The sequence below is a fragment of the Colias croceus genome, chromosome 1, assembly GCF_905220415.1.
Source record: "Colias croceus chromosome 1, ilColCroc2.1".
In the NCBI taxonomy this organism is placed as follows: domain Eukaryota; kingdom Metazoa; phylum Arthropoda; class Insecta; order Lepidoptera; family Pieridae; genus Colias; species Colias croceus.
In genome coordinates this window covers 9,538,573-9,660,468 of record NC_059537.1, presented here as the reverse complement: position 1 = coordinate 9,660,468, position 121,896 = coordinate 9,538,573, and the positions used below count along the sequence as shown (strand labels likewise).

Sequence of the window (121,896 nt, the reverse complement as noted above, 5' to 3'; positions counted from 1 at the left end):
TTTTTTCGTGTGTAATTCGTTATTCGAATTATTCTTATTCAAAACACCTTATTATTCACCTACCACATCACGAAATAGATCCAAAATGTGTCCCTATCTTCAGCCGTTTGGTCGCTGGGCGTATGACAATTATTTGTTAATCAGTCATTGTAGAGGTAAATAATACTAATGTTTTGGTCTCATTTTCTGTGTCGACTGTCGACTTTCGAGAATCGAGTGTGAATTTTCTTACGGATATTAAGCTTAGTAGTTAGTACCTGGATAATTCAATTTTTAGATTTGGTTAGGTACCTTCCAGGTCAAAGCCTGGGTGGGGCAAGCGCCCCACCCTGCCCCACCGTGGCTACGCCCATGTTCACAGCAGATAAACCTATATATAGATATCACGTGGGTGTCACTTATAGAAAATCCACATTCGAAAATGAACTGCATTGTTTGAAATGGTTAACGTATTCCCATTTATCATAATATTATAAATGTGTACTATGATAATCAAGTTTAATTTATACCATACTGGTCAGTTGGCCAGATTGCAAGCGGTGTGACCCAGTTATTAAAGGCCGACAACAAATGTGCAGCCATCATTTAAAACTGCATATCATTTTGGAACAGCTTATGTGGTGCATTTTGATATAAGATATTACTTTGTAAACTGATTTTTTATTTGAAATTTATAGTTTTGATAAATCCGAACGTAAGATCTTTAAAAAAATATCCCTGGTGAGACTTAGGTAGGTACGTACCTAGTTTGTTAAATCAAAAAAAAAATGAGACACGTTGTAATTTGTAAGGCATTTAAAATTAAGATATAAAAGTGATCACAAGGATAAAAAATTATTCCTATATAAAAGGTAAATTTATCTAAAAGGTTAATTTCTTAACAACCGTTTCATACATAATTAGCTACAAATGTCGTGGTATATCGGCAAATCGATGTATATCTTTATAAGTATTAATAAAATACAAATTCTTGATGTCCTTCTGCATTTTATATATAAACGACCGCTGCGACAAATTATTATACTTTCCTAAAAGAATTGGTGTGATACAGATCTCAGTATGAAGGCTTTCTTGTTTTTATGTATTGTGATTTTGGCTTGTGGCGCCAATGCTCATGTGAGTAACCTTACGTACCTAATTTCGGTAATATATTTTATTTGCTTTTTAAGAGTGTTATTCATAGAAATATTTGTTTCAGAATGTGCATTTATCATCAGCTCAAAAGGAAAAAGTACAAAAATACACAGCGGAATGTGTGAAAGAATCGGGTGTAAAATCGGAAATAATTGCGGAAGCGAAGAAGGGACAGGTCAGCGAAGATGAGGGTTTCAAGAAATTTATTTTGTGCTTTTTCCAAAAGTCAGGAATAATATCGTCGGATGGAAAACTTAATATGGACGTGGCTCTATCAAAATTACCACCGGGTATTGATAAGGCGGCTGCTTCTAAGTTACTAGAGGAGTGTAAAAATAAAAAGGGCAAAGATCTTGTTGACACTACCTTTGAGATTTTCAAGTGCTACTATGTGAACACTAAGCAACATGTGATCTTTCTTTAGAATATAAAATGTAACTTATTTATGTTATTGTAAAAATTAGGTCGAATTAGGAACATATGAATAAGTAGTAATTAAAACATCTGCATCGTTTATATGAAAGAAATCTGTATTTTTATTTTATAAACTTACACTTACGTACAAACATAGGTACATAACCATATTATACAATTATCGTTAATGCAATTTTTGAGTAACTAATTATTTTGCAATAGGACTCAGTCAGTCATGTCACGCTACATTGTTTATTCAGAATGTCTTTTTTTTTTGTTTAATTTATTATAGGTACTAATAATTAATATGTCTGCTACATAATTATGCTCATTTTAACATACCTACACACAATCACTCATTCTAGTAATAAGTTTAATCAATTATATTAAATACAATTATACATACTAATCTAGCATTTAGTGTCTAGTTCTTCAAGATCTGAAGACGTGCTATTGTAGCGATGTCTTGTAGCTCCGTTACAATTAGGAATTTCTTTATTCCCTTCCTTTTCTTCGCTATTTCTTCTGATATCTTCATGGTCGCTATAATCTGTTGAAAGATCTTCTGATTGTTGCGAATACGCGTCATAAGAATCTTCTAAAGAAGTATCACTCATTATTGTATTTCTAGCACTAAATATTTGATGGACACTTTGCCGCTTGTAATAGGCTTCACAATATTCTTTTTTCACTAAGTTGAAATCTTCGTCGAGCGGCACAAAATAAGTTTTAACATAACCAGCACCTTTGACAAATGTTTCTCCACGATATGTTGTTAGGATGCCACATTCGTCCAAAATAATTGCAGTATTTTCGGTAACCTAAAAAGAAATACCTCGTTAGCATTGTGAATAATTTAACCAAGTTAATGGGGTATTTTTGAAGTGAAACTTCTTTATCGGGATTGGAAAAAAATTTTGTTTAACATTTTTTCGTTACGCGTGACATTTTTCCGTTACGCGCCATCTTTTTCATATCCCTACCACGCGTGATTAGACCATGATTTGACGTATTTCTGTAAAGTTGCATATAGTAAATTATTTTTTGAAAAATAAGGTCATAAAGAAGTTTCACTTCTTACGTGTGTAGACTAGTACACGCACACATTTTTTTAGTTATACCTGAATACATCCAGCCTTGCCTGTAGAATCCATTCTTGAGGCCATGTTAACAGCGTTACCCCAAATATCATACAATGGCTTGAGGGAACCAACTACTCCCGCGGCTACTTCACCATTCGATATACCTAGAAAGGCAAAATGGATGTTATTTTCCAAATCTTTTAAACATGATTATTTTGTCTTTGTTCTATTAATTTATATGATTTAGCAGCCATTTTCACACGTTCTCATATTGCATTATTGCATATTATTATTTTTCTTGTTTGTACTTTGTCACATTAAACGCCTATTTTAAATGATTTATTGTAGCTGATAGCACCGGAAATTCTTACCAATTCGAAGATTGAGTCCTTCAAAACTTTGAAAAGATCCACGATTGAAATTTTGCAATTGCATCATCATTGCGGCAGCGAATTCGACCATTGTAACTACTATAGCTTTGTTGTATGGACTGTTTTGTTTCTTATCTACTATAGAACAATAAGATGAAGAATCAAACGATCCCCTTCTATTGGGATCTAATCCACACGCCGCCATATATGTCCAACCTGCCACTTTTATTTTTTCCACTTTGTACACTGAAGCTCCTGTGAGTAAAAGCTGAAAAAAGGTAAAAGAGAATTAATAAAGACTGATTGATAATGAACTTTAAAAAATATTGAATAAGATACATGTTTGAATATCAAGAGTGATCACATACCCTGTCGAAATCAGATATAACCTCATCAAGAATACTCAATATGAGTTTGTCAGTAAAGTCCGAATCACTTTCTATGCCCAGTTTGTAGTCTGTGAGAGACGCAAACATTACTGCCACATTGTCGTATTTCTCGTAATATAACTCGTCTATCGATCTATTAAGGTCCAAATAAACTTGTACTGAAACATAAATTGGAAGCCATTAAATTAGGTAACAATCATTTACAGTAATCATACCTTTAACGAAATACGATATTTTATTAAATTAATGCTCACCTACATGAGCTGGCAAAATGTTTTCCAACAGCATGTTATTTACTTTCAACATCGTTTCGGCTTCTTCTTGCTCTTCGCTCAGTTGTATTTGCCACAAATGATCCAAACGGTTCCTATACTCGGTTGTTCTATCGATCCAATACAATGTTATGGTGATAAAGATGACAGAGAGTGTATGGGATATTCGTGCATCTAGGCCGATGTTCCAAGTCACGTCGACGGCAAAGAAGGATGTCTTCACCTCCCATACAACCCAAAGGTAAAACACGGTCATACCGCAAGCTACGATCCACTTGAATATGAAGAAAACCCGACTAAATAGGAAGTTCAGTAAGAGAGCGAGACTCCAGCATTGGGTCACGTGCTGTAAACAAATTAACACTTATTATTTTTCATGCATAATTACATTACCAAGTAAGCATTAAAAAAGATAAAGTGATTACCCACGACGAAACGCAGTTCGATAAAACTGTTTCAACAGATGGTTCGACTGCGACCTCGTTACAACTTATTACATTCATAATGGACGTAGCGGCCAGGCCTAAGCTAATCATCAAATATATGGACGTCCTTATTTTGGTAGATTTTATCATTGCCACGGAAATATCGTATACGAATCTTAGAATCGGATGTCTCGGTTCATCGACGCCTTTATATTTAGTCCATAGAAATTGAAACCAAGTCAATGGCTGTAGAGCAACTAATACGAGTAATAATATTCCATACGTCATCCAAACGTACCATCCAAAATTGTCAACCCTAAAAAAACAGTGTTGTGTATAAAGTGTATTAAGGGCTGGTTTTTCTTGGTTAAAACTTATTCATCGAATAACGTATTAAACTACTATTTCAAAAGTGTATTCTAATTGTCCGTATTAACAGTTTACAGGTGACATTTTAAAATGTTCGTGTAATTCTTTATTGGACGGATAAATTTTAACCAAGGATTGAAAAATCGGCTCTAACTATAATATACAAACATTCATATTTAGCGTTTCATGTGCCTTTTAAGAAGCCCATTTGAGTGAGCCTTAATATATTGAGTAAACTTACCACCTCGTTGTTAAAGTATTCACCACTATAATTAGAATTAAGATCACAAGGCAACATGTTATGTAATATTTAAATAATGGATCGGGCAGTTGAAGAAAGGATTTCTCCAATTTGATATTCTTGTACATTAAAGTGAATCTATTCAGCCTTGATTCTTGTTTGAAATGTTCCCTGAAAATTATAAAATTTTACAAATTAAATACTATACAGAGTTACGTTAATCAACTAAACAAAATAATGCATTGCATTTCTTCTTACATTGTTGATCTAACTTGCTTTGCCATTTCTGGCTTTATATATAGGTATACGAATACCTACTCGTACTTTTAAAACGTACTAAAATATTAGGATCTGTCCAAAAAAATTCGGTCGGGTTATTAAACTTAAAGCACAGTTAAACACGTTTTTGTAGACATACCCTAACCTAAAATAGTTACATAAGCGATAGATAATCTCATGAATACTCACTTGCCATTAGTCATGTCTTCAATTTCCTTTGCCATTTGTGCATCAGCCGCTTTCAACATTTGTTGGTACTCGACCAAATTCTCATCCATGAACGCTGTGGTTCTGCGATAGTTATTGGAATGTCTATTTTCCGATCGCTACTAGAAATACGAAGAATAATAATACATCGTTATGGGACTTTTGTTTAAAACTGTATGATTTGTAAAAATAAGTATAATCCATATAAATGCGAAAGTAACTCAGTCTGTCTGTTAGGTACTTAATCACGCCTAAACTACTGAACCAATTTTCATGAAATTTGGTATGGAGATATTTTGATACCCGAGAAAGGACATAGGCTACCTTTTATTGCGAAATATGTACCACGGGCGGAGCCGGGGCGGACCACTAGTATCTAATATGGTAAATATTATATAAGAAGTCTAAATCAAAAACACATCGATTATTATAGAAAGATGTGAGTTATTATTATTGTTTTGTATTTTAAATATGAATAATCTTCAATGTACTTACTCTATTTCTCGAACGCGGGTTTATAATTTTAGTCAAACCCACTGACGCTCTACGGAATGGCTTGTAATCAGTCATAGGCTGAAAAACAAATAATAATTCAACAAAAATTATGAAATATAAAATCACATTGTTGGCAAATATATTCGAATAAATGTAATTTCGTTATAATAATCATAAATATTAATCAACATTCATATTTACCCTCGGCGGCCTCGTAATTAAATACGTTTCTAATTTATTTTTCACAATAAACGGATCATTCTGAGATTCAAAGTAGGGCTCGATTATATATTCCCTCGCATACTCCGACAGCAATTCCAAAGTTTGTTTTGTAACGTGTACTTTTCTAAAATAAACAAATAGATTAAAAGATTTATATGGGTTTATAAAATCCGCTTTTACGCTAGTTGTATTTAAAATGCTTTCGGGTTTAAAATACTGCGCCGCAATTCAGATTGTGCTAGTGGGTTCTAAAAAATAGATTTATTTATTCAATTAGAGCGCAGCGCGCTACAAATCAAGTTTGTTCATTCTGATGCATGCAGATAATCAATCTCTGTATGCACGTCACTGTTCCTACCGAAATTGCATAACTATTGTATTACCTTCGATACACTGCATATCACTTGCTGAAAAGCTTTTTGTACTAAACGGGTTTGTGAATTCGATAGCGTAGCTATGTGGAACTTAATATTTAATTAAAATTTATATACCTATGTGTGTATATTTTATCACCATAATCTTGTAATAGCAGGCATTTTTATGCATATAGTGCGGAAATTATTTCAATTTGTTTTCATAAAAAAAATCTCAAAACTCTTTACATACGAAATCTATCTATAATAGTTTTCTTACCCCGATTTGCCGGTGGATTCCATTTTGTTAGCAATGGTCACATCTTTGGACCAAATGTCAAACTGCCATTTTCGAATGCCGATTAAACCGCACAATATCTTCCCAGAATGTACTCCGATTCTCATATCAATGTTCAATGATCGTTTCTCCCTGTAAATAAAGTTAAAATACAGATAAAATAAAACAATTTAAATACTGGATAATCTTAATTCGATAAAAACAATTATTTCTGTGTGTTTCATTTATTATCATCTTAACCAGATGATATTTAACCACATGATCATTCCAATCAAAAATGTGCTGTGATTTTTAAAATTACTGATTCACCACGTACAATAATATTAAAATTAAATAATAATATTTTGTATAAAATAATGTATTAATTTTGTTTTTTATTGGTAATAAGCAACAGTTAAGAATCAGTCGAAATAGCTTATTCGTAGCAAGAGCTACATCACTTATGTATTGTCCAGTTTACTACTTAAAAATGTTGATCACTATTTTACGCGAAAGTAGTCATAAGTACATAGAAATTTGCGAAGTTTTTCTACTATTTAGGTTCCAATACTGTTTCAGGTGTTCGTAATTACTTATATATTTTGATTAAAATAATTCACGAACCTAACATCTTTGATAATGTGAATCATTTCGAGGCCAAGATCGACGCAGTTTTTGGCATGCTGCTCCGTAGGCTGCGGGATACCACTCACACAGTAGTAGCAATCTCCTAAAAACTTTATTCTGAGTACATCATGCTCCTGTAAGTTTAATTAAAATTATAATTGTTGCTCTCCTTTTGTTATCATAGCTTTAAGATAACTTGGAAAATTTGTTCTAGAAATATTTTAGAATAATTCAGATATATTATGTATTTAAAACTAGCTGTCCCCCGCGGTTTTACCCGCATTGCTCCGCTCCTGTTTGTTTTAGCGTGATGGTATTATAGCTTTCCTCGATAAATGGGCTATCTAACGCCGAAAGAATTTCTTAAATTGGACCAGTAATAAGAAACATGAATTACCTATTTATTATCTAAAGCATGGTTGTAATCTAGATTGATCTTAATTGTTAAAAATGTGAATCTAATTTTAAATCTTTAATTAATTGATAGATAACATTACAATATTATGTTACTACATGCAAGAAATGCAGAAGGATTTATTCAAATTTTGAGTTTTAATTATTATTAACTAGCGACCTACCCGCCTTGTGAACCCAATAAATGGTATACTAAAACCTTCCTCGAGAATCACTCTATCAATTAAAAAAACCGCATCAAAATCCATTGAGCAGTTTTAAAGATTTAAGCATACATAGGGATATAAGGACACAGAAAGTGAGTTTGTTTTATACTATGTAGAGAATAGAGATATAGTGATTAAAATAGTACTCACTTCTGAGGCTTCATCGAATCTCCCGAACAACTCATTGAGTAGCTCTACCATTCTCATAGGCGATAATGTAGTAGATATCTTGGTGTAATTAACAACATCCGCATAGAGGATGGACACATTGTCATGTTCTTCTACGTATAGCTGGCTGAATACAAAAACAAAAATTAAAAAAACTTGAGCGATTTCTAGGGACATCCGGATGGAACGAAGTGTTAAGTTAGATAGAGACAGACAGAGAACCACGCGCACGCCGCACGGCTTACAACTCTAGCAAAAAGTGTCATGACAACTTTTCGTAAGAATTTTTTCCGTCTAGCCCCCTTTCACAACGCGCGATATGGAACTTCGTTCCAAAAAATAATGAAATTTACAGATATGTACCTACTTCAAAAATCATTATATTATATAAAAAAAATATTATCGTAACTAGACTATTTGAGCTTTCGTAAGCTCGTAGTTTTAACATATTTAATGAAAATCATATGTAACTAGCGGTCCACCCCGGCTTTGAGTTTAAAGTTTTCTCTCCATAACACTTCAAGGAATATAAAAAAAGAAATAACAAAATCGGTTCAGCCGTTCTCGGGTTTTATGCTTAGCAATACATTTTGATTATAATATATAGATTCAACCACTTCAACCTTCTTGGATTTAACAGAAAAATCAATAAATGAAGTTTTGGCATATGGTACCTAATTAAATCAAAATATTAAATCGTCGATATTCTAAGCTAGATTATATAACAATCTGAACAACAATACTATCATATCAGTGCCATATCATTTTATCATCTACTACTAAGTTACATTGTTTTGTTTCGATAAAATTTCGTTTTAATTCCCCGGTTGCGAATTCCGAAAGCATTTATCGCAACGACTTTGAGTTTGCGTATCTGTATACTTTCAAACCATTTCCTCTTGCAATTTATAAGGTGCATATTTCAAAATAGATAAAAACCAACTTAATACATAGACTAGGTTTATATGATTTTGATTGGAATGTTACATTTTGTTTTGTTTATTTTCGACGTTGTATTCATGTGATAAGTGTTTAGAATGCGTAAAATGCTTGAGCTAATGAGCTTGACATAGTCATACCTATGTCACAGCCTATGTATAGAATTTCATGGTTTTCATAAATGCGTTAGAGCTACTGTGAATGTAGAATTATTTCTAAAGTTGGTAATTTTCACTTTTTAAAATGACGTAGTTTCTTAGAAAAAAATGTTCGCTATTCGGAATTATCCAAGTATATTTTATATGACGTACTTACATAGAGAAATATTTTGTTTCATGAACAAATAAATATTGCAAATTATAATATACTTAATTTCTACAGTTGAACGTACCCGCCTATTTGTACCGCTTCATTGTTTGTGTATTATTTTTGTTTGATTGTGTTTTGTATTGTGTGTGCAATAAAGTGTTTATTATTTATTTATTTATTTTACCTGAATGATCTCATATTGTGGCTGTGGCTTTGCGAGCGAATGTTCATGAACATGTTCCTAATGTCTTGTCTAACTTTTGACATAATATGCTCAGGCAAGATGCTTAACATCAATCGTTCCTGAAATGTTACATTTAAGTTTATATTTTTTTATTCATGACTAATTTAATGGAACTTGTATTTGATATTTTAGTTTTATGGCTGACAAAAGCATTATAAATATATTTTTTTAAAGAAGAATAATAAAAAAAAAACATTATTACCTCTTGGTCCTTAACAAATTTCAGACGTAGAGTACTTTCAACACAAGCTCTTCTATCCAAAAAGGAACGACGCGTGACGATTTCATTCATCAAACGGAAATAAATTCCCATAAGATTCACTCCAATAAGATAAATCACATCTGATGACACCTAAAATTATAAAATAATGTGTTTACTAACGCACGTAGAAATTAAAACACTTCCACAATTATTGTGTAATAAAATTCGTATTGGAATTAAGTATATATATGTACAATGTACATATTAGAACTTTTAATTTTTTTTTAATGAAAAACCATATTCAAATATAAAAGTAAACACTTTAATATATTTTTTATGTGTACATAAAAGCGCCCTTAACAAATATAATTAATGTTTCATCATAATGTAATTTATTGGTAAAAGTGATCTCTTTGAAATAAAACATTACATTGTGACAAACTACTTCATCAGCTAGGTACTCATTATTTATAAAGGTACAATTTTAAAACAATGTAGGTAGTTTGAGCTTTAATTTGATTGATTGTATAATGTACATTGTACATGCATAAATCGATATTGTACGATTATGTGCCATAATCCATACAAATGGATTATTTTATCCATCCAGACATACTTGAGACACGTGCGTCTGATAATTTGGCAATCCTTTAAAATAATTCACCAGTGACTGATTAGACTTCATTAATATTATTTATTGTGATAACTATTTTTTAGAATTTTATTATCAAATATTTGTTATATTTTATCGGATTCCTAGTTAATAAGAGACAATTCGTAGCTGATATATCTATCTATGCAAGGTTCTATAAATCTATTTTTATATCAATCATATCAAAAATACACATAAAAATGTTGCTTTCTCGGTAATAATAGTGATATTACAGATATAGTACATTTGATTATTTCGATACTGGTGATTGATAAGTAACAACATTCTTGAAGAATGTACCTACTAATTAAAAACTTTAAAATAGGAATAACAATGACGTCACATGATAAAAAATTAAGAGCGTTCTAACCCTTACCACCGCCTGCACTTGTGGGTCCTCGTAATATGTGAAAAATGCTATAACAAAAACATAGCATGCGCTCACAATCACGCCAAGGATGATTGCCAGGAAATTATTTCTCATGGGCAAAAATATGTACACTGAGAGCAGTGCCATTGTACTGTACGCCGGTCGTAGAGACATGCCTTCGTATGACGTAAATATTGGGACTGCCACGTCTAAAACAAAGATGTAATAAAATATAGGTAAGTGTATTGATAGCGCTTTACCCCGAGAGACGATAAATTGATTAGAATTTTAACTGCTTTAGACTAAAAGTTTCAATAACTTTTTATCAATGTTAAAAACAGACTTTGTAATTAATATTACAATCAATATCATCTATAAAATTACTTTAGTTTCAAAAGCAATAGGCATAATATTGTACATGCACAAAAAATGTAGAGCTCTGCAACATGCATGCCTTTTCATGAAATCTTCTTAGCTCAATAAAATTAAGCAAACTAATGAACATAAAAAGATAACATGATCAATATAAGACATCTTTTTTTTTCTAATTTACTTGCAGAATGCGAAGTCATTGTATCAAATACTAGAGGTCCGCCCCGGCTTCGCCCGTGGTACATATTTCGCAATAAAAGGTAGCCTATGTCCTTTCTCGGGTATCAAAATATCTCCATACCAAATTTCATGCAAATTGGTTCAGTAGTTTAGGCGTGATTGAGTAACAGACAGACAGACAAACAGAGTTACTTTCGCATTTATAATATTAGTATAGTATGGATTTATCGAGAATGGTTAACTCATACAAGCTTATCAAGCTTTATTACAGTTTTAAAGTGAAACTTTTATTACATCGTCTCAAACTTTTTGCTCTGTGTAGCGCATGTCGCGTGACGGTAATTATCGCGAAACCGTACGATAATTATCGTACAAATACGATAATTTTGTGCCTAAGTTTCACTTTTACCGTGGTTTCATAAAACCACACAACATTTTTTTTATTTATTAAGCTCGAACTATAGATAGATCAGTACATTATAATGTATTAAAAATTAATACTTAGTTATTTCAAATATAAATTACCTGATACTACTAAATCGAGTGTGAGTACGAATGTCGTCAATATGGGCACACAGAACCATTTTTTCTTCAATGGATTGTAAATACATTTCCAAAAGGAAAGTACCGGTACTCCTATTCTCAAGATATACATCCCCATGGATAGGTAGGTTGATTTCCATTGAATTTGCTGAAAGTGGCATCATTTTATTATATCTGCCTTGTGATTGAATGAACATAATTACGTTCGTAGTCATAAATAAAAATACCTGAACTTGCATATTTTTAGTGGTTTTAATAATAATTGATTTATTCAATACGTCATTAAGTAGGTTTTGTAAAAAGCGTATTAAAGGTTTAAATTTATATTTTATTTAAATTACTTTATATCCCAAGTTTATGTTTAATGACCATAAATATAAATAAAAGGTCAATAATGAAAAGAGGGAATAGCGACTTTTGATTTGAGCTACTTACTAAGAATTATATTCATGTCTTTATTAATTGGATACCATGAACAATAACTTATATATAACTCACCTCATCAAACGTGCTTGCTACAACAGAAATGATGTGTATAGTTGAGAAAAACACAAGCAGAGATACATAAATATAAATGAGGGTCTCCCGAAGCTTATCGTCATATTTTCTATATAATCCTTCCAAATCTTTTTGATAGAACTGGTCCTGTGATAAAAGGTATGAATCATTTTTAGATTTTTAATTTTGCAAGCTCATTATTACTTGGATGTTATAGTTTGAATTTGTTTCGTAATATTTCATTATTTTGGTTTTAATAACGACAGCTGTGCTCCTGTGGTCTTAGCGTGATGATATATAGCCTATAACCTTCCTCGATAAATGGGCTATCTAACAACGAAAGAATTTCAGACCAGTAGTTCCTGAGATTAGCGCGTTCAAACAAACAAACTCTTTAGCTTTATAATACTAAGTATATATTCAAGTAATTATTAATTGATTGAATAGAAGAAGAACGAAGAAAAGAACAAGTTTGTCTTGCCCCGTAACTGCAATCAGAACAATTTTTAACAAATAAGTTTTGCGAGAGAAAAAGCTTCTATTGTAGAGTACTAGAGATATTGATATTAATACAGATTAAAACAATAATAACAATAAAAAAATGTGTGCGTGTAATAGTGTACACACGTAAGAAGTGAAACTTCTTTATGACCTTATTTTTCAACAAATAATTTACTATATGCAACTTTTCAGAAATACGTCGAATCACGCGTGGTAGGGATAAGAAAAAGATGGCGCGTAACGGAAAAATGTCATGCGTAACGAAAAAATGTTACACTAAATTTTTTTCCAACCCCAATAAAGAAGTTTTACTTCAAAAATACATAAATAGAACAATATTTTGATTTGATATCATAAAGAAGATTCCTCCAAATAGAAGAAAATGACAATACTTGACAGACACACAGACACATATAAATAAATTACAAATGCTGCATTTACTTGGTTTCCGCCCGTAAATGTGGCTGCTACCAGCATTTATGCTGAGATATAAATACGCAAATAAAAAATAATAATAATATAAGCCTTTATTCAGACACAAAATATGATACATAATATTAAACACTTAATCTGACGACTCTGATGAGTCAATGACACCAACAACTTGGTCTGTTTGCCCAATCCTGGCAAAGGCCTCCTCCATCTTCCTCCACTCTATTCTGTCAAGTGCTTTCCTTGACCATGTTTTTCCAGCTATAGACTTAATTTCATCCTCCCATCTTCGAAACTGCCTACCTCGTTTCCTTTTCCTATTCCTTGGGTACCAAAAGATGATATCTTTGCTCCACTTATTAATACCTCTTATTGTATGACCAGTCCATCTCCATTTAAGCTTTCTGATTCTAGTTGTTACATCTTCAATTTTAGTGCGTTTTCTGATGGTTCTGTTACTTATTCTGTCACATTTTCTTATGCTCATCATGCTCCTTTCCATTGCTGTTTGGCAGGTTGCCAGTTTCCGATTTTGTGCTTTAGTGAGCGCCCAAGTTTGGCAGCCGTAGGTTAGAACTGGGAGTATGCAGGTGTTGTATAGCTTGGATTTAACAGCCATCTTAGTTTCCGTGTTCTTCATAATTTCCTTAAGACCCCAGTAGCACTTCCATGCATTCCCTATCCTTGTATCTATTTCCTTAGACATTATATTAGTAGTTGATATTTGTTGACCTAGATAGGTATACTCTTTCACAAACTCGATTGGCTGGCCATTGATGATCATTGTATCTTCGATAGCGTTGGTCATAGCTTTAGTTTTAGAAGTGTTCATCGTGAGACCTACCTTGCGGCTTTCTCTCTCTAAGTCTGTGAGCATGCTTTGTAGATGTTCTTTTTTGGTAGCGAATAATATGATGTCGTCGGCAAAACGTAGGTGTGATAGTTGTTCTCCATTTATGTTCAATCCGTACTGATTCCATTCAAGCTTTCGAAAGACATCTTCCAAGACGGCTGTGAATAGTTTAGGTGAGAGAGGGTCTCCTTGACGTACACCTCTATTTATTTTTATTTCTTTCCCCTCCTTTTCTAGTTTTATTCTTGCTGTGCCCTGAGTGTATACATTCTTTATAATTCGAATATATTTGTGTTCGACGCCTTGGTTCTTTAGGGATAACCAAATGTTTTCGTGTTCGACTGAATCGAAAGCCTTATTGTAGTCGATGAAACAGCAGTAAAAGGGTACATTAAATTCTTTATGTTTTTCGAAGATTTGTCTCACAGCATGTATATGGTCTAATGTTGAATAGCCTGCTCTAAAACCAGCTTGTTCTTTAGGCTGATTTGCGTCTAAAGTTTTGGTTATTCGCCCTAGAATTATTTTTGCAAAAACTTTATAAATGTTCGACATAAGGTTTATTGGTCTGTAGTTGGTAATTTCGCTCTTGTCACCTTTTTTATGCAGTAGGATGATTGTAGATGTAGTCCACTGGGTCGGAATTGTCTCTGTTTGTATAATATCATCGAAGATATACTTCAGTAAGGGTGTAATATAGTTCTTGCAACTTGCCAGCAATTCATTAGTGATGTGGTCAGGGCCTGGAGCTTTATCTAGTTTCTATGATTCTATTGCCTTATTTATTTCTTCTACTAAAACATCTGCTACATTATCTATGTTATTTAATTTAGTAGTTTGGTTTATTTGGTTTTTACTAGAGTAGAGATTTTCGTAGAATTTAGTGGCAGTAGATAGAATGTCGGGTCTCTTAGTCTGTTGAATCAAACCACACACCAATTTAGTATCTAGAAGCTGAGTACCTACTTAGCCAGTAAGTGTTATTATATCTAGGCACCATACGAACAACGTTTGTATTGGGTCTAGATTATGGTCTAGATTTAAATTCATTCAAATATTTTAAATTATTTAAACGAATAGTTCTAGAGAGATATTAAAGTCTTCAACGATTCATTCATTCATTAACCCGACATTAATTATAAAATGAATAAATCGCGTTAAAAATCTGTTAAAGTCTTTAATTTTTATGTATAATACTCGTGTTAAATCAAACACAATAAACTAAGAGAGTTCTACTATGTTTTACCCTCAAATACTTCCAGTTCCATTGCTTCCCGCCAGACTGTTCGACCTCCTGGCTTCGGAACTCATGGAGCGATGAAAGCATGCTCGTCGCCCGACCGGAGTTCATGGAGTACCGAGCGAGGAGCTCCAGAGCCCCCACTTGGAGTACCACGGACCCGGTGGTACGCGACAGCGTGTCATCCTGCTGTAGGAACAGTGAAAAGTATTAACAATTTGAGAGGATTGATAAATTCGTATATTATTACAGGCTGGTAAGGAAATAACGTAGTTTTTGGAGGCAGAAAAGCAGTTACGTGACATAAACATGATGCGATGAATATTTTTAAAAGCATACCTACCATTTTTAAGTAAATGGAATATTTAGAACTGTACTTTGCAAGTATTAAGGATGTAAGTCGGAGTTTGTTTGACTTGAATGTATTGAGCTTTCTATGTAAAATTTTAATCAATATGTTCCCAGGCTACTACTATATCTATTTTTTTCTAATGTTAGCACAAGATTATTTCGTGATAATATAGGATGGGTTCGTATATAAAAATTAATTAAATAAAAGAAAATTTAATTAATTAAAAGCATTTTATTTTGTAGAGTAGGTGTAATATCTTTGCATTTTTGAATAAACAGAGTTAAGGTTAACTTAGCATAAGTAAATTATTAGAATTGCAAAATTCTATTATCTTTACTTATTTTCTACAGGGTATTTACCGCAATAGATAATTATATGCCTTTCTGACTCATAAAGGAAAACCTCACCAACTGTAACATTGCAGTTTATAGATAAACTACTTGAAACAATGCTTTGCTTATCTTTATATATTCTTTGAAAAAAAGTTCTAATCGGTCGTTTTAATTACTATTTCTTAATAAGTATTTTTCCTTTTATTTGATTAAGGCCCGATTTTTCAATCGTTGGTTAAAACTTATTCGTCGAATAAAGTATTACACGATAATATTAAAATGTCACCTGTAAACTGTCAATTACAGGTTTTATATATCATAGATTACAGGCAAGAAGAATACATTTTTAAAATGGTAGTTTAATACGTTATTCGACGAATAAGTTTTAAACGACGATTGAAAAATCAGCCCTAAGTTAAATAGGTATTTCATTGATATGTTAATGAGTTTTTTTTGGCCTTAATCTTAAACGAAGTTTATAATTTTCTCTGAATATTGATGTTTTATTTTCATTGCCATATTGTTTTTTAAGACATTTTTTTTATTATTTTTTTTTCATAAAAAAATGGGAGTTACACCTCATAGTAGATTAAGAATATTATGTTTATTGACATAATAAAATAAAATCAATATCTCTGACTACCGAATTACCTAGTGAGTTTTGATTATTATCGTTGTACCCTGTGGTTGTACCCGATAGTCGTTACTACAGACATAATTTTATTATAAAAAATATTATAAACAAAAACTTTTCACAAGTAAATATTCATTATGTACGTTAAATACGAATGAAGTATACGGGTTAGTTAGACACTATTTATTTAAAAGGTGCACTCTTCAGCTGGCATTTTTTTAATATTTAGTAATCTGTGATAGGGGCTGTGACTGTGGCTGTGACTTATTTTATGATTTTTTATTATTATTTTATGATAATAATAATAATTTATTATGACCTTATGAAGTTTTTGCTCACAATAATACGGTGATTATTAAAAAAGATGTGATGATTCACAATATACTCCATAGAAATCTAAATAACAAGACACTTATTATATAGGTACACTAGGTATATAGGTAGGTCTATGGAATTAATTATTTGATTATTATTAGAGGCATCTATTATTGTACTAATATTAAAAAGAGATAACTTTGTGAATTTGTGAGTTTGTTATGTTGAAGGGGGGAATCTCTAGAGCTGGTGAACTGATTTAAAAAATATTTTTAACAATAGAAAGTCACGTTTTTTTGCAAGTGTCTTTAAGGTTATATTTTATTTTACCGGACGAAGGAGGATAAGTTAAGATTTTTAATTAAATTTTAACTATAACCTTGTCCTTCAGAGTTAATGATAGCATTACTAAAATATTGAAAGCTTTTTACTACACTTTTTGAATAATAATTTCTGTTAAGATTCCATCTGATCGTCAGTTATTATCTATACTCTATACTAATATTATAAAGTTGAAGAGTTTGTTTTTTTTGTTTGTTTGTATGTTTGTTTGTTTGTTTGTTTGAACGCGCTAATCCGGGAACTACATGTCCGATTTGAAAAATTCTTTCGGTGTTAGATAGCTTATTTATCGAGGAAGGCTATAGGCTATATTATATTATCATCACGCTACGACTAACAGGAGTGGAGCCACGGGGGTGAAACCGCGCGGAGCAGCTAGTCAGAGATATTCTTCGTGCACGCATAGGTACTATAAATCACACTTTTAAAAGCATTATTTTAAATTATACTGCATTTAATGATGAAAAAAAAATAAACTTCAATTTCATCCAATGTAATCCAATTACTTCGTTAGATTGTAATAGATTTGACAATATTGAAAGTGGTCTGAAAATGTTTATCATTAATAGACAAAACATACATAAGTATCTATTTATTGTTAAATCATTTTTGAAAATAATAAAAAAAATAATATAATCCATACTAATATTATAAATGCGAAAGTAACTCTGTCTGTCTGTTACTCAATCACGCTTTAACTACTGAACCAATTTGCATGAAATTTGGTAAAGAGATATTTAGATACCCGAGAAAGGACATAGGATAGATTTTATCCCGGAAATCCCACGGGAACGGGAACTATGCAGGTTTTTCTTTGACTGCGCGGGCTATGCCGCGGGAGGAAAGCTAGTTGTATATAATTTTACATAATGTAGAGTACATTACGCGTTTTGATCAATCAATCCTGTTAATTAAAAATGACATAATCAATGAATTATTATCCAAAGAAATCCGACTTCGTCAAATCACGTACAGATTAAGTTGTACTTACAATGTATTTAGATAACTTTATGAATAAGATAACATTTCAAAATAAATACACAAACAAATAAACAGCATAAAATAACTTGAAGATTATTTAACACACACAAACGACCACTGGACAACCATAAGAAAATATATTAATTGAAAGAGTCGAAAATGTATATTTATCTGTGTGTGTGTGACAAATGCATCGCTATGTGTGTAATGTGATTTTATGATTTAATATTTTTTTTCTTTATGCATAAAAATTCACAAAAAAGAAAAAAAAATTGGCTTCGGCACTTCTCTTTGCAGACGATAATTGCAAATTTCTTATCCCTCGTAACTTCGCTAAAAAAGGCAAAAAGTATTTGCTTTACGAGATACATATACCTATAGAGATTTTATTGCATAAATTGTAAAATATTAACCTTACAATTGTATTCGGGTAGGTTATATTTATCAAATGGAATGTGACAACAAAAAATTCCAAAGATTAAAAACACTTAAATCAATTTGGTAAGTGAATGAATTTTATCAAGAGATTTATCGTAGCGATTATCTCCTTCGATTAGAATAAAGCCTGCACTTACCATGTCTGTCAAAAGCTGGGCATAATCACACGAGCAAAAAACTTTTAACGCACGTTTATTTCACACTTATTTCTATCAACGAGTATCGATTACTGAACAAGGAGCTTAGGTATACACTGTTTCTGATAATTGCCTGATAAGCGCCACTTGTATGACTAAGGAATTAACAGATTACGATAGTATACTTATCACCTTTTGTTACAATCAGTTGTGTTAATGAATTACCTGTAACTGAATTTGGACAAATTGATTTGACATTGATAAAGTTCGATTAAAATTCTGTTTGTTTGAAAACAAAATGTATGACTTTTTAGCAAGCAATAGTTGAAGCACAGATTAGATTTTTGTTTAATGTTTTCTTAAATATAATTCACTTTATATGCAAATTAATTATTTTTTCACAGCTAAGATACAACAGACGGGTTGCGATGTGTAGTGTTATTTGGAGGTTTTAAACGAAACAGAACAATCTAAGAATATCGTTTGGGATCTAAGCTTTAAATAATATGACCTTCTACGCTACTTTTAAGGTTCCTTATGAAGGCAGTATTTGGCATGCTTACCTATACATATATTATGTTTTTTTTTTAATTTTTCGATGTGCAGTTATTGCATTACCTATATAAAATATTGTTTTTATTATTTACTAACTGACATAATTTTTTTTTATTACCTTTATTTATTTTAAGTTGCAAAATAAGGTTGCGTAATTTAAAAGCGATAGCATAGTTTGATTTTAATAGAGAAATCAAACTTTGAAGAAGAAAACTATGTGCGTAGTAGTATTATTAAAATGTCATACAGAGAATATTCATCTAATAAGGGCCGATTTTTCATTCCTTGGTTTAAATTCTACCGTCCAATAAAGTATTACACGAACATTTTAAAATGTCACCCGTAAACTGTCATATAGGGACAATTAGAATACATTTTTGAAATGGTAGTTTAATACGTTATTCGATGAATAAGTTTTAAACAAGGATTTAAAAATCAGCCCTAAATAAGATAAATAAATTCAATTTTTTTTCATTCATTTCAAAATATTATGTAGTTTCAACGAAGCAAAACGTGTGAGAATCAAACGTTTACAAATTATACAGTCAGTTCTAATTGGTTTACAAAATCATTAGTTGTTTAAAATAAGCTATACTATTGATTGATTCGCAAGTTACAAGGCTTCTTTGAGGTGACTAACGAAATATGTGTACTTATTTTTATGAATTTTGTTTCTAGATGCGTTTTTGTTTCAATAAAAAACTGTCTTTTCCATATTCAGAGAAAAATTGTGAAAAGCAGTGTCGCATTATAAGTTTAAAAATGCAGAGAAATAACATAAAATACACCGTAATTTATTCAAAGTTAACGACTATTAATGGGAGTTTAGCCTTAAATATAAGGTGCGTTTATCAACAAGAATGTAGAGACGATAAAGTTTTAAATACCTATTTATTTCAATTTTATAATTATGTACCTAATACATTAAATATTATTAATTTAATATTATTAAAAGCAGTAGGGGAGCATTATTTTTTAAACTAATAATAACGCTCTCTATGAGATAGAGTTATAACTGCAATTCATGTGCTCGAGTTCATTTTAAAGGTTCCCGATAGATGTCGTACGCTAAAAATGTGTCTTAATTATTATAACGTATCTACCAGCTTTATGTTTCTACCTACACTGAAGAAGCTCAGTTCTGCCTTCTTCGAGATAAATTTTTATACGATACTAGATTTCCGCCCGCGGCTTCGCCCGTGTTTGCAAAGGAAAACCCGCATAGTTCCCGTTCCCGTGGGATTTCCGGGATAAAAACTATCCTATGTGTTAATCCAAGTTACCCTCTTTATGTGTGCTAAATTTCATTGTAATCGGTTCAGTAGTTTTTACGTGAAAGAGTAACAAACATCCATACATCCATACAAACTTTCGCATTTATAATATTAGTAGGATAGAAACTGCTCTCAAAACTCAAACATTATTTTTATCATTTTTTTTTTGTTATTTTTTACCCGAGACATGTTCTATTTGTATTTAAAAGCATACAATTTCCTAGTTTTAGGATACATACTGTATTTTAATAAATTAATTAATTCGTGTCTTCACATTGGCTGTATTCATTGTGATCCTGGACAAAAAGTAAACGAAGTAACCTATATGTGTTTCTGATTTAAGGTTGCGTTTATGGTAACGCATTTCGGCATAATTCCATTCGAATTGAGTCATCCGTTTTTTGTAAAAATATGTGCAAAGGTGTAAACTGTTCTTTTCTTAAATTTGATACTTAATATAAAATATTATCTAAACAGTTGGTATAATATTTCTTATATTTCTTAGTTCAGTTTATTTCCTAATTTTGATACTGTTTACGAAAAGTTTTAATTAATTCAAAACAACACAGCAAAAATATATATAAAAATCAAACGTAAAAGTTGTTTCAAAGAAAATATTGTTTTATGAATTGTGATACGACACGAAGATTTACTTCGCCCAATCTAACTTCGTAATAGAATAGGTAATTATGCCAACTATTTTTAGACTGAAATTCACTGCTGAAATTAAATTATATAATTGTATTTTAGGAATAAGAAAATCAGGGTAATAGGGTAATTAAGGGTATTAATAATTTAAGAAAGGGTATAAGATTTTTTTTGCCTAATATACAAAGGGCAATTCTACTGCATCGAATTTTTTTACAAAATATTATGATGTTTCACAAATATAGTTTTTTTTGCATTTTACATGACATTTGTATTCATACTGGTTCTTTTTTAACAAGTTGAATTCGCAGAGATTGTAATATTTCGTTTATTACCAACCTAACAATAATGAAAAAAATAATAGTCTAATTTGATTAGATTTATTTAAAGATAATTAATTCTGAACTGCACCTGTGGACTGATGCTTATTAATTATCATTTGAGCACTTTATATATACGTTTTTTACATCCACTTAATCAAAACTCGTGTAAGTATTAAAAATAAATATAAATGATAATATTCTATCATGAATCATTATTATAGAAATTTGATATGATTAAGACAAGCACGTGATGCGCTTTACTGCCAAAATTAATTATATAAAAACATTAAATTAATGAAATTCGTGTACCTACACTAGATAGTAAATCTTAAAGATTTAAACATCTAGTTAGTTAAACATTTACATAATTATATAGACATTCAAAAGTCATCAGCCATCTGGTTTCTATAACACAAGCGAAAGCTTATGGGATCAGATCGTGCCGTGTGTGAAAATTGTCCCAGAAAAAAAAAACAAAAAAAAAGAGTGCATATCTAGTAAACACATTATACAGACCTAATACAACCGGTATCTCGGCTCCAAGGTAGGTTTTTCATAAAATTTAAGCAGGGCCGGGGGCGAAAAATCGATCTCGCTTAAAGATTTCGTTCCAAGCTCGGTCATCCAGTTACCTACTACAAATGAATCAAAAAAGATTAATAAAAATGAAAAACGTACTAGTTACATTTTATAATACTTATCTACTCTTTATTATTAGTCAGCTTAACTAAATTTCTCTTAGAAGCGCTGTGGAATCGTCAGAAAGTATTGTAAGTTAAGTGGAAAGGTAAAACTGTTTCTAAAGAGACTATTTCGTCTGTAATATTAGCTAGTTTTTACTCTCTAAAGATTTATTTTTAATTGCCAGTTTTGGTTGATAAAAGAAATGAATAAACTAATAGCTTTTAAGTATCGCTTTATACTCAAAAGTATTCAATAAAGAGAAATTTGAGATTTTTATTGAAAGAAGTAAATTACAAACATTTTACAAACTGAGGTAAAAAGTTGTTTCATTGATATTTTAAAATATTTGAATAATTTCTGTTCAATATTGAATAAGGATAATTTCATAAAATAAATGTTTAAAAAATAAAAGATAAAGGCGTGCTTGATTAATACAAGAAAAAGCTTATTATTAGAAATTATTATCAACGTAAATCCAAATGGGTCTATAGTTGTAATAGATGTAATAAAAAAATAATTATTAAAACACGAAGTAGAGGTAACTAAATTCATTCATTGATCAGACATATAAAACAATATTTACACTATAAAGTTTATACATATTTTCTTTCAATTAATATTTTATAAGATGTAATATTACCTCCAATGTTTTATAAAATATGAAGATAAAATACAGATCCGGCAATACGTCATACATTTCATATTAAAAATGCAAACTTTTCTAGCAAGTATTCCTGCTTCCGAAGCTTCATGTTTCAATTTAGATTGCTGTTTTATTAAGTTGTCACGTTGTTTCATCCCTATGCTACCTACGTTTCGAATAATTTTAAAGGTCCGTATACAAAAGACAACGCCCATAAGTTATTATTACGTTCAAAGGAAGGACGGATGTTTACAAAGACACGATGACAGATGTAATACGAAAAGGTGTAAAGACTTCATCTAGCACCCCGCTATGGTCCGCAAAAAAGATCGCATGTCATTGTATAGCGCCTTTACAAAATAGGCTATATATCACGTGATTTAACTGCCCTTTCCTTGAAATGTATTATCGTTACACACCCAGATATTTTATTGCTATCAAAAGAAAACGCCTTTGAATGTTTTCAAGGATTATGATATGTATTTTTTGTTGGAGTATCTAATCTTCAGCTTCTCTTGGGATTGCTCTTTCTGAGATAGCGTATACAGAATGCGTATGGTTTTCCAAAGTACATTATCAATCATTGAGATTCCGGAAGGATTTTGAAAGTATTTTTATATTTATCATACATATGGAATAAATTATATTTAAGATACAATAAGAAGAAAATAAGTTATATATTTCCTTGGCCCTGAGTGGGGTATGGGGCAGATAAATTCAGATCGATTTTTATTAGCAGGTAAAATGATGATCAGCCATTCATTATGCTCTATTAGATTAAGGATTATTTATTAGTCTTCCCTGGGGACTGAATCCGGGACCTTTCGTCTCTACTCACATGCGTTAACAAACGAGTAGGCGGACTTATGAGACTTTCTTGAAAAATATTTTGATATTTGAGTCAATTATTTATAGATACGTTAAGTAGAGAATCGTTATGTAAAAACTGATAAGTTTGAAGATGATCATTATTACTAACTAGCTGCGCCGCGCGGTTTCACTCGCTTGGCTTCGCTCCTGTTGGTCTTAGCGTGATGATATAGCCTATGCCCTATAGCCTTCCTGGATAAATGGACTATTTAACACCGAAATAATTTTCAAATTAGACCAGTAGTTCCCGAGATCAGCGCGTTCCAACAAACAAACTCTTCAGCTTTATAATATTAGTTAAGATTAATTTGTGTTAAAGGCAACGTACCTATGTTTAAATTTCAATACTAAAAATATATAAAAAAATATTGGTAGTATAAAATTTATGAGGATATAGCACAATATACAATTTACGAACCTCACACATTTTTATATTGCTCATCCATTTTAGTAGATCCATAATCATCATAAAATATTGATGAACTGAATTTTCTTCTAAAAATATTTAAAAAATTATTTATTTTCAGATTTTGTTTTAATTTGGAAATGTAGAGACGAGAGAGTTTTGAAACGACTTTTTAATATTCACATTTGTATGACTATTTCAATATATTTTTCTAAGCATCTATTTAATAATAAGGCCTTATCATGATCTCTAAACAAATTACATCCCTTTAAAAGGGACTATCACGGATAATATTATCATGCCTTTCATCAATCGCAATCAACGGCAAATAAAATTAATAAAAGCGTCGTTAATTTAAAACGTGTTTAATGAATGCCGAATTAGCTGAAGGTAATTGAATTACGTCGTATGCACCAAAAGCGCCGGCTGAGCACCAGCAAAAACAGATTTTGACAGCGTGGCTTTGGGGCTTAAGCGAAAATTTATAGAAAATTGCATGGTACATGCGTTGCGCTTGTAGGGTGCGCGGAAAGCCGTCGGGGGGTGTATATTTAGAAAAGCGTAGACGTAGATCGCCAGTCTACGTTCGAGTTGCGAGCGGAGCGCATGTCCCTCGTCCCTCTCCTCGACTACACACGATCGCGTTTTACACACGGAAAATTAATAACAATCGGAGCTTGTGTTCTGTGATCCGAACTGGATTTTCGGCGTGCTAGTGCTGCTGTGGATTACTCATACAAGTGACTGTTGAGCTATTTTGAAACAAATTCAATTTCGAAGCACATGAATGGACTTTAACTTAAATTGCATCTGATATTCCGAGAATAAGGTATGTTGTACATTTTCTGACTGAGAACACATTGAAAACATTTCACTCTACATTATGAAACATGAAAACATTTATGCGGTTTTATTAAAATTGAAAAACAGCGAATGTTTTTATTTTTCAAAGTCGTGAGAAAGCTTAAATCGAAAGCATAGAGTCGCACTTAAATTACCCATTTTTCATACTTAGCGAATTTCCTTCAATACACAACAAAACAAAAGTTTTAAAGTATAGTAGGTACAGGATACACGATACGGAGAAAGTTGGGAAACATATTCAAAGTGAGCTTTCAAGAGCAGTTTGATTAATGGGATATTAAGTTATAGGGACGTATGGCGAATGTGACGTATGAAATATTTATTGGCGTATCTTTTTCGTGTTGAAACATTAGATCCCGGTCAGTGAACGGGTCCGGTGAAGCGAGGCATGCGTGGAATTTCCACTTTACGGACATCGCTCTACGTTGAGTCGCCTTGAGATCCTTTACCAAAACATCTATCACTTAACTTTCATATAAAGGTACTGTACCTTTTTATTTTGGAACTGAAACATTGCTTACAGTTGTCTGTTTTTCGGCTCTATCGCATTTTTGTTTGGGACGTTTAAAGTTAGCGAATAAGATCCTTGATATTCAGTAGCTAGGTATACAAAACATTTAAAGGGATTTAATGACTAAATGTTAATTGAGTTTTTACATCGCACTAATGATATTTCGGGCATCTTATTATTTTCTCTATAAGTTAGTCTTGTACTAACACGTTATTAACTAACAAAGTTTCAGAGAGTTTCTGGGAAACTGTTATGTTCAAAACATTGACATAAAGGTGACATAATTGTTCGGTATTAAGTCTACATCAAAGATGAATACGAATGTAAATATGTGGAAAATATAATAAGATCCCTTTTGACAAGGAAATTTTTTGGTATAATTATTGTTTATTTCAAAGAATATTTGAAGGAATCGTTCAATCTCTTCGTCCTTCGAGTATCTTATTTTATGTGAGTAAATTACTGTGTCAGATTCCTTTCACGGGAGTTTTTCAAGCAAAAAGTCTTTAGATGTGTATATTATCTGCTGACGACGTCTTGTGAGGCCGGCTTCTGTTCAACATTTCTTGCGCTCTGGTTTAGAAATATCGTGGAAATTTTGGCAGACTCGTGATTTTTTATTTCAGCTGATGTATTGAATGTTTCCTCTAATCCAATTATAGGTAGAGTTCGATTAAAATGAAGGCTTTCATAGATTTTTTACGAACAACTAGCTGTTTATTTGATTCAAAGTAAGTCTCTACAAATGTTAAATAAAACTTTATTCTTTTTAACATTCGCTGTATTTTTTTTTTAATTGTATCTTGTATCTTAGAGTAACAATTCCAATCATTTAGTGCATTAATAAATAGATAAAAATATTTATTGTTGTATTTAATTATTTTATCAAGGAATGGAATAATGTAGAGTCCCAGTTAAAAGTTCATTGCAATATAGTATTATAAAATATGGATTTATAAGGGGAAAAGACAGAAATCTTTGGAAGGAAATGGATCAAACGAGATCCATACCTCAACTAAATATACAATAAAACTAACACTTACTAACTAGCATAATAATATACTAATAATATACCATTTGAAATGTAAAATTGAGTTATGAAATAAAGAAGGCTTTATTATTATTATAAAATAAAACCTTTATAATTAATGATAATATGTAATTGGATTCATATGCTAATTGCTTTATGCAAATAATAAAACAAAATTGGTCAATCACATAAAACATCCTTACACTTGAATTATTACTAACGTAACTCAAAACCAATTTTTTGTATCACTGACCATCAAAACATTGACGTTAATTGAGGGCGAAATGCTGAACATCAGTTTAAAATGCCGACGGTATAGCAATTCGTATACTATTACTACCAATTAGTCGGATCTTGGCGGCTTACTTTGATAGCCAGTAGAAATAAACAGAAAATTGATCTCCGACCGCCCTGGCGAAGGGACATTGGTCGAATACTTACAACCGTTTTGTTTAATCGATTTCACCTGACCATCTAACTAGTTTTAACTAATAAAAAGTATGAACGATTTAACAAATACATGTGATTACTCAAGAATTTACTGTATGCTCGAATATATTCGTCATTTTATTAGCCTATTTGATATTATGATCTTAGTTGAAATCAAACGTTACCTTATTATTTAATGAATCAATTAAGTATTTGCCGACTTATGTTTGTACTCAGCATGAATTATGGATTCAGGATTGTGAGACGTAATTACAGATATAGCTTTGATTAAAACTAGGTTTATTCGGATTAAATTATGTTAATTAAGCTGATTAATAATTTTGTGTTTGAAACCGAAATTAAGGAAAATATTTATTTAAGACTGTAATTTGTATGTTTAGAAATTAACATACTCTTTGAAACTATGTAGATAGATTCTACAAAAAATAATACTCTTTGAGAATGCCGCTATCTCAATGTCGCAACTTCTAAAACCCACTTGAAAAATCGTACATGTTAATGCTGTGGTACACCTGCCCATTATAAATCTCTATTTTTTACTATGAAAAATAGGCGTATAGTTAAAAGAATAAACGAATGTTTTACTCACAAGCTTTAACTATATAATTGCATTTAAACTCTATATAGTTTATTTTACAACTAATAAAACTTCAAGGATATTCCATACATTAAAATCGCTTACGTTTTGAGAAATAATATAAAGTTAAAAGTCATTTAAGCACAAAGCAGGAACCATAAAAAAGTTACACGCTTTTTTGCGCAGTCATGCAAAGAAAGAACTGTATTTAAGAAAAGACATAAAGTGCCAGTAAAAATTTCAATAAGCCGATTAAAAAAAATTGAAAAGAGATTTTTATTTAACCATTGGTGTTTGACCTAACGCAGTTCGCATGTAATCCTCATTCCGCGAAAAGGCGTTAAAAGTTCGCCAACAAACTTGGAAGTTTCTTACATTCATAAACATTTTACTTTGCCAAGTCTCGGTACTGTCCGCTTAATATTTTACACTTAAATGTTGCCAATGTTTCTTTTTGTAATGCTTTATTTTCACAAGCGCTTTAAAATATTAAGTGATGACGTTCAAATTTTACAAACGCCTTTTAGGTATTACGAAAGCTCAGTCGAAAAACAGCGTTCGGTACTTTGTTTGTTTTAAAGATTTTAATGTATTGTACTTTTTTAATTAATTAATATCAAGTTATACACTTACTATATGACGTTACTACAAATACTTGAATAAATATTGATCTTAAAAATTACATAAATCCTTAAAAAATCAATAGTAATTGTAGTATACAATATTACTGCACAATACCAAATTAGTCTCTATTACATTGAAGGGTGTATAGTTAATGTCAGCAATGTATAAAGCAAATAATGAAGAAAAATTATAGAATACGGCAAATTATATTGGCAGGTAATGAATACACAGCGCTGGATACGTGTGTCCATGAATAACTTATATGATGACTGCTATGTAAACTCTAGAGTCTAGAGTCAGTTGAAAGAAACCTTTTCGCGAGTAAAGCATCAAATAATATCCCAATATAAAGACTATTCGTTCATTTCTTTTTATTCATTTCTCTTTTAACGTTTCAAAAATGCGTAAATAATAATAAAAATATGATGAAGGGTTCTTTGTTGTATTTTAGTATGTTGTCTTGAGTTCGATTGTACGAGAAAATGTTCGTTTTGAAGAAATTGCCTTTTTAATTCGTAATAATTGTTCTTCAAATGGAATAATTATAAACAAAAAAATAAAAAAATATTGATTTCTAAATATTTTGTTGTTGATTCCCGATCAGATGAAACAACTATCAGAACAAACGTTAAGTGCTGTGTAAATAATCTGATAGTCTGATACGATATGTTCTGACATTAACCGGTTCAATATATAAATGGGTTGCAACGTTAGCTAAACGCACCGAAGGGTTTCTATCACAGCATACATTATAGCACATTATAACTACTCATTCGAGCTCTATAAAGCATACGATGTAGGTTATACCGACGTCACATTTCCCACGGTGGAAATGAGCTTTTCTACCTATTTAAGTCACACACGTTTTTATAGGGTATTTAGTTGATTGGTAGAATAATTGGTTATTGATTTTAAATAGATACTTTTGTTGTTATATTACGTATTTATTTATATCATTTATAATATGTTATTATTCATAAAGATGTGCATATAAAAAGTATTAGAGAGGAGCTTTGCGTTTTTTCGCTTATGCATGACATGAATAATTATTTTACAGGTAGGTTCTTATAAACAACTGCGTTTTAATACTAAACAATGTTTTGCCCGTATTAAATACTTTGGATTACCTGTGGCGAATGAAAGTGATTTTTCTCCATAAATGTATTAAAAATAAAGATCGAAACATTATTTCTGGTCGCTACATCGTCTAAACGAAAATTGTTCATTCAATATAGAACCGGTAATTGCTTTGGGATAAATCGCTGAAATTATTTTTGGACAGAAACAATTGAATAATCGACGTTTATCCCAATCGTATGAGGCTGGGTACAACCGATACGTCAGGGTTAAGAGTTGGCGATCAATATTCAATATCCGGAGAGAATTCGCTTCTTCCGATCCCTGTAGTACATATACTTGTTATTATCCGGATACTCGGCTTTTGGTTTGATTTGTAATGATTGAATAGTTCAATAACGCTTCAATGGAGCAATGGTTTGTTTTGGTAACCGCGTAGACTTAAAATGCTTATTTTAACTAAAGTGCGTGTCGCCACAGATAATAAATACTATACTTGTATCGCTAATATATATTATGGAACGATTACATTGTTAAGTAATCAAACATATTATACTATATTGTAATAACGCAGCCCTCGGAATCACAGACACAATAGAAAATCTATTGTGTCGTGGTCAGATCGGGCCGCTCGGGGCTCAATGGGTTGAGTAATAGATACCTTTATGATTAAACTACGATGATTTTAAAGAAACATTCATCAATAAGTTTCGTATCAAATTCAGATTTAGCAACTACTGAAGCGAAAAATTCGAAACCAAAATGAGTTACGGTCTGGCAAATTCACCTGTTAGATATTTACGTAGCCACAGATTAAATAAATTCTTTTAATAAATTTTATTTATAAAATAACGGCATGTCTAATGTCTATGGAGGTATAGGTAATAGAGAAAATATGAGATAGAGCGCTATTCGATGAAAAAATAATAATAAAGGTACAAAATTATTTTGATTAAATGAAAAATTACGAAATGATATTATTCGTAAAATCATTAAAATATAATTTGATACGTATTACATGCATTTGATATTTTAAACGTTGGTTTATTAAATTTAACACAGAACATTTAAATACGTGGGTCAATGAATTATCACCCAATTAGTTTTCATGGTTATTGTAATGGTTTGTACTCATGTTTCCTTGTATCTGTAATAAGTTATGATGCTTTGGTATTGTGGTTAACACGTGATTGTAAAAGCTAGGGGTTCGATTCCTAGTGCAAAAAATGTATTGTTAAGTTAATCTTTCTTTCAAGCTTTTTTAATCGATTAGAATATTGATCAGTGAAACAGAAACGAATTTAAGCTATAATGCACTAAAAAATACGGGAAATACATTTTCATGTGGTTGAGCTTAATTTTTATCACAGATAATACTAATATTTTTATCCATTTTAAGTAAAATATTAATTTGCTAATGTTGTTGGTCATCAAAATTTGTGGTCGTAGATCAATTAGCTTTTTAGTCGATAATTTTATTACCGAAAAAAAATTAATAAGCGTGGTGTTATATTATTAATGTTAATTTGCAATAACATACTTTCTTACTAAAACTGCTTCTACCGTAGCTAGTTAACATGTTCATAGATATAACCTAGGATAACATGTACTACAGCGTGAACACTGTTAGTTAAGTTGTTTCTGGTAATTATAGTTCCTAGATAGCTTCAATTGATTTTCGCTTCGCGTGCGTTTCGCGGGATTTGCAAATGTTTGTTTTATTTTGCTTTGCCGTATGGATATTACGTTCAAGCGGTTTCGTGCTTTGCAATCAGCCTTTTAATCATAGGGACAATTTAGCGCTCAGGCCTCAGCCGAGAAACATAGACCGGAGAAAACAGGTACCTAGGTATATTGGACTGATTTTTTGTAATGTATTTACACTTTTTTGTGTTTTAAGATAACGCGATTGTATCGTATTTTAAAGAGCTTTTTTCGAAGCTTTTATAAAAAAAGACATGTGGTACTCGGGGACTGCCGCGGTAAAGCTATTGCATAGCATGCCTTCAAGCCACACTTCCGCGGTGTCCGTCGGAGTGGCGAGCGTGAGGTTTTTTCGTTACGGAATTTCTCGATTCGGTCCCCGCGCTCAAGGCCCGCGATAGAAGCTATGCAATAGCTTAAAAATATTTGAGAGATAGATTTAATATTTTATAATGAATATAGCTTAATGCGTAATAGCTTATAGTTATTAGTTACAGGAACGAATTAATAGCAATAATATTTACAACAGTCGTGGTCACGATTGTCGGATCGTAGTCAGGATATTCGGAAGCGCATGTCTTGGTTAAATATAATTTATGAATAATTTAATAGTACTTACTGATAAAAAGGGTTCCAGTATAATCATATTAAAATGATACTTAAAAGGACTTGAATATTTAATCCCTTTAATCCTTTTATTTGAAATTTGATATTAGTCTACAGACAATCAAAATTTATCTCGGTTTTAAAAATGGGTTCGATGTCCTTGCGATCCCATCTCAGCCCGTCCGACCGCGCCGCAGGTGCATCGCGAACACCTGCCGACCCGCCAACTTACCATAAAATGCGACTCTCTACCCCGACAGAAACAATGCGCTATCCCGCTCACACCCTTCCAGCCAAACGAGACAACGTCACAATCACGACCGGCAAACTCAATATACGGCCAAGGAACGCAGCCGAAGGAATATCGCTTTTTATGAACGCAAAAACTATCGGAATCTCAAGTCTGCGTCAGCGGCTGTAATCACCCGGCCCGGACTTAAAACAATATCCCTGCTTATTTCATCGGGCAGGTGCTTATAAAGAACCCATCTTTTTCTTCGAAATTCTGATTTTTCACCCGCTTGCATTGCCCCTAGCGTTTATCGTGTTTGAAGAGTTTTATTTTTCTTCTGTCTACGGTTCGTCTTGCGTCTGTAGCGGTGTTTGCTTTGAGTTTAGATTGGATTTTTCTTTTAACTCGAAGGATCCCAATGCTCTTGGCTATTGAAAGTTTTAGCGGGAAATCCTAACATTTTCGAAATTTCAAAAAATAAACACGCGAACTGTGTTCTTTGAATGAGTTTGAATGTATACAAAAAGATGAAGCGATGCAATTAAATGAGCAATTTCGAATGGTAATAAAAAAACAGTTCAAGTCATTGTCTGAAATTAATAGACACTCAAATGGAACGCAATAGGGGAGAGCGGGGATGAAAGTCACATTTTTTTCTTTTTTTATGTAACTTCCAAAATACGTTGTTTAGGAATGATATTTGTATACCAAAGGATAGTGTAATTATTCTGGTACAAAATAAATAAACGTATTTTTGTATAATAATATCAGTTGTAGAAATATTTTGTATTTTCACTCCAAAGAAAAATGTGACTTATAACCCCGGGTCAGGGATGGTTGTCACAATGCCTAGGGTAGGTAGTCACATACTAAATAACAGGCAATTTATAAATAGAAAGTCACTTTTTGGTCTTATAATTTTACGGAATAGTTTTTAATTAAGAACTCTTAACCTAATGAAACCGTAGACAGTCTTTATTTCAGTCTGAAAATTAAGAATCTACAATTTTAGCAAATGTAATTTATTTATTTTATTTATTTATTTATAACTCTTTATTGCACAAACTAAAATATGACAAAAATAACATTAATACATAAGAAAGGCATAGTTTGTACAAGAGGTGGCCTTATTGCTAAGCAGCAATCTCTACCAGGCAACCTGATGGAAAGGAAATGTATGAAGTTAATGGGATAGTGCAAAAAGAAGAAAAAATTTAGTAGACCAGATGTGCATGTTTCTAGAGCCCAAAATATACAATCCTGGCATTGTACCCCAACCTCTAGATTTGCTTGCTGGATATGGCGACAAACAGACTAAGCAGAAATCTTCATTCTCTTTCACTTCTTCACTGTTGTCAGATTTCTTCTTGTTTTTATTAGATTTAGAAACCTTCTTCTCTTATTTCTTCTCACTCAATACAAGTTTTGATACTTTCTTTTTCTTAGCATCTTGCTCCTTCTTTTTCTCTTCTAAATAGGTCTTTTCCGGTATATCTGTCAGAATGGCCGATTTACATTTTCTTTTATCACCTTGCTGTGACTTGCGTGGAGGTGCTTTTGGTAGTGGTTTCAAAATAAGCGGGGATACGTTCAGAGTAGATTTTACACCACTAAAACCTGGTATCGCTAGGGGCTCCCGGGTTCTTACTCCACTTGGACCTGGTATCACCAGGAGCTCATTGGGAACTTGATTCTACAAAGATTCCCCTAGCATCGGACTTTCTATAAAATTTTCTGGCGTTAGGGTAGATGGACTTCAAGCAGGTTCGTTAGGGCGATTTTCCGGTGTTGATTGAAAATTAACGGCTGAAACAAACAACCTCAAAACGCAAATAAATTCAGCTCGCATACAGGGGGCTGTTTGTCACATGTGACAATCAGCCCCCGAAAATTTGTGACAACGAGCCCCATAACACGTTTTAGAAAAATAACATTGAAAATAAATTCCGATCAATGAATATCTAAAAAACTATACTACGATATTATAAAACACATTTCATCATCATCAAATGAACTGAAAGATTATTACTGTAAAACAAGAACGTATACTAACGAGGTTCGACACAGCAGTACTAAAATTTACTTTTGCTATGCGAAAACAATAAACACTTGTGAAGCCCTCACGGTAGATCGGAGCGGTCTGACGCGAAGTGGGGACAGCGTTGTCACTATATCGCTTTTGCCACGCTGTTCAACAGACTTATTCGATAGATCAGTTTTGTGTTAAGACCGCTGTGACAACCAACCCGTGAGACAACCAAACCCGGTCTCCCCTATCAAAACAACGAATCAATAAGCAAAGGCTATTCAAAGAATAACGGTACGCTGTTTATAATCTGGAACATTTATTATTCGTGCAATTAAGCGCTTTTGTCCCTTTCAAAAATGTATAAAATACAGTTGAAATAATCTACATCTGTGTGGTTTAAATTTTTAACATAACGTTTTTGTTTAATTTTACGGAGGCGTATCTAATAGAGTTAATATGGCATGTTATTTAACATTTTCAAAATATTTTATTACGTATTTCAACATAAATAAGCTACATACAAAATTTGGCATGACAAGCGTTCATTTCATTCATACAGGGAGGGCGGAAGTTATGTTACGTTCTGAATATGAACCCCACAAAAGCGGCAAATTTTAAAAGTCATGCCTGGGTACTTGGAACAATACGTCTTAATTAAATGTTCACCGTCAGACGTGCACCGTTCTACATACCTACCATATAATTATATAATTATAAGCGTTACCGAGGCATTCGATCAATAAAGCCGACACAGTTCTAGATTTGCTGAAGTAGTGGAATCAAAAGGACTTTGCAGGTGCAGACATATAAATAAAGAATGAGCGCGGCTTAACGACGTCGTATAAAGCGAAAGAGGACCAGATTAAAATAAATGTTACCAACGGGACGGCCACAGAACAGTTCCAACGACGTAGAACATTAACACTCGGTAGTGCGGTTCCTAAAACAAATATGTCTTGTACAAATGGTATTATAAACGCTATGTAGTGACTTTCGTATAACAGTTTTGTCCATAGTATTCATGCAAAGAACTTTTAGCTTCAAAGCACAATGGCATTAACTAATTAGTTCTATTAGCAAATACGACAATGTACAATTTGAATTTATTGCATTGAAATCTCCTTAAGTTGAAAGCCAAGATATTTATCGTTTAATTATATTTTGTAATTGCAGTGGGATAAATCCGAACGTCGGTAGTTCACGGAGAATTTACGATGGCATATCACGCTAACAATAGGCCGCCTGCAGTCTTGTAACTAAAGTCAGATCTTAGAGCATTCGTTTTGGTTTCACCACGTTCTTCTCAGTCTAGACGTAATATTTTCCAAGGCACTATAATAGGCAGAGACGTATCGCCTTGTGTTTCTATTACGTTCTAACGAAGGAGCTCGCAAGAAACGTTATGCATCAGGGGGTGCAAAGACAAGTCATTGTGCATTTTTTGCGAACATTTCTATCAAAAAGCATCGCTAATTATGTTGTCAAAGGTATAATCTTTGACAACAGAGGCAGTATAAACATAGAAATAACGGTACCAGTAAGCATAATCTTATAGCAAACGCCCCGAAATTTGTCTTTAAACGACGCAATATATACTGAATTTCGAACAAAATATTGCCCTCCATTTCCAATTCCAGTGAGAATGTTGCTGCAGCGGCCGCGGCGCCCCGCTCCTTAATATTCACGAAGCGGCCGCGCGCGGTAGGTGTATTTAATTTGAATTATCTCCAACTGACTGACAGAATGTCTAAACGAACTCAGAAAAAAACAATAGCTAAGGGTAACGTAAAAAGTATCAAAGGAACTGCCAGATCTGCGGTGAATATTAAAATAGCTTTGCGATTTATCATGTCAAAGCACCGCATATGAATCGCAAATATAAAGCACCCAAGCGATTAAAAGAAAGATTTCGGACAGGATGACAGAAGCACGTGATTTTGTGAAATAAAGCTGCTCGTATGAACGGATATTATAACATCGTGATGGGAAGAGCTGGCGCTTTAATGCATACAAATTAAGGTGTTTATGTTTAGTCCCGAATAAATTACTTATTATTTAATAGAAAATGTACCTTACATGATTTATTGCTTCTAATCGAATATAATCGCTTACAATTTATTGAAACAGTGGACCAAAAACATAACCAACTTAAGTTTTAAAGGGCAGTGAGATTATAAGAGTGAGTATTGGAATTAAACGGATCATTACAACAAAGGCGGCTAACGAAGTATCTTCCCCTAGTATTCGCCTCATAACGGAAAGGCTCAGTTTCTCCGAATAAGACTGTCGACCGCAATCATTAACGCAGTACTGTCGTTAGCAGAAGACGATTTGGTGTCTACATTTAATTACGGTCTCTAGGGTAATGATCGTATCGAACATTTTATCCCCCTATATTACTTGGGTTACAAACTAAAACAAACTAGTTATTGTAGCCCGGTTGTTTATGGTACTAATAAAAGAACAGCATCTTTAAGCGCGTGTGGTTTCGTGTGACGGTACACCTTGCTCCGTATCTAATCTAGTCTCAAGTACTTTTCTAAATATAGAGCGGAATTGCGAGATGATTGCACCGTGAGCGAGTTTGCGGTTTGTTTGCAGGCTGCGGTTGTGTACTTTTTATCCACACCTGCGGTTAGCATCAGTTAGGTGACACATAGTTATTCAACCGCACTCTAAATCCAAAGAATAACTTTATTTTCATTACTTTCTTGGCAATTTGAGATGCATATCAATAAGCTATTTATAGCAATGATGATGACCTGCTTAGATGTGAAGATAAGTAAGTACGTGCGACTGAATTTACATTAACCTTTTGTAAAACTAATGCCGAATTTGTAAAGTTCTGTCGTAAATCATTAGTGTCAAACACGCTCCCTGTACTTTTAACAAACAGTGTCGAATTTGACGCCTTCATCTATAACTTTAAGCAACTCAATAGGCTACCATTCAGAAAGTTTTCGGTAAACATAACGTGGAATTAGCCATAAATTCCAATGAAAAATAACGCTCCCGTGATAGATATTAAAGCTAACAATAGAAATAAGGAGACATCGTTCTATGAAGATGTTCACTTGGACGTTTTGTTAGGTTCAACAATAGCTTTATTTAACATCGAGCCCACGCTGCCCACACGCCTCGCCTAATGGTCAGAATTGTATGAAGATGTAAAAATGAATAAGCTCACTTTATAAAGGGCCAATGATTTCTCAGGCGGCTGCATCGGGGCTATTGTACAGATTTTTTTAGTATATCGAAGAGTCATAATGGGGTAGGTGTCAATCGCGGGTAGGGCAGGTGTAGAGGCCGGTCGAGGGATAAAAATGCTCATAATTTCATTCTGCAGCTGCCCGTCAAGCGTCGATGCGAGCTCGGACCGCGTCGTCCTTTTGTAATTCGAATTCCAGAAAAATATAACCGACAGTCATTATATCTAATTCAAGTTCGGTTACGCTCTGCGTGTGTCGTAATTAAGAGATATTTTCTTGCGTAACGCCGAATTATCTTAGTTGTATTATTAATGTATTATATACTAAGGTCTTTGAAAAGCTTTTGATGTGCGTAATTTATGTTTCACCTTTCGATCAATATTATGTACTTTATTTTATCGGAAAATATGGCAATAAGACACAATGAATGTGGTTCTTGAAAATATAGTATTTTGAAGAAGTAGACATAATATAGGTTTTATTAAGAAGGTCTCATTAAATTGTGTATTTTCATTGCACCTCATATAAATAAAAATAATAATAGTTGTTAACATTTTTCTCCTTATAAAACCAATAACAATATCGTCTACTCAAAGCTGTTTCCAAAAGATTTAAAATGAAATACTTCCCTAATATATTCTTTCATGTCATAATTATGTTAATTACCAAGAAGCTTATATCTTATACACTGGAGATTTCGGTATGAACATTTGACGTGTAACAAGAAAATTGTTGTGTTTTATCACTTTCACACCTAACTTGGTATTGCCACTGTTAATACGAAGTTTTCCCAAGGCTACTATGTATGCCGTAATATTCTGTGCAAAAGGTTAGTTTTTGTACATGAGTTTGTTGATAAATTGCCAACAACGTCATTCAGAAGCATTGTTGGATGAGACAATTATTATTTATGCTAAATAAAATAAGTATCTGGACCAATTATTAAAAAGCGATACTCCCTGATTATGGGTAGTTACCATAATAAAATTGTAGCAACTCTCACTTTGACAATATGGCATAAGTGTCAAAAAAATTGCGTCGCTTCGAATATTTAAGTTAATATTGTTGCGTATATATTAAATATATTCCGAATATAAATAATGTATTGCATTGTGAAAAATTGCAGAAGTGTTTGGACACCAAATTCTGGCATAGAATTTCACAGGCAAGTGTATATTTACGTTATTTACAATATTCGTCAATACTCCTGCATTTACCTGTTTAGAATCATTTCAATGGCAAAAATTGTAAAATTTTGCATCATTTTAGAAAGCAGTCATGTTAAATTTGTTATTTTCCTAATACTTTATCATTTTTCAACAAGTTTTCAATAAACAAAATTAACAAGTAAGGTAACCATGATGACGAGTTTTTATGGATAGTGAAGAGAATATATTGTAATAACAATATTATGATGAAATTTAGAACACCATTTTCAAGATTTTTACTAGTAATGAAACAACACTCGACATCGGTATTGCACTCACATGTGTTACATTGAAATTTATACTTTTTAACTTACCTCATATTTTTTGTTTTAGGTATTTCAGCTTTCCAAGAAGTAAAATAAAAAGAAATATATGTGCCCATCAAGGGTAAAATTACTGAGGATTACGACCCAGAAAAAAATACCTTTTGAAAAATAAACTTTGTAAAGTTAGCTGAAATTTGTGCAAGGCGTTTATTATAAACAGTTTTTCTTTGATGATTTTGGCTTGAAATTGACCCGTCGAAGCAACGCGTTTAAAAAGAAGATCTGAGTAGCTTACAATTTGGTAAACAGCATCTGATGCAAAACACAACTTTCCTCTAATTACAAAGGATGTTAATGCTATATATTGGTTCATATCCAGGCTTTGTAGCCAAGAGTTATTTAAAACTATCATTCTATACCAATTAAAATTGTATGTACCTATAAAGTATGGCCAGTAATATTATAATATAATTAATACTGTTAAAAATATATGTCGTTATTATTTATAGACCATGATTTTTAGTTTTTTCTATTTCGCAAAATCCTGAATATACAAACCAGTGTGGTCACCCACAGAAAGAGACAAAAAACAACACTGACGTCATTCAAGGTTATATTTTCTTGTGACAAGTCAATGGTCATAGTGCAATCTCCAGTGTATTAGATATAAGCTTCTTGTTAATTACTAATAACAATGTCTTCCGTCTACAGTGTCGTATACTCACACATACGTAATCTCGTCGTTTCAATTAAACGCGCCCACGTACACATAAAGTATACAGCTTTCTACCCCGATCAATTTGCTTTATCTATCGTAGCTCCTTATCAACGAATAAAGTATTTACAGCATAATAAAAGTCGTCCCCCAAATAATAAGTCTCATAACTTGATAATGAACGATTTCTCAACGTTGGAACTCGGACCATTGGTCTTCCAGGTTTATCGTCTAATTCAATGCCGGATACTTCGTGTAATTAATTAATAGCTTCGGTATTTTAATTTGTTTATATTATGCATTCGTTTTAAGATATCGCTGTTTATTGTTCGAACGCTTTTAAGGAAGTGAGTGTGATTAGAAAGCTTTTGTTTACAGATTAATTTCCTTTGAATATTTATAATTGTGTTTTGGATTCCGTTTGACGCTGACGTGGTAAATATTTGTTTTGTGTTTATTTGTGAATAAGTACATGTTAAGTTTGAATATATACGATGTAAATTTATTGAATACGGTTTATAACGAGCAACACAAACACAGTCTATTAAATGTGCAAAATATAGAGAGGTTACTCGAATATTGTAAATTGTGATTCAAAATTTACACCGATAAATGTGAGTTTATCTTAATAGAAGTAGGCAGTGCATTTCACGAGGCAGTAGGCGTTGCAGCCCCGAGTCGGACGAGGGTGGCCTACAATCTAATGCGCTTTGTTTGTTGAACGTTTCCTGCCTCGCAAACTATTCAAACTATTATGAAAGGTTAATTTCATGTAAATATGAAATAACGACCGGCCCACTCCCGGTTCTATTTCCATTATGACAATAAAAGGCCGTGTAGGAAGATAGGGGCCATCCATAAAGTACGTCACACGTAAAGAGGGGGGGAGGGGGTCGACAAAGTGTGACATGGTGTGACAAGGGGTGGGAGGGGTCCTAAGTTTCGTGACATCACATTTAAAAATCTAGAGGTACTAATTGCTTGTTAATAAACTAATCGTTTAAATTGTTTTGTTGACAATTTATATTTACCTATTCAATGCCTATTCATTAGTTTATTTTTTGTTATTGTTTCAAATATTTGATATTATGTTGATTTCATAAAAAAGTACTTAATTTAAATGGAAATAAAACTAATTTCGTAACTGCTGTTTTAATTTAATAATTTTTCGATGTTAAATTGCAAAACATGTGACGTCACACTAGGGAGGGGGAGGTCTTAGAAATGTGACCACCTGTGACAAGGACGGGGGGGTGCTCAAAAACTCATGAAATTAGTGTGACATACTTTATGGATGGTCCCATATCCGAGCTACCGTCATGATACATTTAACGCTTCTCGTAATATGTCTCATAAATTATGAACATGTATTTTGCGAATATGTGTATCGCGTAATTATTGAGACAGTTTCATGATTATTTATTTATGAATCAGATACGTATTTGGCAAACTCAGCTTGTATTAGTCTATTCATAAAACCGATTCTACGTAATACGTATGTTCATTGAATGTTAAACATGAAGATAATAATTAATAATTATTATTCGTAAACGTTTCGTGTGTATCATAACCAAACATTTCCTTAATTCTTTAAACGGTCACGGGAATATCTCATAAACCATCTATAATTTATGCGAAGAATTTATTCCGAGTCACTCCATAATTGTAAACACATTTAAAATTCTATGTTTATTCAAATAATCTCGCTCATAATCTAAGCTCAGTACATTCATAAAGCTGATCACGCCGGGTTCTAAAGAGGGAGTAATCGCGTTAGACTTTAGAAATTGTATGTTAATATGTGGACACCTGCTGAATATATTTGTGTATTTGTTAGCCTACAGCGTGTTTGTGAACGCCTTAGGAAAGCGCTTTACTGTATGCACACTGCTCCGCACTATGTCAACTTATAAGATGGTGTTATGCAAATGACTATGGAGTGGGCTGTGTAAAGAATCTATTAATTTGTAAATGGATTTATGCTTCATACGTTTGAATTGTAATCGGCTTGTTACTTCATAATATTTTATACTTCGAGGCGTATTTAAAATGTAAATGTGTTTAGAATTATCAAATTAGCGTCTATTACATTTAAAATTACAATATAAGATACGTTAGAATAGAAACAGATAATTTCTTAGAGCCAAGTTGGGAACATGGGAATGAAATACACAGAGCTCATTTTAACTCACATCTAAATTGAATAATTTCAGCGTCAAAGCTTTGCTTGACAAAATAAGTAACAAGAATGTTCGTGTTCAACACTCATAATGTAATAAAATACATTCATTATCTCATATGAAACCTACAATCTCGTTAAGTAAGAGTAAGACGGGTTGATACAGCTTTAATGATATTGACAAGGTTTTTATCATTCATTTCTATCTACGGGTTTTTAAAGTACCCACACGATACGGCGATTATGGAATCTGAGAAAAAAAAATAAGTTATCGTCACTGTCAGTAATACTAATCTCGCATCTCGACAAACGTCCGGACAGCGACGTTTCGTAATCGTCACTGGTCGAATTATTAGCCGTTAATGCAGTGTCGTAATGTTTTAGTGGTTTACAACCGGCTATCAATGCTCGGATCGTTTCGGAATGGTATATATAGTATAGTATATTGAGCCTATATTGAACTACTATTCATGTGTCAATTTGAAGATTTCGTTTAGAACTTTCTTCACGTCAGATGATAGGTAGATAATAATGATAATTAGTACTTCTGCAAATTAGTAATCGATGCTAATTCAACACTCGCTTATATTCAAACGCTTTGAGCCATTTAATTTAATTAAAAGTTATTTAAGTGATCTAAGAATTAATCTAGATAGAACAGTTCTCTAGTATTTGCGAATTAATTATAGTGAGCTCGGCGAGTCATTATTGGAAAACAATTAAGCTGATTCTAAAGCGATTCTTTTGCCCTAATAGTTTCTCTAAAAGATCACGGGTCACATGTTTCGATTTGAATTAAAATACGCTTCCCGGAAATCAACTAAAATTGGTAACATTCCATATGAAGTTGATAATTACAGACGCCATTAAAAGAAAGTGTGCTCAGAGATGATAGCCGCTGCTGACTGGTCATATTAAACAAAGTCCGATTGCTTCAATTACAACGGCACTTTACATATGTAGCGCATTGAACCCTACAATTTGTCGGTAGTGATACCTTACAATAAATTTGACTTACCGTTAAGAACTGCAGTTGACTAGATATAAATCTATTATTAATATTCGGTCAGTGCCGACGGACAGATCTATAAATGATGAGTTTCATTTCAGATAAGATCGTATCCTATATCAGTGATTGATGGGTCCCGCTCGTTATTAAGTAATTCTATTACGTCGCCTTATTGTTTTCTTCTCCATTATACTCTTATTAGCATATCGTGCTCGGATAATGTAACAGATGAACTTTTAATTATCATGTAGCCATATTTGAATTTTAAGCAGATCCCGCACCGCTTATATTACGTTCAATATAATACGTCAAGGCGGTATAATCATGTTTTTGGTTGCCATGTGAGATGTATTTTTAAATGTTGTATTAGATTTCAGTATATTATGTTGTTGTTGTGTCAAAATTGCATGATTATATATTAATTTGATTGAATTCATTGAATATATACGAACCTTAAGTACATAACATTTATTTATATAAACATCGATATTTTAAAAGCCTACTTTGCTATCATAATTTTACTTCGAATTTATATTTTGAAACATCCACAGAATCAGAAATATATAACTAATTTCATTGAATATTATTGAATACGTATATTAATAAAGAAATGAATAAACAATGGATATCCCAATCACGCGAGAGTCCGTCGATCGTGCCGAGTCATGCGCTGATGTATCGGCCATTGTTCTTCTTATGAAATAAATATAAGTCGAATAACTCTTATAAACTAAATCTCCATAAATATTAAACATTGTGCTCTTTCAAACGATATTTATAATATTACACATTTATTATTCAGAAATGTATAACGCTTTAATGGTCAACGGAATGCGTAACCTAAATTATCCACCAAAATTAATTGCAAATGGAATTCTAAAATGTGATTTTGGTTAGGGTTATGCATACATAACCCCACCCATAGGTCTCTTGAGTGTAATTTTGATATCATTTAAAATAAAATTAACTGTATCGGCTTAGTCAATGCTGGTTTTGGTGTTTCAGTGGCAATCATTTTTAAATTTATCGTAATATTTCAAGAATTTTATGAGTAATCCAACTTTGAAGTCTACATCAAAATATATAGCCCTGTAATTGGCGGCTATTAATCATGACGCACCTTTCCTATAGCTGAAAGAATCTTAATAGATACAACTGCCTCAGCTTGTAGAGTATAAATTACAAATAAAAAAAGAATAAAATGAAGCGAGCATCTATAGAACTTAGTTCCGTACCTACGTTATTCAATGTTTTCATTTTAGTTATCACTACATAGAATACAAAATCGCTTTATCTGTCCCTATATCCCTATATAATATGCTTAATCTTTAAAACTAGGTACGCAGCGGATTTTGATGCGGTTTTTTTAAAAATATAGTGATGCAAGAGGAAGGTTTTAGTATATAATTTATTCGTTTTTAGACAAAGCGGGCGAAGCCGCGGGCGGTAAACTAGTTTTATTATAAACGTGAATGTAAAAACAACAGATTTTAAAGTATTACTTAATTTTAGTCTACAAAGATGTGATTTTTACAAATCAACAGATATTTGCATAATGTAGAGCTAATGAACGCACGTATAAAAAATGGTTTATATATTTGTGAAATATTTCCGTCCCATTAATATTCGTTAAATGTGTCCGTGTCAAAATAAATTACCAGAAAAATTGAGCGCTTCGGCGTGGCTCCGTTAATTTATCGTCTATCCCTAAAGCTAGTGAAACAAAAAAACACAAGCTGAATATCGGAATAGGACCACACGCCTCACCTCTTGTTAAGTGTAATGATATGCACATTTATACGACGCCGAATGTTTATATATGTGCATATAGAATGTTATGTTTCTATTATTCTAACGTTTGCCACACAGATAGAAGCTATTGGGTTATCGAGTTCCAATGTAGACATCTGCTAAGTAAGTTAATAAATGTTCCTATTGCGTATGCGTAAAATATTTCCACAGAAACCTTTGGAGATGGTACAGCAACCAATTGAACGTCGCAGTTTACTGTTTAACCAATACAGTTATTCAAAACGCGTACCTATTAGTTCAGTAATTGTTAGCCACAAAACAAATTTAGCATAATTTCGTAGTTCAGCTCACAAGAAACAAAGACATTATCTCTCAGTACTAGTTTAATACATTTGCATGCAAAGTACGTGTCATGGAAATACATTACTATGTATCAGTTTGTATTCGAAACTTTCTTTGAGGATACGCCAAATTATTGTGTAAACTGGCAGTTTGCCCGCAAAGGAAATGTTCTCAGTATAATAGTATCATAATGCCGTCATTTTTCATAAAACTCTGAATAATAAATATACGCGACGTCGTTTGTTAGCTTAGGCTTTGGAACTTCTACTTTCTTTTCAAACTTAACAGCAAAAGTAAGACGGGTACAGAATATAAAAGTGAATTAAAATATTCTAATGTACGGACTCCGGCCCGTTGCCGCATCCTGTTTTTCGTAAGGATTTGTTGATAATTGAAGCATCATTCACATTTTAATTATTCAAGCTCAAGTCAGAGATGTTAAACAATTTACAATGTTAATTTCTTTGCCAAACCTCATGTGTACATTCAGTGAAATGTAAAGTGGGCGGCTGGAGGACTGTCGAGTATCCTTTCCTAATCTGCAATTTAGACTAACAACCACCTTGAATTGTAATGAATTAACAAGCGAATGAAGACAGTATCAACCAGATAATAAGATTGAATACGGCATACATTTTAAGCATGAACCTTTGAGTTTAAAATTGTTTATAGAGTCGCATTTGTAGTGTACTTATTTTTAAAATAGTTTGGAAAATCCAAAAGTGCACGCCTCATAATCTCATCCTTTACAATAAAATTGATTATTTATAAAGAGTACGTGACTATAAATATAAAAATGAAATAAAATAAAACATTTGGAAAAGTAAAGAAAGCGGTACCGTAATAATTGAGCTATTTTTCTTGTGGCCCCACCTAGATGTGAAACTGCGCAGGTTTAAGGGACTGACTACCAACTTATTTTTTTAAACCTTGGCTTATAGTATAAAGAATCGAGTTTATAATGGTGAATTTTGAGTACACTATAAAAAAAAAAAAAGTCGATATTTTTTTTGTTTATTTAATAACAATTAAACCACATCGAATCAGACCCTGAAAAATGAAAGGGTTCTATTCCTGAGCATACTCAAGCGTAAGAGAAAAAAAAAGACTCGATTAGTAAAGTATTTCGGTCGCTATCGTGTTAACAAGAAAAAGGATCCGCACATACAGACACACGGACGTCCAAGACAGAACTTTTTTAAACTGTTTTTTAACTAGTTTAAATAACAAAAATGACATCAAAAATATCATGAACGTTAAAAATAGTGTTTTTTCTTAATATGTGTGTGTATGTATTATCTTACAAGTGCAATGTATGATACATAAAGACATTTTAAGTTTGAAAAATCAGATGTTTTGCGCGAAGTGACAGTAGTACCCACCTCAACGCTTCGCTTATGAGGCGTGCAATTACACAATAGACTATTTATGAAGCCATAAAATCATCTGCCGTAGGCAATTATATTATTAATAATGTTTGCAAATAGTGATATCAAACCTTAGTGGCCATTTATAAAAAGATATTAAAATGCATTGTTCTGGTTAGGGAGCGTGATGGATGGTTTACCCAGGTAGCAGCTTATTATATTTTTGATTTAGAGTTGAAAAAATTTCACCCAAACACAAACACTTCTTATATAACGAGCACAATAGAAGTTTAGAACTAGCGAGTCGAATTCGGATCGGCTACGGCAGTTTAACACTTAATGGGTATTTTTATATTTTCGTTCAATAGTTCCTAATAACAATTTCATCTCATTAATAACCAGCGATGCGAGGAACGCTCCACTACAAAGGGAATATATTGAAATATTTTGGATAAAAGCGTAGATTAATTATACTAAATGTTGTCATGCCGTTACAGTACCGTGTCGCACAAAATAGGCTCCTAATTATTGTCAATATTGGACAAAACAATTTAGAGACAAATGTTATTATGTATACTATCGGATACACTATTCAAACGAGCTTCAATTAGACTGTAATTATAAGGTTTATTTCGAATGAAGTATTTCCTGTTTGGATGTCACTTCTTTTATTCAAGTCGTTTCTTTTACATTAGTATGATTTGTTTGATTTTGGGTAAGCATATTAGCTTAAGCTACCATAATTATTAAGAATTGAGATGCACGTGCGAGGTCTTTGTTATCATTATTATTTTAATGCAAACAAACGGGTGCCGCTAATTTATTTCGATATTTGCGCTCCCTTGGTTCGCTTGAGCGTGGAAAAATTAAGTAATTCATTCGGCATGGAAGGGTAGAGTGTATTTGACGTAAAAAACGGGGTATATAGCCATCAGATGAAATAGCCTCGCATGGCTGCGTCCCAACGGACCTGCCTCGTTCAACCGTCCCTACCATTCTTATTCAGATGTTTAGATAAACATTCATAGATACGCTTTCTGTACTGACTAAAATAATGGCCGCTAGTTTAAATTATTTCCGGACAACGATTTATATGTACAAACTAGATTTGATTAAAATGTTAATTCAATTAATTAAGTCCCGTATACGTATTTTAAGATTTTATCAATTTGATGTGCATGTTTGCATAATGCAACACGTTAAGCTCGTCGTATTTTATTACTGCGTACATAATTACGTGGTTACTTTACTTGTTTACTATTTAAAGTGCGGCTTGGAAGTTAAGTAAAAATTAGGGCGCAGTATTGCCTTATCCGTCATTAGAGGAAGACAGGGAATGGAATAGCGCTGCAGTGGAAATAAAGGATTTGTGTCAAGTACTTAGTTCTAGACGGCTCGCTCTCACCCCGTTGTTCGGAATGCCCACACGAGTGCTGAGCAAGCAACAGAAGTCGGCTCGGTATGACGGCTAATGAAGATATGCGAGTGCACTCGACCGTGCAAACAAGCGCCGCCCGAGGCTCTGTTTCTGTTTACTCCCGCGGGATTAGTAATTTAAAAGTCAATGCGGACACTCAAAAGGGTCAATCGCATCGCGCGTACGTATTGAAAACAGATACCCTTTTCTGTATTCCGGCGGTGGCTCATGAAAGTTATAAGGGCTGAGTTGTTGAACTATGTAATTGACTTGGTTGTGCGGTCGCAGGCTTTGTTCTCGAGGGCGGATAATCGAAACGCCTCTGGTCAGTCCGATGATGAGAGAGAAACAATACGATGCTGATATGTGGATCCAGACGACCCCTTGTTTGATTTGCAAAGAGCTATTTGTCGAAAGACTGCGGCGAAAGCAGGAAATTGGACCCGGTTGCCGGTTTCTCTAACACTCGTCCAATTACATCCTTTTCAACAGTTTAACAAGCTTTAGCGACAATCGTTTTAATAAGCGGCCGACCCTTAATTTAGCCTATTGTTCGAAACAATTTTAGTGACCGTCGCAAAACTAATATGAAACGAAAATGTAAAGAGCGAGTCGAGGAGACATGACGCCAGTTATAAAATAGACAAAAGCGTTTAGCTCGAACACGAATACCGCGCTATTTAAGTCTGAAGCGGTCCCTGTGCCATCAATTTTATTTTCTCGCACAAAACATGTCGGCTGTCGCAACGCATTATGCCAGGAGCGCCACACGCAACATTCAATGTTTTATTTTGGGCAAATGTGGACGTGGACGTGGACGTTTCCAATGATTGACTTATCCGGGGGTAATTTGAGAGGCACTCTTGACGCGAGCGGTCGCGCGCGGCACGTCATGTCGCGGCCGACCACCGACCGACTCCCGAGGGTAACACTATACTCTGTGCTCTTAGCTACCAGTGACAGGTATTAAAATAAAGGCTCTTTAATGTTGCCGTTGCATATCTTGTTCTTAAAGTGCCGGAAGCGTGTGTCGTGAAAGCAGAATACGACCGGAGATTTATTTATGTCTATGTCAAAACTTGTGTCGTTATTGATGTATATTTCTAATTATCTTTATCAGTTCTGAATAATATAGATAAGAATACCTAAAATCAATCCATTTCTAATGTATTTAAAGTAATACAAACACATTTATTCTCTGTTAGATTTTCTCCAGCGCTGCATCAATTCATCTTACTTTACTCGTATATCGAACTGGATACACCTATGTGTACCGAAGGAATATTGACAGTCTCGGGTGGTTTAAAAGTGCACTGTTTTAAGAGAAAACCAATACGAACGAACCATCTGCGTGTTGTCTTTTTCAAATGGCTGGGAGTACAACGTAACCCGATACAAGACTGCGAGCAGGAAGAACGCAAGATAAAAAGAAACAATATACGAGCGAGTTTAAGCAACAGCAGATCTTCTCTTGGAGGATAAGCAAGGATACAAATGCAACGAGTGCAGGCTTAGCGAAATGAAAAGAAAATAAAAACGGATTCCAACCGCGTTAGCTGGCTTAACGCATCACCATAATTCAATCGTACTTTGCTACCAAAAGAGCATCGAATTTATTACAAAACTCGCATAGCACGACCCCTACCTATTATTTATGGCACTCGGTTGGTCTGTCACAAAAAACGGGCGGGTGCTTCGAATGTCTCAGCGGGTAACTTCGGGATATAAGCTGCAATAACACGCACTTCCTCCACTTAAAAAGAATTTACCATTAGTATAAACCAGTGAATTATGAACCCACCGTTCGTGGACCGTAAAACTATTTTGGAAATTCTATTTTTCCGTCGGTGTAAATATATCAGTGACAAGTAATCCGGATTTATTGAATACACTTTATCGGAGATGTTTTAATGCAAGCCATGTGGTAGCAAATGTGGGAACCCCGCCAAGACATTGCCCCACTAAATGACTTTGTTACTCCATTGTTACGTGGCTACTATTTACATTGAATTCCTCTGTACAGTTCTTTATTCAACTATTTTTAAATTGTGTTCCTCTTTAATGCTTGTCAGGATTTACATACATATTTCTATTAATTTAACATACTTTCTTCTTTTTCTATTTGACATGGACGGTTCCTGCGTATATTTCAAATTCAGGTTTATAGAATTGTTTTTATTTTCTGGATGTGATATTATTATATGTTATTATGCAATGATTCAACCCAAATACAACATCACATCTTTAAGAAGCTAAGCCGATAAATAGACATTGATTTACCGTTCCATCGTACATTTTACAAAGTGTTTTAAGATTTTTTTGCTGTATTTTATTAAATGCCACTTCTGTGTTCGTTGTACTCTGATTGCTTTCCCGTTTCAATACACACTTGTGACTATTGAATGTTTTAATTTACCGGATGTATGAAAAAATACCTGCTGCCAAATGCAAGCGTAAGTGGTGTCATTGAAATCTCTTTAGAAATAAACGGAGATCCCTTTTGCACTTCGGCGGCGGGTCGCTCCTTTGTTATTGAAGAACACTCAAGAGCTATTTTAAATCCTCACTAATTATTCTAAGACGTTAAATCTTACAAAGCGAACTCATAAACCATCTGCGTTATTTACAAAAGACATATTCGACAAACAGAAGACATTGTCGTTCGGCAGCGATCAATTTTAATCCCGAAAACGAGACAAATATCACGAATCGGGTCAACAGCTATCTTCTCACGTTTGTTGACTACTTAAAGTGTGATAATATTTATTAAACGGTTCATTCGAAACGAGCTACGCTAATAAATAAGCCGGTAAGACCATTACGCGTCACGGAAGATTTACAATTTATGGTATACACGTTTTTTTATACGACACAGTTCATTGCGGCTTCATAATCCTAAGAATTTGGATCGCGATGCTATCTTTATGTTTTACTTGTAATTAGTATTTATTTATAGCTTAAGTTTAAAGCCGACGAACATACACAGCTATCTTTTGTGTATAAAGCGATTAAGAACTAACTAATGTGGTCAAGGGACGGATTAGTTAAGCAAAATTAGGTTTTTGTGAGACTAACACCCAAATTCTAAGATGCGGCACGCGATTGTATAATTTATGCGTTTAGAATAGTGTTACACACTATCCGTTTGAGACAATCTGCTTAATGGGATGAGAAAATGCTCTTGCAACATATTTATGCATACATAACGAGTTTAGGATACCGCACATGCACAAGGGATACCTTTTGTTTTTGTTATATTTGAGCTACGTTAAATTTAATAAAGTTTGAACGAAGAATAAACTGCGGGCGTAATTAATTAGTATGCAGATTTTAAAAGCTGAATTTGAATTTTAAGCGAGTTAATATTTCTGCATATTAGGACTTGAATGTTGAATTATTAAAAATACTTACTACGTCGAGAATGATTAATTCAGTGTCACACGAAATGACCCCGTAATCCCGTATGCGTGCATCATGATTTTTTATTACATAATATTATATCATATACCTAGATGGGAACCCGCAGATTTGAAACCCTTTTTTATATATATTTGCCCGCACAACTCGGTAGCATGTTTAAAATTCCAAAAAGCAGCTACTGTGAGAATTGGCTTGCCATCTGTCAGCAACGCGATACTTTGAAATAACGGGCCAGTTAACGCTTAAATAAGCCGAGTTTACCCCCGCGTCCTGCTCAAAGCTCCGTATAAATCATATGATAATTGAATCATATGCTGCGTGTCAAAAGTAATTAACGAACGCTGCGATACGCATCTCGGGCCACATGTGCTTTTTTAATAATGCTCATCTCAGTTCCTCACACGCGACTCACGCTCGAGATAACATTGAAAGCATTTCTTTAATTCTCGTATAATGAAAATTATAACTCCAGCCGGCTATATGATGACTTTATTATATTATACTCATTGTGAAAGTAATTGAACGGTGGTAGGGACGCTGCGGGCGTCGATGTGATCGCATCACCAGATGAAGACACATTTTTTTCACAGTGACTTTACTTTTTTATTTGATGGATGACTTAATTGACTCATATAAATGTTTAATTAATGATCATCCTATTTTGTATAGTTTTTAAAACATGTATGTAAATGTCGAGACATGTAAACAACATGTCAGAATACAAATAACGGTGTCGGTTTGCTCTATTAATTTTGGGAACCAATTTAGCGTCCACATTGTAAAATTTGTTCCATAAATATTTTAGCTTTTAAAATTCACAATAATTGGTTCAATTTAACCTAAACGATCACATTAATTGCCTATAAAATCTTTCACAGTCGTATTCCGATTATTTTGATGTAACACAAATATTTTGCGCCAAGTTTTAAGCATTTTCCCACGGACTGTATGGGGAATTAAATGGAATGCTTGTAAGTGCATTCGGTGTTATTTAAAAACAATTTATTTAACAACATAGGTAAGAAAGACGTAAGAACAATTTGTTGATTGCTATTTTCTTAGTGGGTTTTCGTGAAGGTTAAGGATGAAATATTAGAGGTATCGTGTGCCCACTCTGGGTCGTAATGAGGCCCTCAGGAATACGTAGCAATATCTTAATACCCGCCTCGGCCCGGGGTGACAAATACTCGACGTTCGCGCGGAATTGTAAATAATTTATAACCACTCGTTTTACCTTCCAACCCGGTGCGATGACAAGTCGGGTCGCGTGCTAAGATATTGCACGCCGAAATGAACGACGTGAAACACCTGACAAAATGTGTTTTCTACTTATTGTAACGAAAAATAGCTCTTAAAATTGCCCACATAAAACACAAGTTACTCTGTGGATATGAGATAGTAAATTATAATGTTCTATTTCACCTCAGTGTATCAGTGTTAAGTAGAATTATTGCTGACGAGTTTGCGAGGTCGCTTAAATTTCGCTGGCTTTAGTAATTTCGCTCCGTTTGTATATCAAAGGTATGCATCGCTATGGCATCGCTTGATAATGTATTGAGTCATTTAACATCAATAACATAAATTTGGGATTACAAATACAAATAAAAATACAAGATTCTTTATTTAACACACACATAGGTACAGAAGATAAGAAAAAAATAAAAGAAAAACATATAAAATAGGGATTAATTACATATACAGATTTAGCGCCCCATAAAACAATTAATGTTGCAGATTTTCATATGTTATGTGTAAAAAGCGCTCGTAGCCAACTCTATTAATTTGAAATGGTTTTCTGCGTGTCTGAACTCTGAAAGTGGTGTATGGACGAGCTCATAAAATGGTCATAAAGACGTGACGGAGAGCGTGCTACGCGAGTTCAGTGATAGGTTCTTTGATTTGTGTAAAGCAGCTGGTTGAAGCGTTAATAACTTATTCGTCAGAGTTGACGGCGCGGAAGGGGGTGTCTAAACGTCCATACGTTACGACGAAATATAGAAGAAACAAACCGATCATCCGATATTTAAATTCAAACGTCGCGGCTGCTATCTTAGGCGACGCCTTGATGCATTTATGTGTTCGTAAATGCGTTTGTCTTCAGTGTTTTTAAACTAATAGTTTATCAAGTCATCGAGGCGTCCGTTAGTGTGGTCGTGGTTTTAGAGGGGCAATTTAATTTTATTATGCTTCTTTGGATATTAAAAGAATTAAGATGGAAGCTATTTTCGAGTAAGCTTTAATGGATATATCTGCTACGCACCTTTTAATGTTACTTTTATATTATAATGTTTTTTAGTTTAATATCCTGAAATAAAACGTTTTAAAATAGTTTATTGTTTGAGAGATACTACGATATAAGTGACATTTCTTGTTTGTGAACATAAATGTCTTGATAAAATATTAATTAATGAATGCTAGCTCAAAACTACTCGTATAAAACTTCATGCAAAGTCACATACTAAAGTAGACATACACTTCAAAATGATTCCCTTTGGAAATGTCGTAATTGTATTTATTTGTACACTCGCTGGACACTCGAGAGCTGAGCGATGTCAAAACGTTATTTCAAGTTTAGATACACTCATAATTCATACAAATGCAACGACGTGGAAGCCACTCTATGAGTGTTAAGCGTCTTTCGAAGTCACATAGGAAATATTTTTATAAGGCAACTATGAGTGGAGAAATGCAAGCTTAAATACTTATAAGTACTCCGCCTAGACAAATATTTTTAATTGAAAACTAAGGCGTATATTTGTAAAGAAAAATCCAATTAGTTTTAAAACGTAAACATAAATAAAGATTTCAAGATGAATTTTATACATTTAAAAGACCCTTTTAATATGATTTACCTCGAAATAATTACACATCGTATGTATGTGATGAAATTTTAAACCGTTAGCTCTGTTGGTTCTATAAATTTGTTCGCAGTAATATAATTCGATAAGCCGCTATATGTTTGAGTCGGCAAATACGGCGGTTATTATCAATTAATATATCTGGGTTAAATTTTAAACTCGGCTGCTTATTGAATACTAATGTATAGAGAACTCGTAGCAGAATTTGTAGTTGTTTATTCCGCGGCAGTAAAGTCTAATTGGAGACACATCGACGGTTTAGTTGAATCGATAGTTCTTGTTTGATTAAACGGCACGGGAATACTGAGCTAGTCCGTATTTTATTCTGTGTTCATTCACCACAGTCCACAGCACCCATACCCTTAATTAGCGGAGCTTGAACTATCATTCCGGTTTCTTTCCTTGTCATTAGTGGAGTGGTTATTTGTAATACAATTGCTCGTGGCTTGTAATTTTGCAAATCACACAATGTGAATTGTAGGTGGCTACGTATGTAAGGAAGTATGCTTGTGTTATTTTTTATTTAGTTAGGTACTTGATGAGGATGCATGAGCTGTATAATATGTAGATCGTAGAGTGTCCACAGAATTTGATGGCCTAACTATAATTAACATTAGCAAACATCATACTGTATTTGTTGAAGTAAAAGACATCTTGGTATTTTTTTAATTTGTAAAAAAAATATAGATAATTTCATATAATCTATTAATATAAATAGCAAATTTGCTGTTAATTAAAATAAACATAGAGGAGAGGCTGTAGCGGTATTCGCTGGAACATAAGTAGATAGTTAAAAGCGTTTGCAAAGCTGTTACTTTGTATGAACATGGCGCACGTTGCTTCCTGTTTTATGTGGGAACTTTTGTCGCTCAGCAATCCCAGTAATATCGGTTTTGTAGCAGATGTGATTGGACCGTTTTGTTTCCAACCTGTATTCACTGTTGCCAAGTTTTGTTTTAAACGTTTATGTCAACTTCGTTCAGCTTTCAGTTTTGAATCGACTCGTTTCAAACTTTTTACTTTTGTACCCTTCTGTTCTTTAATGTTTCTGAAATAAATGGAAATGTACAGAGTAGTTTGCTGTTTATACTTCAATTGCACTTGTAATTGGTTAGTCTGTGTTGTGTTTGTTGTTCGTCGTTCTGAAATTGTTATGATGTCACTTTAAAACATACGGTTATTGGAAAGAGAAATACAAGGAGAAATAGCAAATTCATTTAACATTGAAGTATCAAAATCAAACGACAAGCAAACAAAATAAAAAGCTTAAGATATGAACGGAAAAGGCCAAAGAGTTTCTATTTATTTACGTCGAATCTTCAAGGTCTAATAATTGTAACTCCATTAAAAGTTACGTCTTTGTAAAAGTAAACATGGCGCCTGTCGTCAAAGGAAGTCCTTAAAAAATAATGGCCATTTCCTGATATGCTGCTTCACAAACTTTAAATGAATCGTTAAAGTTAATTCCGTGCGTTTGTTTCTGTATTATTCTATTACCGTTAGTTTATACTTCAAAGATGAAAAATTGCGTATTATATTAAACATTTTTGCGACGTCCTGAGCATGTTAACCAGGAGTCTTATCATACTTTATAAAAAAATGTTATTATGGACTATCAAGTCAAAAGACACGTGAACTCAATCTATCCTTTTCAGTAATCAAAATAACGCAGAGTTTTTGGTATCTGTCGCTTAATCCAGCTACATATAAATACTGTGGCTTGACAGCGAATAAAGAACTGGATATAGAACGCGCACGCTAGTAATATTGTGACTGTCGCCGCCATTGTGAACTTAATATCTGAATTCAACAAAGAGCAGTGTAGTGATTCCAAAAAACGAATGAAAGCGTTGCGAGCGAGGCGCGCGTCAGATTATAGGCATAAATTATTAGACACTTTTGTTCAAATCGAAGAGACGGCCGTAGCCCATTCAATTACTCGCGTCGCCCAACAAGGAGTGCCGAGTCTTTTTCAGATGTTTGTGTAAGGGATTAGTTCTGGATATCTGTGTCGGTATCTCCGTGAGATAAGTACGAATATACGTCAACGTCGGACGACTAAGCCGATTATTTTAAATGTATTCACTTCCTTAATGGAGGTCGTTTTTCATTCGCCGTGACTCCTCTCTGACTTACCGAAGATGTTTGGTTATGATCCGGCCAATGACTGCCTCGGATTATTGCTCATTTATCTGACATTTATTAAATGTCTTGATACTACCAGTTATAAGGTTATAAGCGGGAAGACTTTAAAATAAGCTTTGATATGAAATTCATTTCAAAGGCAGAGTTGGAAAGATTAATTCATTAAATACAAAGCCAAGATGATTTGAAAAGATAACAATATTGTATATATGTGTACAATAATTTTCTACAGATTCTCTTTGTTAAATTTACATATCAATTGTATGCGACAACGCATCTCTTTATTCGAATTTGAAACTGCTAAGAATGGTATAATAATTCAAAACGTTAAATGTTCGACCACACAATAGTTTGAAAAGAGATATCGTTACATGATTCCAAAATTTTTGAGTAGCGATTTATTGAAATGAATGTAAAAATAGAGTCCGTAGCGATATGTGGCCGCCACCCACCGGCGGGTTTGACAAATGCTCCCAAAGGTATAATTGAAACAGGCTTCTGATATACCGTTTTAAAAAGCATTTACTAAATTTTTAAATCATTATCATAATTTATCTGTTCTCTCGGATAAGTATAACCGATAAATTGTCTTACACTTATTACTTGTCAACAGATATGGTCAATGAATCCAAAATTTAAGTCCATAAGTAATCAATATGTAAAGTGTACTTGTATATTAGATATATTATACTGTGTATGTTTTGTATAAAATTGTTTATACAGTACGTAAACAGCAGTTCTTAATTTATGTGAATGCGCATTTAACAAACATTATATTAACCGCAATTATGTAATGACTCTTGCCCCTCAACCCCAAAATATTTCACACAAACACACAGTTATTGTAAACGGCTTTGCGTTAAAACTGTTCGCGACAGCTGACTGTTAATTAAAATGTAAAATAAATATTTAAAACACGCTCTTATCAAATTCGTGACACGTAATTAACTATTTGGAAAAATATTTTCACTGACGAACTTAGCCACGCAGTATGTTTTATAGCAGGTGGGTATCTAATTAATTAGAGAGGGCGCCAATTCCCCTCGTCTAGCTGAAATTAAATGTGTTTTTTTTTTTTGCATTTTTATTCGTTATAACCAAGCGTACAGCGTATGATGATTAATAATAATTCAAAAACTCTACGTCCGACTCGGTACAGTTGCAAGGAAAAGAGTTAAACTTTAATTATGCTCAGCGATGTAATTACGGGTTTCTGTTAAATAATTTGCATGCTTGATCGAGACGCTATAGTTCAATAACATTGTGGAGTTAAGAAAAAAACGATATGCTTCATTTAACAGCTGTTGTTGATTAACAACAACAGTTTGACACCTGTCATCAATCAACTTAAACCGTCAGTTTGTCAAGCTGTATGTTATTAGCATTTGCGCGTGAAAGTCTAGCACCAAAAAAACCTACGAGTATAGTGTATGGAATTAATTATTATCATTACAAACACAATTTAAACGTGCACAGTTCTGTTCGAGTGTACCGTACAGTAAGTCACCCTATCGCGTGAGACGCGCAAGGTGGGGTCGCCGTTATATCACTTGTCTACATAACATTACACTATTACAGCTAACCGCAGGCTATGTCGCTGTGAAAACGCAAGGCTACAAATGTGTATATTTTATATTGAAAATTGTATTGAATAGAATGTAAGTATTAGTGTCAATCATCACTACATAGTATAAAACAAAGTCGCTTTCTCTGTCCCTATGTCCCTTTGTATGCTTAAATCTTTAAAACTACGCAACGGATTTTGATGCGGTTTTTTTAATAGATAGAGTGATTCAAGAGGAAGGTTTTAGTATATAATTTATTAGGTTTTAGATAAAGCGGGCGAAGCCGCGGGCGGAAAGCTAGTAGGTAATAATATAATATGGGGGAAGTTGTGTACAAATGTTATTATGACCATTCGTGATAGTAACATCATTAGTTTAATAATTACGCATTTTACGGGTTATTTATCTAATTCAATAAAGTAAATAAGACAAAGACTTGATATTTAAAATTAGTTTCATTTAAAAATTAAACACAGTTTTGTTCCCACACATCCTTAAACACGTCTGGATTTACTGTATTCATAAAAATAATAAACCACCCCGAATTAACGTTTACAACGTGAACTGGAATCCAAATAGATTAGACACTATTTGCTCTGAGCTTCAACGTGACTATCTCGTGTTTGAAGACGCTCTCAGTACATGCTCGTACATACATTAGTTTGAGATGTAATTAAATGTTTATTTAATTACTGACACGCACCTGCATGTTCCGTCACAACGTTTTGATTTGACGTCCGTTTGGTTCGAGAACAATATTGGGTTCCATTTGATAGGAATTGTGAGCTTCAAGATTGTTTGAGTGGATTTGTATAACTCTCGAGTTTTGGTTCTCATCGCTTGTCTGTTTGTACCTTGAAGTTGTTCTTTATGATAAAAAGATTATGAGGCGCTATTGACATTCTTTGACCGAAGTTTAATAATATTGTCTGTACTGCTTATATTGTCAATATTGTTATGCTACAGTTATTATAGATTCAATAATGTTGGAAGCTAATAAGACATTCAGTAGCCCGAAAAAATGTTTTTCATGGTTGATAGCTAATTTGCAACCTGATATTCGTTCATAATTGTTTAAAAAAATATTTGAATCTTTATTAAAATGATAACATGTTCCCAGTAATTTAATTACCATGACTCACCAGTGAGCATTATACATAAATGGTACTAAATATAGTTTACATTAAATTGTGTAAACCCGATGCATAATTATAAGTTCAAGTTACATGAGTGGTTATTAAGATGGCAGTCGAGCGTTCTCAGAACATCGTCAAGTTTTGTTTTCTCGGAATGAAATCTGATGTTTTGACGTTTTGAATCGTTCTTAATGTGCCTTTGCGTGTTTATTCGTTTTATTTCGAATGGAATGTGTTTATTTCAGGACTGGTTTAATAGATTTGTGAGATAACACTTTTTGACCCTTTGGGAAATACTGTTAATATTGAAGGCGTTATTGTTAGGTGCTGCGTAATTATAAAATCAATAATGTAAGAGCATTTGTAATATCATTCAATTAATATACCGTTCATTAGATTTAAATAATATCTAGTTTAGAATAGATAAGGGAATTATTTATAACCGAACCGTGTCTATCTAACCCAAGAAAGGTACAACAGGTCTTCTATAAATCGTTGATACATTAAATGACAGCCCCGACCAGTTTCATACAAATGTTCTGCAGGTTCCTAAATAAACAGCCGCCCACGTTTGTTTATGTCTTACAAGGAGATAATACGACTAGACAAACCTTTAGAAATGCAATAAAAAGATTTATTTCAAAAGATAGGACAATGTCTTAAATGATGTCAATTATTCACTGCCTCGATGGGACTTATAATAAGGCTTAATCAAAGCCGTAAAACGAAAGTAGGATCACTTTAATCACTTGGTGCATCCATATAGAAAATGTAATGTAGCAATGCATTACCCACTCTCTTTACCTTGCAGCTTTCGAAATATAAATGCGCCCCTGAAAAGGTTCACGTTAAAATTTAAAAGCAATAACTGACTATAAACTTCAATCCAGTTCGGCTCCGAGCGCAATAGCTGAATTACTTAGGAATTTGCATAGTAGCTACATAATTTCTTACAGCAAAGCGTTTTCGAGCGAATCTTAAAAGCGATGGAAATTTTAAAGAGTTTGAAAAGAAAATTAAGCAGGACGCTGCAGTCTGAAAGCGGCACGACCAAAGTCGCTACATCGCGCAACTTAGTTACGTACGCTCGGAGTTACCTCGTTAACGCGTTGAAAAAATTACAGGAGCAAAGTCGAATTAATCTACGCGATTTTTTCTCTAGCTGAGCAAAGGAAATACTGTGCTAATGAGCTAGATTGTTAACTGGAGCCTAACGCTCGCCTTTGTGGCAGGTGCTCTTGTTTAGCTTTGCGCTACAAACTTTATATTAAGGGCGTAATTGCAAATAGACAGTTATTTGGAGCTAGCGCTAGGAAGGAACGATGATGATATATCGTTGGAGAAAGGCTTCCTTTCAACGATATAACTAAAATTTAATTAAAAGTATTTTCACTTCAAACTTGCATTTTGAGACTAAATACTTAATTTTACCGCTCAATAATAATTAATGAGTTTATAATGCTGCATTCATTCCTCTTAAAAAATTATTATCTTTCAAAATAATTAATACATTTCATGGGTTTACGAAATATGATGCATGCGCTGTCCATTTTTCGCTTTCATACATTTATTTTCAATTCTCAGTATAATAGCGCTGCATTAAAATAGATCCCCGTCAGCCGCTCGCCACGATACACGCTTCAGATAAATTCCCTTCATTTTTCTCTCTCTCACGAGCCGTCAACGAATAAATGCTTCCACTGTCTTTTTTGTACGTGCAACCGAAGGAATTACAACATTAATCAGCCGAAATGAACCCTTTAGCGAAATGTCAAAAGGTTTACTCGGCTCTACACATAACGAGTTGCGCTTATCCATAATGGAAACAAAAGAATGCTCGCTTGTTCACTCGCTATCCGTCCATCGCTGCGTATTTTGCTCAGACGGGTTCATGCAATACAATTCTCTGAGATAAGCTCAAGTTTTGTTTGACCAGCATTTATTCAAGCCCGTGTACTAACTGAGAGGTATTAAGCCAAATGGCTATAATTCACTCTTGCTTATTTAGGACTGTGTTTTAGGAGTATCTTTTGTCCGTTTCAGCGAAATTGAAAAAGGTATCTCAAAGGACTTTCGCAAAAGTTGGAGCTGAGATTTTTGTTTGATATTGGGCGCATGTGAATTGAATTCCATTAGGTCGCGTGTGGCATTCATGTGAATGAGCGGCTCGTCCTGTGTAGGCCCGTCCGTCCGTCCGAGCAAACATTTCCACTTGATTAGAGTATGAAGCACTCGGGACACCTGTGCCGGCCGACTTTTCTGCGCGCTTTGTTTTAAAGTTCGTTTCGCCCGGAAAAGTTATATCGCGGATCTAATGCGGGCGACGTCTGACTTCTGCGCGATGAAAGCGTAAGCTATCTGATCCGAATTTAAAACTTTCTCTCCGTAATTAAATATAGTATATATATAAGGAACCAATTGTATTTTAACCGTGTTCTTGAAAATTGGTGCGGCAGCCGTAAACTTTTATGCTTCGCTCTTAATGTTTACAGACAAGAAATACTCGCGTAGTTAGTAGTAAGAAAGATCATGAATTACGAGGGTCCATAAACTCTCATTTATGAAGGTCTGTTTTATGGGGTCTTAAACCTGAATATCCTTTATCGAAGCATTATAATGCTTGTAATAGTGCTTTTAGAAGATAGTAAATATTATGAGTGATGATTATATTGAGAAAGTGCTACGAATTGTTGATGACATTTAAATAATAATTTATCCATTATAGAACAGTATTTAATAAATTATATTTTCATTGTTTCAGATTTTAGTTGCAGTCCTAAACAAAACCAAAAGCTAATGAATTGGATTTCTGCAGCGTTATAACATCAAGCCACTGCCTATAATTAGGTAGGTAAGTTAACGAACCCACAATTATTTATATTGTCTATTATTACAAAAACTTTGGTTTTCTAAAAAAGAAAATAGTTTAAATGTTGTTCCCTAACTTTGAATCCTATATATACAAATAAATATGTATAACATAAAACAAGCTTGCAAGGTACTAACAGCATACCGTCCACATTCACCAATTTGTCATGAAAATCAAAAGAAAGGGGTGATTTGTATCTTTTTTCAATAGAACAACACCTGCGGACCATTTGTGCGGTGTTCCCTCTAAGCTTTGTAAATGTTCCACCATTTGTACCGAGATTGAAAAACTGTTTCGTTTCACAATTGCAGCGTTTCGGTTCCGGTTTCGTATGGCTATTGCAAAAAATTGTTCTTTTATGCAACCTTTATGAGTATACTTTTTTGCATGCTAGATACCAAACGTGCAACTTCGCAAAAGATTATCTTGGATGCATTAAAGCGATTGAGTTTGTGAGAACCAGTTGGAAATCGGAAATCGGACCTGATTAAAGTTCTTCCTATTTGTCTTATTGTACCCGTTCATGTTGCCCCAAAATTACATAGAGCATGGATAAATGTCCTGTTGTGTGAAAATACAAAATGTCTAGATACTTGAAATTAGTAAATCAAGCTTCAGTCTCCACTTGATAAGAGTCGAAGAATACAGATCTTCGATTGTAATAAAAATAATCGTCATAAATAAATGTTTAAAAAGCCATTACTAAAATTGCTATGAATAACATTTTATCTTGGAAAACATTTCGTGGAAAAAATGTTTAAAATAATTTCGTGAAGTTAAATTTTACATAACTCGTGCTCTTATTTGATATAAGACTATGTAAATATCCACATGAAACTAAAATGGAAAAATATTTTAAAATATTGCTTACATTTCATACGTTACATTTCATCAGTTTAAGTGATCTTGTTCTTATTCATAAATTCATAAATAATAGTCATATGTAAATTCTATGTGTTGATATTTTCTTGCTAAACTTTTCAATACAGTTTTTGGCTCAGACATGTAGCTATGTAGATTTCCAACGCGTGTTCAATCGGTCAATCTCACGTCTCGCTGAATTCAAATGACCACAAGCGACAGCCGGGCCCAAGTGATGGATACCGATACTGATTAAATTTTCAAATAAAATGATAGGTTTTATTTTTAGATTAAAATGTAACAAAAATGCTCGTAATTAGAAGCTCTTTAAAACGAAGATCTAATAAACATTAAATACGCCTGCAGGTGGAATTTTTTAGGTAGGTATCATTTTTAAGCCCGCAGGCAAAGTTTTTATTCGTTCATAATAATTTTGGGTTACGCATCGAATGAGTATTCAAGCAGCAATAGTGATATAACACAGCCATTCAAATCATAGAACTCAACTCAAATAAATTACTCCACCTTAATATTATCGATAGGTAAATTCAAACAGGGTACGTTCGTGTAACAATTCCGCTATTTCATTATCATACAAACTTTGGTACAGCTCGGTTACTTAGCAATTTCCCTGATTAAGGGTATAGTAGGTACGTGCAGTGGCGACACTGTGGCAAATAGCTCGATCGTGAGCTTCAATGAATATTTATGCTTTAAGCTAACTTAATATTTGGATACGGTATATTTGACTGTAGACAGCTGGCAATTCTATGAACATATAAACTATTATATCAAAATATTTTTTATTCACAACGTGTAACAAAGTTCTGTTGAATTTACAACGGATCGAGTTGTATTGTTTTGTTCATTTTTGTCAAAAATAGTTTTTAAATTATATTGTCTGCCATTGATTACATTTCGTTATAAGTAATATCGATTCTTAATTGAAACTATGGGTGGTTTTTGTATCTCGGAGGAATTATTTAAAGGCCATAAAATTTAAGTTTGGGATTGCGTAGTTTCGTTTGAAATTTGCTCCGTAATCGAGTGGTGTCATTTCTCATACGGGCTCTAAATTGATGTTAGATGGCCGCTCAGAATGATGTTCCTGCATTGACGTGCTTTTGTCTGACCAATTCAAAGGTATAAGTGGGTCAGTGGAAATTTCGGAACAGTTCTGGAGAGGTTTATGTGTGCACACGCTTTTGTGTTCAATTGTACCTATATTATGTTTAGTTTATGTCAATATATTCCCGACTATGAGCTCTCTGTTGAAGGCTTTTACATTATAAATGATAATACAACGTTATGAAGCACGCTTATCTAGTGTAACACAATCGTGACTTGCCTTTCAAAAACTGTTATTCATCGGCGTTCATATTTATAAAAGCTCGTAATCAGAAAATGGAATCGCAAAAAAGCTTACCGAATATTAAACAATAAAGCATTTTAGCAATGAATATCGTCATGTTTAAGGAGCGTGCCGTCAAAACAAATGACGGTTAAAAATTCAGCGTAATATAAACAAAGGCTTGTTTGGTCGTAGGCTGTAGCGGTGCGGGAGGTGAGTCTCATTTCGACAGGCGGATAAGTGCTGGCGTAATCTGTGCTTGGGCTCGTGTAAATGCAAATTGTCCCATAAAGCCATCGCCCGTCCCCTCCCCTCCCCTCCGCGGGTCGCTCCTCCCTGCCTTAATGAAGAGTATCTCCTCGGTTCCAGCTAGTTCGTCATCTCGACGGCGGTTTACTGGCTTTACGAAATTAGAGATCCCTTGGAATTGCTACACCTATGTATCGACTTTAGGTCTCTGAAATGGCCATTCCACAAAATCGATCTAATCTAAGTTTACAGTTCTCGGCTTCTGTTACGTGGTTTTAACGTTATTGGGCCGCGCCTTAACATAATTATTGCTTTATATTTATGAGCTTTCCGTTAATACCGCACCTGTTTCAATCGTTGTAGTCAACTTTGAAGACTTGTTTACGAATTCATGAATATATTTTTTCAGTAATATATGGCGCTGGAATTGAAAGGAAATAAAAGTTTGTTGATTATTCATGAGTTTTGTATTAATTTCAATATAAATTATTTTTTGGTCGAAATCCTCATGTTAGATATTTTTGTTTCAATGGTTGTGGATTGTGATGCGTATTGTTTATTTTAAAAGTTTTTCTTTGTACGTAAAATTCATTCAATTTGATCCATCTTTTACATTTTAAACAAAAGGACCAAGTAAATAAGATTTAAACAGGAGAAAACGGATGTCGACTAAGCACCAAATTGTCATTGTGGTTACATTTCCGTATTTACGGATCGCAATATTGTCAAGTCAAGGGCACCGCTTCGCCCTACTTGCCTAATTTGAACAGCCTCAAGCCAAATTCATTAACGATTCGCGACTAATAAATGTTTTATGAACAAAGAGCTTCCCCTTTAGCGGTCGTAGGTGAAACAATACATACGCGGGGACTCAGTGTTGAATTACAAATACGACGACTTGACGTGAATTCGAATAGGGCGGGCTATTTGTACCTCAGTCTCGCACGGGATATAGTTTCATTGTTATATTGTTATGTCTCATGTAGGTACGAGAGAACGTTTTACTCATGAACTGTATTCGGAGGTCTCACGAACGCCTGAAACTTGGTAGACGGCGATGCTTGTACTACATGTACTACACGTAAGTTTTTTATGAAGCGTAGGAGCGTGTAAGTTCGCAGCGACGCTTAGATCCAACATGCAAATATTCCCATTTTACTTGGATAAAATTATGTGACGGTATATTGAAAGTTTGGCGCGGCGCTAGAATATAGTCTTTTGAACGTTATTAAATGTAAGACGCAATTTTAAATTTTATTTTATTGGTTAACTTTCAAAACAAGTGTATAACGAAATATTCGAAACTGTAATACGAAATGTGATCTATTGTACATGCTACGAAGTAAAGTGAATTACGGAGCATTCCCAATGCTTTTTATAACGATTCATTATATAGTCTCAAATCATTCTGAGATCGTGACGAATGCTATAATTGTTGTATTGGTTCACGAGAAAAATAATTATGGAAGTTTGAAATGTTATATTCATGGGCGGTGAAGCGAAACGGTGGGAACATTTTGAATTTGGCTTACTCTACATTTGATACGAACGGAACACTTAGTGGTTTGAAGACCACAAGGGTTTATTCTTTGAGAGTTGTATTCAAGAAACGTTTTCTAACTTTTACCGAGAGCATTGCTTTCACTCTAAACTCGGTTTCTAATATAGAATTTAATGTTATTTTTTTACGTAGATACTTAAATCATTTTAGTATCTAATTACGAAGTCGTCGCATAAATAGTTATAAACATTGATGTTTTGTTTATTACACTATTTTCCCATCACACATTGACTTACCATTAAACTTATTTTTTATGGTCCATTTACCAATTTTGATTTATACACGCCGGCCCCGATTAGTAACCGATATCTCTTGCCTTAAAATCTTACGACTCTTTAGATATATTTGATACACGAATATAGTTCTTATTCCTTAAGTGTATTGGCTAGATTGGTGTTTGTATATGTAATCGATACGTCCTCTACCGTAGATAGATCATCGGATAACATGCGGTTGTGGTAGGCGATCTCGTGGGAGATGTCTCATAAACACTACGCATTTTGAAGGTAAATGGGAGTTTCATAGATATGAGGTTCGATTTCATGAAATTTGAACTACTCGGATTTGTGTTGATACGTTCCTATTAGGATTTGAGGGGTTTTCATCGTCGTTGAAATTATTAATATGTTGTTACTTATATTGTCAATTATATGTATGTTGATTACTAATGAGACTTATAGAATTTAACAAAAAAAAAAAAAAAGTTCGACGACATGTGTCATCCGCCAACCCGCACTTGGCCAGCGTGGTGGATTATGGCCTGTACCCTCATAGGAGGCCCGTGTCCCAGCAGTGGGAACGTATATGGGCTGATGATGATGATGATGATGATGATTACTAATTAATCTAAATAATATATCCACAACTTTGAGGTTAACGAACACCCACGTAAACTAAGTTTAGAATTTTGATGTTAATAATTAGCACCTTATAAAGATATGTTTTGCAAATAACTAACTTTTAATAGACACGGACGCCCCAAGTTAGCATTTAGATATTTTAATGAATCTTGTTGTAGAAATCTGTTGTCTAGGAACTTATAGCGATGGAAACTGCAAACGCTACTCTTCCAAAGGAGTTTATAGAAACTTGTCCAACAACTTCGCACGTCTTTGTGTAATATTGTCATGCTTGAAAAGCTTTAGCAATGCTTTGATGCAGTGTGTTTTATATTGAAAATCATGAATAAAATATTGTTTATTGAAAAACATCAGTTTCACAAGCAATTTGTATTTTAATTTTTAACTAACATTATGCTCATATTTCTGTTAAATGTAACGTTTATTTGTTACTTGAATTTTTATTACGTGTCAAAATTAATTTTAAGAATATACACGACGTTGTTTTTAGCGAGATTTAATGATTCAAAATGAGAACTTTGATCAATCATCTGATATATTTTATACCATTTTATAGCCGTATCAAGCATCAATAGCAGTTAAATCTATTCCGAATACAATGTATTGACAATGTATCCAATATCCATAGAGACATATCGTCCGCAATAAATCACGCTATCTCGTGGTCAGGACACTGACCTCCGGAAGCGACTGATAAGATGGAGCTAGTCTGTCTTGCGGTACATACATGCCTGCTTTTTACTCACATTATTGCATAGCCCAGGATGTGATCCCGCTAGGCATTCTAAGCCTTGTTAGCCGTTTTTACAATAAAACGGTTGTAACAGAGTACCGAGTACTTCAATGAACTACTTTTATAATTGAAGCCCGTTGTAATGCAATTTAACTCAAATCATTGATCGCTCTTTACATTTATGGGTCATGTTCTAGTATCTTTTATGTTTATTATGTTGTATCTACAGGCATGATTTTATTTAGATTATTTATATTTTTAACTACTTTCCACTCGAAGGAATGATAATCAAATTACGTTTTAACGAGACTCGTTTTCTAGACGAGTTAACAGTTTTCGTCGTTTTGGTCTTCTAGTAATGCAATCAATGTCCAAAGGGCAAATCGTATTAATCAACTCAATATAGCCTTTGAGCGTCGCAAACCATTTGCAGAACACTGATTAATAAATACCTCTTGATTCTGATCAAATAGTAACAGGGCTATGGACGATTCAACTCGCGTATTACGAAATTTATTGGTTTTACATCACATCATCACATTGCCTTGATACACTGATGACATCGTATAGAGCTATTAACAAATAATACTAGTTTCATAAACAAATCTAGACTCTATCGTATAGGGATAAGGCTGTAATTTAATCTGGTTTAAAAGCTTAATTTAAAAGGATAATATCGGGTTCCTTGTAATTCTTTCTTTCACGGTTTAAACAGCGGGCATAATGAAGTCCTTGTCTTGTACTTGTGAATGCTTCAAAACTTCGTATTCACAGGCTACTTTTTTGGTTGAAAAGTACGTGATCAATCTGTCGTTGTAACTGGCCGGCTCTTTTTATATTTCCCGGAGGGTGATTCTTAGACCACCCGGATAAAATACAAGGTAATAAGAAGCTTTTTAGTGTTTTTCAGTTTATCTTAAAGAAAAGTAAAGAAAGTATATATCTTTCTTTCGAGTTTCAGTTATACTTGAAATAAAAATACAAACCGTTGTTATTGTTCATTAAAATTCATATTAGATCAGTAAAAAAACGGAAGCAAATTGAATGCAAAAGAAATGCTTATGCGAAACGGCTCAGTGCAAAAACTGGCACATTGCACGTATCGCTGCGCTTGTCTCAGGCCAACGGTTACTTGAAGTGAAATCCTCCCATTCATCGTTCATTCATTCATAAAACGCATTACGTTCTAACCCCGTAGCCTCGCCTGCAAACTTTGAATACGTTACCGGAAATCCCCCGTATGTTGCAATAGGGAATGGAAACTGAAACGTGGGATTTTGTTGCACGTTACTCTTTTCGAGACGCGACTGAGCTAAGCGCGGTACAGACGTACAGCTACAGATATATAGCTTTACGCTCGCGTCGGGTTAAAACCTCTGCATTTCGCATTCAGCTTTCATAAATACCAGTTAAAACTATATGTATACGGTTTCAATTATCTGCACTTGGCTGTAAGGCTTAATGCACACGCATTGATGGTTTCAAATTTGAATATAAACGTACGTGTTTCGGTGAGCACGCAGCTTCGAAGCACAATTACATTTAATTTTATTGTTACTTTTTGCGGCGTTCTGAGAATGAGTACGCTTCCGCTAACTAGACTATTTCCATTTTCCCGTATTGGCAATTTGCCATAAGTGTCTACCAATTTTTATTCACATAAAAGGCTTCGCGTTCTGAATGAAGACAAAGTGCGGGGCTAATTTATTTCATGGCCGGTCTTTATTTATCGAAAACACGGATTTTTCAACGTAAGGAGAAGGAGATGTATTCGACTCATTTGCCTAAAACCCACTCCATTAAATAACCCTAAAAGAGCCGCCAGATATCTCACACGGAATCCTTGGGATTTTCGCTCGGGCTCGGTCGGCGCGATCGCGTTCCGATGGCTTCTGAGTGACGATAGCGCTTCAATGAGCTATTTCATTATTCAGCCTCGACGATTCCGTTCAAGATGCGCATATCGGTTAAGGGTATTGACTAATTTTCCAGACTTCCATACAACTTCATTAGGGCTGACGCCTTTTATTTATAAAGATTTATGATCTTGGACTAAAATTTCCATTACATATTATTTAATGAAATGTGATATCGATTGCAGTTTTGTATGAAAATTGAATTTATTAGACAAATAAATAATTTAAATACTATTTAATATTTACTTGTTTACGTTGAAGATTATTTACGACTATACCTATTTTGTAACTAGGTCTTTGGAACATTGAACACTGAAAATGCGACTAGAAACAACTCATTCATTTATCAGTGGGTCGAAACAACGTCCAAATGAAGCATTCAACGCCTGAGCATTTTGAATCGAGTTAGGCGAGAACAAACATGGTTTTAATCTGCGCCGTCCGTTCTGGCCTAAATTCATTCATTGACTATTCATCCGTGCCCGTATCGGATGGAGGCGAGTGACGAAAGTCAAAGCTAAAGCAAACGGGTGCTAAAAGCCCTTTGGCTAGCTCATGTGTGCGACTTGGCGCGGCGTTGTGCGGCTGAGCGCCGCGGCGGCTCGATTAACCCGCGAGAGGCAAGTTTTGTCCCGCCTCATGGACGATTCATTGACGGCCCTCGTTATGGCTCACAGCTGAATGCCGCTTTAGCACTTCTCATTATTGCGTTTATAAAAGCGCCCATAGAGAAGACTGATTCACTAAGTTCGCTCCGTTACGATGAAAGAGAAAATGGAATTGTGTAGGTGTTTTGTTCGTGAACTTCCTTTTTTGTTACTTTGCCAAGATATTATGGAGGTACTTTCTTGTTTTTTGCAACATCAATATTAAGTATTAGCATTCTGTTTGTTTACAAATACATAATATAAACAAGTTTTTTATAATATTGTTTCGTCTTTACGTATATAATATACTTATAAACTAGTCCTAGTTGGATCACCATGATTATAATCGGAACGAATAACTGATTTATATTCTATTCATAACATTATCTCGTATTTCCTAAAGGAATTTCTCTAATCGATCTTTGATTACAAAATCAATAGTAAGGACAACTTATAGCAGGTGTGGTTCCCTCACAATATTGAAATCTGTTAGTGAGGGGTGTGGACAGTTTATCATCGTTATGTTGGTTATTATTTAATTAATATTGCCCGAGAGACTAATTAGAAATTAGAACACCAATGGAAATTCAATTAATATCAACTTAATATGATTAATTTTTTATTCCTTTATTTCGAATTCATATTGAACATTATTTAAAGTTCCATCGTTAACAATGCAATATAAATGCATTTCTTTGAACTTTACAAAATCTACTTCTGTTAATGTAGAGTCGTCTATTTGTTTAAAGTTGCAGATTCTACAAACTCCATTTACAACATTTCTTCGTAAGAAGAGGAATGCCGTCATTTATTTTCGTAGAACTCAACGTGAAGTTGCACTTGCATTTAGAACGCTTGTCATTCGCCAGCTTTTTGTGTTTTACCCGAGTCTCGAAGCGTTGGACTCGGGAGCTGACCAAGTTTTCTCATTATACCAGTCCTTAGCTTAAAACCAACGCAAACATGTGTATTTTGTGCTACAAACAGAACTGAGTCAAAACAATTTCCAAACACTGCTTCGAAAACGTAATCAACTACTGGGTAATTTTTTAGCTGAGTATTATTAAAACATTGCACGACTTAAGCTAGTCGAAGTGGAGAGGGTTCGGATATTTTCTGGGGAGTGGTTAGCCGACTTTTACACTGGTTTTATTGTCTCGGCGCCCCTCGTAAACCGTCCTTTGTGTTAGTAATGTCTCAAGTTGTATTAACATCGTGATAACTTTAGTGGGAACCGTTCGCTACCTCCGTTGATTACTAAAACCACAATGAGATACAACTAAGTGGATAGTTTTGATAATAATTTAAATATCCCGACGCTGTTGACATTTATTAATTGTGGTGAGACCATTGCCTTTAACATTGAATTTACCGTTTACCAATGCTTAGTAAATTACTGGCATCTTCGATAGTTAGCGGTTAGCTTTGTAATAGATATAACAGAGTTATTGGTCTCTGGGAATTCCACGTTTAATTAAATCATCAGAACAAGGGAACTTACTTCTTACTTAGGGCTATAAAGCCATGCTATTGTAAGTAATCATAAGTATAAAAATAAATTAAAAAGTTTCCAAGAATAAATATAACTTTAATTTCACTCAATCTTTGATCATGTCAAAAGAACAAAGTTCAAAAGTCATTTGCGTTACATAAAAGCGAAATTAAGACGTTAAAATCGTTGCTCATTCGCTTTTTGGGGCAGCAATTCTTAAATTTTCCAATGAATTTAGCGGTTTCAATCGATGTGACGTAATAGAAAAGTTCAGTACCTAACAACAAAGGGCGAAACAAGTTAACGAAGCTCACGAAAGCGAAATTCAGGATCTCAACGCGCACTGGCGGACAGGAAATTAAAAGACAAAAGAGTCCCGGCCGGAGCAGTTTAGGCTCGGAAATAGAGGGCGTGCCCTCCCTTTTGGCCCTTTTATAGAAGCCGCTTAACCACGACCACCTTTGAGTAATCCCAAAAGGGCACAATAAATACAGTTTAGCTATTCTATATATTATTTACATATAAATGTCGATATCATGAAAATTTTAAATCCAAGTTTGAACTTCTAATAAAAAGGTACGGTATTAATCCATCTTAATACCGGGTCTGATATGTATCGAATGTGCGTATACGTATGGTTTCTGTAATTCAGGCGCGATGGGGTAATCCATTCGTACAGGATGATATCAAATTGCGAAGGGAGGCTAAAGAGGTCGACTTCTCACGTCCTCCCAAAGACGAATTCTCAGAACGTTAACTGCTCATAAAATTGTATTTATTCCGCGGAGGGTAAATTTTATCTTTCGAACATTGTACTTATCGGTTAAGATAAATGGATTAACATTTAGCAAGTCAACAATAACTGACGAAGTGCTGAGCCGAGTTCCAGCCCTGCTTCGTTTTCTAATTCAATTTGCATCGGGAATCAAAAACTTTTCGTGACACTGTTTTGCATTATTAATACTTTAGCATGGCGTGATCTCCCTGGAGGTACACTAGAAGCCATAAATTGAATTCCAACCTTCGCAATTAGTTATTCCCGCGCGTGAAAACTTTTGAGATCGTTCGCTTTCGTTAACAGATGTTACGGTGCTATTCATTATACATTCCGTCGAATTGTAAAGCCGAACATTTAATTTAAAGTACCAAACGCTCCTTTGTTAATAGCCGAGCGTTTTGGTAGGTATTGTGAAGGAATTGTTCGGGCGGCAAAGGATTAGTGAAACGGGTTCAAGCTACAAGTTTCTCGTAAGACGCACGATAGTCTAGGAAGAAACATGTATAGTGTGTTAACGTGGGTAAACAATAATACCTATTTTAGTGGTGCCGTAAGCGTTATATGGTTTTTGTTTATTGTTTAACAAAATTACAATGATGTCATTAAATATACTGATTGGCTAATCACTGTAAAACATACAACCAAAACTTATAAATTAAATTAGAACGATATGAACATGGTATTATAATAATGTATGCGGCTAAAATGTAAATGGACAAACTTTGTTATCGAGAATACGTATAAATCTTATATTAATCCAACAATCCTACTCTTTCACAAACAAAATAATTGCGGTGGAGGGATACATTTGTTCAGCGCAGTTCGGACCAGAAATTTGATTAAGATTTTATCATAATGATAAGGTTTTTGTGTTCAACTCTCCCCTCTCGTTTAAAGAAGTATTTAATTAGTTATGGTAATGCAAATTTTAAATCTAAAAAATGTTCAAAGAAAATCAAATTAGGCGTTTGCTAAATTACGTTTGTTATCATATTTAACATTTGTATTTTCTTTTATTCCAGGTACTAGGTGGCTCATATATGAAATGTTATGGGCTCACGCGGCGTAGCACACTGGAGCTGGGTGGTAGTGGTGGCGTGGGCATGGACGGCAGCGGCTCGTACCTTGTGTCCCCCGCGATGCGCCTGCGACGACGCGCTCAGAGCGGCATCTTGCGCCAACGCAGGCCTCGAAATTGTGCCTATACAACTGAACCCAGAAGCGACCCACATAAACCTTACCCACAATGCTATCGACAACCTTCTCTACACCTTCGGTTTCTACACGCAACTAACCATCCTCGATATCTCGTACAACAGAGTACAAGACTTAGGTAGTAAAAATTTTGATACCAATATTGAGATGACCCATCTTAATGTAAGTCACAATGCACTAAGAAAATTAGATAAGGACACATTTGTTGGGCTGAAGAGACTTATTGATTTGGATTTATCCAATAATGAGATATCCATTATACAAGTGCAAACATTCAAAGATCTCTCAGTTTTAGAAAGACTAGATTTGTCAAATAATAAATTGGTGACATTCGAGGCAGACACATTTGAACCTTTATCTTCGCTGAGAATTCTTTCTTTAAAGAATAATTCTATACTAGAAATACCGTCAGTTAATTTACTGACTGTTATTCGTATGGAATTTCTGGATTTATCTGAAAATTTGATTCAGAAAATATCTGAGCACGGTATTCCGTACTTAAAGGAATTAAGACATTTAGATTTGAATAACAATATAATTGAAGAAATCGATCCACTAGGATTACATAATTTGCCATCCTTGCGGCATCTAGACTTAAGTGATAATAATATGACAACAATTCCTACATCTGCACTATCAAAATTATCTAATTTATCGCACTTGTACTTAAGTGGCAATTTCTTCTATAATATAACATCACTGTCTTTCCAAAGTCTCTTTCATTTAAAACATTTACATCTAAGTAGAATATTCAATTTAGAGAGAATAGACGCTAGAGCATTTGTTGATAATATTAATCTACAAAAGATTTGGATGAATGAAAATTTAAGAGTGAGAGAAGTGCCTCCGAGATTATTTCATGGAAATCCTAAATTGACTCATATTTATATGAAAAATAATGCATTAGAAACACTTGAAGCATCTCATTTCCCAATCGACACATTACAAGAGCTAGAAATTTCTGGCAATCCATTTGTATGTAACTGTTCGCTCCTATGGCTTTGGAAGCTGGGAAGAGAATGTGAAATACGTAGTAAAAAGTCTGAAAATACAAGTACTATATTGAAAATTGATTATGAAGATATTAAGTGTGCTGCACCTATTCACTTAAAGGGCATTCATTTTGTACAAATCCCAGAATCAGAATTCGGGTGCTCCAGCGGTTGGGTAGTGGTTGCTATCGTGGTGATGACAATTAGCATCATTACTAGTATAGTTGGTGGAGTTTTGTACTTCATGGGACCGTTAAAAAAGTGTAAAGGAAATAAATCGAAACAAGTCATGACTAGCGTCATGTTAAATGGTGACGTTTCGAAACTAGGCAATGGATTGGTCTATACGACGCGTGGGAGAGAAGCTGACAACAAAAGAGAAGTAGACAGATATCTAATGATTGGTTCGTCAGTGACCAATAACTTCCATTCATTAAATCCACCTTGGCAGAGCATGGACAAGAATCCTTATTACCAAGAGGACAGTGAAGAACACATTTATCAACAGTTTGCGTATGAAACTATTACTCCACACCGGACCCCTGAAAAACCACATATAGTGTATGTGTAACATAAGGCTATAGTGATAAACGTTTTGAATAACATTATAAGATTATTCAAACGTTTCACGAAAAAAGACAATTAACACGGACGTGACTACGAGTACTAAAACTTGCAATAATGTAAATAGTGATATGAATTTGTAAGATGTGATAGCTTTGTATATAAAGATGTATATAAGTTAATTTTTAATGTTTTCGATTTTGTACTTAACTTGTTTAGATATTATTATTGTGAATATATTTTTCGCTCGATCCTTAATGTACAGTTAGTCTGTTAGCTGTTACGTTGATATTTCGTCCGTTCCTCACCTCATCATTTACTTGATGTTGTATATTTTCCTCCTAGACCTTTATTCCTCGTTTATTTACTATGTAGTTCCTCAAACAGTATCTAAAGCCCTTTAATGTATTGTAATTAAATATTTAAATCATGTAATTAAATTGTAGTTATACATTAATTATATTTTCTGAAATAACACCAATACTTTATGAAAACTTTGTACAAAAATGAGCAATATAGAATACTTACTTCATACTATAATATAACGCGTTAACTTTTATTATTGAGAATATTGTTAAAGTATACTAATTGTATTTAGGAATGAAATATAAAGTAATAATTCGCTTAGAACAATCATAGCATTGACAGAATCGTATCGGGGATAGACTGGGAGTCAGATGTCGTACTCGTGCAAAAAATGCGTTACTGAAATTTATAATGATCAATTTAATTTCACGCTAGAGTTTTAAATAATCTAACTTGAACAACAAACTCGAATAACTAACGAGTTGAATAATTAACCGTCAGCCAGCTAACTGTGCTGTAACTTTTCAGTTGTTTTTCGTTTACGCTGGCTGGTAATTTGCTTTTTTGGAAATCGTTTAAACAATAGATGATGAGTATGAGAAAATGAAATATTTTACTGTTCATGCTATTTTAAATGATTTATCATAATTTATATAACATACCATATGGGTAGTTTACCTGCATTCAGTGTCATTTAAATATAAGAGACATTTAACTCATATTTTGTTTCTATCAATAAACAAAAGAATGAGGACTCAATAAAATTACTTTCGATCATGTATCAAACTATCTGACTCTTAGTTTATCCCCAATTGATATAATATTTATGTATAATACGCAATAAACCAGTTGCTCTGATGGTAAGGGGTACAAAATGAAGTTAACTTACATTATTTATTGGCTATTTTTATAGATTCATTTCATGAGACGTAACCATTTTGTTAATAAGATGTTCTGGAATTAATATTTTTATACTTATTAATATTATACGGCCAATTTAAATGTTTATTAACCCATACGAGAAAATGAAATTTGTGATTACTATTGGAAAGAATCTCTAAGGTGGTTAGAAATAAAGAAATACTGTTATGATTTCGTGAAAATTTAGAAGCATATATGATGGCTTAAATACAATATCTACCCTTGTAATAATTTTATATGTCATTTATATCATATACATGTATAAGTCCCTTATTGCCTATCATAACCCAGATTATAACTAATTAGCGCATACAGTCATATAATAGAATAAGAATATTTATACCTACCTTAAACTTTTGTTATGAAACTTATTTAAATATATAACGCATTGAAACAAACGACAAATAAACCATTTAAAATTTATTATTGTTGTATTATTTTTATTTTCCTGTTTATTACTATCTACAATAATATATCACAAAACACTTTCTAGAGAAACAGAATAACGTATTAAAAAAAAAGAGTTTCAATTTAAAACTAATATTGCTCTTTCAAAATGATATTCAAAAGAAATGAGATGTATCAGCGAAAAATATCAAAATATCCACAGTCACTCAGATTTACTGACTTACGCAACCTTAGATACTGAACTATAAACTTAATTATTCGAGAAAAATAATAATTTATATTTTGTTTAGTGTCTAATAATATGTTGAATATGACATGGGCTTCATTAAGAACTTTTTCTATCGATTATATTTAATTCAATAAAGGAAAGATAATTTAAAAGATAGATAAAATAAAATATATCTTTGTCAACATGCACCGACTTAATTCTCTGCATGCCCTAACAACATTTTGAAATTAATTTACCTTACCTTGTTAACCTTAAGGAAAACCATGTTCAAATGTATTGTTTCAAAAGGAACATACACAACATATATTTAGATATCTTACAAAAATAATATATGAAAGAATATAGAAAAGAATATAGAGCCAAGTAAAGGTATTAGGTACATAATACCATGAAACATACTGGTCCGTAAATAAAATCAATCCTTGAAACAGATGTATAATGTTTCTGCTTCATACCACAAGGAGACAGCGCATCACTATTTATCGAAAATAATTATATACTAAAATTAATGACCTTTTACGAGTATTTTTACGAGTAGTTTTATGTACGAGAGTACATCCTTACTGTTAGTTTTTGAGATTTATAGTAGAGATAATTTCCTTTCAATGAAACAAATTTTAAACTTGAACAAGTTCCCCACAAAATAAGCAAAACGCTTTTTCCAACAACCTAAAAACATTAAATACGAACAAACAGTAATCTCATCAACTGTAATTAAATATAAATCAGCTTTCATTCAATTGTACAATCGAATAGTCGATATTATGTCATTAACATGCGTGCTAACACATTTACCTAAACCAACACGGTACAAATCCATTAAACTGTTGAAATGTATCACTCTGAAATATAATAAAACAATTTCGATACAGAAAACGCGAAAATAAAGAGCAATTAAACATCCACAATTACTCGTTATTCGGTTAAAATTGAAGGTGGGTAGATAAATGAGTTCCCGCTAATGAATTTCGGTTCGGTCAGGAAACAAGTTGATTATGATAACGCTATTTGTCCGTTGATACCAGCCGATGACGTTCATTGGACGTCTGTTATGTGTTAATGAAAAATATTTATTCTAGGAGGTAGCAACGTTGACAAGTGAGCATTTTAGTATAGTTGGTTCTTTGATATGCTGTTCCTCTTGCTATTTCGGTTACAGTCCGGGCTGTCTGGCTGGCCGCAGTGGTTGCGTTTAATAGTGCGCATCTTATCTGCACAGGAAAATATTCTTAATTTAAAGTCATTTTTTAACGCGTAATTTTTAATCTTTTGCCTTTAGATAGATCCATGAGACATACATTTTTTATTGCAAGACGTTTTTTTCGTTGTTAAATAGGTGCCAGACGCAATTTTTATTTCAAAATAATTAAAATATCATCGAAATAAGTGAAATTCCATCAACATGAGTCCCAGTGAAGGATAAGTAATCACTATGTTACTTATACTATATATAATATTCATTTTACTATTTACAGTTTTATTGCAACAATCTACCATATCGCCTCCTTTTTCCCAACGAACCTCAAATAGGACGTTAATGTAAACTTGATAAAAACCAAATATCATCAAGAAATTAAAGACTTTTTAACGGATTTTAAACGCGATTTATTCATTGTATTATTTTCCCAAGTCTTTAATTTCAAAATGTATAATACTCGCGTAAAATCAAGCACTAGAAAATACAAATATCATCAAATTCATATTTATACCCAAAAGTGTAATAAATATGAAACCATCTATTAAAAATATTAGTTTACTAATTATTCAATATAAGTATTAAAAAAGGATAATATAATATAAATAATAAAGTTATTACTTACCTTTTAAGCGGACTCATGTTGATGTAATTTCACTTATTTCGATGACATTTTAGTTATTTTGAAATAAAAATTGCGTATGGCACCTATTTTACAACGAAAAAAACGTCTTGCAATAAAAAAATTATGTCTGATGGATCTATCTAAAGGCAAAAGATTAAAAATTACGCGTTAAAAAATGACTTTAAATTAAGAATATTTTCCTGTGCAGATAAGATGCGCACTAATAAACGCAACCACTGCGGCCAGCCAGACAGCCCGGACTCTAACCGAAATAGCAAGAGGAACAGTATATCAAAAACCCAACTATACTAAAATGACTTTTTTTTAAACGTTGCTAGCTCCCGTACTAATTCGTCTTAATAGGCTGTTTTGTAGCGATCGAAATGCAATAATGCAATTGGCTTTAATGAGGAGTGAAATGGTGGGCTTTGCATTTTTGATTTTTTAAATTTATATATAAATGCTGCCTACTTGCGGTATTCTTTGACTTTACAGTAAATTATGCTAGTGTTAGGATGTTATGATATAATGAAAGAAAACGGTTTTTCATGAGTTTTCATTTACCTTGTTCTAACAGACAAATGAGGCCCTACTTGCAAATTATGAACGTAAGTAGGTATATTTTATAATGGAAAATAATAGTATGTGTGGCCTTCTCTCATCTCCGTTACAAGTAGGATATATTGGATGGTTATATCTATTACAACGTATACCCCTTAATAGTAGATTCTAAATATTATAATAATAATAAATGTTAGAATGCAGCATGTAGAATCTGAAAAGATAATTATTATAAAATATATTAGCACCTTAATTTTCCGCAATTAATTACCTCCCCCTGCAGAGTGCACACATATCACGTGCACGTTCTAACACCACCCATTCATTGTAATAAAAGTGTTATGAGCCCAAATGTATGCAGTTGGTGTCTATTCATTGCGTAGGGAACCGGAGTACCGAGGGTCTGAACGCTTGCAGATATGTAATGGAGATAAATGAATGTCAAAGCACTCAAATTACCAACACGTCGGTACTAGTGATGTACAAAATTGCGCGGGTTACTCCCATGTAATGGACTAAGCGTGTAAGGCATTTATATAGCAATTACGAATTGTTTTAAACTCTACTGTGTTTGCTTGTTGTTTTGGCTGCGACTCTAATATGTGTTGTAGGAGTAATTACGGTCAGGAACTTTGCTCTTAGTACCTACATGCCAATTTGCACGTGGCTCGCCACGTATGTTAAATGAACATTATCTGTTACTTAATTTTGCTCAATTAGTACGATGTAATGGGAAAATTTACGCTGTATTTGCGCTATTCAAAACACATGTGAAAAAAAAACAAGAGTCACAAAAGAAAGTAAACCATCACATGCACTAACACAACACTAAACTGCTTACATAATATAAGTACATAGAAAATCTGCACACAATATCATTACAATACAATCTTTTTAAAAATAGATACGCATACAAATATGATTATTAAAATCTTCATGTTTTATGCTCTACATTCATGAAGCTAGTAGATAGGGAGGCGAGGTAGCTAAATGACGTAATTCAACGGCGTCGTCGAGACTTATCAAAATCGAAAGAGAAAATAATTTCGAAAAGAAAAGCTTCTATGGTAAAAACCATTTTAGCGGTGGGTTTGGCGTGTACGGATTTTCAAAAATGTAAAAAAAAACAGTTACTTGGGCATTCTCGAGCGCGTCAGATATTCATACTACGTATGCCCCAAGTCCCTCTGATAACAACGGTATACTAATCTGTCGGTTTGAGGCATATAAATTCGTCAAAAATGCACAAAAAAAAAAATTTACTCGAGCGCGTCAGATTTTCGGAAGGGGTGTTAAGTAGGCCCCAAGGAAGCTCCCCTTAAAAAAACTGACGATTACGACATGACGATAAGTTATGATGAATTTTTGAAAATGCAGAAAAAAAGAGTCCTTTTGAAATACTCGAGCGCGTCAGATTTTCATAGGGGAGGTTTATCTCGGTATCCTGAAAGCATATTTTCTTAATCTGACAAAAATGTTGGTGGGTTCTCTTAATCTGACCGAAAAAGGTTTGTGGGTTTCTTTTTTTTAATCATCGTTATTTGATATCAATTTTTCTTAACTCCCTCAGTTTTCAAGATATACACAAAAAACCGGGAGTTTGACTTTTTACGATGCTTCAAGTAAAAAAAGTTTTAACTTTGGACAAAAATGAAAAGAGACCTTTTTTTGTAAAATAAAATTACCTTTTTTGTTTATTTAAATTTTTTTTTGGAAAAAGTAAAGTTCGCGACTTATATGCTGCAACGCGTTTTTCGGAAGATGAAATGGCTCCTCCAGACTTCCGGTCATGCGGAAACCGGCAGATTTTGTATTTTTAGTAAGTTTTAGATTATATTCTTCAAAATAAAAATAAAAACAATCGCGCTCGAGAATGCCGGATTAACGTTTTTTTTTTTACAAGTTCGCGACCCTATAACTCGGCGGCGTCAAGGACTTATGGTCAGATTAGTTAAATTTAGTCTTAAAACACTAAAATCAACTCCCAATATCTTAATCTGACGCGCTCGAGTATTTCAGACTATCGATTTTTTTTTACTAATCTGATCGTCTATCCAAGGCGCGCGTCACTACATATAGAGCTAAATAGTTAACAAGGTGGTTCTATTAGGTCTAAGGTATCTCTCATATCTTAAACTGCCACGCTCGAGTATTACAGAAAATTCCCCTCTTCGCCTCCCTATCTAACTCGTTGAAAAAATAAAATACTACCTTGCATAAAATTTATAATACTGTGATCAGTATAGGAATCACTATAATAATGCAAACCCATTTTCAATGTTCTGCGTCTACGCTATTTTCAAATACATTATCGTTAGCTTAGTACTATCAGCCGCTTCAGCGCTGGATTTAATATTAATGAATACAAAATATACAGCGCTTATGGTATGTTTATACATTTATGATCAGTCGAATCGTGAAGCGCTTGAAGCATTAATTAGTATTATTGAAGCTTACAATTAGATTTAATGATTTAGATCGCATAGCGACTTGTAGAGAAGCCATTTCACTATAAGTAATGATTAGTATTTATAAGTATCTCCAGTAGTGTACATAGTATTTTTTGAGGTCTATCTATCATCACAATATTCATTTTAGACAGGGTAATGATATCGAATTACTCTTGAAGTATAATAAATTGGATTTAGACTTTAGAAATTATATCTAGTCTATGGGTCAGATAAGAATATAATAAGCATAATGAACACAAATTTATTTCTTGTAAAATGTACAAATTGTGAGACAAGTCAACAATAACAATGTTTTGATCGATTGAAACATTTATTTTTTACTAGCTTACCGCCCGCGGCTTCGCCCGCTTTGTCTAAAACCTAATAAATAAAAGCTTCCTCTTGAATCACTCTATCTATAAAAAACCGCATCAAAATCCGTTGAGTAGTTTTAAAGATTAAAACATACAAAGTGACATAGGGATAGAGAAAGCTACTTTTTTATACTTACATCTAACCTTACATCTAAGATATTCAGTATCTCATAAAAAACAACAATTTATATTACAAAAACAAACTGTACATAAAAGTGAATCTCCAATTTTTCCCGACTTTTATTGGCTTTTAATTTATTTCGCTGAAAGTTCAGAACCGATTGAGTTCGTTTGATTCGTCTGAGGTGGCAATTAAAAATTCGTTTGATGATTATTTTATTTATTAAAATCATTTCGCTATTATATAACTGTGTATTCTATACGAAATTACAGCAATTTCTTTCTTTATTTCTTTCAATTTTAGGTTATTTATTCAATACCTATTTTGCAATACAATTCGTCAATAATAAGTTTTGATTCGGAATCTGAAATATCATTCTGAAAAGCTTTTTGTCAAAAATCATAAGAACTATTGAAAAATAACAGCGTTGTTGGTTTCTAAATGATCCAGTAATTTAAGTAAGGTTGAGCACAGATCAATGCGATCAACCTTATCTAACTGGATGACTTTCTTCTGTCATATTAAAAAGTTCGCAATAATCAAGGACGCGTGAAGTCCATCCAATCAAACTACATCAAATAAAAAGGCTTTAACGCGGGACCATAAAGGCCTTTTATCCCCTGAAAAGAGGCTGTAGCATTTCAGAGGGGTGGTAAGATTTATTTCACGACAGCACTCGTTATGGTACCAAAGGGACCGTCAGAATGCAGCCTGCGAAGCCCTCTTACAGATCAGCAGATTATATATTTCGTGGGATTGTATGTGGGAATTGGGATTGCTTTGTTTCAGACTTAATTGTGTTTTCCTTTACATGTGGTGTTATGATGAGTTATTGTATACGTATTTTGCCTGGCGACGGGATAGAGTGTGTCATAAATATTGGTTCACTTCACTATTTTGTATAGTAATTGTAATAACTAGTATAGTATATATATATGTGGTAATAGAAACATTTATAGCTTATAGCTTTTCGCCCGCAGCTTCGCCCGTGTAGTCAAAGGTTCTCATAGTTCTTGTTTCCGTGGCATTTTTGGGATAAAAACTATACTATATGTTAATCCAAGTTTCCCTCTATTGCGTGAAAGAGTAACAAACAAACATACAAATTTAGCATTTATAATATTAGTTGGATAGTATGAATCGAAATAATTAACCTCTGATGATCTTTAATTTGTAAGGCGATCATTGAAATTTATATTTTCATAAAACAAATGATCAGACTAGCTTATATTTTCTCAGTTCAATATAAAATAATGAATTTAAAAAGATCTGATTACATTGTATTGAATTTAATAAAACATTCCGATGAATAAAATGCTTTCTAATAGTTTTGACTATAAGAGCCAAGAGGAGGCTGAAACCAAATGGTTTGATAATTTATAGAAAAACTATGAACTCTTTAAATATTGATGATCTGAATCGGTTTTTAAATTTTATATCAATGATAAGTAAAGGACTTTCTTATTGAACGATAGGTATTCATAAATTACTTTCTGCTATTATAATACTCGATCAATGAATAAGAAATGAGTAAAGGTATTTGCGATAGTCATATTTTCAATAAATTTATAATAGAAATTATAAGTAATAGATCATTTTACGGTAGTGTAGCGTAATCATAGTAGGTACCTATTAATATTATACACTCCTAAAAAGTCAATTATTTTAGATAATAAATGGATTCTAGACTTAATTTCCAATTTCATAACTACACTTTAAGTACATACTATTAATATACACTTTAAGTATAAATATACCACAAAATATCCCACTGAAAACTAAAAGCTTCAGTTTAACGTTTTCACATTACGAAGTACTCTCAATAATGTAGTGGTGAAGTGAAAATAAATTTTATAGTCGAAGATAAATTCCATTACGCAATGAGACTCCCCTAATGATGCGCTGTGAGCCTTGTATTTACCGTATTTTAGATATAGCGTAATCGTTATAGTCATTGCATGTTTTAATGTTTATTTGCTATGTTGATTTGATTTTTGGGAAAGTATAGTTTTTCGATATTTTTTTTTTTTTTTTTGATAATTAAGATGCAAAATGATATGTCGATAAACATATTTTAGGAATAATACTTAAGTAAACATTGCAAAATACTCCTTTTATTTATTCATCAAATAATTGGTTGAAAAATGAGTTTGGTTGTAAATTGAAAGCTTTTTGAGTATTGATTATTCAAATAAATACTTCAAGAACCCAATATTTAGTTGAATCATATTCTACAATATTTTCTAGAAATAGAATTTACACTCTCAACCCAGGTAGTCATAAAAACAGTACCTAATCAAAGGTCACACGACGCCAAAGTTCATTGCCACTACATTAACTATGTAAACGCTCAAGTACATAAAGCAATTTTTATTCCACCAAAAACCGCATAATTTAAACGCTGTAGAAACAAATTTATCTTTTTTACCATCAGCATACTAATGGTCCCGCTCCGCGGACGCGTCTATCCTCCAGGGTGGCTTCGCATCAATAAAATTAACATTGTAATCCACTTAAAGTTAAAAAATACGCTGCATTTATTATAGACATGCAAATATTAAGAGATTTTTCGCAACACATGGGACATACATTCTTAGTGTATAAATTTGAGTACAAACACAATGTGTGTTTACACATGTTTACATTGTATAGGAAAAATTCTTAAAACTAAAATGATATGAAAAAAAAAAGCTCTCGCATAAGCACAGAATAATAACTAGTAGCTAGCTAACTGAACATAAGGCAGCACTAACTTTACAAAAAATTTAACAAAAATATTTTACACATTACAGTATGAATGAAACCGGATTAGACAGATAGCATTTTAAAGTTGTAGCTACTGAATTTTATTATAATCAGCAAATTGATAGCATAATTTTATCAGTTTTTAAATTATAGAACATACATAATTATTCCCATGTATGGTTTGAAATTTCATACCTATCTGAAATATGAAACACATTGTTTTACACATTATATTCATTATCACTTTTTGTTAAATATACCTACATGTATTCTTTATATTATTAAAACAAATCAGTAGTTATAATAATGTATTATTAAAACAATTAAAGTCCTACGTTGGTAATTTATCCTAATATATGTACCCAACTGAATCTACATAATAAAGCACCAAGTTAGTGAAATGGTAGTCATTTCTTAATAAGGCAGGTCGTAGATCCAGCGTCAAATGCAATAATGCATTAGAGCCTTAATGAGTTCCTCGGTTGCACCACAAATTGGATTATAATGTTAAAGACAAGATTTCGCACCCGCTCTATAGAGAACGTTTCATTCTAAACGCCCATTATTCTCTTTCAATAAGAAATAAATTACGATTTCTTATTACGTTTTTCATTTTATATTCAAGAAAGCTCCATTTGACGGCGCGTGTTATCACAGATTTTAATGAATAATTTTCACGGTTACATTTTTCATTTCGCGTTATAATTATTGAGGTTCAATTATAATGATCAATGGTTCTTTGAAATTACATAGATTTATGGGTCTTTTATCAGAATTCTTACCTTATCCACGGATTACTGCATAAAACTTATTAAGATCATTAAACTTATTACGACTTATGGTATGAATATCTTTGAAAATATATAAAGACGTTAAGGTTACGCGAATAGTTTATTATCCATAGAATTAGTTGAAATGTTGAAAACTTAACGTTTATACACCCATAATTAAAATTACATATTAATTAAAATTATCGTTACGACTTTCAGTTTAAAAATTTTAACTGACAATCGTTTTTCAAAGTAAAACAAAAAGCTATAATTAGCTTCTATGAATTATTTATAACAATGACAGTACAATAATGGTTAGAATAAAATCCTTTTAAAGTAACATTGTGGAAATGGGGTTTCTTGGCACAGGCATGCAGAGCGGAAAGGAGGACAGATGAAAAATTATAATTTATATTTAATGCACTTTGCATTAATGTGAATTTAGAATTTTAGTCTTAAAATTCTGTTGTATGAAAAAATGTGCTAGTATTTTTTTTGAAATGCAGTTTATAGGGTACACTATTTTAAAACATTTATTAATACTGGATTAAAACATATTTCAAATGATTTTATTTTTTGAAGTGAAACTTGTTTAGCTGCGTTGAGAGTAAAATTTCAAGGTCGCGTCATGGCAATGATATCTTTGAATCTTGCAAAAAAAGTTTCACTTCTGACACGTGTGCCGAGCACAACAAGTTAGTTTAATATTTTTATTTTATTTATTTATTTTATTTATAAAAAATAAATTTTTATTTTTATTTTATTTATTTATTTTATTTATAAAAAATAAATTTTTATTTTATTTATTTTTTTTTATAAATAAAATAAAAATTAATAAGATTTTGTAAAAGAAGCTTAGGACAGAAGTCTCATAATATAAAAAGTCAACTTATGCAAATATCGTTAAACTACGATGGAGTTCTGATTTTTGTTAAAGCTACTGAAATATTCATGATTTTAAAAGGTAGGAAATTAATGTAGTAACTTCAAATTTTATCAAGTTTACGAAAAAATCACAAAATATAATTGAATCACTGTCGAAACCCTTTTTACTCTCGACAAAATAAATACTTAAGTAAATTATCTCTTTTTAGTCTTAAATATTAGGATTTTTAAAATGGAATAGGGAAAATACATAGTTGATTATTGTACATCATAGTTTATAGATTAACTTACTGAAACTTACTGTTATAAATTACTGATATAATTATAATAAAAACAACCACATAAGTATAATAAGTTTTCTAAATATCAGTCAATTGAATTTGAAAAATTTTATTAGAAAATGCATAAACATGTTGTCTTCTTCTTTTCATGTCACCCTTTAGTCTTGACAGAGTGGTCGTGGCCATCATGTGGTACCAGGAGCAGATGTAATCCGCTTCAAGATCTTCCGCCATCGTTCCCTGTTCTTCGTCATTCTGCTATACTTATGCAGAGCCCCACCAACAACAGTTTTTATCTGATCGGTCCATCGCATTTTCACTTACAAATTTCGAATTTGAAATATTAACCTTGCCAAGAAGTTTGCCGGACGAAGTTTGCGCATCAAGTTTTAGTACATTTTTATATGCGCAAGCTTCCCCCACTACGTTAAAAAGTGGCCAAGTTACGTGCTGACAACTTTAATTGTACGCAAGTTATTTTTGTTCATGCTGACCCTTCAACTGAACTACCAATCAACTGACACTTAATTTATTTTAGAATATAAGGTAGCTTTTTTATTCGCTGCTATAGATTAAAATTCATACAGCGTTTTCCGTTGCGTGTTACATTTCAAATAGTTTCCTGTTATCTTTACGCAGAAACAGTTCGATGTTACTGATTCTGTCATTCAGGCGCGATTTTTATTCATTTCATTCATAGTGCATAAAAATATTCATTTGAAATGAACGACGGGGCAAGAGATAAGCACTCACGCCGAGTGTGGAGCGAATGGACGGAAAACTAACGTCACTAAAAAAATTGTTTTCAATGAACGTTGTACAATTTTTTACATGTTTTTTATGGAATATATGTAAAAATAAACAAATGCATTGTCCAGAAACGACTACATGTATTCACTAATCTGATAAAAAAGCTCCACTTAAAGCTTTTTAGGTACGACTGAAATAAACCGACCATTTTATTTGACTCGTTTTGTACTATTTGACGAAGCGTCCATCTTTTATTCAAGTCAATATTACCCTAAAATAGAGCTGCAGCTAATTCTTAACCAAATAAAAAACAAATAATAAATAGGTTTCCCTTCTCTAATTTACCACTTAAATCTGTACCATGTATTTATATTGGCCTTAATAGCGCAAGCAATATATCAAATAACTAGGTACAGATAATAATAACCGAACTACGTGTTTCTCATAATTTAAACGTGTTCTTGCCACGGGCGATGTCTTTATAATATCAAGATACATTCAAAGCTGAGCAAAATACATTATTCTTAGTTTAAGATGAATATAGTGTAATTATTCTAATAAACGAAAATATATCGCTTATAATAGAAACCGATGAGGGTTAAATGTTTCCACGTGATATGATAATCTGATACTAAAATAACCACGATGTTACAAAGGCATTTAGTGGTACATGCTTAACTAATTTTGGCCTCATTTGATAAGGTCTAATGAACTATATGAGTGATCTTGCTGATAAAATGCTTAATAATGTATTTTATAAGGTACGTTTATTTGCAAGGATTATGTATGTCTTAATTGAGTCTAATTAATTAATTTATAGTGCTTTCTTGCTTTCAAATCTAGCTATCAATATCTTCTTCTATAATATAAAAATGAATCGCAAAATGTGTTGGTAAGCGCATAACTCGAGAACGGCTGAACCGATGTCGTTAATTTTTTTATTATATTCCTTGAAGTACCAGGATGGTCCTTATGTAGAGAAAACGTGAATATGTACCACGGGCGAAGCCGGGGCGGACCGCTAGTAATATATAAAAATGAAACCCGTTTCGCGTTGTCACGGCATCATGCGTGAACGGGTGGATCGATTTCGATAATTATTTTTTTATTATATTCCTTGAAGTACAAGGATGGTTCTTATGTAGAGAAAACGTAAATATGTACCACGGGCGAAGCTGGGGCGGTCCGCTAGTAAATTATATAGAACTTAACATTGTGAACGAAGCTGGTTATATACCTATTATAAATGCGAAAGTAACTCTGTCTGTCTGTCTGTTACTCAATCATGCCTTAACTACTGAACCAATTTACATGAAATTTGGTATAGAGATATTTTGATACCTGAGAAAGGACATAGTCTAATTTTTACCCCGGGAAAGAGGATAGGTTTTATTCCGGAAATCCCACGGGAACGGAAACTAAGTATGCGGGTTTTTCTTTGACTGCACGGGCGAAGCTGCGGGTGGAAAGCTAGTATAATAAAAAGTTATAATAAATTAACATTAAGTTAAAGCAAAATATGATATATCACGAAATTATTGTTAAAATGAAATACCGTAATAATTAAGAGTGGATAGATAAAACCTTTTAATAACTAACATAAAATCTATAAAACAAATGAATAATATTAGGAATCAACGTGTATTACAGTCAGCGCCTAGCAAAAGGCAATGGAATATTTAAAATGGACAGATCAAACAGCCGTATTTGACCATAGCGTAGAGTTTTCATTCGGAGCCCTCGACTTTGCGACATCAAGGGGTATCAATTTGCATGCCCTCAACTCAAGTACTCCGAGTGTTGTCCCTTTGTAACAATCGTTTTGCCTTTTCGCTTTATTCCCTTGTATTTCATAAATTTAAAGCTGCGTCTCGGTCTACTGTGGCTTTTATTCTTTGCTTCGATATTGTTGTGTGTGAATGGTGATCTTTATGAGTGAACTCTTATCAATACGTTATTTGTAAAAGCTGTACTATACAAGTACCTACTAGTATAGAATACGAAGTCGCGGGCGGAAATCTAGTTTTTAATAAATATATGTAAGATTCAAAGTCTTTAGCCTAGAGATATCTCATAGTAAAATTTAAAAAATACAAAACTTTCTTTGAATGTTAAATTAAACTTCTATTTGTATTCATGATGTAATTTCGGATGTAATTTCAAGGTTTTTGTTTCAAATTCATTTTACATGTATTTATAAAATTTACTCTGAAATCTCTATATATAAAAATGAATCCTTATTACTCTTGGTCACGGCATCACGCGCGAACGGCTGGACCTGGATCTTATGAAGAGAAAACGTAGGTACCACGGGGGAAGCCTGGGCGGGCCGCTAGTATATTTATTAAAAACTGTAAAAAATCTTATAATACCTAATAACCTAGTTAGTTGAAAAAGAGAAGGAAAATACTATTGATTAGGTATATTACCAGTTTCATAGAAAACAAAAATCCACACAAATCTATTAATACTCCCAAAAAACATTTGTATAATGATGTCCAGAAGTAATTTAGGAAAAGCATAGTTTGCATCCGCGTCAAGTTGCGCGGTAGGAATGCAATCTGTGGTGGAATGTTATACGGCTGAATTAAATTTCGCCCATCAGACTCGGTGTGGCGTAACAGCTGAGATCCCTCACAACAATGCCGGTTAAATTATAAACATCACAAATGACAATGCAATTATTTCGAGAATCAAATGCTGGTATCGTAATGGTGTTTCAGGTATAATGAATTAGTGGTATAAATGTTATTGTTGTTATGAAACTACGTACCTACTCCTATTAAGGGTTTTTAAGCAGTTGTCTTAAACTTTATTATCAAAACCTTTTAATGTTCAATACGTCAATAATGTATAGCGAAAAGTTATTAAAGTGTTATATGACAAGTTTTCGTTATATTAATTCAAATAGAAATAGATAATCCTGACGTGAGTTTAATTTTCTTCAAGTAAGCTCCTTGCTTTGATCGCTACATAAATTCATTAAAGCACTCCCATGTTATTAAGGATGATTATAACTCAGAAACGGGGGTGGTTGCGACCAAGGCAGTTTCATTTCCCCTATTTGCAATTCAAAAATTCACTCTACTCTATACCTCATCCGTCTGCCTTCCGAGATTTCTCCTTCGTTCTTATTACTTCCCATATAGCTGTCCCACTCCCACACTATTACTTTTTGTTACAAACATTTTGCAACCACGCCAGACACTTTCTTACAAAGGCAGCGTAGAAATTCAAATGGACACCACTTCGAACAGTTTATTCCGAAAGGATTAGCCATAAATAGTTCTTTCTCATTACATTTTCATGAAAGTACCCTCTTGTAGATTTATGTTGTGAAAAGTTTGAGTTTACTGAATAAAAGATATCTATTTGGCAGTAATACTGGCTGCTGGCCAAACAGCCATTCACGCCTGTAGATTCCCGCACGTTGTTGAATATTACTCTAAATTTTTAATTTTTAACATGTACAAAAATGCTGTTTTGATGTCCTGTAACATCAGATCAAAAGATACCAGCTGATATTCCGTACATGTATTTACATTTTCGTTATATTCTTTTTATTAAATTGCGTTCATTATTGTTTCGAAAGCTGCCGAAGTAAGCTCTTTCTCACTACAGTAATACTTCAGTGAGTGTTTGTCAGTAAAGTACCTACTTATTAAAAGTAAAAGATTCTACCGCAGTTTGTTAATTATTGTTAGAACACGGTAAACAATTGAAAATTTCCTGTGATGATAACATAAATTCATATCCATCCAAAGTAATTTTCATGAGAGGAAAGTTTAAAACAAAATTTATGGGAACGGTCTCTATGATCTCGAATAACTTTCATATTGCATTTGAGGGGTTAATATTAAATTATTGTAAGCCTCGAAACCACACGCATCTTTCGTAATAAGTTAAATAAAACAATGAGTGAAGGGTGAAATTATAGAGGTACCTACTTAAGTACTCTTAGGGTTTTAGGTGGGGAGGTCAAGTATGGCATAAGCATGACTTTTATGCCATGTTTTATGTTCTCGTGTATAAAAATTGAAAGGAATTCGTTCAGTTAATTATTTGGAAACGCGAAACGGTATTTACCTTGCGAAGCTCAATTATTATTTCTTGTCTTTTATTTATTTGTCTATAGACATTCAGGTTACGAATAGCATGTTGTACGAAATATTCGATGCTATTGTAGATTCCAGTTCTAGTGTATGATTTTGAATACAAATTTAATTAACTTCCCACTTTAATTAGCTGATAATAGTATTTTATTAATTTATTCTTACCCTTTGAAAATTATCCCATACAATTTTTAATTAAGTTGATTAAGAGACAATTTTCCAATTTTTCATATAAAAGTGAGGTACAAACTTTATTCATAATTTTAATTAATTACCTCCCCTTTTCCTCTCCAATTATAAATATACAAAGCTGGGCATCTATATTGATTTAATCAGGGTAATATAATATGGATATTATGGAGTATGGACTCTTATTAGGAAAGAATTGGTGTCCCTAGGCCTAATGATATTTTGTAGTTTTATAATAAAAACCAAATAACGTACAAATCGGAAAAACAGTCCTATACGTAAGCAAGAGATTCTGTCATAAGTACTTGTCATTTTTTTATTTATTCAGCCCTCTTCTAACTATTTTTAAAACACAATCCTAAAAATAAAACATTTAACTGACAGTCTATGCTAAAATAAACAACCTTTCTCCATACTTCAATAATTATTATAAAAATCTGTTTTCAAATAACGCAAAAAACACTCTTTAATTTCGAAAGGGGTTGTTAGCAAAAGCACTTTCAATAACCGAGGAAATCGGACCCCGAGCCTATTTTCGGTTATAAAAACACTTCAAAATCTTTTCACATTATGAGTAGATTACTTATTCGCCGTATTTTCAATGAACTTAATTAATTTATTAAAACTTCTGTTTGTAAAGGATTTATTTTTTATTTTAAGGATGTTACATTTGTAACAGAGAGCTCGGTATAATTATTATTATCCATTTTATGATGGAAGTGTTATGGCAGTTCAATAGTAAATATTTAAAAAGTGTGATAATAGCGTATTTGGCGGTTTGGGAAAAGGATAAATAATAATATATTTTTTGCACTTTATGTTTTGTAAGAATACTATGGGTAATTATAATAGATATAATAATTATAATATATATAAAGATATAACAAAAATCCTAAAAACACGATTATTATCACGCTTATTCATGAAATGATTGAATTGTCATCGATCCTTGATAAGTGTACAAAGTTTGAATTAAATCTTATTAAGTGTGATGTGGATCAAATTCAAGTCTAAAGGCGTCGGTTACAAACAAATATGTCGATTACATACGAACATACAGGTGCAGGTATAGTAAAATCGAGTAAAAATGATAACATCTGACATAAATTCAAGGGGTGCTTATGTTTTCCCGTAAGACAATCAATTAATAATAGGTACATCATTTCACAAAATATGCATCTGTCCTATGAAACAATGTGTATTAATTCCATAAATATTAATTTACTAGCTTACCGCCCGCGGCTTCGCCCGCATTGTCTAAAACCTAATAAATTATATATTAAGACCTTCCTCTTGAATCACTCTATCTATCAAAAAAACCACATCAAAATCCGTTCCGTAGTTTTAAAGATTTAAGCATACAAAGGGACATAGGACATAAGGACAGAGAAAGAGACTTTGTTTTACCTATACTATGTAGTGATGTAGTTGGTTGCGAAATTTAAAGACATTAGAAATGAATATACATAAATGATGTAATATAAATTATGTGAGTATCTACATACCAACTTTTGATCTCATTTCTTTAGAGCTTGATAAATTACAAATTTTGTTGTGTGTTTGAACAATAATTGAAGTCTATAACAATTTAATATGGTTGGAAAATTGATTATCGAGTGATATTTTAGATTATATCGCAAATTTTCAATTTCAAATTCAATTTCTTTTATTAATAAATTTATTTAACCTTAGAGCAAAGTTGTATTTAGACAGCAGTATTTTAATAGGTATTTTAATTGTTCAAGACAGATATCTATGCTAGGTTATAGAGTAATAAAGTTATCATAAACATTACTTTAATAATAGTTTGAGTTTATTTCAATGATACAACTACAAGTAAATTTATACATCGTATAGTGAAATATATGGCCATTAGCGAACCACACGTAGAAAGTTCATCAAGAGCTTGGTGAATTGACGGAACCTCACAGCCGGGCCTATTAAGGTGTTTTATATCGCTCTTTAATTAAATTACGTTGCGTGTCTCAAAAGCCGCAAGCAGCTATAACTAACGATTTGTTTATACTACTGTAATCAGTAATGAAAATATTCCCTAATGCGGTCTTAGATTGTTATCGCCTCGTAAGTCGTAACTACTTCTTTGTATTTTTAAAAATTAAATAAGTATTTAAATTCGCCCGAATACCTTCCACCTTTATGGCCTGAATACGTCAAAGCGAACAACTTAATGGCATAAAATATTGCAGAGTAAAAAGTGTTGAAACTTCGTCACGTAACGCGGAAAACGGGTAGCGTTAATAAAGAAATTGGACGGCTAATTTTAGTTTAAACCTTTGAACTTTCCGAATAACAGGCAAAAATTGTATAGGGAGTGTGACAAATCTGTTCATGCGATGACCGAGCGAAAACGACCCTCCTGCAACTTGACCCAAATCACGATATAATGGACATCGCGGCTTACGATGCCCGGGAATAACTCTAAACACAATCGAATTAATTAATCACGAGAATCGAGTTCTGGACGAGTTAAAAAACTTGATGTCGAAGTTGCGGGCAAAGTTTTAAGGAGAAGCTAACGAGGAATGGGACCGTAGATGAGAGATGAAAGTTCAAGCCGAGTCCGAGGAACGAGCGCAGCAGATAAGAATAGCTGCAATTTAAAACTCGATTAGAATTTGAAAATCGAGACGACGTCGAGCCGATAGTTATTAAAAATCTTTGTGAATGTTAAGATGTCTGGAGCAAAATTGCAGCCATGATAATAATACCCGAATTGTATCCCAGAATTTTAATAGCGGTTGGTTGCTAGAACACTTTTTGTTTTTAACATAAAAGCTTTTATGAATATTTATGAAAAATAATACCTACTGTAATAGTAATGTTTTTTTACAAAACAGTCTTTATATTAATTATGTAGGTACATTTACAAAAGCATTATTGATAAGGCATTTTCAGTAAACAATTTCGAAATGCAATATGAATGATAAAATTATATTAAATATTACTCTCTCATACCATAAAGAATATTTTAGGAATTTTAGATAGGTACTTGCAGCTTAGAAATCTATTGTGTGTTTTACCACAGTTCAAGACAGTATCATATTACCACAGATATTACACTCAATCGGTTGTCGCTTCAATCAAAATATTCCATTATTCAAAATATATTTCAAATGAGTTGAAACAAGACACTTATATTATTTGCATTTAAAGTGATAATGTATAAGGAATGTAAGTGTTGGCGACCAAAAACACCGTTACCGTAAAATGTTATTTACCATAAAACCTTAAAACGAGACTGACAGAGTTACAGGCTTTGTTTACGAGCTATAAAATAAATCGAATAATCTGAATACATTGACCACAGAGGTATTCAAAACTACAGCTACGGTGTTATAAACATTTCAATGGAGGGATGTTATATATTGATGTAATTATTGTAGTGACGTTTAAAATATTAGCAGTATAAAAATACGTCTTAAAAGCTAATAAACATGTTTTATTTTAAGTGTACAATTATATTGTTGTATCGTCAATAATATAAAGGAATTCTTTAGACGAAAATGAACAGAAAACATTCATTTAAACAATTAAAATATCATAAATAAGTTGTAGCTTACTTCTTCTCTTATAACTGACTCATATTAATTTACAGGCAGCAAATAAAATCATTCTATTAATATTATTCAACCATAAACCCTTTTAACAACTTAATATTGCGGAGCGCTTCGTTTACGTCGGCATTTATAATGAATAATGATCAATAAAATCAAGTCATATGCGAGTGATGGTTTAATGCTGCGCTATAAAATGGCGGATAATGCATCATATTTAGTTTTGTTCTTGTGATAAATATTCATACCACTCATAAATGCGTTTGATCTTCCCGACTTGAAATAATATTTAGCGGAATGGACTTTTGCGGTAGGGGGACATAATTAATTGAATTAAGTTCGGAATAGGTTAGAACAAAGTTAGCTGCGGATAGGAGCGTCTAGCGGCTCGTTAGTAGGGTGGGGATGATCCACAGGGCCGCCGGGTGCGTAGGTCCCTTGGGTTCTGCGAGCCTGCATGCTAATAGCCAATCATATTCTGTTTACATTCCATCACCGAGTATGAATAATTTGTTATTGTGTCTACAAACATGGCGCGGCGCGGTGTCACGGTCAGCATTGTCTACTGGATTAATTTGCGTCCGGCCCCACGCGCCATACTTCCGATTCAATGGCAGAGAAATCAAAGAACCAATCCTGGCCCTCTGTTGCTGAAAGATTAATACAAATGGAAAAATTGAATTTTGTTATTATTCGCTCCGCTTTTGGCGATCCCGAAATTGCTTTTCCATTTTAAATGTGGAAATTATCACTTTATATCCACTATTGAGCATTGCGACGTGGCTGTAATATTATAACAGTTCAGTTGTGCATAATCAGGCAAATTTAGGTTGTATTATTTGTTTAACTACGTCTATCGAATCTTAAAACATATAATACGTTCTTATTAAAATTAAATCGTTTACGTTAAATCATTTCTTGTTATTTAGATACGATTAGCTCGTTTTATATCAAGACCCTTAAACCATCAAACTTTTTCTCTACTTCTCTAAATGCAAATGAACAGGACGAGTCAATCCAAAGCTGAGAATGTCTCCAAGTTCAATTGTTTTGTTTTCATTAACTACGCAATAAAGTGTTTCCAATATCATTTGTTGAACATGGCTCCTTGTAACAAATAGCAGTTTGTTTAACAAGTGCCCTCCAAGCTTTGTTCCCCGTCGTGAAGGCAGATTAAACCGGTGAGCGTGGTGCTAGTGATCAATTTTGGTTAGACAATATTGGATTTTAATTAACAGTATCGTAGTAGGACAAAGAGGCGAAATTCCGATGTTTTGTTACGAACCGGGTAGACATCGGAATACACATAGTGGAATGTTTTCTTTGATCTTGTTTTTGCGAACTATAGGGCAAGATAGTGGCAGTGAGGTTTGCAGTATAAACATAATAACATATATGTAGTTAAATTCAGTTGAATTTGTATAAGAAACCTAAAAATAATATAAATGAAGTAAACATTAAAAAAAATTTGTTTTGTAAAATTCGATATTTCATAAAATATAGAAGCTGATAGGTATTTCATTTCCCTATACATATTATACAATTAATTAACTTAAAACATTTTCTTTCGTATTAACTAAAGAGTTCCTTGTATTTTAACAAAATTATTATATTCAAGGTTACTCGTCCAAAACAATAATATACAGGGTGTAATCGTTAAGTGTGCACAAGCGATTATTCCGTAACTATTGCAGATACCAAAAAACTTTAAACTGATATCGAAAGTACTTAACCTAATGAGTAAAATGGCCATAATATTTTTTTAAAAATAAAACGAGAAATATCCAAAAATGTTACATTAAACGCTCCCATACATTTTATTTCCCATACATTTTGTATTCATAGCAGATTTTCGAAGTGATGTCCTCATTGTGCAATACAATGAGGAGCTCTATTTACAGTTTCTAAATGAACTTCCCTTCAAATTTGCGAAGTAATTAAAGCAGAAAACCAAAAAAAGAAAGAAAAAGCTAAAATCTTTCATATTAAATGTACTAGGTTGATCCAAAAGTAATGATAATTGGGTATTTCCTGTGCACATAAAAATATAAAATAAATGTTTTTTGCTTGCTTATGTATTTACTAAGTAATCACAAAAAAATCATATCAACAGGCCACGTTTCCAATTATTTACATTAATTTGAATGTGAACCGTGCGTGCCAGAATGTTTCCCGACGAAAAGAAAAAACAACGATTCGACATGTAGAGTGTAAATTTCTAAATTTTTAATGATATCAGGATAATTTTTTGTCACGTTTTGTGATCATGGACGTTACCCGAGTTCACCATGTTTATGCTGAAACCAAAAAACAATCAATGTCCTGGATGCGAGCTTCCAAAGTGACGATGAAGAAATTCAAAGTGAAAATCAGTAGGTTAGATTAAAGCGGTAGTTTTTTGGGACGCTGAAGGAATAATTATGGTGGAATATTTTAAAAAGGTAGCCACTTTATTGGGCTCTTACTAAACAGACCAAATTAAAAGATTGCGGTAGGTTAGTAAGGAAAAGAGACATGGCAAACTGCGGACCTGAACGCTGTTTCACCAAGACAACGCACCAGATCACAAAGCGTCAGTTGCGATGGCTGCCATTCAATAATCGGCATTCAAAATGCTTGAACACCTACCCTATTTTTTAGATCTAGCTCCTATTTACTTTTATCTCTTTCCTCGGCACAAGAAACACTTTCTTAGCAATAAATTATTTTAAGACGACAGCGAAGTGATGGCCGCGTGGATGGGTTTTTGTGGATGAAGTCAAAGCTTTTTTTTTTTTAAGTTAAGGAAAAAAAATATTGATGTATATTTTCTAGTTAGAAGACTATCTAGAGAACTACATAATTATTATAACTGTAATGACCTTGTTTAATATTGATTATCATTACTTTCGGATCAACCCATGTACATGGGATATTCGTATCTCATACTAAATGTATGGGAGGGTTTCAAGTTAATTTTTTAGATATTTCTCGTTTTATTTTTAAAAATTTATTATGGCCATTTTACTCATTAGGTTAAATACTTTCGATATCAGTTTAAAGTTTTTTGATATCTGTAATAGTTACGGAATAATCGCCTGTGCACACTTAACGATTACACCCTGTATAGTATATACCACACAAAAAAATATAACAAGTGTACTTTATACTATGGTAGTATGTCAATATCGTATAAATATACAAAGTAATAAAAACTAAAATCCATTGTAGTCTAGCAGCTAACAATAAAATCGAATTCATAAATAAAAATCGATATCTGCATTACCATCGGCTTTAAAAGTCCCCTTTATTTTAAATTTCCGAGCATTTTGGGAAATAAAACGATGACAGTCCATCGAGCACTGGCTATAAAATAAAACTGGTTTATTCGTTTGACGGCTAACTGAAATATTGTTAAACTTGTAAAACGAGAGAGGCACTGTAAAGCGAAACTATCAATTCTGCATCGTCCTTTATTGTATAAACTCTAGTTAAATCTATGAATACACTTTTGTCGCAATTCATTACAAATTAAATAACGTTCAGATGAATTTTAACTAGATTTTGACTGAATGGATGTAGTCGCAATAATGTCATAAAACATATAAACGTATTTACAAATTGCCAGTTGAAGAAAAAAAAAAATGTTGTGTGGTTTTATGAAACCACGGTAAAAGTGAAACTTTTTTTCACACTATAGACATTTAACTAAAAAAAATTTTTCGAATAATATTCCATTAAGGGTATAAAAATCGCTTTATCAATCTTAATTTTATACTTGGAAAATTGGAATGATAATGGGAAATAATAAAATTAGACGTCCTCTAACTAATATTTTTATTCAACTCTGTATCTTATAGAGTACGACTTACATAATACTTAACAATTATTTAGATAATATACACATATCAAAAAACTGAAAACAATATTTTATTATCGTTGAGTCATTTTGATCCGTTTTTCAATTATTTTCAATCATTCTATTATCATTCCATCTTCATTATGAGTTTCACAGTTTATAAATGTAACCAACATTTTATGGTAACTAAAATACGTGAACAGTGATTTACATTCGATTTTTTCAATGTATCTAGTAAAAACCGCATCGATCGTTGAACCATATCTCGTGGTGGGTACATTTTTATCATTTATCATTTCAAGATTAAATACTTCTCTCAAGTATTCAATGAGTGGAGCAGATTCTTCTTTCTTGAAATCTGTATTAAAATCACCAGACAAAATAACAGGCATTCGTGAATATATTTCTCGAGAACGGAAGATTTGAGCTGATGACTTAGCAAATGGAGCTAGATGAAAACCTAGAAAATCCATTACATCATCTATTTTTTGATTTACTTTAATATATATTGACGCAATCACGATTTTTCTGTTTTCATCAAGTTGACAAATAGCTGCACAAAAATCTCCCACAGTAGATTCGGAAGCAGTTGCTTGATTTACACTCATGTTATTCATGTATGCTTGCATTACTGAAGGAACCCTCAATGAATTATCATTGTTTTTTAGTATAGCTACTCCACCATATCGAGAAGTACTATGTTTCTGCCTACTCACACAAAGAAAATTGGGAATATTTATTTGCTCATCATTTTTCAAATTAGTTTCACATAAAACAAGAGTATTGATTGATTTTATTAGGCTTGCAGAAATATCTTTCGAATGAGCTCGTAAGCTTTGGACATTGAATGTTATCATCGAAAAACCCCGTCGACTCATAATGAAATTCGAGATTTCATCGGTGATAGTAATCAGTGGATTCAACGAAAGTCGCTCTAATTCTATTCTCAAGTCTTGTGTTTGTTTAGTAACTCGACATGTATATGTATAATTCCCATGAAAGTTCGATATGAAACACGTCAAAATTTCATAATAGGTGACATAATATAAATTCACGAATTTTGCATGATAGAAATTATCATATCATCTCATTATCATCGTATTTGTACGATAATAATTATCGTACGTCACGCGACATGCGCTACACAGACCATGTCATTATCATCGTCTAATTGGTCTACTCGGTAATAGGTTTGGTCTCCTCGAATGTACGGTCTACTTGGTCTACTCGGTAATAGGTTTGGTCTACTCGAATGTGCGGTCTACTTGGTCTACTCGGAAATTGATGTAGACTACTCGGAAATTGGTGTGGTCTACTTGGTCTTCTCTGTGAAGGTGCGGTCTACTTGTTCTACTCGGAATTTGGTGTGGTATACTTGGTCTACTCGGAATTTGGTGTGGTATACTTGGTCTACTCGGTGAAGGTGCGGTCTACTTGGTCTACTCGGAAATTGATGTGGTCTATTGGTGTGGTATACTTGGTCTACTCGGTGAAGGTGCGGTCTACTTGGTCTACTCGGAAATTGATGTGGTCTACTTGGTCTATTCGATAATAGGATTGGTCTACTTGGACTAATCGGTGAAAGTGCGGTCTACTTGGTCTACTCGGTAATAGGTTTGGTCTACTCGAAGGTGCAGTCTACTTGGTCTACTCGGAAATTGATGTGGTCTACTTGGTCTATTCGATAATAGGATTGGTCTACTTGGTCTACTCAGTAATAGGATTAGTCTACTCGAAGGTGTGGTCTACTTGGTCGACTCGGTAATAGGTATGGTCTACTTGGACTAATCGGTGAAGTTGCGGTCTACTTGGTCTACTCGGTAATAGGTTTGGTCTACTCGAAGGTGCGGTCTACTTGGTCTACTCGGTAATAGGTATGGTCTACTCGAAGGTGCGGTCTAATTGGTCTACTCGGTAATAGGTTTGGTTTACTCGAAGGAGCGGTCTACTTCGTCTACTCGGTAATAGGTTTGGTCTACTCGAAGGTGCAGTCTACTTGGTCTACTCGGTAATAGGTATGGTCTACCTACTCGGCCTACTCGGTGAAGGTGAGGTCATGGCGACATATCCAAGGGTGTGGTTTTATGAAACCCCGGTAAAATGAAATTGTTCGAACGGTTCGGAACACTGCTTTGTGTAGCGCATGTCGCGTGCCGAGTAGGTAATACCTACTCGGTTGCCGCGATACACGCGACATGCGCTACACAGACCAAAAAGTTTGAGGCGATGTAATAAAAGTTTCACTTTAATAACAGTTGTAACGCTACTTCTTTTTTTATTGTCTGTCTTCCTTCTTAATCTTGGTGACTTTTTTATATAAATACTACTACGATAAGGACAACTTTCTTCTAGTATTAGGTACTAATTTAAAAGACTATAAGTCTCTATCAACAGCTTATTACTGTGACATTACCACAATATTACGCTTAAATATTTTAATGGCGCTTCTATGAAATGAGGGACGACAACGTTGCAAGGATAAACTTCTTCGTCACGTAGAAAATGTACTGCGCAGTCGGTCACACCTTACCCAATTTAAAATTCAACTCGTAAAAACAACATTGTGACAAAATCTCATGGGAGTAGTAATGTACGGAGATCGCATAAAATGATTTTATGATTCCATCAGAGCTGTGGATCGAAGACTTGTTTATGAATAAAATACACATAAAAGTGATTGTAAATTTCTGTAGCATGTGCTTTGAAATTATATTCTGTGAAGGAATCATGTGAGACATAATATCAATAACCTTTCGGGTTGAACATTTTATTATTGTTGCATTTATATTTGCTACGTATAATTATGATGCAGCCTCTAATATGGATTTGGTCGTACAATGGAAACTAGAAAGCTCGAATGGAAAAGTAACTAAAAATCGAGCCCAAAGGTAGTTTCGTAAAGCACTGAGCCCTTATCCAAATATTACGCAAATTATGCATTTTTAAAAGCACGTCGTAATGAAGGGGAATTGAAGCAGGTATGAGCCCAACGTAGGTACGAGTAGCATAGCAATCGAAATTGCAAATTTGTGCAGGGCCGCCTGGGTTCGTTAGCGACTTGTGTTTACGCATTACAACTAGAGTTGACAACCGCTAATTGTTTGAGTTTTACTTTTAGTATTGATTTATTCGATAATCGAATTAACGTAAGAGCAATGTAACGTTTGTTTGATGAAATCACAATGAGGCTCGGTTTTGTAGAACGCATACATCTATTTTAAATAATTTGCACGTGTAAATTGTTCGATTTTAGTCTGTTTCAGCGCTCATTAGTGATGAATTGAGTTTGCGTCCGCAAAAATGTTTTGGGATTTGAATGTACTATATTTTTAAAGTAGAAATGTTTTTGTTCATTTGTTTTATTTACGCTTGGTTTCGTGTGTTTTTGATGATATTATGACTTTTAAAAGCCAAACAGGTAGATAATAATTATGTAGATATATGCACATACATAAATATAGATTTTTAAATAAAACTCAGACCTTCAAGTTCAATCACAATAAAATAACTGCAAAGCAAAAAACAGTTAAAATATTAAATCACAAAAATAGCATAGCATAGGAAAAAAGAAAAAAAATATTTATATTCAGGACAATTTTCACACATGGCACGATCTGATCCCATACTAAGCTTTCGCTTGTGTTATGGAAACCAGCTGATAAAGATACGTATTATATAATTTTAAATAAATACTTATATAATATATGTTTGCTCTGTGTCTGGGTGTTAATTACCCAGACACAGAGCAAACATCTATGTTCATCACATAAATATTTTTAATTCCCCGGGTGGGAATCGAACCCACGACCTCTCGCTTGGAAGGCAGGGCCACTACGGCCATCCAAGCCGTCAAAAAAATTAAGAAAAAAAAATTCACATGTTATTTTAAATTACTGAAAAATCTTTATGGAAATTTCTAATGTACAATACAAAAATAATGTTTCCGCCCGGGATCGAACCGGGGGCCTTCTGCGTGTTAGGCAGATGTGATAACCGCTACACCACGGAAACGTTGACGACAGTTTCATATTCAAGAAAGTTTTATCTCGATTTTTTTAAAACAGGTTTTAATGCGGTCGAAATATTATCAAATTATTATTATCGACTTGACCATAAATACTGACCTTATTTTTATCGATTGCAATAATCGTTGAGATAATAATTTAATTTTCATCTTATTTATTCAAAAATACTTAATATATTTATATAATCATAAAATTTTATTATTATGTCTATATTAATAATTTAGCATAAAATAGAATTGCTTTAAGGAAATATTTAATGCAGCTTTTATATTTTCTTAAATGTTAGTGCTTATGACCAATGGTTACTTTTTAATTACTTAGAACAATACAAAAAAGGTTAATTTTACAACTGAAAACATTAAAAAATACAATTCACATGTTATTTTTAAGTACTCTAAGTAAAAATTTTTATTTGAATGTTTGGAAATTTCTAATGTATTAAATACTATTCCACTTCCTTCCTTCTTCCTTCGAAATTAAAATACGATCATTTAATAATTACACTTCAATACAGCAGTTATTTTAGTGGCCAAGTCGATCCAAAGAATCTCCGAGTTACCCCCAAAGGATGAGTTTCAAATAAATCCAATCGATGGCCGTTCAAGTATTTTAAATGCGAGTCAGTTCTTGCTTGTACTTACTTTTAAGTGAGTCTAGGGAATAGTGCAGTACAGACAAAGCTCAGAAGCTAAGCGTCCACTGCTGAATAAATTTCCCACTTTACGTATGACTTGAATACAGCTGCAACAACTTTTGCGTTAGTTTTTACGAGAGTCAATCTATAGATATGGAGATAGATACATCTGCTGCGAGTCTGGTTAGGACTGGATTGGGTCTTGTTACATGCATCTGTATTCTGTTATCATGATAGACCGTAGGTTTACTTGCCATACGATCAAGTAAGTAAGTAATCATAATTATTACGACTGACTCATTCTGACGAGTAATTTAAAAAAAATTATTTGAACAATACAAAATTGCTGTATAAACGCTGAGTGACAATAGTTTCATAGGTATACGTTAAAATTATTAAACACATCGCATTCGAAAATCGCATTAACTTTAACCGCATCGCGTATTAGTATTCAATCAATTATAAATTTGATATAACTAATATATAACCTTATTTAACTGACAATTAATTAAACGCAACAGAATTTCAACATCGCAATATCCTTAACAATGTCGATCAAAATTATTCTGACATAGCAATAATACTATTTAGTACCAAGCTAGAGAGTGATTCGGAACGTAAATTACTATATTGTGCGACACATAATATATATTAAGTCGTTCCTAGACGATCATGCAGCATGACAAGCGTTACCTGATCATGCAGGAACGTTTAGCTCGATGATTAAGTGTATGCCACGAAAATTACGTGCTGGTAGTTGATTGTTGAATCTCTCTCTTTTTTATGCTGCAAGTTGTCATGCAGCATGATCATTTAGATAGGTAAGGTGCTGTCATGCAAAAATTAAGAGCGTTTCATGCACTATGCTCAGGTTGGACGCAAACAGTATAAAAATGTATGATTCGATATTTTTAGACGCTCATGCAGCATGACAATTCACGTAAAAACAGGTCATGCTTGCATTACCGTCTAGGGACTACTTATGTACATGTTTTAGTTACGTAATATTAACTGCAAGATATTTGCAGGCGCCAAGGGGCACCCGTCTCATAACAAACACAAATAAGTTGACGTGATCCGCTTACTTTCGAAGATTAGAGACCTACATAGCAGAAAATATTGCTGTGCAAGTGTCGGTTGGAATTATTCATGGCTGAGAATTATCTTATCGCAATGAGAAATAGTTTACATGTAGGTGCTGTTACGGAGGCAAGGCGAGATGTCGGAAACTGCGCTGGTAATATGATTGAGTGGAGTAAGGATCATACTAAGATAATCATTGGAGATAAAATTAAAATCAAAACGAGAAGGAGTGTTGAAATAGATTTGTGAATAGAACTTAGTATACAAAAGAGCTTATTCATTCTTGAAAATCCATTGAAGTGTAAGGTAATAAAAGTCCGTATCATCAATTTTATATATCATTGCAATGGCATTTAAATGTGTAATCACAAGGCCTACAAATAATTTCAGTCAAAGCTTAAAAAGACTTGCTTAAAGCAATAAAACAAAACTTCATAAAGATACACCTCGCTCAATATCATTATATCAAAACCAATTGCAATTATTATTGCAAAGGCTTTTTTAAATTAGTACTCCATCTAAAAAATTAATCTTGACATAACACCCTAATTTGCTCTCGTCCAATTTTAATAAGTATAGTTGATAATACTCTTCCAATAGCGATTTATCAAGAAGCTTATGTTAGTATAATGACAGTCATTATTTTTTGCTGCAGCACCCTTTTATCGCGTGAGATGTATTTAAATCTCCAGACACGCTTAACCAGGTTGCAAATACAGGATCATTGATTTAAACTTGTTCTGGAATTGAGAGGATTGAATCTGAGAGGTGTGACATTGGGACTTGTGAGTGGCATCTAAGATAATCCTAAGTAAATAAGTAAGAAGGGCTATCATCTATAAATTCATTTCATTTGCATGTTTTTTCGCTATAGTTTTCATGTTCTTGTGTATAGTACACGAGGTCTGCAATTTAGTGATTCACTTCGATACTCGTACAAAAAATATGGATTCGGTCCAGTTATTAAGACTAATTTATTTCTTGGACTGTTCAAAAATTTACTCAACAAAGACATTGCAGACTAAAAATCTTAAATAAATTATGAAAAATGCCTTCTTGGTATATATTTCATGGGATTTTCCATAATTTCAAGTGGGTAACGTAATAAAACGAAATTGAAAACTTTATACATACACTATAGAGGATTACAAAACGTTAATCTACTTAATTACAATACCACAATACAATGTGTGAAAAGGATGAGATTATCGGAAATTTATTAAAACAAATTAAATGTGAACCGCAACTGGACGCGGTTGTGACACTTTATTACTTTATTACGTCGACAAAAAACTGATATTAAAGCATACATTAAATTCCACGTGGGTCTGATATTTTGTTTAACAGTGTAATGAGCGCAGACCAATTTTAATTGTAGATTAATTAAAATATAAACGTATATGTACACATGCAGTTAATTTTAAACGTTGGTACTGCGTTTTTCTGTAGACATACTTTCATCCATTTGAAGTTTTAGTTTCTTTAATGTGTGTTATTCTATGAATCGAGATTAGGGAAATAGGTAATATTGTCTTCTTTACGACTACAATTATTATCTATCATCGATCTATTTCCAAAGTTCACTTTTAACCAATAGAGCAAAATACAATTAAAAACACAAGACAGAGTTAAAGATAAGAAAAAAAAAACTCGTCATTTAAATAATAAAGTTCAAAATCGAATATATTACCAAAATACAACCGAAGATTCAGCATTCAGTAATCAAGAAACTGCGGCCTACGAGTCGTGACAACACAGACCAAGGAAATGTTTCCGTTGACATAATAGTCCTTATAAATGCCATTATTCCAATGTACTAAAGTTCAAAATTGGTTGTTTTGTGTGATAGAGTTGTTTAAGTAAAGGTAACCTGAATAAACCGAGGACACGCGATCCGCATACGGTAAAAAGGCTAGTTTAAACAGCGGTCAGGTGAATTTGTTAGGCCTACATATCTAATGCCTGCGGGATTCGGGTAGATTCTATTAAAGCCAAGTCCTGACAATTTTCCTAATTCGAGCTGCTAGTGCCTTATTTCAAACTAGCTTCCGCCCGCGACTCCGTCCGCGCGGATGTCGGTCTTCGCATGGATGGTTTATTTCTCCATTTTGAGTAACTCTGACAATGACATCTTATAAATATCTATTGGACCCAAATACGGCTAAGCCTATAATAATACGCAACGTGTGTTCGCGGTTCTACAGAACAACGTCTATGGATAACTGAAAAATTAAGATTAATTTTTTTCTACGTATTTTTTCAGGATAAAAAGTATCCTATTTTACGCCCAGGATAATAAGGTATAATTATACCAAGTTTCATCGAAATCGAACCGGTAGTTTTCACGTGATGTCTTCACATACAGACAGACAGACAGACAGACAGACAGACAGACAAAAATTTTTTTAATCACATATTTGGGTTTGGTATCGATCCAGTAACACTCCCTGCTATTTATTTTTTCAATATTTTCAATGTACAGAATTGACCCTTCTACAGATTTATTATATTTATAGATACGTCTTTGAATTATAACTTTCAAGGATTGAATACTGACTTATATGAACGATAAATAGAGGTCAAATGTTGTGTTGATGTAATTGATGACATTATGTGCTTGGTTTTGAATCAAGTATTGTATATAATTATTCATTTTCTCTAAAAAGCTCCTGACCAACATAAAAAAATGTTCCTGGTTGCAGTTACAGTTAGAGTCCACGCATTACAAAATATCTATGTGTAAGTAAACAGTTACTAGCTAAAGTTTACTGATAACAAAACTTTGTATAGGATATAACATTTTTCCTATAGAAGTGACGTACCTCCAATTTTGTCTGCATTTTAATTAAAGCTACCTCCGGTAGTGCACAGATACTCGTGTATGCTATCCTAAACTCACACAGATTGGAGACCCAATTCCTATTCGTTTTTGACTTATATATAAATAGTTATCAGAACTCTATTTTTCTGATTTGAAATAAATTATTTTTTTAAGGCTTCTTTGATAGATCCTGACGAGTAACAAGTTTTTAATTAATATTTTTTTCTCCGTTTTCAGTTTACAAAATATGTAGATATTTATTATATAATTTATTAGATTACCAAATATCATTATGATTGTGAAATGAAACACAACAATTAGTCATAATATTTACGGAAATATTAATCTAAGTTAAGTGTAACAATCGGGAGGTTGTGCAAAACTCATTTATCAATTCAACATTGGAAATTGAACTTTCGTTACAAGCAATTTATCAACTGGCTTTATAATAAACAATTTATATTTGTGTTCGAATAATATTACGATTTGATAGACAAAATAGACGGTGAAATAAAATAGATAATGGAAGGTCGTCGCCTTGGGCCACAAGCAAAATCAATTTCAGCACAATTCTCATTTTCTCGATACTTTCATTTCTCCGCAGCTAGCAATCCGGAAGATAAAATTCAGAAAACGCTTTTGCCTCGATGTACACGAAATTCTATTTGCAACTTCATACACATGCTTCGTAAGAACTGAATGCAGTACCATTGAACAATCAATTGGCTCATATTTCCTTAGCGAATGATATTGGAATTTATGTGCATTTCTAAATGGCGAACAGTTGCCAGTAATTTTTAACGGAAGAGGAATGTTATTTTTAAATATATTCGGATATGATTTTATCCATGGGATAGATATTTTTCCTTCGGGGAATTAATAGAGTGTAGTTTTAGGAACCAATTTGATTGATACTGTATCTAATAATATGTTTATCATAGACATTAGAATCAATGGCATGCCTTGTTAATGATTGCTTTCAAGCTACTGCCTACAGGTGCTGTGGGTAAATAAATGAACAATGGAAGTTTTATTTAAATGCCTTTATTTGTCATTCTATGCATCTATATGTCGTCTCAATTACATTTAAAACATTATCCTTTATCTAACAAAGTAGGATTATTTATATTTACTTCCTATTCTTACCCATGCTTTATGTTAAATTCTTTTCAAACGACATTGCAATCTTTACGAAGAAAATGTCATAATGCGAACAATACTATATATTCTAAAGAAAGCCTAAAAGCCACAAAGATAAAAATGAATTGTCAGAAAAAACACTAAAAGCAATAAGCCGCGCAATGAAGTTTAAAACACCAACACAAGATGAAAAGCTGAGATTTCCTCAAGCGAATTACAAAGATAAGAATAACACAAAATGTGACTCGTGATAAAAACGTAATTTCCTTAAGTATTAAAAACACAAGCTTTAGCGGGATTATTTGCTTCGACCTGGGCCTGTTTCCATTGTACAAGTGTCACGGGATCCGGTTACTCTAAGGGCATATTCAAATGATAATCCTGACATACGCTTTGTGAATTATGCGACGTAATAGACGGGTGTCGGACCCCAGAAATGTCACATTAGCTTGATTTAAGATTTACCTGACAACCTTGTTACAAAAATATGTTTGCATTGATAGAATGGAGTGGAAAGCTACGTGCGGGCATTAGGTTTTGTCGTGTTCTCTATTTAGTCTAATATTAGAACAGTGAAACATACGGATCACTCCAGTATTTTCCACTTAGTTTATTATTACGTGCAGAAATAGACGGTCAATTTTTGAATGGATTTTAGTATGGTATACAAGAAGAATCAGTAAAGCAATGTTCAGTAATGTTTACAAAATATAAACGTAAATAAAATAAAAATAGACCAGCCCAACGATCAAGTGGGGTCTGAAAATCATCGGCATCAGTGAAAAACATGAAAAAGGGAGAGAAAATGAGTATAGAAAGATGAAAGCCGTAAACAAGAAGAGCCATAATCGACAAGCCATGCCATACTCATCAATTATTTTACCGATAGAGCGCTGTCTGTGCCACTTAAAGGTTTTTCTGAAAAATAATTTGCGTTGTCGATGGTAGATATGGGTGCGAATCCCCATTAGAGTGTCTGTAGGTACCATTAAATAAACATCTCTTCCCCGCTAGTTATTAGCCGAGCCTCCCCTACCACTCGACTCTGCCTGATACGGCACGGTTGCGGATGCGAGGCCAAAATCAATTTCATTTTTCGACACGTGCATTAATGTTATAGCGGGGCAAACCGACGATTTTCGATGCTGTTTATCAAAATTGTTTTATAGAATGTGATTACATAAAGTGTCCTATTAGTCGGCTTGTTTGGCTGCAGTCTTCACTGAGTGGAAGTGATTCTGGCTGTTTGGTCGCAAGAGACAGTCAAGTCAGTTATATCTATGACTATGGTAAATGTGCACTGTGCAGCTGTATTTACAACATAGATATTACATGTGTTCGACCGGAGCCTACTAATTTTGGCATCCAAGAAATGGGTGTGAGATTTTTTATAATTTATATAATTTAACAACTTTCTTTATCTACTATTTTCTATTTCCGTTTAACGTCCACTCCCATACAACAATACGAGCCAGTTAAACGTGTTTGAAAACATTTAAATTCAATTAGTAAATGGAACTTTATTCGAACGCTTTAAAGTTCAATTTAAGATGCTATATTTTCTCAGTGAATGCACTAGTTTGTAGCATGTTTTACTGCGATTGATTCCATCCGCAAGATGGGAAGAACGGGAGCGGAGTAGCCAGCACTTATCAAATTTTATTGTCACTCGTCGACCGACCCTCTGCCGCTTAGGACGTACGAAGGAAACTGGAAAATTCCCTCTTCCCTATTTTTATCAAGTAACGATATCTTTATACGTTAGCAGTTAAACTCAATTTAAGATCGGGAGATAAACGCGAGTTCTTGCTGAAATATAAGGAAATATTGTCCTGAAAAAATTTGGTCACGTTATCATTATATTAGATTGGGATATAAAATAAATTCTTGTCGTCGTGCGAAGGTTATTATACCGACTTTCCAGAGATACAAATTCAGGTTAATTTTATTTATACCTTTACTGCGAAGGTGTAACATAGAGCTTAAATTACTGAAATATGTACTGAGTATTTTGCTTTGTAAATCACAATTCACATTAAATATGTATTCGTGTTTTCATAGAAGAACGAATGTAATAAATATAAAGGTTATTTTGGCAACGATAGATATAAATAAAAGTAAGAAATTTAAACAAACTTTATTTTTATCTCAGTTGTTCAGGTATGAATGAAGGCGGCTTAAAATATATCGTAATAAATTAATTCGAGTAATATCAAAGTCTACTTGAATAACTTAGAAGAGTTAGAATTCTAAATAAGAAATGTATTTGTTTTAATATAGCTTTTAGTATGCGATGTCTTAGTTGCATGTTGAATTGATCATTATTTTTCTAATATATTGATTCAGAGAGTTTAACGACAGCGATTACAGCAAAAGACTGTAAATTCTATAAACGTGAAAAAATCATATAATCTGAGAAAATATCCCACTATCTAAGCCCAAAATGTTCACATTAGGCTTTACATTATGCAGATAGTTAACATATTTCAGCGTTCCAAAATTTTATGTGAAGACCACACCCCCAGCTCATCCCGCCACATTAGCTATGATAATTGGAACATTTGCTTTGCGAATGAAACGACGGAACACTCGATTATAATATGCCAGAAACCGAACTTCTTGGTGCCTATGTGTTTATACTTTGTAGACACGATGTACTGGTGTGTGTTAGGGTGTGTTTATACATTTAAATACCTACTACGCTGTCGTTTTATGGTATAATCGTAACGTCTGTTTATTAACCACACAATCGCCAGGACACAGATTTTGGGTTAGTTAATTGATTAATTAAATGATTTAAAAGCTTAAAAATATTATCTTTTTCTTTGTAACTTTTGCTGTTTTTATGCGAGTAAAACAACAGCCTATTTTTTAATATCTGATCACATTATGTAAATTAATTAAAAGTTGAGCGTGTTGTTTAATTAACTAAAGTACTTCTTGTCAAACAATTATTGACGTCATACATTTTACTTAATAACATTATAGAAATATATGAAACTTAATATCATTAAAAGTATAAGTAAAATATAATAGGATAAAAGGTAGGAATGTTCTAGAATATATTTATAAAGCTTATCAGAAGCCGCCAGCGAGTAATGAATTTCACCATCCATTTCTTAGGTCGCCACTACAGCTGACTGATGACCTTTGCGCTCTGCTAGACAATCCTATCTACTCCCTGAAATACGTAGATGGTTTATATTTTACGTATTTTTATAAGGATATTTGATATAATTAAATGGGTTCATGAACCTTTTTGTTTTGGAATCTATAAGTTAGTATGCGGTAGGTTTTTTGGAGAATTTTCTTGGTATGAAAAGATGATTCACGTATAGATATTTTGTAATTGTATCATGTATGTTACAGTGGTTAATTACAACTTAGTACAAATTCTTTAGAAAGAGGAAATTCAAGTATTTATTATTTAATGTTTCATACTTCAAGTTTACACAAAAAGAATAACTAATTCTATCTATGTAAAACATTATGCGAGCCATACAAAAATAATGCATTAAAAAGTACCTTCAACTTTCTTAACTAACAATATCATCTAAAGTCTCTAGCTAGAGCTTTACAATTCTTATGTTCTTATCTTTTTTCTTCTGATAGAGATTTTTCTTCTGATAGAAGTATATTATATCCGAATTTTAATTTCCTCTCCCTATATCGTGTGCTAACGTATCATCGCTTCGTATTCAGCATTCAGGGCTGGCTCCACAGCAAAATAATGCGGAATTTAAATCGAAATTCAAATCTCTCAGCATTGTGACACCAGCATGACAAATGAGGGTGGAGATAGAAACGTGGTGAACTATAAATTCATAAAGTAAAAGTGCATTGAGAGCCACAATCCCCTTGTGTCTGTGGTCGAGTGGCATCCACTCCGTTTGACTGATGACCTCACGAGGAAAGCCGCTGTAAAAACTTCGTGTTTCAAGTTCTTTTTTATATAAATGAATCCAATTTATATAGCATTTATATTCGAACAATGATGTTTATAAAATTTTTGTCCAGCCATTCTTGACTTATGCGCTTACCAACATTATTTTTTATTAATTATGCCTATTAATGCTGCCCCACGTTAGTAGTAGTTTTGTAGACGTTCTTCTGCTCCATTTCCCCATTTTCGTATTTTCTCTTCATATGCACCTTCCTTATGCAAAACAATAAAACATTGCAGAATTGGTTTAGCCGTTCTCGAGTTTACGCTTAGCAACACATTTCGCAATTCATTTATATTATCTAATATAGAAGAAAGATTGAGTTTTTGACATTTAATTGGTTTTTATCAACAAAAAATATAACATTTGATATAAAATTCTTGTCTTAAATATTTATTTTTCAAATGTAAAGAAAACCCTCTTAAAACGAATTACTTCGTCTCTAAGAGCTACTACATCAATCTTTGGTTTTCAATTATTTCAAAACACAATAGATTATATTTGACATGAATTATTAGAGCTAGCGCGCACGAGCAACTTTGTCTCCGCAACTTTTTTGTCTCCGCAACTATTTTGTCTCTCCCACCCATGGGCTAGTATGAAAGTGCGCGCACGTAGCGACGCAACTCCCCATACAATTGATGGGAGAGACAAAATAGTTGCGGAGACAAAGTTGCTCGTGCGCGCTGGCAGTTAGTCTATCGATATACTTTATTATGTATTTTATTTAATATAATTTTTAATGGAAATCGTAATATTTTGCCCTATAAATGAATACGTGGTTATGGTCCTGTATTATTCCTCCAATTAAGACAATTTAAGACAATAGTTAGTTAGTATGTTTAAAATAAGGACGAAAACATCAATCAAATCACATGTCTGGTTTTCATTGATTGAACGAATTAGTGCAAAATGTCACTGAAAAGGTCATCGACAATTTATTAGCAATTATTGTATATTAATAACTGTTTTTAGTTAGTTTATAAATGAAGAGTATAAATATAGGCATAATATTAAGTAAAGCTTATGCGGCCTCATAAAATAAGCATACCATCAAAGCAAGCAAAAATATAGATATTAAACTATCCATGAAGTTTGTTTACCCAACCTGGATAAGGTCACAATAATTCATTAATATCAATACGTCTTTAATAAAACGACTTATTTCCAAAAACGAATAGTCAATAGGCGGGTTCATACAGAGGGAGCGGCCTCGCGAAGCAATGGGGAATATTCATGTTTTTCTTTTTTGTCTTAAATTATATATAATAGTTTACTATTTTATAACGTAGAAAAAAATATTAATGGGCTTCAAAATGCTATAGATATTTTTAAAAATGAAATTCAAAACTTTTAAAAAATTTAAGCAGTTCAAACGCCGCCATAGTGCGCGCGCTTTGCGTGACGTCACATGACACGTCCAGTGGGTGTTTACCTTAGTGTTTACTATGGAGTGATGAATACAATGTCGTATCAGATGACGTCACATTTCGTTCGACCTGTGGTGGCGCGTTTTGGAAGTTTGAATTTTACTCTCTTATTTTGCACTTTTTGAATATTATTTTAGGGGTTTAAATAATAAGTAAATAAAAAAAAATCCTTTTCATTATAATATTACGATAATAAGTATTCGAGAAAAAAATATTTTAGGACATTTAAAATTTTATGCATATTCCCTATTGCTGCGCAAAGCAAGCAGTCAAAGAAAATGACAGAAAACGTTTTCCTCGGCAGAGCCACGTCCACACTAACCGAGCTGCTTCGCGCAGCAATTGCTTCATCTATCAACAATATATACAGAAAATTACAGGTACAACAGGTTATGACTGAAAAACAGTACTGAAAGCACTGGCCTTTTGGTTATTGTTTTCACTAAATGCTGAGTCCATACACGTAAACAGTTTTGTTCGTGTGTGTGTATAACGTATAGTATTAGGTAGGTATATTATTTGTGTTATAACTATATTTTTTTTACTACGAATAAATAAATATTCTATTCTATTCGTTTAATGTTTCAATTAAAAAATACATCTAAAAGAACATCGGGTGAACGTCACTCAAACAAGTTGTTACGACATATTTTACTGCAGTGAAACTTTTCAATTGGCAGAACTTACGTGTGCGAGTCTGATCAAATTATTACCATGTTGCGGTTCCAGACCGCGCCGTCTGTTACTTTTTGTTTTTAAATACACAAAAATGTGCACGAATACCTAATTGAATTAAAATAAGAATTATTGTTGAGAGAAAAATAAACTCCCTATGAATGAGAAATTCCTTCCTAAGATTAGATATTTGTTTGACTATGACTAATGCTGAAAGTTTCATATATAAGATACACTATCTATTATATTCTGACGAGGTAATTAACAAGAATTAAAAAATAAAAGATTAATTATTAAAAATTATGATTAGCTATCAAATATTTAAATTTTTAAATATAAATACATATTTCGCTCTAACAGTATAGAAAACCAATCAACCTCTGAATCAACAAAACTAAATAAACAAAATTATTTGAAAGTTTTTTTTACCAAATCATTGAACACAAATTGCAGTCGCACCGAACAACAAACAGTAAAAGTATTACAAAAGTTTTATTTACTTTAGATAAATTAATTTACACATTCGCGTTTCAACACTGTTTGCGCTGCTTTTACAGTTTAATAGTGGCTTGAATTCCATTCCACGCGGTCCGAGAATTTGTCACCAACAGGACTTAACAAAAGCGACGATATAAATAATATTCTATGAATAATAAAAGCCGAAACAAAGCCCGCGTAATCACAATTGAGAATATCATAAACGCAGCCCCGATCGTTATAACTTGGTTTAACTGTTATGTTCGAAGATCCGAATTGCAGTAACCATTCACTGCAGACTGCTTTTGAAACCGGAATACAATACTCGTCAACTTTAGTATTGTACGGCCAATTCAGATGCTAGGCATCCAATGAATGTTCTGCATAATACAATCACGCTCTCGATATAGTGCTGGGTGTGAAAGTTGCTAAGTAAAGGGAATTGCCTTAACTTCGCCGGGAGAGCCCTTCCAGGTTGTTACCTAACAAGATTATTTCTCGCAACTAGACTTGTTTGAACTATTAACAGCTTTGAAATTCAAAGGCTACGGTTTTATTGTTTTGCCGGCGCCTTCCGTTGTCTTATTAAAGTGCTTTATGAAGAATTCTTTTTCTTATTTATTCTTTGTTTTATCGCTCACGGCCGATGAGGCTGTCGGTTGTGTATTAAGTTTATTTACCGTCGACCAATGGGAGAGAGAATAATTCTGTGCATAATACAGTTCATAATTTATTCATCGTTTTACATAATCTTGCGTCACAGCATCGCAAACAATAAATATCAAGTTTGGTATCTGAAACAAGCGACAAGCAACCGACGCTAATGATCAAAATTCTGATGAGTAGAGTTAGTCTACAGTATTAATTTGATCAGAGCAATGCTATCAAAGTTCGCGGGAACTCAGCAAGTTTCAGAACTGTTGACTTACCTCGCTTTAAACTGGAGTTAACAAGTCGCTATGTTTCCACAAAAATTAAAATTATAAATTATCGTCTAGTTATATAAATTCCTTACACTACAGACCTAGTAGCATGCAATTTGGTTTTTTATCGTCATATTTTAATACACGGTTCATTATCACACGTACACGTAGAACAGATTTTTTTCATGAACTAATAAAAAACACCCAAAATGTTTAAATGTACTTTAAATGATATTATATTTGAATATTCAATCGCACTGTAAAATGTAAGAATTTATCAAAATCATAACTTAATGTCTATGTACCTAAACATGAATTACAATAATTGTAATTTTTCTATCTAGTGTTTATAAAATACTCAAACATTTTGATATAATAATAATGAAACGAAAGTTTCCAATTAGAAATGTGAATGTTTCCAGTACCTAAACAAATAAATCCTAAACAAGCTGAATTTGAAATCCATGTTTTCCCATTATGAGATTTATACAAGTATTAATGATTTCTATATTATTATCTTATATTATATCGAAAATTAAAATCAACACGCGTAAAGTCAATAATATTGATGTTTTGCATTAAAACAAAACATGTATTATGTGTCGAATAAAACACACAGCGTTGGATGAAGAAAGCAGTCTATGAATCCTATATATCTCTATGCAAATTGGGTCACCTTACCAAATATCGATGGATCTTTCACCTCACTAGCAAGAGCGCGTCCCTAGTATGGCATCTGTCATCATCGCCTTTGAAGCGCTGTCATCTTCCAAGCTCCATAGCATCTTCATCAGCAAGCAGTAAACTGCAACGCTGTGTGTTTTATTCGACACATAATACATGTTTTGTTTTAATGCAAAACATCAATATTATGTGTCTTTCTAAAACACACAGCGTTGGATGAAGATGTGTTTGATATCTGCTGGTGAAGAAAGACATACAAACGCTATGTTGAAAATAAATTATCTTGTTAATATTGTAATACCTAAGTGCTGTATTAACAACTTAAATTTCATTCCTTACAGAATGTTAAATGAACCTGTTGTATTGTAAAATAAAGTTATATTTTAAATTCTAAAAACAATACAAGGGGGTTATGTAATAACAACAAAAATTGTTTTTCTTTCATATTGTAAGAACTAACCATATAGGTATCCTCTAAATTTTAAATTATTCTCCTCAGATAATCTTCTCAATAAGCCAATACTAATGAACTAAGTCTTAGAACCTAAGAACTGCTTAAATATTTCTCTATATCTTTGATACAAATCAAAGTTCAAAAATAAAATTTTAAAAATTATAACTCAAAGGAAGATCAATGTCACCAAGGATAAACAATGGAGCCTCTAAGGCTAAATACTACAGTAAATAACATCTGTATATAAAATAACTATAATAAGCAATGTTAACACAACTGTACCTTAAGCATTAAGCATGTTTGTTACACATTGATCATTACTATGATCTTAAATTAATTACACTGAATTAAATAATAAATTAAACAGTTTCAGGTTACCTTAAAGTAAACCAGACTCACTGGCACTGGCTAAATTGACTGATTGACAGTAAAACTTTTATAATTTACTGTATGGTCCTTCCACTGCCTCCACGGGTTGGTGCCCTTACCACATTCTTGAAGCCACTGCTGGACAGGGCTGCTACGTTTACTGTCTTTAAGATCGGGAGGGACCTTAACTAGCCAGAGATAAAGGTTTGTGTTGCAAGGTTAAAGGGTCTGCCCCTTTATAGATAAGAATCAATTATCTACTTTTAAGATTGAAAATCAGTCCCTTGTTACTTGAACCAACCTTTCCACATGGGTCACTGGGCATATCTATGTGTCTGAGTTTCCTCACAACCGACCACCTGATGGATAATGTGTTGTTGTATCCATTTAGTATCCAAATTCAGGTCAGGTTATAATCTTATCTTGCTGTGATAAAAAACTGTATTTTGAGGTTTTCAGAAGTCATGTTCATGTCATGAACAGGGTCAGCTTGCTTATGATAGACTTAAGCCAATAAAATAGAATCCCTGTGTACTAGATTACATGCATTCTTTTTTTTTTTTTAGCATTGCATTATGAAAGTCACCTCCTGCTTGGAGGGTCATATGTTGGCACTGTGGAGGGGCACCACTACTTAACTGCTCTTTCTCCTTTGCTTTACAATGGGCTGTTTTCTCCCCTCCCCCCCCCCTTTTCTGACTGAGCAGTTGGGGGGCCATAAGGCCGTAAGGCCATTCACCAATGGTCTGAGTGCTCATGACTTCCGGGTCAATAACCAAATATAACCATAATAGTCAATAACCATAAGCCATCTTTAGGCGCTTGACATTGAGTTGCGGACAAATGCCCGTATATTATTATTATTTATTATATCAACCATAAGCCACCCTTGGGTGCTATGTATCTGCCCCGGTCCCGGGGTGCGAGGTGCGCTAGTGCACTTGGAGGATTACCCTTGAAAGGGAATATTCAGTCTAGGCGTCAGCTCCATCAACGACTGCAGATGTCGCAAAATTCGGAGCAGGCTTTGGCAAATATGCCTTGGCACTAAAGCATTCCTTTGGGTAGCGAAATGGTCCATATCAGGAGCTTCCGAAATATTATATTTCCTGTTGTACAAGGTAGGAGAAGCCACTCCGGTACAGGTTGATTTCTTGAGAGGCAATCTAAATCAAAGGCCATTTAGGCGTCCTGGAAGCGTGCCAAGAGTTATTCTCAACTTTTCAGCTAGGTACAGTTACTCAGTTGTAAGAGCTAAGAGAGTCAGCAACCTTTGTATGTGGGCGACCAAAGTCTGATTGATAGCTTGGGCTACAGGATGTGCGCCCCTTGCAATTTACTCAGAAGCACTTTTATTGCATATCTGGTACACGACATATAAGTCAGAAGTTCTAATGCCAAGTCCCCTGCTTCCCTCTCCATTTCTCTGACAGGTAAGTACTGTTCAGATGTCCTACTCAGCCCGCATCCGCGGTATCTGTAGTTAGGAAGTGAGAAACTTGTTCTTTTACAAAGACTATTACATTTCTGTTTATGTTTCTTTTCCACAACTCTTAAGTCTTGTATAGCATGTAGAGGGAAAGCCTTTCTCTCTTGGTCTGCTGTGCGCGAAACTCTAGAGAAATACCTGGAGGCGACAACTGTACAGTCCTCTCAATGTTAGATGTCTAGAACTGTCTGCAACTCTTATTTAGTGCAAGACATGGTCCTTTTAATGACTACCACAGTATGCTCTATCTTTGAGGCTTTTGGGACTGGCAATAACACAGACACTTCTATAGTATCACACATGAGGCACAAGTATCCAGGCTTACAATGTACACTTTGTAATTGATGTGCCAAACCTGCCTTCCCAAAATCTCTATGGTCTCCGGGACCTGTAGAGTTAATTGGAACAATCCTTGTAGACGAAAAGATAATTGTCTAACTAAAAGGCTGTAGCTCATTCTGTGGCTTTACTAAAATCTCCATGGTCTCCGAGACCTGTGAAGTTAAATTATTAGAATAATCCTGATAGTTTAACTAAATCAGAGGGCTGTGGCCCTTTTTGTGATTGGAGTGCCAATCAAGCTCTACCAATATCTCCATGGTCTCCGCGACCTGTGAAGTTGAATTGGAATAGTCTTGTCAATCAGGCTTTACCAAAACCCCCATGGTCTCCGCGACCTGTGAAGTTGAATTGGAATAGTCCTGCCAATCAGGCTTTACCAAAACCTCCATGGTCTCCGCGACCTGTGAAGTTAAATTGGATTAGTCATGGTAGACCCAAAAGATAATTGTCCAACTAAATCAGAAGGCACTTTATGTGGCTGTAGTGCCAATTAAGCTTTTCCAAAATCCTCACAGTCTACAAGACCTGTGAAGTTAATTTTGCAACGGTCTCAATAGACCAAAACTTAATAGCTTAAATAAAACAGAAGGATCCAGCCTGTAGGGTCTCCGCGACCATTTGAAATGGCTGCCATATGCAGGCAGAAAATAGGCCAATGATGCCTGATTGTACAAGCCAATCCTGGCCTTGTGAGAATCTCATTACTGTTACCAATGATGTCTAATTTTACAAGACAATCCTGGCTTTGTAAAAATTTAATTACCGTTATAATCTGTGATATGTATCAAAATTACCTGGTTAATACCTAGGTGTTTAGGTGTCTCAGGTTGAATATCAACCTGGCGGAGCCATCAGCTCTTATTGCCAGAAGCATATCTGAATGTAAGTATGGCATATATTTTTCTGGGTCTTTCTGGACACAGTTCTTTCAGCATAACCATACTAAGCTAATCATGGCTAAGGACGCCTTGTACATATTTTCAGTACATATTTTTGTAGAAGATACAAATAAAAAATACAAAGATTTTGGTTACTTTACTGTTGATATTATAGAATTGTTATCACACCTGAGTGTTAATTTTAAGGCAAGCTCTTTCACTTAAGTAAGAAAGGAACTAGATAAACAACATTATCATCGGTAACATTATAACCAAGAATGATCTCATTCAACTGTTCGGGGATACAGTAAATATGGGTCCTTGATGATGATAATGTATATAAACATATCTACCTCTTATAATCTGCAATGTCTATTTCTTATGATTTTTCACTACTATTCAAATAAGTACCCATAGAATCAAAGCTTATTCTGGTATCAATTGGCTCTGAAAATAAGCTCCTTATGTTAAGAATTATTTACCGTAAGATAAATTAGGTAATCTCAACTTGCAGTAATAAGTAGCTCCTACTGAATATTGTGTGAGACTGTTGCTCATATTATACACTCTATATCATATCCTATAATAAGTAATGTAAAATCTATATGTGACATGTATCAATATTGAAATAATATTAAAATAGTTAATTAACAATTTCTTCTCTTTAGAATATTGTGATAGACAGGTTTTGTAACTAACTATCTAAAATCTAAGTACATCTTAATTGTCTTGAATTATTTATGTAGTCAGTGGGCACTAAGTAGTAGGTACTCACTTTTGTTGAGGTAGTTACAATTGAATGGTCAAAGTGATTGAGATGCCTCACTACCTGCTGAGTGCTGGGGCTTGTTAGCCAGAGGGGATCACGGCGGATTCCTTATACCTAAGTACCTTCTACCTAGGTAGCCTAACGCTATTTCACAAGTCTGGTTAAAAGCAATACTTGACACAGTAACCAATGTGAATTATGTATGATAAAGAAACCCGATGATAATGTAGTGATCTCATTATAGGCATGAATTGTGTTTTATTAATTACCTACATCTAAATATTGATGTATTTGTGTCCAAATACTGTGAAATGTATGCCACGTGCTGGATGAAAATCTATGCACGAGTCCGGACATGTTCTGACAAGTTTGATTGTACTTACGGAATTTCTCGTCTCCCGGTCTCTTGGGCAGTGACGAACCATTACTTCTCTCGTCCTCCGAGGACGAAAAAGAGTTCCCGCCACTATTATACATACCAAAGCACCGGTTTTCGAATTTTCTTCCGACAACGTGGTCTTTTGTGTTTCATATTGGAACTAATTCCGTTTTTCACTAGAAAAACACTAAAATTTAACGCGTGTGTGTTTTATCACACTTAATATTCGAGAATTATAATTATATATATTCGAATTCGAGAATTATATTCTGCGCGATGTTATTGCGCACGAATTCATAAACGCTATGGAGCTTGGAAGATGACAGCGCTTCAAAGGCGATGATGACAGATGCCATACTAGGGACGCGCTCTTGCTAGTGAGGTGAAAGATCCATCGATATTTGGTAAGGTGACCCAATTTGCATAGAGATATATAGGATTCATAGACTGC

General features: G+C 33.3%; 3 protein-coding genes, 1 long non-coding RNA gene and 1 other non-coding gene across 10 annotated transcripts in view; 2 read left to right on the top strand and 3 right to left on the bottom strand.

Annotated features, from left to right (window-relative positions):
- Positions 1-984: 984 nt before the first annotated feature.
- LOC123692225 (general odorant-binding protein 69a-like) lies at positions 985-1,661 on the top strand. The gene is made up of 2 exons (XM_045636938.1): positions 985-1,116; positions 1,199-1,661. Exons 1-2 carry the CDS (start codon positions 1,060-1,062, stop codon positions 1,556-1,558), a joined length of 417 nt encoding a protein of 138 aa, XP_045492894.1. The 5' UTR covers positions 985-1,059; the 3' UTR covers positions 1,559-1,661.
- On the bottom strand, positions 1,653-18,906 carry LOC123691390 (adenylyl cyclase X E-like). Of its 2 annotated transcripts, none has more exons than XM_045635748.1 (20): positions 18,812-18,906; positions 15,287-15,469; positions 12,255-12,401; positions 11,739-11,904; positions 10,662-10,870; positions 9,640-9,789; positions 9,378-9,496; positions 7,928-8,072; positions 7,155-7,291; positions 6,534-6,683; positions 5,880-6,024; positions 5,679-5,756; positions 5,166-5,302; positions 4,698-4,868; positions 4,088-4,403; positions 3,645-4,008; positions 3,370-3,548; positions 3,002-3,269; positions 2,670-2,794; positions 1,653-2,369 (listed from the first exon to the last, which is right to left on the bottom strand). In XM_045635748.1, exons 1-20 carry the CDS (start codon positions 18,812-18,814, stop codon positions 1,959-1,961), a joined length of 3,603 nt encoding a protein of 1,200 aa, XP_045491704.1. In that variant the 5' UTR covers positions 18,815-18,906; the 3' UTR covers positions 1,653-1,958. The 2 variants fall into 2 exon arrangements, with proteins under 2 accessions (XP_045491704.1, XP_045491715.1); XM_045635759.1 differs by having other exon boundaries at positions 10,668-10,870.
- Positions 18,907-24,807: 5,901 nt separating this feature from the next.
- LOC123691636 (protein artichoke-like) lies at positions 24,808-76,244 on the top strand. Of its 2 annotated transcripts, none has more exons than XM_045636139.1 (3): positions 24,808-25,043; positions 61,268-61,353; positions 72,846-76,244. In XM_045636139.1, exon 3 carries the CDS (start codon positions 72,874-72,876, stop codon positions 74,599-74,601), a length of 1,728 nt encoding a protein of 575 aa, XP_045492095.1. In that variant the 5' UTR covers positions 24,808-25,043; positions 61,268-61,353; positions 72,846-72,873; the 3' UTR covers positions 74,602-76,244. The 2 variants fall into 2 exon arrangements, with proteins under 2 accessions (XP_045492095.1, XP_045492089.1); XM_045636133.1 differs by having other exon boundaries at positions 61,268-61,357.
- A 26,623-nt stretch (positions 76,245-102,867) lies between these two features.
- Trnav-aac lies at positions 102,868-102,940 on the bottom strand. The gene has a single exon. It is a non-coding gene; the product is annotated as a tRNA-Val (tRNA).
- A 13,697-nt stretch (positions 102,941-116,637) lies between these two features.
- Positions 116,638-121,896, bottom strand: part of LOC123692408 — a 5,295-nt gene continuing 36 nt past the window's right edge. Inside the window, exons 1-2 of one of the 4 annotated variants that reach the window (XR_006751540.1) lie at positions 121,450-121,896; positions 116,638-117,003 (exon numbers count right to left, since the gene is read on the bottom strand). The exon at positions 121,450-121,896 is cut by the window's right edge and continues 36 nt beyond it. This is a non-coding gene — a long non-coding RNA (uncharacterized LOC123692408). Of the gene's footprint in view, positions 117,004-117,597; positions 117,755-121,449 lie in introns of those variants that run through there. The other 3 variants (XR_006751541.1, XR_006751542.1, XR_006751543.1) reach the window with 3 other exon arrangements.

Coding starts and splice junctions, on each gene's coding strand:
- LOC123692225 (XM_045636938.1), top strand. CDS start 1,060: ATGAAGGCTTTCTTGTTTTTATGTATTGTGATTTTGGCTTGTGGCGCC. Junction 1,117..1,198: donor CTTGTGGCGCCAATGCTCAT/GTGAGTAACCTT, acceptor TATTTGTTTCAG/AATGTGCATTTATCATCAGC.
- LOC123691390 (XM_045635748.1), bottom strand. Junction 9,790..10,661: donor AAGTGCAGGCGGTGGTAAGG/GTTAGAACGCTC, acceptor TTATAATTTTAG/GTGTCATCAGATGTGATTTA. Junction 7,292..7,927: donor GATTCGATGAAGCCTCAGAA/GTGAGTACTATT, acceptor TTAAACTTACAG/GAGCATGATGTACTCAGAAT.
- LOC123691636 (XM_045636139.1), top strand. CDS start 72,874: ATGGGCTCACGCGGCGTAGCACACTGGAGCTGGGTGGTAGTGGTGGCG.